Source organism: Lampetra planeri, chromosome 6 (genome assembly GCF_965212315.1).
Source record: "Lampetra planeri chromosome 6, kcLamPlan1.2.h2, whole genome shotgun sequence".
NCBI lineage: Eukaryota > Metazoa > Chordata > Hyperoartia > Petromyzontiformes > Petromyzontidae > Lampetra > Lampetra planeri.
The window spans coordinates 12,605,483-12,749,661 of NC_136112.1; the positions used below are offsets into that span (position 1 = coordinate 12,605,483).

Below are 144,179 nucleotides of genomic sequence, written 5' to 3' on the forward strand. Positions count from 1 at the left end.
TGTTTTCGCCTAAGCCTGAATGCCAGAGTAAAACCTCCGATTTTCCTGGATTAAGCAGCATCTAATTTTTTGCAAACCACACGTGGACCACTCGCGCACTAATGGCGAGATGCCTCCATGGCGCGATGTTAACTACCTCGCCTGGTATACAGGTCGTGGGTTCAACTCCAACTGACGCCTGCAGATTTAGAGTTTGCATGTTCTCCCTGTGCTCGTGGATTTTTCTCCAGGTCCAACAGTTTTTCTCCATACATTTAAAAACATGTTTAAGAGTATTTGGCTGCGATAAATTTCCACAAAAGCCACTTCGTTGAGCTACTATTTTTTGCCAGGTAGCTTCCGAAAAAGAGCTAAATAGTTCAGTGGGCCTTGGTAAAATAAAATGTTCATACTTGATTTGTTAATAGTTTTAGTTTATACATGTTGTTCATCTGTTTAATTCCAAGCTACATGCTGTTTTACGCAAAATTCATCCTTTATTTTCTTTGAGTCCATATTTTTCTCATCTGTACGTCATAGCAGGTAGCACGCACACATTCAAAACTTTCTTTAGGCATATTGGGATGTAGCTTTTCATGTGTATGACAGAACATATTTGCTGCACCATTGTACATGACTTCACCGTGTACGTACTCATACACCAGAAATCTTGTGAAATATTAAATCTACAGCGGCCAGGAGAACAAGGTATTATTTGGTGAAAATAGTTTTATTGCCAAATATCAATATTTACATATATAACCAATAATCACTTTTTTTAAAGATGTTACATTTACTGCATTTTATATAATTTAATTTGTTAAATTCAAAATTAATGTTCCTACAGAAAACACTTCCATCGAGATCAACGCAACAAACTCTTAATGCCTCGATAGTTAATTAAGGAGGGGGGGGTGTAAATTTTCTGCAACAGACCTCAAACTCAACGGTGCCACCATGTGGACAAAACTGTTAGCAGTTCTTGCCCCTCGTCGCAAAGACATTTTGTTGTTACAGCTCCAAGTCACAAATATTGCAGAGCCTTTGATTCCTCTACTTTCAGCATTTCAAAATTACAACGAATCTGAGAGAATGCATCGGCCACATGGAGGTTGTGATGTACCGCGGGAGATGATGTAACGTGGCTGTACTGGCCTTAAAATAATTCAAATGAACACGACCGCATGGCAAGCTGTTGTCACTCCCCTCCACAATGCTTCCCACGGGTAAAGGCTGCCACAAATTCCTTCTGCTTTCAACGGAGCAAAATTGATTTCTCAAATGAGGAAAAAAACTGCCTCAGAATGCAACTGCTTTAGAATTCTTAAATCTTGACACTGCGACTGAGTGATTTTCTACATTGTACACCAAGAGAAAAGGATACAATAGGTAGTCATGTGTCTCGTCACTCTAAGGTGATCTTGGATGTAGCTCTGAAATAAGGAATTCTGCGAGTCTTTCTCCAATGCGAAGGGTTGACTGCTTTGTCAAGAGATATGGATGGGTATGTCACATGACACGATAGGAAAATTGGGATAAAATTGGGGAAATATTACAAAAAATGTAATAGATATTTTTGAAGTAGTCCAGTTATTGTATGTGGGGCTGTTACCTATTTTTTTTTTATCAATCTTTCAATATTATGGTTATAAAACAGGGAACCAAGTCATATTAAACAATCGATTCTGTGGAGAATACTAGGAGGAACTTTAAAGCATGATATTGCATTATCATTATCTCCTGTAAGCTTATTCCCTTTGCAGCAATTTAGTGTCCATCACCCACCAAGCTAAATCGAGGAATGATGTTACAGCAAGCTTTCAGGTAGAGACAGCAGTAATTTATATCTTGTGGGCAATTCCACCACAACACAGGCAATGGCCTACTTCTGCAAACACCGTGGGTTGTTTTTCATGAGCACAAAACATCTTGATGTTTTCGTGCAGTACACCTTAATGCCGACATTGCATCAATAAAGAATAAACCTGCAGATTGAGGCCATGAATTTCTTGGCCTTGATCATTTGATCCCAGCGCGACGTCCATGAAATGTGCTCAGAACGAGAACATGACTCATAATCACGGCTCAATTTATACACCATGGAATCTTGCCAAATCACAAAATATATAACTGAACCACAATGCGCAAGAATTTACCAATATTTTAAATATATTTTTTCATTTTTTCTTTAGTTGCAGGATAGACGAACACAAAAAAAGCTCCAAAATGGCAGACTGGACTTTAAGGCAAACAGTTAAATTAATGCAAACAAATAAACACACGCTAACCAAAAACCATAAAGTGCTTGTAAAGAATGCTGACTTTAATAAAAAAAAATCTAATAATACACTGGTTCCATTGTAAATGTCCCATTAACTGTGGTTCCAATGGGCTTGGAAACTTGTCATCCACCGAACCGGTAACCACTCGTACAATAGCCACAACGGTTCAATGCCAGTTCAGGATCCACATTGTGCTGCCTAAATGTAAATGTTAACTACTTGAAATGTTTGCCCAAGAATGCAGTTACACTGCAATCAACCCTCCCTCCATCTCTCCCGGTATGTTAAAACGGACATAAACACAAAAGGTGTGCCCCACTTTCAAGCTATATTAGCTCATATCTTTGCAAAAATAGGTAGTGTTTTTTTTATAAACTCTCCTAATTTTGCCCATGAACAAGAGAACTGCTGTAAATATATCCCCCTCTACATTACATGTGCGTTGGTCACAGGAGCAATTCCAGGACACGGTAAACAGCGGGACCACCTTCTTAAAGTGGGACCACCCATGGTCACGCCCTCAAAGTAAAACTCCCTAAGAGAGACCAAGACAAAGGGCTGAATTTGGCAGTCAGATGTCAACCATGTAACCACTGCAGAACATGGTCAAAAAAAATAAGCGGTTGTGAGATGCGGTAGCATATCAGCAGCACTGGCTGTGATGAAATCCTTCACTTAAGCTCGAGTGCTTCCACTGCCATCCCGAGGAGCTGCCTCTAGAATGGGGGGCACAAGGCAGGGGGGGGGGGGGGGAAGCGGGGGGCCACTATCATTACAGGGGCACAGACAACTCCACTCCCCTGTGGAATCGCCAAAAGTTGGTAATTTCCTAAACACGACAACCAAATGTTATTAAATGCATCACACACAATGCACGTGTTATCTGCATTTGCGCACAAAACTACCATTTCTTTTGCCTTGCCCTCATCACGTATTGCTCAGCTGTAGAAAACAGCTATAAAACACATACCTGTTTCTTTGTAGGAATAAATAAAAGTAATAAAATACAGTAACATGAATTTTTTTTCTACCCAGAATTTCACTGAGCATTCAGAATTATTTTTCCTACCTGTTTTTCTCACACCTCATTCACCTCCGATCTGCTTTTCACTTCCGGGTTTCACAGAACACCAACATTGAAACTGCAAAGCAACTCGGTAGGGAAATGGAGGCCAGGTTAAGGGTTAGAAGTGGAGTTAAGATCAGGGATTGGGGTCGGGCTAGCATCTGGTTGGCTAGTGTAGTACGTCCCTTAACAGTCTATCCTTCCCTTATTCCAAATATGGCATTTTCACTTTTGGTGTCAATAAGCTCCTGCCAATCCAACCACCCACCCCGTTAGTGCGTCCCCTGGCAAAATGGTTGTGCCGCACAACACCGGTGCGGCACCACTTCTCCCGTCACACCCACCCGGCTACCAGACACGTTCTTGGCGAGCGCCAGTGCCAACGAGACCATTCCCGCGGGACTAACGAGGCTGGGCCTCCCGGCGTCGCCAAAAACTCCTCCGCCGCCGCCGCCGTCGGCCGTGATGAGTGGGCCTCCGGCTGGCGCCGTGCCCCCCAGGCCATGCGAGAGCTGCGTGTTCAGGTCGTTGTGCACCAGCACAAAGGGGTCCGTGCGGTTGTTGAGTGACACGTTCGCGAGGGGAGTGGGCGAAGGAGGATCTTTTGTGCCTCTCCTGTGTGGTGTGGCACTCAGACCCAGCTGCGGCTGTTGCTGCTGCTGCTGCTGAAGCAACTGCTCAGGCGGCTGTTGCTGTTGCAGTGGCTGAACTGGTGGCACATGTTGCAACAAATGCTGCCGATATGTCTGATTTTGCTGCTGAAGTTGCTGCTGCTGAAATGGATCCTGTTGCTGCTGCTGCTGCTGAATCGATTGCTGTTGTAGCTGTTCAAGCAAGGACTGCTGCTCTTGCAACAGCGACGCGCCCGCTGCATCGGCCTTGGGCGGGCATGACGGCGCGATAATGAGCTGCTGCGCAGCGATCGTTGCAAGCTGCGCAGAGCCCAGCAGGGGCTGCTCCACGGTCGACGTCGCCTGCGGAGTCTGGCTGGGGAGACGCTTCTCCTCGCTCGGAGGCTGTGTAGCCACGAGCTGCTGCACGATTGCAGCGAGTTGTTGCTGCTGTGGCGTGGATGGAGAAGAAAGCAGCGGTGGTTGAACCGTCGCAGCAGGGGGCTGCGACGCAGGCGTGCCGGCTGGAATCGGTGCACCCAGTAGCAGCTCGTTCCCTGTGTGACAGCGATGGAAAGAGCGTAAGGATTAAGAAAGTGACTGACCCGCTGCCTTTATAACTTAAGCCGTCCAGATTGTCCAGATTTGGGGAGTCTGGATTGTTGAAAAGTGTTGGGAAGTTTTGATGGATTCACTTGTGCACTTTTGAGATGGTGCTGTGTTGATGCGAAGTGTCACATTCATGAAGTCATTGGTGTTGTGATGGAGTCGTGAAGGTGCAAGGTTGTTTTCAGGTGAGCCTTGATATCATGTCCATGTTGCGGTCATATCGATTTTGTCAGCATTTTGTTGGCTGTGTTGATATTGTGCCAATATTGTATTCTCATGTTGATGCTGTGTTAATGTTTTATTCTGTCGCTTTGAGTTAATGTGGTAACAACATTTGTGCGGGTTAGAGGTGTGGCACAGCAGTTAGCATGCTGGAATCGGAACCTGGCGACCTGCGTTTGATTCCCGGACACAACTAATATCAGGAGTGAGTAATATCTTAACGGGTGCGGATCACCCACCTACCACCTTCACCAACCTGCACTACCAGCGTCGTGAAGTATACGATCAAACAACAAACCCCCAAGAAGAACAAAAAGCATACAGTGACTTTCATTGAGCAGTGAATTGACAAAAGGCAGAAAATGAAATATTCTAGTGCATTTAATTTGTTGTGTTAGGGGTACCAGTCACACTTCTTGCTTTAAATAACTCTTAAAACTCGTGGCCTTCAAATCCCACACTGCACCTGTGGAGGTGCAGAGCAGGAGTGAGGCATGACGCGAAGTGGTAAGGGGAAGAGAAAGTGGCGTGGGAAGAGTCACTATGAGAGTTTCCCACAAAAACCTCTGCATCCTATCAGGCCAGATAGAAAATTGCAAATGGTATTCATAATAACAAGAGCGTCCAGAGGATGGTGACACACCGATATTCAAAATGAAATGTTTTAACGTCTTTGTGTTCTTGCGTTGGTGTGCCAGTATTGTCTTGACACAATGTTGATGTTGCGTTGCAGTCATGATGAATGAGCACAAGTAATACTGGTAGGAACCTCCTGGTTACACCATCCCACAGGGGATTATTGTGTCCATCCGTCGTGTAGGGAGGGGCTGGGTGGGGAGGGAGGGAGGGGCTGGGTGGGGAGATTGGGGAGGGGCTGGGTGGGGAGGGGCTGGGTGGGGAGGGGTTGGTCACCCTGTGGTGCCCTGATAAAACTCAACGTTTAACCTACTCACGCCAGCTTGTGCCCGCCCTCACAGTCGGGCATATTTGCAGAATACACCACGCCGCCGTTGACCCTGGCCATTGACCGAGCAACCCAACGTTCCAACCAGCTCCCTCCGCAGGAATGTGTTGTATTTCTGTCGTGCCGTGCCCCATTGCATAGGCATCAAACCGACTTGGTGTCAGTGTCCTGCATAGGTGTTGTGGGGCAGCTGTCATCAGAGGAGCAGCCTGGCGTGTGTGCGATTCATTTGCAGGGTGTGGTCACCATCACCCCAGTCGCTCGGTTTCTGCGATGGGGGTACTCCCGGCTCCTCGGCGAGCTGCTCCGTCCCGCCGGCTCCGGGCTGCGGCGGCTGGGGCGCCGCGGGGGCGTCACGACATGCGCAGTGACACTGGCACGACTCCTCCTGCTTGATGATGATTACAGGCACCCTCAGCCCCATCACCTGCGCCGTGTTACCTGCGCGAGCCAACGGGACGCAGTCACCAACACACACCGTGCACGAGCAAGGCACAGGGAGACAAAGGAAAGCCATCGCATATTCTAAGAGCCGTAAAAATAAAAGTCAGAAGTCCCATTACGGTGTGGGGTCACCTGCTCAGTTTTCTCCATGAACTTCTATTCTGCAGCTCTTCTCTCATCACATGCACCGTCCTCATAAGTCGTTCTACCACATACCCTCACTCTCCCTCTACTCCAGTATTCTAAACCGTAGGCCACTGGCGGCCCTTGATGGCCTTTAGTGCAGCCCCTGACATGTGTCCCCTGACAATACACAAATGTGAAAACATCCCATCATTCTGTCAAACCCAAAGGTTTCAAATGTGTGGCGGCCCTCACACCGATGTTTTATGGGGAAAAGTAACCCCCCCCCCTCTGAAAATTAGTGAAGAACACTGCTCTACTCCTTCCCTGCACCCCCATCATCCTTATCATCTATGGGTCGATGGGAGTCTATCGGTCGCTCATCTCCAAAATCCTTCTGCTTGCAACTTCTTAAGTCTTTTCACCACACAAGCTCAAACCACCTCACCTTCTTGATTAATACTAGTAATCCCTTCATTAGACCTCCTTTGCCAGTACCAAAATATAATAATAGGGGTTTTCCCCTTTTTTCTGGCAACAAAACTGAAACCTTTTTACAAGTATTCATGTCTGCATTAAAATCACAATACTTGCAGTCAAAATGCAAACAAAAACGCACTACTGGCAAAGGAGATCTAATGATGTAGATGCGCTCACCCCGAGCCCTCATTACTTTGATAGTGCATTGTCTTTGAGCTGTACGCCTTTTGGCGTCCTCTGGTCGAGCACCAATTGGGTCGAGGCTCAAAAGAAAGCCGTCCCTTGGTGTGGACCAATCAGTTTCAAGGACAATGCATATATTATCAGTGTGTTTTTTGTTTGCATTTTGACTGCAAGTATTGTGGTTAATGCAGACATGAATTCTTGTAGAAAGGTTTCAGTTTTGTTGCCAAAAAAAGGGGAAAAACCCGATTATTACGAGTAATCCCCCTGTTTAGACTCATTCATTCTCCTTTCCCTTAACTATTTCCCCACCTCAGCAATCTCATCTGTCCTTTCAAGCACTTGCCTTCCTCAGTGCCCACATCTCTGGACCATCGAAACATTACTACTGCTTGTATCAATGTTCTGTATTTTCTATTTCAGTTTTTTTATGGACTATTTCTATCATGGGCAATTCCTGTAAATAATGATAATCTTCATTTAACGATGCAACCCAAAATAAATGGCTATTGTAATGTCAACAGATACAGAGTCTGTGTCCTGAGCTGTGAGCTGTTACACAGATGCACACACACTTGTAAATACAGCGACTTTCAAGAGCACCACCATAACTATAACTTTTAATACATAAAACAATTCACCTTTCAGGTGAAAGCTACGATGCCATTCCGTGGTAATGCGTGACATTATCGCGTGACAAACTCATGGTGAGGTTTAAAAGGCTACGACATCACTAGTAATATACTACTTGCTCTATAACGAGGAATGTACCCTCACCTCCGAGTTGTGCGGGGCTCCCAACGGCCGTGGTGAGGTACACTTTCTCCACCGTCACCTTGTCCTTCCCGGCAACCTGGAGGGAGATGGCCAAGCAGGACTTGTGATACTGTGTGTACGGCTGTACATCATCCGTACCGTTCGATGTTTAACCGAAATCACAGCCACCTGAACCGGAGCGATAGTTACCCATGAGCCCGGCGGCGCGGTCATGGCGGCGGCGCCGATTCCGCTCGTTTCCAGGATCCAGCGCAGCTCTTCCTCGGGCAGCCCGCCGGGGTTGATGCTCTCGGCGGCGGCGGCAGCGGCAGCATCTTTGTCACCCGTGGCGGCCGGCCGGGTCTCACCCACCTCCATAGACGCCTCGTCCATGACAACGCCCGCGCCCGCCGAAGCGGGGGCACTCTCCGTGGTGGCCCTCGGCTGTGCCGCTAGGCTCAGAGCCTCTGAGAGATCCAGCACAATCGTCGACGGAGGAGCGGCATGGCCTACGCCACCGCCGCTAGCGCTGCCGCCATCCACCGACGGTGCTGGTACGGCCGCTCCGTCAGGTCCACCTGCGCACTCGCTTCCCTGCTCAACGATGGTGGCGACGACGCCATCGATGGCACAGCTGCCTTCCATCCCCTCCACCTCCATGACGCCAGAATCGCTCTGCACCACCCACTTATATGGGACGTCAATGCCCTCGTCGTTGTTGGCGCTGGTGCCACCGGCACCTCCGGTACTGCCGCCGTCCGTTTGCCGCACTACCACGAGCTGCTGCAGGGAGCTGGCACTCGGTGGCGGTGGCGGTTGAATGACTCTGAGCACAGGCAGCGGGAAGCCGGCGTCTGTTGGGCTGTCCGCACTTGTCGGGTCTGGAGTGAGCGGGTGGGAAGTGGCAGAGATGGGCACAACGTCACCGGTTAACGTGTGTGTAGTGGTGATGGCATTTTGCCGCATTGTGGGAAGCAGAGGGCAGTGCAAAAAAAAACCCGTTACACTGTACTCCTACACTTTCACATCTTTGCTCCCCGCATTCTCTAACCCGCACTGACCAGCATGGTGAAGCAGTCAAATAACCCCCATGAACGACGTGGCTCAGGGAAGCCTTCATCCAGCAGTGTAATGACATTATTACATGTACATGTAATACCTGCACAAGACACCGCTACAGATATGGGTCTGAAGATAGCCATACCAGGGCCACGTTTACTTATCCAGGATGATGAAATGTAATCTTCAAAGGAGAGAGCTGTTGGGTAGTGTTGCTCGTCCGTTAAGTGGCCCTGGAGACTCCACGATTCTATGACGGCTGTCAGTTTTCCACAAAATAAAAAAGCATTGAATTCCCGCTGTCTATAAGGCCTTATACTTATCCATGCATAGAGGTCAGCTGTATGCATGTTGAACTTCTTTCGCACCGTACGTAGCCAACCATGCTAATCGGAGCGGCGGTTCACTCAACATAAGTCTGCAGCATAAGTTTTCTAATCGTTCAAAGTTTACCATCTATAATCCTCATCAATTTATCTTAATCAGCTCAATCCTCCCATAAAAACGTTCATGTGGCCACCCAACCTTTGAAACCATGCAGCATCGAGGCCATTATGTTCACCTCCTCTCCTTATCATCTTTCCTAAAACACGAGTCCCATTTTCTATTCCATTTCCATTATTTTCCTATTATTTCTCATTCTTTTTCTTCTCCTTTTACTTTCCCGTTCATTTTCTTTTTGGTATGCATCATATGCTTGACTCTACTTCAATTCCCGTTGTGTGCCATGGGTAAAGATTTGCCAGTAAGGCACAAAAAAAACGATACAAATTTTGAAATTCACTTTTAAAAAATTTCGGGAAACTAACAACATGATAACCGTCTTGTCGCGCGTTGTTAAGAACGATATTACGGCAACCTGAGAGCCAAATGCCGACCGACGCAAAGGCACTTTACCGTGGTCTCTGTCGCCGCCCGTGGAGCCAGTGTCTTCGGTTTGGAACATGGAGTCGAAGATGCTCTCCACAGTCACCGTCGTCAGGTCCGGTTCCACCGCCTGGTCCACGAAGCGGCGTCAAAATACGCCAACACAACACAAGCGGAGTGCTCATAAAAAGGCGCGTAGCGCACACAGCGAAATCGGAGACGAGGGGGCACGCGACCATCCAAAGTAAACCAGATTCTTTGAATTGTCCATATTCAAGTGATACAGCTATCGTGCTGTGACGGTTCCACAAGTGATACAGCTATCGTGCTGTGACGGTTCCACCTGAAGACGGAAGCTTGTGTTGCCTCCGAAACGTCGTGATTTTTATTTTTATTTTACTTTTATTAATTTTAATTTTTTACCTATGTGACTTTACTGAAAAAACCTAAGAATATGAATCCTTGCAGTCACGAAAGCTTCAAATCTAGAATGAATTGTCCATCTTGAATATACCATCCCTGTTTGCCCCCATCTATTTGAAGCCATTCAACGATACCTTTTCATAACATCAAACTATCGACAGTTATACACACGATTCCAAATGTGCATCTAAAGCATACGTGACTTTACCGAAAGAACCAAAGAGTATGGATTCCTGCAGTCACAAAAGCTTCAAATCAAGAAAGAATCGATCTTAATGTCATCATTTGTTCCTAATTGCTATTACCGGCCGCAAGAGCCAAAGTTCAGAGCTAAGGTGCATAATGTTGTTGTCTGTGTGTGGAGTGGGTACCAGGCACTTCTGCAGGGTCTCCTCACTGATGTCGGAGGCTGGGGTGATTGGGTCGAAGTCGGACAGGTAGAATGCGTTCTGGCTGTCCTGTCAGGGGCACAAAGCACCACCAGTTGTGATCACAATTCAAAATTCACGAGACAACTGTACGTCAGCCTTTGACAAAATCACGCGACGCACCCAATCTCGAATGCAGGGCTGAGCCTGGATAGTGCTTGGATGGGTGGCCACCACATACAGAGAGGTTTTTATAGGCTGCTGTGGGGCTAAGTGCCGAGATGCAGAGGGCAGTGCAAAAAAATACATTGTACTGCATATCTATGCTCTATCTATACCCCCCTCTATCTTTACCAACTAAAACTGACCAGCATAATGAAGCATGGTCAAATAACCCACATGCCCCGCATGGTGTGGGAAGACCCTCATCCAGCAGTGGATTGACAAAAGTTTTTAAGTCTTTTCAGATTAACAATTTAAATCCATGCCACACAGCCTCGACTTGGCATGTAAGGACAATCGCTGTTTGTTTTCTGGGTTGCGCCCCTTCCTGTAAGCCATTAAAGAGGTGGAATTTCCACTTTTTTTTCTCTAATACTTCCTCATTCATTTCAATTCTTACTCAAGGACACGGCCCTGTTTAATGTACAGTTGATGACATTCTGCGCTGCTGCTCTAAACAAACACCTTCACGATTGCTCCCGCGTAATCTCCCTGCTGGATGGAATGCCCTTTACGATGCTCCTACACAAAACGAACCCGGCTACTGTAGAAACCTGTATTATAACGTTTCTGCATATAATATCCCTGCTGTATATAATTATGGCCTTATCCCATTATCCATATCCATCATACATATCATTTATTTGTTGATGCTGTGTTTGCAGAGGTGCACAAGAACAACAAAAACTCAACATATTCGTCAATAACACTAGCCTTAAAAGGAAGAATAATGCTTATATACACGAGCAATACTATAATTGCTGCTATGTATAGTGATCCATTCACAGGCAATTAAATATTGTGAATGCAATGGCTCCATATCTCACTCGGTGACGAGAGTATTGAGACTGACAGGAGACATGCAAGAGGCTTTCACAGGTTGAAAATAAATTATATTAATTTTCTTATTGTTTTGGTTGGGTATCTATAAATGGATCACCCTCTATTTCCTTCCCACTCAACAATGACCTTGGGATTGTTATTGATTAAAATATTCCAAGTACAAACTCCCACAAGATGAAACCCCTTTGTTTGAAAAGGTGTTCACAATGACACATACATATGTCCAACCAGCCCTCATCTCCCCACTATTGCACAGCATCCTAAGATACAAATTCACTCAGAGGTATGTATGTTGAACTTCTTTCGTACGTAGCCATCCGTACTAATCGGAGGTGCGGGGGAAGGCCAACAAACTAAACATAAAAAGCAGTTCTAAAGAAATTATATTCTTTGGATCTTTCGGTAAAATCACATAGATAGGTTCAAAGAAAATAACAAAAAACTGCGACGTTTCGATCGCAACACAAGCGGTCGTCATCAGGAAAAGGGGGTTTAGCCTCTAAAGGCAAACCGTTTATGAAGTCTTCTTGGTTCTTTCGGTAAAGTCACGTAGAAGGGAAGTAATAAAATAATAAAAATAAAACATAATATAATATTATTATGTTTTATTTTTATTATTTTATTACTTCCCTTCTACGTGACTTTACCGAAAGAACCAAGAAGATGAATCCCTGCAGTCACGAAAGCTTTAAACCGTTTATGAAGGTTTAAAGATGGGCATAGCCCAAGTGTGTCGGCAGCATGGGCGGGGCAGCTAATGTTAATGTAGGGGAAAACAACGACACCGGCAGTGGGTCTCCACCAATCAAAGGGCTGCCAGGCAAACATTGCACCTCGCTCCACACACCCACACTGCTGACGGTGGAGGTTGCTGCTAGAGGTGATGGTAGTTGTGGGTAATGATGGTCCTGGTGAACCTATCTTGATGACTTTACCGAAAGACCCAAAGAACATTAATTGCTGCAGTCACGAAAGCTTTAACTCTAAAGAAATTAGTTTTAAGCGATATTTGAAAGTGCATAGCTCCAATGGCTTCCTAATATCGGATGGAAGAGCGTTCCAGACGGCCGCAGAAGCGCATCTGAAAGCGCGCGATGCAGTGACCGTCTTTGTTTGATGGCCAGCCAAAAGCCGCTGTGAAGAAGACCGGAGCTTGCGTGGATTATGCTCCTTGACGAGATCAGCAAGGTTTGTCTTTAATCTTTGGCAAGCACTTTATATGTAATGAATGCGATCTTATAATGTATACGTTCGGCAACTGCCAATGCAGCTCAGCGAGCAATGAACGGACAATGGTCAGATAGATCTTGCAGTACCCGCCATGCCACATGACTCGTATAAGAGCAGTTCGAATTCATCTGATGGGACTTGGCAATGAATGGATGACTTATTGTTGTTGGTGGCTGGAGGGGGGCTGATGTGCAGAGTACTGAACTGCAGAAATATATTTGTTTAAACCTTATGATGAAACCACAAATAATTTACAGCCGTTTGGTCAAGCCACTGCTGAAGGTATACCCAAGCGATGCTAGTCATGGGGGTTGTTGACCACACTTCCCCATGCTTGGCAGTGGAAGATGACAAAGCCGGGCAGCATACACGCGGAAAAATAATTAAGAGCACAAACACGGCTATTGTTACACTGCCCTGAGCTAGCCACAACGTAGCACCGCACCAGCTGACAACGTATTTTATGTGCGGTGGTTTCTCATTCCTAGACCTTACCAAGCTCAAACTTGCTTAGCTTCCTAGATTCGACGAGATCGGTCACATTCTGGGCAATTTGGTCATATCCTTACATATGGGTCTGTGCATACGTGTACATACATATACGGTGGGGAGCAGTAGTGTAGCAGTTAGCGCGCTGCGCTACAAACCCGGCGACTAAGTTAAATTCCCGTTCATGGCCAAAACCAGTGACGATTATCTGAATCGATCCTGGGCCTCCACCAGGTCGGCTCAGCCTTAAATAAATGCGTGGTGCATTGTGTAAACATCGCCAAAAAGGTGACAAATTCGGCCAGACATGGTGCTGGTGACCCACCCCCTCATGTGCTGTGCCAAACTTTATAGGTGCTCTCTAACAGCACTTGCTCCTCTCGTCTGTTTAGGTTATAACGAGTGATGTTCTTTTTACATATACAGTGATACCTCGGTTCACGAACGCTTCGGTTCACGAACAACTCGGTTCACGAACAGAAAATTTCATAAAAATATGCTCCGGTTCACGAACAGGAGCTGCGGCCATTTTTATGCTAATTCCAGGCTGTCACATGGTCGTGACTTCCTGTAGGAAGATCGTGGAGAGAAGCAGAGACACAGAAAGAAGTACTGTGAGTACTGTGAAGACACTTTCAGTGACTTTTTGATTTTTGGTGTGCTTTTTAGCACATACAGTAATGTACTGTACTACTGTACTGTACAATACTGTACTTACTGTATTGTACAGTTCACCCGTTTGAGTGCTTACTGTCTCCCACCCGCCTCCCACCTGCCTTCCTCCATGCCAGAAGTCATCTCAAGCAAGGTTAGTGTTCTCTCTTTATACATTACTATACTGTACAGTACTACAGTAATGTGTATTGTCATTTGTTTCATATTTTTGTGCTTCAAAAACCAAAAAAAACAGGTCAGAATGGATTAACCGGATTTACATTGAACCCTATGGGAAAATGTGCCTCGGTTCACGACCAATTCGGTTCACGACCAGAGTCAGTTCACGAATTAAGTTCGTGAACCGAGGTATCACTGTACACGTATGTTTGTCATATTATATTAATGAAGTTACTGCTTCAGAACACTCATACATAAAGTGCTCGGGCTGTTTACAGGACAGCAGTGACTCTAACTAGTCTAGACAGGGGTGACTGTCCAAGGTAGGCAGATGGGGAGATACACGCAGTCCACAGACAATCAAGTGAAGCCCCCACTCTCCTGCAGCGAGGTGAAGGTGCTCACCTCTGACTTGAGGCTGGCCCCAGATGGGTGTCCCTTCATGTGGCTCTTGAGGCTATGCTGACTGGAGAAGGCCCTCTCGCATCCGCCGCTGGGGCATGGGAACGGCCGCTCTCCTGTCATCAGAATCGTCGTTTATTATTTATACCACACCTCCCATGCAGTGCAACTTGAGGCGCCCAGCACAAAAGGGTATTTGGGATCGTGACTCGGTAAGGAAGTGATTTGCAGACCAAATACAATGTTCCAAATCAATTATATTACAATTCAGTACGAATAATTAACAAACGAGAATAAACATTGAAGATGAAAATACGCTACTCTACTTGTTTTTGTCCCCTCCACAAGCGCGTGTGCGCTTCCCACAGCAACAACAGAGTCAGCGACGACAAGAATAACCAGCTGTCATTCCCAATTAAATAATAGTGTGACCCACAGCTCCCACCTCGTAGAGACACGTCCTAAGCTATGCCCCTCGGGCAGTCCGCCACAAGTTTGAAGCTTCCTAAATATTAAAATATGACTAAAGTAACAAACCACGTCCTCTAAGGCACCCTAGTGACATCAATTGTAATTGCAATTAGAGCAGCATTGTCATCTGAAATTGCAATTACATTCTGATGCCAATTCATTACGAATTAAGCAATTACATGTGCAATTAACCCCAGGTCGCCCTCATCCAGCACAGGATTAGCAAACAAGGTTGTACGTGTACATCGTGAACGCCTAAGGCTCAGAGGCAGCCTAAGGCATTCTTATAATAATTATGGTTCAGTGCTAATTCCAGAAAACCTCCCACATGAATACTTGTTCTATGATTCACTCCAATAAAATCCTTCCTCTTGATGAATACTGCAAGTTGGCAGTGATGGGAAAGAAGAAGACTTGATGACTATAGTGTGTTCTGAAACGATAGGTTAGGTACTCAAGGGTGACTCTCCAGGCTGGTCAGAACTTAGTTGCTTTACCGCTTGCCGTTCGGGTGTGGGTCGGATAACATCCATCACATCACCTTCATGTCATTAGCCGACCCACACACTCACGGCAAGCCGAACAAACGACTTGAGTTCCGACTCAACTTTACGGGTACCCGCCTGATGCACGACGCAAGTGTGTATGTGTGTACAAATACTGCACAAGCAAGTGCGAGCACCAGGCCATACCCGTGTGCGTGCGCACGTGCGTGCGCAGGTGGTGGCTGACGGAGAATGCCTTCCCGCAGCCGCTGTGTTTGCACCTGGAGAGGAAGAAAGATGATGGAGTGGGGGGGGGGGGAAGGCCAGGTCAGGGGGTCAACGTCTCATGACCAGAGAAATATGCCCAGAAAATCATATTCTTGGGTCTTTCGGTAAAGTCACGTAGATAGGTTCAAAGAAAATATTTTTTGTTATTTTCTTTGAACCTATCTACGTGACTTTACCAAAACTTCACCGAAAGACCCAATAATATGAATTCCTGCAGTCACGAAAGCTCTAAGTCAAGATTTATACCCAGAAAAGGCACCACAGAGTTACATTTATTGGTCACCTTTACCACCACCACGTTTACCAGACGGCGCTCCCTCTGAACCAATGGAACCATTAAAAAGTATATTACACATAGCCCTGCTCATAACAGCAGCAAGACTCTCAGCCAGAAACTGTCATCATCATTATCATCATCCCAGTGTGATGAGCAACTTTGTCAACTGCATGTATTGGTGCAGGGAAGTCAGCAGCGGTCGGCCTACCCACAAAACGGCACGCGACTTCAAAAGCAGACGAGGACTGGCCAATGCCAATTTAAACGTGGCAGGGAGCTCAACTCTTTCGTTGTTTGATTTGGGTCAGTTTAAATTTGACAAATGTGAGCAGATCAATCACTTTTAAGTGATGAATTGTACGATTTTTATATGTCTCGTAACTACGGCTCAGCTGATACAGCAGCGACACCCTTGGAAAGGAAATGTCTTCGTTCCTGTGCAGGTGGTATAATGAGGACCAATTTGGTGAAGGCAAGTCAACGGTAGTCACCCAACAAACTGGAACACGACCCTGAATGTAGGCGAGCACCAGCCAATCAGTGAACCCGACTCTTCCACTGCTCAGTTTCAGCAGCACACACGCACTCACTGGAAGGGTCGCTCTCCCGTGTGGGTGCGCACGTGCTTGCGCAGGTCGCTCAATGTCGTGAAGAACTTGGTGCAGCCCTCCGAGTCGCAGTTGAACGTGTTCCCCGTGTGGATCCTCTGGTGTGCCTTGAGCCTGCGGGAGGCACATGGAGGGAACACCAATAGGTTCACTTCCCCACGAGTTCCCCAGTTTACACGATGTAATGTGGATTTTCTTGATTTGAAGCTTTCGTGACTGCAGGAATCCATACTCTTTGGTTATTGCGGTAAAGTCACGTAGGTAGAAAAATAATAGATCACGACGTTTCGATTGCAACACAAGCAATCGTCATCAGGTGGGACAACCACAGCAAGAAAAAACTGCTGAAGTAGGCTTACTTCAGCAGTTTCTGATGACGATTGCTTGTGTTGCGATCCAAACGGCGTGATCTATTATTTTTCTACCTACATGACTTTACCGAAAGAACCAAAGAGTATGTGGATATGCGTAGTGTCTAATTGCTACCAGAGCTTGCTAAGATTCGTCAATTAGTAAGATTTATCAACTAAGTCTGAAATGTGTTGAGTCTTTGTTTTGTGGTCGTTCACTCAGGTACATTTTAAGTTGGCAGCTGCACCCCATACCCTGCCTGCTGAAAGTGATTTACCCCCTACACACCACACTCAGCAGAATGTAGCTGACGACACAGATGATGTCATCAAGCCCCATCTAGCTGAACACGTGGGAACAGAGGCGAGACATTTCCCACTATTTTAGTATTATCCTTATTAGTCGAGGAATCTAAACAATTGGTATGGTGAGCAATTTAATTAATATCCCAGCTCTGAATGAAGCTGCATCTCAAAACGCTGTGCAGAAATATTGCGCGTATTTATTTTATAGAGGCAATCAGTCATAGGCAAAGGGAAAAAAAGGAAGATCTTCGACTTAGACTTGAACAAGAGCCCAGAGTCTAAAGCAAAAACAGTTGGGCAAAGGAGTTCCAGCCTACGGGGGACAGAAGAGGCAAATGAGTGACCTCCCACGGTTTGAAAGTTGACTTGAGAGCGAGCTTCTCCAGAAACCCTTCTTTGCTAGAGTGGAGTCATGAGATGAGCCCCTTGAGGATCTTTAAAAGTGTAATCTTGCAAATGAAAAGAAAGCTCCAGTGCTAGAGCTGAGTGTCATCATTTAGTCTTATTCTAGCCACCAAAAACCCGTGGAATTTTTGTCAAGTCTTATTCTGGAATAACAAAGGGTGGTAAACTATTATTTTCCGAATTCTGTTACGACAGACTTCACACATTTGTAAAAATATTTAACTCGCATGGAATCACATGACATCCAAATGAAATGCAGCCCTCATTTCAGCCCATCTTTTTTCCAATCGTGCACTCGCAAGGGAGAGCGAGAGGATTAGCTACGAGCTGCTGTGGATGCTGTCCATGCACAGCAGGCACTGTGCGGTTTCACGAGCAGCAATAATAGCAGCATGTTAATTCACATCAGCGTTCGTGTAGGCGGTTGTCATTTTCTAGCCAGCCTGAGAGTCAGAACTCAGGTTTTATTGCATCCCGTTTTAAAAACCACACGTATGAAAACCGATGAGTGAATTACATCATCTTGACTTAAAGCATTTTTGACTGCAGGAATTACATCATGTTTAACAACCAGGATCTAGCTCCTTTCATAGTGGCGATTAACTCCAAATTGAAGGGTTAGGAGTGCCAATTTGTGGAATTCCAGCAGTGGTCTGCAAACGGGGAGACCGCTGTCTACCATAGGAATATATAATTTTCAGAACTGGTTGACAGCTAACGAAGAACACCTTTCTAATGCTTGTTAAGAGCAGTGACACAGTTTACGGGTTCTTAAAAATTGTTAAACCATGTAAATAAAGTGTGTGACTGAAAAGGGTTATTCAGTAACCTGAACGATATGTCTAAACACTGTTACAACCTGGAAAAGACTTAAAAGGTTAATTGAAACTCATAAATGATATGCAAATATTATATAATCACGGCTCTAAACGCCCCCCCATGTGGAAACACACGTTGACACTTTGTTCAACACCGCACTCCAATCCAGCTGTTCCGTTGCAGATTCAAACCACGATACTCCTCCTCACAGGGTATTTTTAGTCTTTTTGTGCCAAGCGATAACAACGTGTTCCTTCCAGACTGTACATGTGAGTGTGCGAGTCTGTGTGCATAAGTGTGTGAGTGAATGCGTATATTTGAAAGCACAGGCTGTTTCTGTCCGCTCGTGCCGACACCACGAACAACGCGACAACTGAAATTGTACAAGTCTTGGTCTGTGTGCGTGTGTCTGCGTGTGGGTGTGTGAGGAAGTGGCGCTGTGGTTTTCATATAATGTTCTACGATCAAGGCGACCTGAGTAATATTCCTGGTCATGGTCATCAGTGACGTGCAATTACCTAGCACGGTGCAAACACCAGCATAAGGTAGAAAAAAGGTGATCGGCAGTGGTACTATCCACACCACCCCAATGTGCAGTGTAAAAGGCAGAGGTGCCACACCGCACTTTCTTGCTCATGCCACTGTTGGCAAAAGGGCCTCCCCACTAGAGTCCTGGAGAACCCCGATAGAGGTAATTGACCTACTCTTCCATACTGGCCAGCCATCTTGGAGATGGGTTTATCCACATTTTACTCCACGTGTGACCTGCCAATGGACTGTGGAGTACCCATTTATACAGCTGGGTGAACAGAGTTGGGGGGGGCATTTAATATATTTTCCCATTGTTTCAATTGCCACACCGGGATATCAAACCAGCGGCCTCTGGATTGCAAGTCCAGTTTGCTAACAATTACATCTTGGCAGCATCAGTGTTCTGATACTGATTAAGTACTCGATAACAGCACTTGTCCCAACAATCTATGAAACTAAATATAAACTCATTGGCTTTACGTATGGAGAGGTATCGAAGCCGTCCCCCCCCTTTCCACATGGGTTCAAAATCCTTGCCATGACCGAGGACTAAACCTAAAACCAGAACGTGGGACAATGTAGGAGCAAGCTTTGGAAGTCGGGCGTTGACAAGCATCTCCCCGTTCAAGCAGAAGGCAGCGCTCATCTGCATTGGTGGCAGCGATCTTTAGTAACGCGATTAGCGTAGCTCTTCTATCGCACGGTACATCCTCCTGTCGCCATTACAACAGCACCCCAGCGCACCGGTAAAGGGTGTTGAAGGATTTCTCGCAGCCGCTGACGCCGCACTCGAAAGGCTTCTCGCGCGTGTGCACGCGCACATGGATCTTGCGGCTGTAGGAGGTGAGGAAGGCCTTGCCGCAGCCCGTCTGCTCGCACACAAACGTGTACTCGCCGCGGTGCGTCTTCTCGTGCGTCTTCAGGTTGCCCGCCGTGCTGTAGGTGCGTTCGCAGCCCTCGTAGGCGCACTGGTAGCGCTTCACCTGCATGAAAAAAGTGCACAAGAAGACATCTCAGCGGCTGCCTGGGAACAAGATGGTAATTATGCCAGGGTTCATGTATGGCTCGGAGTGCTAGACATTCAAGAAATGGCCGACCTACTAGTTACGAGGCTGCCAGTGATGGGAATGCGGAGAAGAATTCATGAAGTAAGTATAAAAGATTATGTGAGCAATAATGAATTGAGGCGATGGCTGAAGGTAGCGTCGAAAGAGGAAAAGTTGAGCGAGACTAGACTAAGATGGTTCGGATATGTGGCCAATTCGGTAGACTATATTGAAAAGGACGTTCAGACAGAGGTTGAGCAAGAGAAAGAGGGGAGGCAGACTAAAAAAGATAAAGCGAGAAGTTGTCAATGAGAACATGCGAGCATGCAGCGTTGCTGTGAAGATGGCAATGGGTCGGAGCCTGCAAAGAGAAGACTGAAAGCAGATCGCAACTTGAACAATGAGCTAGCACTACCAAGATGTTGGGCTTGGATCTGGGTTAGTCACCCGTGATTCAACGACATTCTCATGTGTAGTGCGTTGATGGTCTCAGCCTGGACAACAATCACTACATGTAATAAACTTACGTCAATTCTAATTATCCACTTAAATGTCACAAAATTCCACCCGTGAGAATCAAGATTGGGTGGGAAGATTGGCCCCCTAGTCACTTGAAGGACTATCACAGGTAGTCCTGTGATATGCGCTTCCGTGTGCCATGCTTTAATACAAAGTAAGAAAGGAATGTACCGCGAAAGATCCTAATGGAATCTTTGTCTCATGGCATGATATAAATGGCGAATGACAAAGGTCAATCCACTGCTGGATGAAGGCCTCCATAAGCCACCACCCATCTATCCACCTAGCACCTGCACATTAGCCACTATCATCGCTCCATCTCCTTGGTGGTCTCCCTCTTGGATGTATACATTTCTTCGTTCCCATCCATTTCATCATTATTCTTGACCATCGACCATAGTCCCTTCTAGCAATGTGTCTTGCCCAAGAACACTTTTCTAAACAGTGTCAATGATGCCGTTCCAAATATTCAAGGGCCAGCCAAACTTAGAGATGAATGATTGTTATCATATCTAAGACAGAAATATATCCGGCTTTTGCTACTTTTGCCCCAATAAACCCGAGTACATGGACTAAAGCATCAACAATTGTAACTATGCTCTATATAAACTACCCTGTCAACACCAAATGAATATGCCTGTAAAAAACTGTCATAAACTAGCAGTGAACTGAAACTAAAATTTATATCACGAGCTAACATTCTTGGCAGTGGTTCCACTTCAAAACGGAGGAGAGAAGGCAAAAAACTGTGAATGAATGTTGCAGGCATAATGTTGCAATCCCGCATCTCAAATATAGTACAGTATAACCTCAATGGCCACAACAATGTGGGGAGACCCTCATCCAGCAGTGAACTGGCAAAGGAGACTGTACATTTACTGTCCGTGAAATGTCTTGCCTGTCAGTATCCGTGTATTGCTCTCTCGTCATACACAACCAATGAAACCTTCAAAAGCATGTAAATAAATATAAAAACACAGCTCTCCTTGCTCAAAAATGTTATGCGGCAAAAAATAATTAACAAACATAACAAACAGCCTGGCCACGTTACCACTAATTACATTTGATGAGCGTGGTACATAAGAATGTTCAACAAATGACCCCTGGCTTGGTGCTAATGTTATTACAAGGAGGGTGTCACCTGTGTTGCTAAACGCTGCCATTAGTCACACAGCTGGAATCTCTACGTGCTTGGATGCCGAGCTGCATTACACGGGAAAAAGTCACAATGTTTAATATCCATTAGAAATGTTTTTTTAAATAAACGACACCACGACGTAGGTTTTCAGCCATGCTGTACAGCTCTCTCTCTCTCGTGTGACTGCAGGCTGCACCACGTGTTCTTGGACAAGTCTGACGTACAGCTCAACATTCTGGAAGCTTCTTCATGAACTGATTTGGGAAGCTCAAATTCTTCCTTCATTATAAAAGGTTGCCACAAGCTGCTTCTGCTGATGTTGCTGGCTGCTGGTGTTGTAATTACACCAGCACCAGCAGCTGGCAACTTGATAGAATTGAGAACGTGACCTACCTCTACTTGGCTTCTGAAGAAGCTCCCAGCACATGAGCGAAACGTCAGACATCATGCACAACAACACACGGTTACTTCAACCCAAAAACCCATGAGAGAACTGTTTTCATAAAGGGCAAAGATTTTGTTATTTATTTTAGTTTAGTTGTCTATTTATATTTCATCACCAAATGTATCCCAGTTGTGCCATCAACAACATGACATCAGGAAGTGGTGCGCAAGACCATGCCTAGTCAGTCACTTCACAACGCTTACAGGCTTTTACGTGTTACAATAAAAAGTGGTTAACACCCTGCAGAAACTAACTGTAAATGTTGTCAAAGTTGAATTTGGTGAAAATATAAAGGCTCAGTTTAACACGTAGGCTTTCGCGATGACGTCACCCTGCTGCTACTCTATTTAAGACCGGGAGCAAGAGCAGAGCCTCACCATTCTGGCGATTTGCCCGATTATGCTGGATGCAATTACCAGCGAAACGTCATACTCAAAAATTGTAAATGTTGTGGTTTCACGCTTCAACACACCGGTGGGATAAAGTAGTGAACTATTTGTCTTTTGTCAACGTGACACTTTTTGCTGATAACGCGATCTAACACAAAAACGTTGATTATGATTATGAATATAAAGGCTATTATATTTTTCTTGTACAGTCAATTTACGAACGGGTGGTTGCTTAGACTTGAGCCTAGAATCTCACGAGTGCTGGCTCGGTGTTTTGACAGTGCTATGAGCCACCCGAGTCAACCACTTACTTTCAGTTTATAACTGTACTGTATTTTAAATGCGTAACCATTCACATCCCTATTTTATTAACATTTCTCGGGTTAGACAACCATAAGTCCTTGACTAAGGTGATGTCAGACTCTGACATCACCTGTTTTCCAAATTTGAGGTGATGTCAGACTATCTGACATCACCTCAAATTTGGAAAACAGTTTAAGATGATAATCTTATCTGAGCCATGGGGGGAGTTTATAAGCACTTTGCTTATGCACGTTATTTCAACAGCAGTCTTTCCCGTATTGCCCATTTCTGGTGAACCGTCAATTGAAATATTGGCTGTGTGGTGTTTGCCCAGCACAAATTAAACATTTCCAACTGTGATACAAATTCCACTGACAAAACAAATGGAAAAGCCCAGATGGCTAATCTGGGTTGCTATGGTTTGGAGGCTTTTTTGAACACTGTATTTGACAGCCAACCGGCTGTTTATTTATTTTCAATTGTCACCATCATTAACCCATCGTTGTGATTTAGCGTCTAGTTTGTAGTGAAACTGGAATCTGTTAAGTGAACTCAATGAGACGCCGCCCATCAACCACCACACCCCAAGATGCCACCATGGACTTTTAAATGAACCCCCAGCCCACACTCCCAAGCTCTGTGATGGTCTACAGTTTGAATTTCAGTTACAAATAAAAGCAAGGCAATGTTTTTTTTTCTTTCAACCAATCTCAGGAAACTGACCAAATAGGAAGCATTCTCTCTTGGCAGGACAGAAACTTATAATGCTTCGACAGGTGACCACTCTGGACACAACTTCTATGCTCCTACGCATACCGGCAAAGACAATCGCGAAACATGTGTCACAAATCACCTCCACGGAGTGCAGATGCCGTCACATCCATAAGTAGAGTATCTAGCCTCGACATTTACATGAACACATTTATTTAAATTAAAGAAACACCGACTCAACCAAATTATTCCGCAAAGCTCTGTGCATACCACAAACGTGTCCTCTCAGGAACGTCTTCACCGCAACAACCCATGATGCTCTTACATTCTCCTATCCCGCACCTCGACCACTCCACAATGCCCTTCTCTGCCCTTTGCAGTGTCCCTCATCAGTGTCCCAACCACTGGCTCTTTCATCTCCAATGCACGTCCCCTCTCCTCCCATGTTCCTCTGCTCAAAACCCATACCACCCTTTTCAATTGCCTCTCATGACATTCCCTCTTCTCTCGCCTCTATTCCTCATTACTTTCACCCATAAGGATAATTAAACCATGCATTTCTCCTCTCACCCATGCCCCCTTCTCTTCCCTGACATACCCCGACCCCGCTGTGAAGTAGCTAACCCCCCTCTATTCCCCCTATCACTTAACTCTCCCATTCCCCACTCATCTCGCCGATGCCCCCGACCCGTGCCCTTCTCTCCTCCCCACAAGCAGCTAACCCATGCCCATCGTCAATGCCCCCCCGCATGTTGTATTAACGTGTACCCCCACTTTTCACCTTGTCACTGTAGCCCACCCCCCCACACCGTCCTCTAATCCCTCCTCTGTTGTGTAGCCCCCCACTCCATGCCTTCTGTGCCCCCCCCCCCACACCGTCCTCACCTCCCTCCTCCGTGTCCGCGGGCACTGCGCGCTCAGCGTGAGCGTGGCTCCCTGGATGTCGGCGGGCATGGGCGTGTGAGCGCCGGGCTTGAGCGTCATGAGGATGCGGTCCTGCGAGATCGTGTGCTCGATGTAGCCACCGATCCCGTCGTCGTCGTCGTCCTCCTCCTCGTCGTCGTCGTCTCCACCCTCCTCGTCGTCCCTCCCCTCCTCTCCCCCGCGCCGACTCCCCGACGCGCGGGCCGAAGCCTCGGCGTGGCCTAGCGGCCAGGCGCCGCCCTCGATGAGCACCGTGGTGCGGTCCCACACGGGCGACGCCGAGGCTCCGCGCGGCCCCGCTCGCCGCCGCGGGCCCGACTCGGTCACGCCCCCCGACCCTCGAGCCACGCCCACGAATCCCCCGAAGGACACGCCCCCCGAGGAGCGCGCGCCGCCGCCGCCGCCAGCACGAGCGCGCATGACGTCGTCGTCGCGCATGCGCTCTCGGCGCGTCTCGTCGTCCTCGCACTCGGTGGCGCGCGCCGCCAGGAAGCGCTCGAGCGCGAGGCCCGGCCCGCCATCTTGCTCCTCCTCGTCCTCCAGGTCGTCGTCGTCTTCATCGTCGTCGTTCATTCCGTCCGTTCCGTCTCGGCGATCGCGCTCCTCCGCCTCGTCGTCCTCCTCGTCGCCGTCGTCGTCGCGGCGCAACGCGTCGTCGCCCAGCGGCGGCCGCGGTGGTTCGGCCGCGTCGCTCTCGTCGCCGAGCGCAAGCGGCGGCCGCTCGATTCGGCCGCCCGCCATGTTTACAGAGGAGGCGCCTATGCACATCGGCCCCGCCCCTCTATAGGGACATGCCCCGCCTTTTCCGGCACCTGCCCGCCCCCTCCGCCACATGCCCCGCCTTTTCCGCCACATGTCCCGCCCCCTCCGTCACATGCCCCGCCCTATCAGAGAGGCCCCGCCCCTCTGCGCGCGTGGTCCCGCCCATTCATACCGCGCTCCTTAAAAATCGAATGATTTGAGTGCTAAATCTTGACTTAAAGCTTTCGTGACTGCAGGAATTAATATTCTTGGGTCTTTCGGTAAAGTCACGGCTTTTAACCTATCTACGTGACTTTACCGAAATACCCAAGAAAATTATTTGAGTGCTGCACGAGCACAAACTAACACAAATTCACACATTCGTCAATAGCATTGCCTTAAAAATAGAAATGTATATAAGAGGCGACATATTGGGCAATGTCCCCTTGATAAATAACTGCCCCTTAATGAAGTAATTTTCTGTAAAACAACACGCACAAAATAATTTACACTTCCCGTCAATCACAAGACCTGGGAAGGAATCATTCGATCAGCCTTAGTTCTTGCATCCCACTGGGATTTTTTGCACTCAGCGTTGGTGTGCGGTGGCTTTTTTCTGGAAGACTTTGCAGTTTTTTCCTGGATTTTTCTGTTTGCGCATAGTCACTTTAAGATGTTTCTTGGTCATGTTTTTGTTTGTTGCGGTTGCACCCGATTCAAGACCTGAATGGCTCACAGGGCTATACCAAATCAATGAAATAAATCAAACTGAGTTCAATATCGTACAAGCAAACCCTGGACCGGTTTTGACTTACGATGCCTCATAAAAATGGCCAGGCTAGATTTGAAGTTTTCCTGACTGCAGGGATCCATAATCTGGTTCTTTCGGTAAAGTAACGTAGATATAATGACGGATGCTTGTGTTGCGCCTGAAACGTCGTGATTTAAATTATTTTATTTTATACCTACGTGACTTTACCGAAAGAACCAAAGAATAAGAATGGCCAGGCTTGCTTCAACCAATGCGAGTGAACTGCCAAATGCTAGAGGCAAGGACAGCACTAAAAACTCGTTGCTCATAGCGTTGAACGGGTCCCCATGGTTTATATGCAGTGTATGTGATAATCCGACAACATTTGTTTGACAAGCCTGACTGCTGACGAGACCCAGAAGATTGAAACTGGTCGAGATTTTGATTGCTTAAACGCGTGATGTTGATATTGTTGGTCTGGAGAGCCAATACAGTAGTTGATGGACTGCAATATATTTGTATTTACACATAGAAACAAAACTGAGTGACGCTTATATTGCCTTTGAAACAAAATTCAAGTAGTTTTGAAGTTTTCGTGACTGCAGGGATCCATACTCTTTGGTTATTTCGGTAAAGTCACAAAGGTTAAAAAAAATTGTAATCACGATGTTTCGGGCGCAATATGACGGACGCTTGTGTTGCGCCCGAAACGTCGTGATTTTTTTTTTATATACCTACGTGACTTTACCGAAAGAACCAAGGAGTTTCATATAAAATTCAAGCATACTCTCAGTCTGGTCACCAATGACTGCACGCAATATAAACCCCGCACATTAAACGTGGTCTTAAACGGAATTTGGTGAATTCGAGGTTTGACTCGCGTCGTGAACATTACATAGCTGCCCCCCTACGGTGTAAATTTCCGAGAAACTGATCAAGTTGATATCGTATGGTGTAAAATTATACCGTGGCAACCCTATACAGTACAGTGTTCCAGACAGCTGCATGCAGTTCTATTCTTTTGCTGTGGTGACAAACAGGCGACGGAGATTCGCGAAGACAGCGGTGTTTCGATCGCCTGTCTTGCTTTGAAAAAATAGACATTCCTACATTGTGGAAGTGAATTACGATGCAGCGTCTTTGTTGAAAAAAATATGATCGAGTGGTAGATTGGTAAAAAAGTGCGTTTTTTTTTTAATTATTAGAATAGATCTTGACTTAAAGCTTTCATGACTGCAGGAACTCATATTCTTTGGGTCTTTCGGTAAATTCACGTAGATAGGTTAAAATAAAATAACAAAAAACTACGACAAGCGATCGCTTGTGTTGTGATCGAAAACGTCGTTATTTTATTTGAACCTATCTATGTGACTTTACCGAAAGACTCAAGGAATATTATTAGAATAGCTTATAGATAATTGTGCATAACCCTTTGTCGTGCCACTGCTGAATGAGGGTCTCATACTGTGCTGATCATGAGGGTTGTTTGACCATACTTCACCATACTTTGTGATGCATGGTGGAGCCCAGGTCCAGTTCAGATATCACTTGCTACTTATGTTAGCTGTTAAGTGAATTGATTCACACGTCATAATTGATAAGAAAAAAAACAGTAATTAACACCTTTAAACACAGACAATCCTGATGATATTTGCCCACATTTAAATATAAATTTACGTGAAAATACTTCCCCTTTAATTAACAGTTATTTTTAACTCGCTCATAAGCTATGATATATATATATATTTAAATACTACTCGAAAGGAACATGGACAGCATATAAGATGTCCTTTTACCTTCACAACAAAAGCCGATGCTGAGAATCGAATTCATGCCTTTGTTTTTGCTAGAATTGACTTCTGCAAACCTGTGCCTTACTGGAGTGCCCAATAAATGTATTTTTTTAATCTGCAGTATGTACGAAACTCAGATACCCGGGTTTTAACAAGATCCACGATTTTCGAGCACATTGCTAATGTTTTATCATCCTTGCACTGGCTCCCGGTGGAATTCAGAAAAAATGTAAATGCTGCTACTAACCTACAATGTTCTAAATGGTCTTGCACCCCATGTCACCCCAGCGACCTGCCTTTTGTTTTTATGCACAAAGCTATTCCCATCCACATCAGGAAATCCGACTCTCGTGGTTATTTTAAGTCAAGCCTAAACACCTTTATTTTATGCAATGGATTTTCTTCCGGACTGATTTGATGGAGATCGTGACATTTTAACTAGTTTGTATACTGCAGTAGCTCGCGTGGATTCCACCGATAATTGCATATGTTTCTATTTAGTTTTTATCTTTCGTTTTATTTGATTTTGATTGGGTTTTACTGGTGTGTCAGTGTTTTATTTTTATGTCATATATTTTTTGACCTTTGATGTACATCGCTTTGAGATTCTCGTACCAATTTGAAAGGCGCTTTATAAAACCTAATTTCATGTTGGAAATGTATTTAACACGCCCCCTGCTGTTTAAATAATTCGCCTCCAGGTATATGCCAATCAAATGCTTATTCTATCTTCAAATAATATATTTAATCATGCCGAAAATAAGCACGTAGAAAAACACCTTCAAACAAATGACTGAAACCCACCACCTGCCATCTCCAGCTCTGGGTTCCATCCTACGTACAGATCCATGCCCTGCTTACAGATCACAATCAGAATCTTTATACTGGAGGAATCCGATGGGCTATAAAGCTATTTTCACAGTAGGTCCAGTAGGGGCAGGTCAGTAAAAACTTAATTTGGAGCTTTCGTGACTGCAGGAATTACTCTTTAGTTCTTTCGGTAAAGTCACGTATAAAGAGAAAATAATAAAGTAAGTAAATAAACATTTATTTTAAAATATATTTCTTTATTATTTTCTCTTTATATGTGACTTTACCGAAAGAACCAAAGAGCAGGTCAGTAAGTTTCAATACCCTTCTGTAAGACTGGAGACCTCACTCACAGTGACACGGACCCAAACACTGACAACACACAAGTCACCGAAGCTTAAGAGGAGATAGTGACACTCACAAATAAACGTCTTAGGAGAGGGAAATACACTTTATTTGTTTCCATATCTGTCACTCCTTGCATCTCATACGCTCTGTATCACTTTGTATCTTTGTGCCTCTGTATACTGTTTTGTAGGGAGGTCTTGTTAATGAATCTATTATTCGTTTTTTTAGGGATTTTATCGACACACCTCATAATCGGAATTGAGTTGCATTATACACGGGCACCAAAACCTAACTCGAGAGTATGTCTTTCAACTATTTATTCTATGAAGGAAATCACAATAACACTTTTCTTACAATGCAAACATTTAAAAAATCTGACCCAACAATGCAAAGAATGCAACGTCCACACGGAGGAGGCAAAGGTTAAGAGTTCACTTAAAAGTGGTTCTGTTTAGCCTCATCGCAAGTATCTTTCAGTATGGTGATTTATTTAACTTTTGATAGCTTCAGTTTCGAGCTCGTCAGGTTTGGTGAGATATTGAGATGATATTTTCAGTGCAAACAGTTTGCTCAGATTCCTTGTCGTTGATGTTGACAATGCACGATACTCAGCCGGACTGCACAAATATCTCTTGCCAAAGCAAAAGGCAATACAGGTAGTCCCCGACTTACGATGGTCCGACTTACGATATTTCCATCTTACGATGGCGATATCAAGTTCAAGTTCATGTATTAGGTATAGCCCTGTGAGCCATTCGGCTCTTGAATCGGGTGCAACCGCAACAAACAAAAACATGAACAAGAAAACATCTTAAAGTGACCATGTGACTAAGTGCAAACAGAAAATCCAAGAAAAGACAGCAAAATATTGCACAAAAAGCACCGTACACCAACGCTGTGTGCATAAATCCTAGTGAGATTATATGAAAATATTGTAAAATATTTTACATTTCGCGCCGGGATGTTCTGTACGCATCTCACACCTTGTGTGGTGATGCCTCTCACTCTCACCAGCGGTCGACAAAGTTAAGTGGTCACGGTGTTAGCTTGTGTATTTTTTTCTGTGTTTTTTGTGTTTCAGAATCTTGGTGAGTACAGTACAATATGATACGTTACGATACATTCAATGCATGAATGATACGTAGCTTTAGCGATTTCATTTTAGGGTTACCGCGATACGATACGTTCAATGCATGTTAAACCTTTTTTTAGCAGATAGGATTGTTTCCCGAAAAAACTTTCTATGAAATTGCAGTTCATATAGGTAGGCTAAGAATTTACCTTGTTTTTTACTTTAAAATGTACTGTGCAATACAGTATTGTAATTAATAAATACATACAGTATATAGTGTATGCAGTAAATTGCTCTGTTTTGCTAAATTATCACCATTCTTTAAGACTCCTGGGTAGACGAGGCCATCTTCGACTTACGATATTTTCGACTTACGATGGGGTCGTCGTAACGCATCTCCATCGTAAGTCGGGGACTACCTGGATTCATGTTTCGCGTGCTCGATTGGTTTACCAGGGTGCAACCCGGAGACGTCGGACAGTGAGTTGCGCGTCTGTCGAGGCTCATGCTCGCCGTTGTAATTCTCGGTGTCACGCACAAAGATGTCTCTGTTGCACTCGAACCATTTCTAGAATCGCAGCTGTGTCGTGGGCTTTCGAGGGATGACACATTCGTGTCATTTTATATTTAAATTGCTGGGCATAAAGTCAGTCACTCACAAATGAAAAGTTACTATAATATTTATCTGGCAAAAAGCTTTTTATAATGGTCCACTAATGGTGCAATGTCCAAAAATAATGCAAATAAATATAAAAATGGAAGGTATCATTAACTAAGCAGCCAATATTTGATGGACAGCAATTGAATTTTTTTTGAAAAACACAGGTTAATAGCCAACGAGCATCTCCTGAACAAGCCAACACGCCTCCTTTAACAAACTGACATACATCTTTAAGCATATTATTAAATATAATAATTTGCATTTCGTTCGCGTTTAAATACCTTGCATTGGAAAGCGCATTGCATTTCATCTCAACCATTTAATGCAGAGTTGTCGTGTATTCCTTTTTATGCCTAGGAGAATCTCTGATGACAGTTGTCCTTGTAAGATACAAGGGGATGCAGCACAAGCCTGTAAGTGGGCATTAGTCTGTCAGTCTGGGGCAATTTTGCTGTTGCTTTTTTTCAATGCACTTGTTTGCGAGTATATTTTTTATTGGTAAATTTGAACAATGACTCCAGCACACATGGCCTGCTGCTTTTCGAATAATGTCACAGGATCATCAATGTCCACTGTGATGCAGACAGTGCCTATTTATGTTAATACACCCTCAGTATTAACCAAGGTGATTGGGGCCTTTAACCACACAAATCTCTGCAACAAACAGCAAAACGTTGCTATTTGGCCATGTCACCAAAGTACAGATACGGTGCTTGAAGCATGCGCTTAAAACAATGCAAATTATTTGCTTCAACGCTCTACAGTTTTTCGTAATCATATCTGCAACGGTGAGCATAGAGACTGGACTCTACTCTGGGAATGTCGACTATGCACTGGTTCAGGGCTGCCAACAGACATGAACATTGCTCCATTATCTTTTGCATGGAAAGATATTTTCACTTTCACACTCAGCCCAGATATTTCTGAAAGGTTACTGCTGCTTCGATATATAAGGCCTAAATAAATTGGGGTCTGTGATCGGATTGCATTCAATTGCAAGACAGCCACAAGCAGTCAACCTCACTACCGAGTAGTGAAGCACATTGGGATAATCTTGATTTGAAGCTTTCGTGACTGCAGGAATCCATACTTTTTGGTTCTTTCGTGACTTTACCGAAATAACCAAAGAGTACACATTGGGACAAGTTTATTCGCATTCCCTCCTCTGTCCACCAAGCAGTATAATGGGGTTTCTGCACTTCGTTGATTGAAAGGGTTTCGTGCGGTGGGTAAAAGTGTGGATACACCGACCTCTTCCAACATGTCTGGTTAGCGTGGAAGAATAGAACAGATCTCCTTTAGAGCGCCCTCTATTGGAGGTCGTTCTGACAGCAAGCAATTGCAGGGTTGCACCTTTAGTCTTATACCTTAACTGAGAATCGAACTTAACAGTGTGTGGATTTAATTAGGCTGCCGTAGGTGCTACTAAAGGTTGGTGATGGAGGAGCCTAGGTTTTTAAGGGTGTGATTGACAGCTATTTGAATAAAGTAAATGGAATGACATGTATTTTTAAAAACTTTCCAACGTCAGTGGAAAGCTTTAATACATTAGTTATGACCATGTGTCCGTAACATTAACAGTGAGATGTGGAGAGGGGTCACGAAAACTCTCAAAAGAAATACCGTATACATATTATTGGGAAAGCCAGGAGGCGGATGGTGTTAGCTGCAGTAGCAGCAGCAGGTACAAATACGTAAATCACTTTATATGCCAACGTCCTCTGATTCCCTCCCTTTTGCAACTCATCATGGTGAAGTATGGTCAAATTCCACCCTCCCCTACCGCAAACATGCACGGCATAATTTAGGTTCCCATCCAGCAGTAGGTGTCAATTTTTTTTCCATGAGTTTTATATTGAAACAATTAACCTTGAGAATTACTTGCAATGGACCATGTGGCTTGCAAGGGTTGTTCATGTACACGTGTAATCCGTCTATAGCAATAGCATACTAATTCAAGAAGAGTACGTTCTCGTGTTAAGAAATGAACACTAAACATCACCGGAGATGAGTACATTAGAATGCAGGTGGGATTTCACCCTCATTGGTGGTCGTGGTGTTAATTCATTCGAAGTGGAGTTGACACCGCCACCACCACCACCAAGTATTACAAAACATCCCAATCGCATACATTTTGTAAATTATTTTAAAAATAAACATCCCATAATTCGAAGTGGAGTTACATAAAATTTGCGCACGCATTTACAACAATTGCGCGGTTGTGTTTATTCCTCGGCTTCGTGGGGGGTCAAATGTATTATTGTGATTACTGCGTATTTGGTTTTCCGCCCCCCCTCCCTCCCCACCCCTCCTTCCACTCCCCTCTCTCCCATCCCCTCCATCCCTCCCCTCCCTCCCCCCTCCCTCACTCACTCCCTCCCCCTCTCCCTCCCTTCCCTCCCCTCCCTCCCCACTCTCCCTCCCCCCTCCTCCCTCCCCTACCTTCCCTTCCCTCCCCTCCCTCCCCACTCTCCCTCCCCCCTCCTCCCTCCCTCGCCTACCTTCCCCTCCCTCCCTCCCTCCCCTCCCTCCCTCCCTCCCGCCCTCCCCTCCCTCCCCCCCGCCCTCCCCTCCCTCCCCCCCGCCCTCCCCTCCCTCCCCCTTTCAGTCTCCAACAGGCCGGGAACAGAACCCAGATCGCAGGGTTCAGAGCTTAGTGGAGGCGAACCTTTGCGCCATCACTGCGCCGCCTGCGCCCCCCCCCCGCCTCCTTTCAGGTTTATTTATTAGGTATAGCCCTGTGAGCCATTCGGCTCTTGAATCGGGTGCAACCGCAACAAACAAAAACATAAACAAGAAAACATCTTTAAGTGACTACGCGCAAACAGAAAAATCCAGGAAAAAACAGCAAAGTCTTCCAGAAAAAGCACCGAATATCAATGCTGTGTGCCAAAAATCCCAGTGGAGGGATGCAAGTCAAACAATAACAACCAGAAGACAATTTCGATGAAAGTTACCAGTCTAACTCTGTACTAACTAAAAACAAATATGGCTAAACCAAAAACGTTTTCGAAATCATCAAAATAAAGCTATAAAAGCAATTTAATCCTCCGTGTCTGCGTGGCGACCGCTTCTGCGCTGAGCTTACGAACCCGGTGAACCCGAGTTCGATTACCGCCCCAGAAACAATAAATCACTTGCGGGGGTTTAAAATGTTTGTGTTGGGGGGGGGGTTAAATCGCGTAACATTTACACGCATTTATATTTACGCGATATAACCCCAAAAAAAACTTTATTACGGGGGTATTTAAACCGGTCCTGGGCACTCCCCTAGGTAGACTTGGCCTTAAATGAGCACCTCTTGCGGTGTGTATCAGCTGTTGGGAGACAAAGGTGGCCGGGTGTGGTGGTGGTGGTCACCACCGTGTGCCCTGCCGGCCTTCATAGGGGCTCGCTAACAGGACTTGGCAGTGTTCACGTAGATTTGTGCAACATTGTATCGCTTAACCAATACGGACATCCTTTGACGTCGCTGTAATAGGCGGTACAGCAAGTAGGTTGTCGCCAGACTAGGTATATAATGGAGTTTGAGTATATGTATAGGGATTGTTTCATTTAAAATGAAAAATATATCCTGTATATATAAACATTCAAGAAGGGCTCTTGAAAAACATTGTGAGATATCAGGCTTTCCATCATCTTATCTTGGATTTTCAGCCATAACCAATCCACTGCTGGATAAATAAATAAAAACCTTGCCCAAGCCATCTCCCTGCCATGTAAAGTTCTCCCATGCCTCGTCTGCCACTCCGAAGTTGACAAGAAGGACATTAAAATTATTTTTGAGAAACCTTATCCCTTGTGGATTGCAAGGATATCATCGCTGAAGGTGCTCACATGGTCTACGAATTCTGATCGCATTGTCTCCAAGGTGCTTATTAAGTCTATGAGTTATAGGAGCCCGTTCACAATGGTTCACGCCAATGCGATCAATGAATTGTATCTGTATTCTTAGGTTTTGTCGGTAAAGTCACGTAGGTAAAAATAAAAATTATAGAAATAATAATAGAAAGTAAATAATAAATCACGACGTTTCGGAGGCAACACGTCGTGATTTATTATATTATTTCTATTATTTTTATTATTTATTTTCACCTACGTGACTTTACCGAAAAAACGTAAGAGTGAATCCTTGCAATCACGAAAGCTTCAAATTTAGAATTGCATCTGCCCCGTCTCTCCAACGCGCGCTCCTATACAGTCTACGAAATACAACGTCTCGGTCATACGGATACTTATGCGGTCTATGAATTACACATGCATTTCACAAAAGCGCCGTATCGTGTCATGTTTCAACCGGCTCCTTCACAAGCGCCCCAAATGCGGTCTACGAATTTGTAATTTGTATCAGCAGCCTCTCCCACAAAGCCGGGTTCATAATTTTGTGCGGGGTTTTCATGAGAGCCGTGTACAATGGCGCGTTCTATCGATCTCCATCGTGCCAGCCGTCTATGCAGTCTGCGGATTCCATCGTTGACGTCACAACTCTGCTTATGCTGTGTACCAATTCGAATGGAGCTCCGTGACAAAAGCTGCTTATGCGATCTACAAATTTTATCCGAGCCGGTCACGGAGCTACTTATCCGCTCTATACATTCTAGCGAGCTCCATCACAAAGCCGCTTAAGAGGTCTATCAATTCAGTCGGTGCGTCATCGCATGCTAATACGTGTTACGAATTCTAAAGGTGGGGGGTGGGGTGCAAGACCTATGTTGTGTGCGGATTCTACCGGCGACGTCACCCCTATGCGCATCCGTGGTAGTAATTCCAAAGGCATCCTGACAAAGGCGCGTATCCGCGCTACGAATTCCAAAGCCGCCGTCCCGGGCTTCTGCGTCTCCACCGAACCGCGCGCGATTTGCGAGGTCGCAACGCACGGCAACAACAACAACCAACAACAACAACAGCGACACCATTGAGCGACAACGCCAAACGATAAGAGAGCCGATTGTGCAAATAGCCTCGATGAAGATGTTAAAGATGCGCCCAAAGAACTAGCGGCCGTGGCTTCTTCCAAACAAGGAGACGGAGCCGACGGGCCTAGGCAGTCGAGCTCTGGATTTGCACGGCTATTGTGGAGCTGTTGATTGTTATTATTGTTGTTGTTTCGTGGTTGTGGCTTGAACGGGGAGGGGTGGTGGGAGGAGGAGGCGGCTCTGACAAGGAGTGCGGAGCCCGCATGGAGGCGGGAGCGAGGAGGGGAGCATCGCGGCTGGGAGCGCCCTCGGCGGAGAAGCTTCGCCTGGAGGGAGCGGTGAGGCGGAGATCGGGGACCGTGGGGGAGGTGGTGGTGGATGATGGGGGGAGGAGTGATGGTGGTGGATGATGGTGGTGGGAGTGACGGTGGTGGATGATGGTGGTGGTGGATGATGGGGGGAGGATGGTGGTGGTGGATGATGGGGGGAGAAGTGGTGGATGGTGGATGATAGTGGTGGGAGTGACGGTGGTGGTGGATGATGATGGTGGTGATGGTGGTGGTGATGGTGGTGGATGATGGTGGGAGTGCCGGTGGTGGTGGTGGATGATGATGGTGGTGGAGGATGGTGGGAGTGACGGTGGTGGTGGGAGAGAGGTTATGGTTATGTTGGTAGAGGTGATGATAAAGGTGATGGTTTGGGGGTGATGGGAGGCAGAGAGGTGATGATTTGGGTTGTGAATCATTGGGGGAGTGATGGTGATGATAACGGTGGTGGTGCCTGGGAAGTGATGGAGATGATTGCGGGTGAAAGCGGTATTTGGAGCGATTCTAATGCGGGAGGTGATAATGTTGATTATGGTGACAATTGTGGTTGATTGGGATGACCGGATGGTGGGGTTGATGGTGAAATTGGGAGTGATGATAATGATTGTGGTGCTAAATGAGGGTGGTGATGATGGAGGTGATGGGATCGGTGACGATGGGTGATGTTATGCTGATCATGAAAGTTATACTAATGTGATGGTGACAATTAGTGGTGTGATCGTGGGAGGGATCGTGTGGGAGCGATAAAGCTGATGGGGTTGATGGTGGTGATGGGGCTGGTGGTAGTGGTGAGAGTTGTATGTTGAATGTGAGAGTAATGATGGGTGAGGATGATGGAACTTTTTGGTGATGGGATGATGATGGGGCAAATGGGGAGGTGATAATAGAAGTGATGTTCATATATTAAGTTGTCAGGGTAATGGTGAATGTGGTGGAGGGGTAATGGAGAGCTATTTGTGGTGATGGTGATGATGGGGAGGTGATAGTGTTGATGATGATGGGATAATAATGGGAGATATGGAGTTGGTGACGATGATAGTGATGATGGTGAGGAATGTGATTTCTCATATTGGTGGTGGTGGGGGAGCACTTTTGGTAATGATGGGGATGATGATGGGGTTAGTGATAATTAATATGGAGGTGATTATAATGGTGATGTTTCTGGTGATGATAGACGAGGTGATGATAATGTGATGGTGGTAATGCGATGAGGGTTGTGATGAGCTTGGAAATGGTTGATGGCATGGGGTTGGAGGTCGCTATCGATGATCATCGTGATGATGATGATGACGACGGTGGTAATGGTTGAAGAGATAGTTGTGTTGGTGAGAGGGAGATGGTTTGCATGGCAAACTAAAACTAAACACATTTTACCTGGTAAGGCCCACTAAGCTATATAGCTCTTATTTAGAAGCGACCTGACCACAAATGATCGCTCAACGAAGTGGCTTATCATGTGGCAATTTATAGCAGCCAAATACTCCAAACGCATGTTTCTAAATATGGAGGGAAAAACCGGTGGACCCGGAGAAACATCCACGCGACCACGGGGAGAACGTGCAAACTCCAAATATACAAGCGTCAGGGTCGGGCCCCAGGTGGTAACTGGGCGGTGATAATTGAGGAAGTATTGATTGAGGTATTTTGGCGATGGTCATAATGTGAGAGATGGTGATAATGGCATTGAAGGAAATCATGATTATGGATTTAGTGGTGAGAGAGTTAATGAGAGGGTGATGTTGGAGAAGGCAGTGATGGAGTTTTCGGTGATGATGGGATTGGATGCAAATGGTGATGGAGTTGATGATGAAGAAGGTCATGGTGGGGTGGTGCTGATAACGATGAGGAGGAACATGGTGATGATTAGGGTGGTGATATTAGTTATTATGGCAGTGCTGATGGAGGAGATAACGGTGGTGGTAAAATAAAATTGTGCTTGTGATAGTGTTGATGATGGTAGAGGGGGTAGCGGAGGTAATGTTTGAGGGGTGATGATTTGTATACCCTACCACAAGCAGCATTGATACAATCACCACTACTTATGTCTACTCACTACCAAAAACAACATAAACCTTTTCACCTGACTCCATCCCTCATTGAAGTCCAGGCTTAAAACCTTCCCTTTCATCTCCGTCTTTAATTAGTTACGTTCCAACAACATCACCTTCTGCGTTCTTATCCCTCCACCATCACCCTTTCTCCGAGCGTGTCACTCACAATGTACAGCTTTACCACACATACCACTCATACAACCACCTCCATTAACACTGCTACTACCACCAACATTGCTACTAATGTCACCATTACAGCCACCAACAATAGCACTGCATCACCCCTATACTACCACAGCCACCAACAATATTACCTCCCCAACTGAATAGCTACTCGGCCACCCACACCACCACAAGTACCATCATCAACACCACTGCCACCTGAAACTACCAAGACTAACAATGTCGGTTCAGTGCAGTGCCAAAGCAAATACATATTCAATGACTGCCATTTGTGCATGTATAGTACAGTACCGTGTATTCTATCGTCTTCCTGTGGGGTGGAATGATCTTCTCTTTGTTTCCATAGTGCTATATTTCGAAGGCTCTAATATTAACACCCCCCCTCCTCTCTCCTTCATATTATTATTCACATTGGCCATAATTGCATGTCTCTGTGGTTTTATATATATAAACACACAAACATAAATAAGGGGAGTGGTAGTGTAGTAATTACCACAATCGGTGGTGAATATCTGAACCAGTTCTGGGCCCTCCCCTCGACCAACTCAGCTTTAGTTGAGTACCCCGTTGCGGTGTATAAACATCACCGCTGAGGAGACAAAAGCAGCCGGACTTAATACGAGGCACACCAGCTTTCATAGGTGCCCGCTAACAACACTTTACACAAAATCTCCAAAAAAGCGATATTTTGGTATTTGTACAGTATTTATATATTGTTCATCCTCTTCACTAACCCTCAGTGTATATACTGTAGCATGTATTGTTATAAGAATATGTGTTTACATATACACAGTGGTGCAATAGTTTGTGCACAAACTTACAATTCCAGTCAACCAAGTTCAATTCCTCACTGTGATGCTCAACAACCAGCTGGCTTAGGGAACCTGAAGCTGGCCTAGACCTCCGCTAGATCAAATTAGCCTAAAATGAATGCCCGGTGCATTGTGTTCACATCAGCAATGGGGAGACAAAGGCAGCTAGCAGCCATGATGCTGGTGCCACCTACCCTTTAGGTGCTGTGACAGTTGTATTAGGTGCTCGCTAACATCTCTGGCCCTAACAGTATATCATGCTTAACTGGGGTGGTCTCCGTATATACTGGTAGGAACCTCCTGGTTACACCAGCCCACAGGGGATTATTGTGTCCGTCCGTCGTGCATCCAAAAATGGGAGGGGTGGGGCTTGGTGGAGAGGAGAGCGTGGGGAGGGGCTGGGTTGGGAGGGGCTGGGTGGGGAGGGGAGGGTGGGGCTGGGTGGGAGGGGTGGGGCTGGGTGGGGGGTGGGAGGGGTGGGGCTGGGTGGGGAGGGGCTGGTCACCCCGTGGTGCCCTTATAAAACTCAACGTTTAACCTACTCACGCCGGCTTGTGTCCGCCCTCACAGTCCGCCATATTTGCGGAATACACCACGCCGCCGTTGACCCTGGCCATTGACCGAGCAACCCAACGTTCCTACCAGCTCCCTCCACAGGAATGTGTTGTATATACCTTCATTAACAATTATTTACAGTCCTTTGTCAATCAACTGTTGGATGAAGGCCCTCGATGCCATGTAGGTCATGGGGGTTGTTTGACATAAATCGTAATGCTGTTCATTGCAGCTTGGTGAAGGGTGGGGGGGATGTCGCCCACCATTGGTTCAGATATTGCACGTCAATGACGTTAGCTGTGGTGGCCGGGAATCGAAATCAGGTCGCCAGGGTCATAGCACAGTGCAGGAAGCCACCATCACTCCACCACTCCTCCCATTTCTTCCACATAGCTTGGACATAACTGCATGGTTAAGTGATACCCGTAAAACAATATGCCCTTTACAGTGTGCGTGTTATATATGTATGCAAGGCACACCTATACAGACTGGTGTTTTCTACTACCATGGCAAGTCGATGGCATTTGTGGGTTGGATTCACACCTCTTTCTCTAGCAATGCTATTATCAAATCAATGCCTACATTAAATTGTCTTGGTTGTCGTGCACTGCTGTTATGTCAAATTAAAAATAATCCATAATTGTTTGATTGTATACTCTGTTCACAATTTTTTTATAACAGTTCGTCGCTGTTTTGATCACTGCTGGGTTTGGATTCGACAGTGGGATTCCTGCTCAACTGCCTATTAATTTGTGCTGGGGGAGATTACTGTAATTTCTATAGTACACCGTCCCGCTGTAAAGTGGACGTTAATGGTGACCCTCTGTGACATTAACATTCTTGAGAGCATGCCGTTGAGTGCCGCCTATTTCATAGCTCAATGCATAAATTGGAAAAATATTAGCTTTGCACACATGAATCGTAAATTACGTGAATTGTGAAGCGAGCACATAAAATCCAGCTATGCATCAGAGACCAGGAGTGGCACATTTGTTCAGTGGCTTTGCAAATAAGTAAAAATGTTTAGATATTAGCCCCTGCCATAGAAATATGGAATTTGCACCACTGCATTTTCACCACCAGTGTAAATTAGTGATACCCAAACATATCATATTTTAGCATGTGGATACTATTATGTAATTATCTACATAAATTTCGAGTAGCTGTTTGGCTTTAACTCTATTGCACTTGATTCAATGATGTTCTTCGTTCACTAATATTTAGCATGAGGCTTACAGCTGATTACAAATTTAGGCCCAGCCTGCCCGATGACAAGAAACAAATCAACCTTAGATTCAATTATTGAGGACCAACAAAAAATTATATTTGATTTGTCTATGAAAAGCCTTGACTTAATTGTTTTTGTGGCAAATGTCAGCAATCAAGATCTTCTATAATGGCATTGGATTGTATCTGTCGGTGAGTTTGTGATGGTCTGTTCATATTTGATAAGTGAACTGCACTGTCTCTTTAATGAAATTCCATTGGCTTGCTTATGTTTCAGTTGTGATGGAGCAATGACCGTGACAGGATAAATTGCTTTAAAAGATGTGAGATGGACCAATCAATAAGTCCGATCCTTGATTTAAAAACAAGTAGTTACATGTCTGTAATCCATAAACTTCTAGATTGGTTTGGGATGAGAACGATTATAATGATAGCGGTGTATTTGATGCTCGACTGCAGGGCAGTGATGTGCTTGTTGTTTGTAGTGAGCCATGCTTAGAGGGTTTGAGTATTATATATCCTCATATGTTGTGTGTTTCTTCCACGAATATTGTTGTTTATTTCCAGAATGATACCAAAAATGAAATCTCCTAAACATCCAAAGCAGAATCCCTTTAAAAAGTCTGAAGACTGAACATTTCCTGAGTAAACAAATGACAGCATTATTATTATTAGGCATATTCATTTAAAAAGATATATTTAAATGGCATTGCATTGAATGTCATTTCAATGATCTTAAGTATTTTTGTGATGTGGGAAGAAATTGGGTGCCTGGAGAAAAATCCACACACGAGAACACTTGAAACTGTGCACGCATTGGTTGGAAACCTATTTGCTATATCGCTGTTGGCAAGCGCCAACAAATGGCTGGGTCATGGCGCTCCCTAGGTGCCCACCAGCCAACGCACTGGGTTTCATATCAACCGCTGCCTAAAGGAACACCGTTAAACATTGGTTTGCTTCCACAGTGCTGGCAGGCTCATTGCTGCTGTGCAACCCCATGCTCGGAGCCGAACAGAGCTGAATTAAATGAAATTACTAGTTTATTATGGGGTGGGGAAAGGCTATCCAGTCAACAGTGACCAAGGCTGAGACTGGTAAACTCGTTGCACATGGAAAAGGTTTTTTTTTAAGCCCTCTAGGTCAACTCCTCCTTCAAACTCAGCATTTCAGCCATGTTGGCTCAGTGCCTTGACATGAACAATGACTCCCAGAGAGACACCCGCCCCAGAGTTTGAACCTAGGGCCTCCAATATTCTGGCTCCGTGCCTAGATGCAGGCACCAGCTGCCTTAAAGAGAGGAAGCTAGCCTTAGGGCTTCAACCCAGAAGCTGTGTTGTCTCAGTGCCCTGGCAACGGCAATAGCGACGTGAAGAGGGAGTGAAACACCCAGCCATGGGGCTTGAACCCAAGGCCTCAGAGGTGTTGGCTTAGTGCCCTAACGAGAGCATTATCTCTTGACAGAGAGACCCAGCCTCAGAGTTTAAACCAAGGCTTCAGAAGAACTGCTGTCTGATTTATATAATATAGGCATCAGCCCGTGTCGTGTTTTCAGAGCACAGTTTTGTACGGTGAACATTAAAAACTCGGCATAGTTTTTCACAAATAGCGTGGAAAGCATTTGTGGCAATGTAAAGTTTAAAGGAAGGGTGCTCGTATAAAGACATGAGGGCACTGACAGCAATAACAGTAAAGTGAAATTCCTATCACTTTTTCATTGGAAGCTACACAAGTTTCACTTCTTCATACTCAATTCAGCTGAGTTCAACCTCTCAATAAAATCGGTTCTTACAGGATTTATAATCCCAGGTGGATGGACATGGGGGTCAGGATTTATAATGTTCACATAGATAAGTTCTACATTTAATCCGCTATCGGTGTTAACCACCACTTCAACCAAAATAATCATTAAACGTTTCTCCTACAAAAGCCTCACTGAGCCATGAATTTGTTTTTAATGAGGATTATTTGTGGGATATTTGTCCAATTCCTATTTTTAACACTTTCTGACTAATGTTGAAAGTGTTGATGTTTTAGCTGTGCTTGTCTACCTTTCTGTTAAATATGCAGGAGGGCACAATATTGATTGTAAATATAATCCAGTACAAACATAAATTTCGTATGAAGTTGTGTTGATTTTAGGGACTTGGCCTCTATAAAATCGGCCAAATTGATCAAAGCGTTACCTAAAACCTGGCTACAAAAACCAGTACTGAATGGATTCACTTGGGCGTTTGCACCATAATGGCTGAGGCGCATGCACCTCCTTGCTGCCTCCATTCCCGATCACATGTTATGTCATCATGCGATGTCATACGCCGCGTGATGTTATCTCCTTGTGCGGCTTGAAACATAACGTCAATGTTCAATTAAGTATTTTCATCGCGAGTGCATTTTGGAAAGATTTACAGAATCTATGCATACTTTTTTTCCTTATTCTAGTATCCTTTTCATGGCGTGAAAAATCTAGACCTAACAGAGGGGAACACTTAAGCTTCACTACACAGGCATTTCATTGTAACAATCAAAACATACTTGCTGCACTGCCACTGCATTAAGGTGCCACTTCATCACGTAGCAGATGTGTGCCTCACATCATCGTAATGGATTGAATCCTGGTATGATCACCAACCCCTCCAAACTACTGGATTAAGAGAGTGTGGCATGTTGGGATTGACATCCCGTCCTGTAAATTGATTATGGAAATGTTTAAGCTTCCGATTCACCCCAGTGGACACTCACTTGACAAGTAGTTGATCGGTGTTGCTGTTTCCTTCTCTTTTCTTTATTTATTTCAATCAAATGAATATTCTTCGTCTCCACTCCCCCCCCCCAAAAAAAAATTGATAATGCCAATAGTAATATTGGCATTATCATGCAAGATGATGAATTCCATGCGGAACTCTTGTAGCCAGAGAACGGACCCAAAGGATCATGTCACCGAGCTACTTCTGAATTCACACTTTGGTATGTCTCTATCCACACCAAGAGCAGACTTAAATATGCCCTGCAAGAAGTGGTCATTGTTATTTCAACATACTGATTTTTTTAAATCTCAGAGCTGAAATAAGAATAAGTAAGTGACAAACCATCATGTAAATATTATGTTTTTTGTGTGTAGTCATTGGTGACCAGGTTGAAACTATCGCTAATACTTAAGAATTTGGTTTAATCATGATCCAAATGCAGCTACTCAGCAGTGCTGGCTTCGTGCCCTGATAGAGTGGTATAGCTCCTGAACCACCCAGCCACCACTATGCTACTGTTTGCTTCTGCCAGCTGGCCAGCTTAAAAACGCACGACTGCTGCCACCACCGCTGTGCCGTCCGTTGCACAACTCTTACCCTGTGATGCAGCTCCCTGATAGTGCCTCAAGCCTGGACTATCCCTTGCCCCCTCAGTCCGAGGGTCATGTCACCCAGGTGTGCACACTCGCCCCCACGGGTAGCACAAGAATGTCAAGGCTTTTAAGCGCGCGTGGTGGTGGTGGCTTCGTTACAGTCTTCCGGTTTCATGGCTGTACCGGAGGAATTTCCATCTGGTACAGATACAACGGGAGGCTGATCGATGTCCAGGTGCGGTCGAGGGATGGCTCCTTATTGGTCAACCTTGTTATGTATGCTGATGATCTGGTGATTGCTGCTCACTCAGAGGAGGAGTTGAAGGTGCTGCTGCTGAACCTGGAGTGTGCCACTAAGAGATATGGGGTCTTACTATCAGTCCCACCAGCACTAAGCACCTGCCTGGGTATTTTGTGCTACCAAACACTCCACCCTTCAGCTCCCCATTGGTGATGGAGCAGTTGTGGAGAGAGTGGAGAGTTTCTCATACCTGGGCAGTGTGCTTCTGACAAGCTCCGGTTTGACAGCATAGGTCTCACTCCGAATCATTCGGGCGGCATTATCTTTTCATCGGCTGTGCAATGCTGTGTGAAAGCTACCTGGTTTGTCACTCCGCATGAAGCTTTGGGTCTTCTCGTCCACAGCCATGCCCTCCCTTCTCTATGCTTGTGTACGACATCTGCGCCAGTTAGAAAGGCTGGCATGCCCACGATTCAGGCTGGCATGTCCACGATTCATCCTGGGTTTAACCAGGCTGGATTGTGTGAGGAGCTCACAAGTCCTTGAAAGATGTGGACATTTTCCCATCAGTGAGCGCCTCTGACAGGCAAGGCTGCATTGGCTGGGTCGTGTAGCCCGCATGCCCAGCCACCACATCCCCAAGCAGCTTCTGTTTGGCTGCATAGAGGGGTCTAAACGGGCACGAAATGGGATAAAGAAAAGATGTCCTGATGCTGTACGGGAGGATGTGGAGCTGAGTGGACTTGCCGACGACTGGTATCAGCGATGTCAAGATCGGCCTCTATGGAGGAGGTTCGTGAGGGACGCTACTGGGCAGTTTGAGGCAGTCACCCTCCAGCAGCAACGGTGGGCAGAGGAGCGACGCTCACAACAACAAGCGGATCGCCGGGTGGCTAAAATGCAGCAAGTTGGTGCATCTACCAGTCATCTCAGTCAGCCAACCCATGGTACCTGGGTCTCTCCCGAGACCTCCTGTCAGCAAGCCTTTGACACTTTACGTGGCCTAAATTTGCACCTGGCCTGGCATCGGCGCCGTGGTGATGTCACTGTCACTTAGTGGTGAATGCCGGGTATTGGTATTGTTGGCTTCGGTGCACACTCGCCCTTTCTGAACCAGTACCTCTTTTCTATTGTAAAACCAAGCCAGGCCAGGGTAGTGCCAATCCAGCCCAGTGTAGCTTAGGAGTCGCCATGTTTTTACACTGCAGAAAGCAAGCTGTGACATCAGTCATGCATAGTGAATGGACCAATGGACCATTCGCCGTGGCCCTATCCTTGTCCATGATATTTGCCCTGATCTAGATTGTGATATCTTCGGAGGTCAGCAAATCGTGGTCTGGTTCTGGCTCAGCCCCTCACAAGTGGATAAACCACTCGTACATTCAGGGCCCCATGCTGGCTCAGCTTGGATGTGTCAGTGGAAAAGGGATGTGGGAGAATGGGTTGACTGGTGAAGAATTAGACAGGGACGCTGATCCAGTATCGCTGCTTCTGTGGTGATGATAATGACGCCTATAACACAACTATGTTGATCCTGTAAAAGGCAATAAAGAAAGTACGTTTCTAACCATATGTCCGTGTAATTTGAGTGTTCTTTATTATTTTTTAATCCAGGAAAATCTTAGATTATCAAGGCTTATTTTCAGGAGAGTTCTGCACTAGTATGTTTGGCCAATTACATTTTAAGGAGTGTTTTGGTGTGTGGGAGCAATTAGAATTTGTGAAGAACCTAGACACACGAGATTATAACACTCAAAGGTTCTGCAAAGTCGGGTGTATGAACCCATGTACCATACTGCCAACTCATGGCCACCTCACTGATGGCCACCTTGCAGCCCAGTGACTTTGGGAGTGGCACATATCCACGTGATCCCTCAACCCTTCTCTCCAAGTTATTGTGTTTCAGGCGTGTGCCACCTGGTAGTTATCTGTGGGTTTCCTCTGGATACTCGGGTTTCCTTCCACACATCCACACAAAAATTTCATTTAAACAGGGAGCTGGGAAAAGATCCCACTTTGGGACATTCCGCGAAAAAAGCACTTGAAAACGTGGTGAAAATTTGTATATTTTTTAGTTAAAAGTGAAATCATGTAAAAGCAGAAAGTCATCACATGCCTATTGGTCATCCTGTGGTGAGATTGTTCGCCTGCCATTTGTAATAGACTGACGGTGTCGTCTCATCCTTGAACCATCATGCTACAGGTCCACATCACGCCTCTTTCACTTCTCTTTCTGCTTCTCCCCTCACGCTGCTCCACTTTGGAATTCCTCCCCATCACTACTTTTCTCAAGTTCTTATAACCTCGCTCAATTAAATTTAACGTATTCACTCTTATGTATTACAACTTTTTAATCGTCCTGTTTGTTGCTTTCAGCTTGGCATATTAGGCTTGTACTTAGCAACTGTGATTTATATTTTTAAAAATGTAATTTCCGGCATTTGCTCAGAGCCGCCCGTGGAGAAGATTGCCGCCCCTAGAGCTCGTTGAATAACAGGCAATGAAACCCAGGCGGTAAGGATGGTGGCAGTGGCTGTGTCCCCTCCTGGGGACCGGGTCATTCGGCCAATCCCACGCAGAAGACAGCCCAGGGAGGCACCGAGCTCCCTCCCAGCAATAGAACATCCTTTGTGTCCGCAGAGAGGGCAGGCGTGAAATCGTTATGGTGATGGGTCGATCATTTACCGTGGTTCGTTTGTACGAGAGGGTCCCATTGTGAACGTATGTGCTGTTGCATGTACAGAGCAAAATTAATTGCGGATTAAAAAAATATGCTTATGTGTGCTTTATGTAAGTTTGAGTTGAGTACTGTACATTTAAAAGCTAATAGTTTTTATTATGAGCTTTGGGCAACATTCTTTTCCATTGGTGTTCATGAGCAAGGAATGAAAATTCCACATTCCTGGCACAGGCTGGTTATCCAGCACTGTAGCGGCAAGCGGTTGGTGGATCGCCCAAATGTTGCGAATCTCCCTCGGGCATCAAGGTGCCATTCCCTGGCTTGCCAAGGCAAAGCAATACAGCACAAATGTGGACTCCATCTGTTCAATCTGTATGGGATGGTGTTTCCCTCCTCGCACATGTGTCTTTTCTCTTGGTGCTCCGGTTTTCTCCTACATGTAAACACTCATGAATTGGACGATAACGCCTTAATATATAGAGGACTGCAGAGCTTGGCCAATTGTTGGCACTGGCTCAATGCATCGCTGCTCTCCTGCTTGTCTGTGGTCCATCACGCCTCCTCTGGGTTTGCCTCTCTCTATGAGAGTGAGTAAATACTGTGGGCATTACAAGTTGAAATTATTCTTATTAAAGGGTCGGTCTGTACATAGGAGATTCACTGACAATGTGGTCGTTAATTTTATCGGCTGTAGAAGTGTGATGAGCACAGTTATCCCTCTATTTGGATTGGAGCACATGAAATTCCGGTTGTGAGTCATATCATAATGTAATTACATATTACACTTTACAGTGTATAATACATGTGTTTATATAATTGTTTACGATTATCTGTACATTATTTACACAAATAATAAACACCCAATCCACCAGAATGCGCCCAATCTCATACAATCTCAGAAACTAATCGGGGTTGTCTGGACAATGCTTTGGTGAGTGACCATAATGGATAAAACAGGTTTCATAGGCTGCTGCAGCTATATATTTTGGTTAGCAGAGGCCAATGCAGCAAAATCCAATATTGGTCAGTACTTCTATGCTGCCACGTTAATACTTCCCATCTTCACCAACCTGCATTAACCAGCGCAGTGAAATATGGTCAAATAAGCCTGACGACCCACATGGATTGGGGTGGCTGTCATCCAGCAGTGGATTGACAGAGGGCTGTTTAATGCACAATTTCACATGCGCATACGCTGCATCTACAGATCGTGGAGCATACAATGTAATATGGCTTGAATGTTGATCACACACACACAAGACAAAGATCCCCCGTATAGCCTAAACAGACTTTTGGGGCATGCTGTTCGTGAGCATCTATGAAGGCCAACACGGTACACGAGGGGATGGGAGGCCAGCACCATGCCCGAATGCCTTTGTCTCCCCAGTGGTGATGATAGGGAATCATGGTAGCAAGATGTGAACTACTTCGCCTAGTTTACAGGAAGGTTTGGATTTGATCACGACCCTAACGCTTGTATAGATGGAGTTTGCATGTTGTTCACGTGGTCGTGTGGAAATTTTTTCTGTTTTTCCCTCCACATTTAGAAACATTTTTTGAGTGTTTGGCTGCTATATATCCACTTGATAAGCCACTTCGTTGAGCTATCATTTGTGGCTAGGTTGCTTCTGAAAAAGAGCTAAGTAGCTCATTGGACCATACCTGGTAAAATAAAAAATAGTTTACAGTTAGGTACTCATTTTGAGGCTGAGTCGACCTAGGGGAGGCCCAGGACCGATTTAGATAATCATAACTGGTGTTGGTTATGAGCGGGATTCGAACTTGGTTTACTGGGTTCGTAGCATAGCGTGGTAACCGCTACCCTACCACTCCCCACAATCACACACACCCCTCCCCCCACACACGCATGTTTAATTAGGCATTCCTGGCTGGCCTTTATGGCCAGGAAGTAGCTCAGTTGGTGGAACAGCAGGGCTCCCAATCATGAGGTCATGAGTTCAAATCCCGGTCAGGGTTGACTCAGCCCCATCATCTTAATCATGCCATCTCCATTCCTTGGGGGGTCACTAAAATGAGCACCATCTGGCGGGGCTGCACTGCTTGGCAAAGAGGCTTTTATTACGTCGAGGAGGTAATGGTACCAGCCACGAAAATGTAGAATTTCCACCACTGGCTTCGGACCAATGAAGATGGATGAGTGTGCCTCGGGTTCATTGATTGAGCCAGTGGGCGCTGGTTTTTGTTGACGGGTTTTATTTACACATGAATGTGTAAATACGAAACCAATCCACGTTCGTTAAATAAAATGAATCCAAACGTTGCATATAACAATACGTATATGTATTTTATAAATGCAAATTACATGTAATATACTTTATCCTAGAACATAAACATGGTGTAGTCCTTCAATTTGTATGTACTATATGTGTTGTACGTATCATATTGAACTTCTTTCGCACTGTATGTAGCTCTTTCGCACCGTACGTAGCCAACCGTGCTAATCAGAGGTGCAGGGCAGAGGTCGCAAACGGGTTTCGATTCCTTACCCGTACCCGGCCGCACCAGGGTCGCAAATGGGTACCCGTTCCCTACCCGTACCCGTACCCTACCCGAAATGAGTGACAAACGGTTACTCACCAGTGACTCACGGCCTACCCGTACCCATACCCGGCCGCACCAGGTTCGCAAACGGGTACCCGTACCCGTACCTGGCCGGGTACGGGTAGCCGGGTATCGGGTACGGGTATCGGGTACCCGGTTGCGACCTCTAGTGCAGGGTAAGGACAGCAAACCCTAACGGGGATGTCTTGCTCAAGCAACTGCTGACGGAAGGGCCTACACTAGAGGGAGTTCTACAGGGTCCTCTACAGGGTGTTTTGGTCTACACTACCACGCTGACCAGTGCCTCGGAAGAGGTGGGCGTATCCACACTTTACCCGACTATGCTCCCTACCAGTCAACTAACTGCAGAGCGCACCCCTTTATACTGCTGGGTAGACAAGAGGCGGGAGGGGAGGGATTAAATAAACTTCCCAATTGCTTCAACTGCCTCACCGAGAATTCAAACCTGCAACCTCTGAATTGCAAGTCCAGTGTGCGCTAACTAGGGCTGAACGATTTGGGGAAAATATCTAATTGCGATTTTTCTGATAGATATTGCCATTGTGATAAATGTTTTTTTAAAGTCAAGCTCCAGTTCAATATTCACTGTGTAATAGATTTAAAACATGTGATGGAGCATTACCACATGATACCATCAAAATGTGAACTGCTCGAAATATTCTTATGCAAGGATGAGAACTTAAAAGATATGAATTGCTTCCAACATGTATTTATTAAAATGTTTTAATTGAAATAGAACAATCAAACATAGAACAATTGTTAATTTAAATAAAAAAAAAGTTATAATAATACAAAATAAAACAATTCCAATAAGAAAGTAATAGGACTTTTCAAATCACTAAAAATGGCAACCTTTGCGATTTGATAATCGCATTGTTTCAAATTGCGATTTCGATTTCAAATCGATTTATTGTTCAGCCCTAGCGCTAACCATTACACCACGGCAGCATCACAGTTAGAACATGCGATACAGATTGCTTCAACAAGACAGCAAGAGCGAGATGACAAACAATTTAACCAAGCATCAGGGCGGTGAATCGGTACGTGCCTTGTAAATGCAGTATACACATTGAATATATGTCCAGTGTGAAAAAACAAATCATCCGGAATGCATCCAAGCTCATCATAGTGTAATGAGCGACTTCCGCGACACGTCGTGTACAGGGTACTTCTTTTATTTCTCACACTGGGCACAACACAGGCCAACCTTATTCTTCTCACTCGGAGTACAAAACTTAGATATTAACGTCTCTACTGGCTACACACAGCCGATCATTCGGCGTGGTCCCACCGCCCTCACTCGGCTACGCCGCTGGCTGGCGGCGTAACGATGATGGCGATGGAACCCCCGCAGGAGATCTTCCACTTGACCGGACGACGGAGAGAGATGTCGGCGAGCAGCGACGCAGCCAGGACCCAAGAATCCACACACGAACCCCGAGCCCTGGGTCCGCTCCCCCTTATGTCCCCCCAGGCGTGGCTAGGCCCCGCCTCCGGCCACGCCCTCTCGTGGAACCTTCGAGCAGCTCCCCGGAGTATCTCGGCTAACCCCACCTGTTACCTTTGCCCCAGATACCTCTCCTTCTCTGATTGGTTGTTACTTTAACCGTGTCTGTACCTGTGCTTCCCTTTCCCGGCCAGCAGATGTCACCATGTCATTACAATAGCTTGGAAGTTAAGCAAGGCTGAGCGCGAATTGTACTTGGATGGGTGACCACCATGCACAAAAAGGTTCATCATAGGGATGTGGGACTAAGTTATGGGCAGGAGAGTGTAGGTGCAGAAAAATCCATTGTTTTATCGTACTCTTATGTTCCCACGTCCATGCTCCCTGCCTTTGCCAGCCACCACTAATCGGCGTGGTGAAGTATGGTCAAATAACCTTCACGACCCACGTGGCATTCATAGGCCCTCGTCTAGGAGTGGAGTGACAAAGTGGCTGTACATCTATTTATTTCTAATATTTAATAGACACATGAAGACGTTACGTTTTAGCTACCGTGTTGGCAGTGGTGTTGAAGCACAGGTTGCAAACACTGTACCAGTGTCATTACTAACACTGCCTTATAGCTGAAACATACACAGCACAATCAGCTATAGTTTCAGGTCGAGTAGTTTTTTTCATAGGAGCGTTTTACACATTTACGTAGACACATACAAACACAAACCACCACAAAGTCAGGTTTTTCCTGAAGCAGGTCTTATTGTGTTTATTAATCAAATCTCACACTGGGGGAAACGTGAGCATAATAGGCGCTCACTAACATTAGCCCACGTACCGGATCTGTAACCCGGCCGACGGGGTTTAACTGGTGTAATGATACGTGTGGGTGTGTACACACATGTACGTGCTTGCGTTGCGTGTATGTTCTTGAGCGGGAGTATAGCGGTCACCGCACTGTGCTATGAACCCAGCAACCTGAGTTCAATGCCCGCTCACGGCCAACACCAGTGACGATTATCTGAACCAGTGCTGATTCTCCCCTAGGTCGACTCAGCCTCACATGAGTATATCGTGCGGTGTGTCAACATCTCCACAAGGGAGACAAAGGCGGTCGGGCGTGATGCTGCCCACCCACCCCCTCATGTACTGTGCCGTCCTTCATAGGTGCTCGCTACCAGCATTTGTCCCAACAATCTGTTAAGGTTATACGGGGGGAGCGGATCTTTGTCTTTGTGTTTTTGCGGGCTTTGTGCTCACGCATCTATTGCTCTCGCCCTCGCACAGGTGTGACGATGTCAGAAATGGAGGAACACTACGGCGGAGACATGGACGGAGAGACGTGGGAGGGGGCGAGCGTCATCCGCGCCGCACAGCGAGCGGGATATGCGAGTGAGTCACGGTGGAAAGGCAATACGCCTCTAATCTAGAACTCCGCAGGCCAGATTTGGTGGATTGTGCAGGCTTTATTAAACTTAAAAAAATGTGTTTTCCCACTTCTGAGCCCCCACCCTCCTCAATTACAATGAGACACTGGAAGAGGAACACGTTTATTTCAAAACATTAACATGTTAATTCTATCTTTGAAAAGTTTATAAAAGTAAGTGAGCTCCAATGGCTGGACGTGTCGCTGGCAGGAAAGATTGCCAAGGGTCGGGAATAATGAGGGAGCAGCAAGTGCTGGGTAGATTATTACATGGCAGGATTGTGAGAGATGACAGTGAATTGGGGAGGCCTTGACCCTGACTGATGATGATATTCCATGGGTTGGAGCACTGGTTCAGTGGTTCACGGACTGCGCTATGAACCCGGCAACCTGATGTTTATCACTTGGAGACAACCCGGCATATTTGGTGCTATATCAAAACAAATCATTATTATTAACCTGTGTTCATTTCCCAGCCACAGCTAACATGAGTTGCTTATTAAATGCTGAATCAACCCACGCTAACCTGCCTGGTGAAGTATGGTTATAAAACCCCCATGACCGACAGGGCATGGGGAGCCCTTTATCCAGTAGTGGGTTGACAACGGGCTGAACAGATACATATATATTTATAATTCAATTGTGCTATCTGCATTATGTCCTGAGATGAAATTTGCAACTTTCATAGAAAGTGATGCATCACCCCACGTTAGAGAGCAGCTTCTGGTCTGACATCTCTTGAATTGTTTCTTATGGTGACTCGGTGCATATTATCACATACCTGCCTGAGAGCTATATTTGTCATGGTAATCAAACATGAAAGTTTTAGCTTTCATCAGCCAAATTAAGTAAAAAGCCAGATTTGATATGATGAATTTACTGCACTTAATCTGGTTTAGTTATGGATGGCTGAAATGTGGATTTGAACCTAGGATCTTAGTAGTGCTGGCTGTGTGCTCAATATTAGGCCTCTGACCTACCCAGGCACATTATGCAAATTAAAAAGATCAAACTCACGGTGTCATGGTGGCCAAAGCTGTTGATGTCACCACACCTCGTACGCTTTCTGCCTTCTGCCAGACTACACAGCTGTTGCTGCATAGTAGACACGCGACCTCTTAGATCAGCCCTAACAGGATCGCACCGTCTGGTCTTTCTCTTGGTCGCTGGACTCATCGAAACGACTCCATTGTCTGTCTCGGCAATCGGCTCTCCTCCATCCTTGACATATGTAGTACTCCGCTCAACCATTCTTTAATATATTCAAAGGCAAATTTGGGAGCTTCACAAACGGCTGGAAAGCAAGGTGGCACTACTGCAAGTGGACATTTGCGTTGGGCTGCCTTAAGTGAGAAAACCCATAATTTAATAATGAAAGTGGTGCTTTTTTAATTCTATTTGCACTTATACACCACTGCCACGCAATCCCATAGTGTTTAATTTAATTAAAACTGATTGTCAAATATTAATGAGTTGGATAATATTAACCTGGTCACCAGAGACTGCACGCTAAAAATATTATTTCTATTTGGATTTGCTCTAAATGTGGCCTGCACAGGCTTTGCAGATACGCTCAGAGATAAGCGCTTACTCAGTACACAGCCAAATTTCAAAGTCTTAGCTTTGTCGTAAGATAGAACCCTTGGATGACAAAAATCAATTAAGGCCACAGATGTGACTAACAGTGCCGTTCGCCAATGTCATGTATGGTGCTGCAGTTTGTACGAACATTTGCAAATGAAAATGCTTTTCTCAGCGTGTGGATGCTGAGCATAATCGAGGTGTCGAGTAATTTCTGCCAATTATAAGAAACACAAAGTAAAACTGAATGACCACAGTGTTGCCTGTGTGAAGAGCTGCCCTTGCTAACACGAGCGAACGAATGACGATAACCATGGTAATGACGATGGTGTATTCATGTTCCTACAGTCAACGCTGAGATGGACAACTCCTCCTCGCCATCACTGTCGCCAAAATACGAGCAAAAACCAGAGGACGACGACATTGAGAATAACAACGGGGAGGAGCTGGAAGTGGAGGAGGAGGAAGAGGAGGATGAAGAGGACGATGAGCAGCAGCAGAAGGCGGTGCACATGTTCCGCTCACGCCCCAAGATGCTCCCCTACAAGACGGTGTCGCGCTCCACCAACGAGCGCCCCTTCAAGTGCAAGGAGTCGCACTGCGGGAAGACCTTCGCCAGCAAGTACAAGTTGCGGCTGCATGCGCGCATCCACACGGGCGAGAAGCCCTACGTGTGCGACATTTGCAGCAAGGGCTTCACGCAGGGCTACTATCTGACGGTGCACAAGGCGACGCACAGTGGGCCGCCGCCTAAACCGTTCGTGTGCGACGTGTGCGACAAGACGTTCGCCAAGAAGCAAAAGCTCGTGCAGCACAAGCGGCAGCACACGGGCGAGCGGCCGTACGTGTGCGAGGTGTGCAAGAAGGGCTTCGTGTCATCCAACTACCTGATGGAGCACAAGGCGTGTCACTCGGACGTGAAGCGCTACGTCTGCGAGGTTTGCGGCAAGTCGTACAAGCACAAGCCTGCGCTGCGCGCGCACAAACGCCTGCACTCCGACAACAACCCATACATCTGCAAGGAGTGCGGAAACATCTACGCGCGCAACGCTCAGCTCGTGGCGCACCTGCGCTCGCACACGGGCGAACGGCCCTTCCAGTGCGAGCTGTGCGGCAAGGCGTTCATCCACCGCTGCTCGCTCACCATGCACCTCAAGCGCCACTCGGGCGAGCGCAACTTCGTGTGCACGGACTGCGGCATGGCGTTCCTCGACGCGTACACGCTCAATGAGCACCGGCGTATCCACACGGGCCAGAAGCCGTACGTGTGCGAGACGTGCGGCAAGGCGTTCCGTGTGCAGCAGTGCCTGCAGAAGCACCAGCGGCGACACTCGCGCAAGCGGCCCGCCATGCCCATGCCCGAGGCGACGCTGGAGTGCCCCGTGTGCGGCAAGACTTTCCGGCGCCTGTCGAACCTGCGGCTGCATGAGACGGTGCACTCGGGCAGCATGCCGCACTCGTGCGAGGTGTGCGGCAAGTCCTTCCTGCACCGCGCCTTCCTCAAGAAGCACGAGGAGATCCACGAGCGTGAGCGCGAGTACCGCTGCGGCGAGTGCGGCCTCATGTGCCTGGCGGCGGCAGCGCTCGCCGCGCACAGAGACACGCACAGCGCCCATCACCCCTTCGGTAGAGAGCACTCTGTGTGTGTCGGAGTCTCTGTGGTGGTTTGTGTGGATGAATGTGTTTGTGTGTGTGTTGCGGTAGTGTAGTGGTTTGCACACCACGTATGCGAACCTGGCGACCCAAGTTCGGTTCCCACTCACGTCCAACATCAGTGACGATTATCTGAACCGGTCCTGGGCCTCCCCTAGGTCAATTTATCGTAAAATGAGTAGTGTATACATCACCACTAGGGAGACTAAGGCGGCCGGGCGTGGTGCTGCCCACCCACCCCCTCATGCGCCGTGTCGGCCTTCAGGTGATCGTCAACGGCACTTTCCCCAACAGTATGTTAGGGCTATACAGGGGGTCTTTGTGTTGGTGTGGATGAGCATTTGTGTGTGTTGGTTTGGAGCGGTAGTGTAGTGGTGAGCGCACTGCGCTACATACCTGGCGACCCAAGTTCGATTCCTGCTCACGGCCAACGTCGGTGTTCAATATCTGAACTGATACTCGGCCTCCCTTAGGTCGACTCGGCCTAAAATGAGTACCTAGTGTGGTGTGTAAACATCCGCATGGGAGCGACAAAGGCGGCCGGGCGTGGTGCTGGCCAACACCCCCCATGAAGAAGCCAGGGCTTTCATTTGAGATTTGTGCGTTCTGGGTTACTGACCTGCTCACAATCGTTAAAGACCTTGATGTTAGTGAATAGGCCTGGGTGAAGCTGCATGGCCACGAGTTTTAAACATTTTCTGTTCACATTTGGGTGTGACTGAAATATGACTCCTATACTATTAAAAAAAATGTTTTTACTATTTCAAGAAGCCGTCCATGGCTGTTGTAATAGAATATCCATATGGTACAGATACATTGGGAGGCCGATCAATGACTAGGTCCAGTTAAAAAGATCTCCCTGTTGTTCAGCCATGGTTTGTATGCTGATGGCCTGGTAACAGCTTCTCACTGAGAAGGAGTTGGAGACTGCTGCTGAACCTGAAGCTTGGAACAAAGAGTTGAAGCGTGCCACTTTGTTGTCAAACCCTCCACCCCCTCAACTCTCCATGGGTAATGGGGTGGTTGGTGAGATGTATGTTGAAGGAATGAGCAAGAGACAGAGATGTATTCAGAAGAGATATAAAAACAGAAACAAGAGATGTGTTATGTATAAACTTAAAACCTCGGATTTCACCGCCGATACAATAATTTTTGTATTTTTTTTTCTTCAGCCACGTGGTAAACGCGTGGCAACATTCTTGTAATTCTTGCCAAACGTCAAGTCTCGTCTTTTCTGTTCATAAAAAGACTTCTATGAAGGTCAAATACAGATTAAAAACCCTGGGCAGATTGATAAGAGAACGAAGAGATTGAATGGAGGTGTATTCAGAAGGGATTGAAGATGTATGATGGAGATGTATTCAGAGGCGACACAAGGGAGAGAGATGTAGAGAGATAAAAACACATGAACACCACTGAACAGATGTCACATTGTTTGTATTGAGTAGTGTCTTCACCACCCAAACCCCATATCACATGACTCAGGCATGTTGAGCTGAATATCTTAATGATTTTACATTGTTGTGTGGGATAATTGAATTATTAGACTTAATATGAGTTAAACATTAATTTAAATTATTTATTTTGCTCCTCTTACTGTTCATTAAGAAACAAATATTGAAAAATAGACCAGATGGATACTGGCCGCATCCAAATTCCATACAAATTCCATCCAAATATTCTGTGCACCCTGAGCGTGTAGTTTATCTGAAGATTTGTCGGCGGGGTGTATGTATACATGTGTGTGCATATGTCTGAATGTGTGTAGCCGTAGTGTAGCGGTTAGCGCGCCGCGCTACGAACCTGGCAACCCGAGTTGATATCCGCTCACGGCCACCACCAGTGACAATTATCTGAACCGGTCCTGGGACTCCCCTAGGTCGACTCAGTCTCAAATTAGTACCTAATGCGGTGTGTAAACATCCCCTATGGGGAGATCAAGGTGGTTGAGCATGGTGCTGGCCACCCACCCCCTCGTGTACTGTGCTGGCCTTCATGGATGCTTGCTAACAGCACTTGCCCTTCCAGTCTGTTAAGGCTATACATGGGATCTTTGTCTTGTGTGTGTGTAGATATGTACGAGTGCGTGCATGTCATTTGTCCTATGGGATCATTCTTTGCTGTTGTATTTGCTTCACCAAATGTTACATCCTTACTCCAAAGGGATGGTGTTTGCAAAGGTGAAACTGAGTTGGGTTGAACCTGGATGGAAGTTTTTTTACATTTGCAACCTTATGATTGGGAGCCATGCTATGCCAGTCTGATCTGCATTTGTCCACAAACACGACCTAATTACACGTGTGTTTTTGTGTGGTCGTGTTTGCAGTTTCAGTCATGTCAGACCCCGAGTTAACAGATTTATTCCAAATGAAATCCGAGGAAGAAGGATTTGGCCTGGATCAGGCTCCAATGGAAGGTGAGTGAGTATGTGGTATCTGTGTTGGTGAGTGTGTGTAGGTATGGAGCGCGATTTGCGTTTTTAGTAAGGGTGTACTGATTTGTGCTTTTTATTATTCTGCCGAATAACAAATACTTTATGGGACCTCCTTTGCCAGTACCAAAATATACTAATAGGGTTTTTTCCCCTTTTTTCTGGCAACTGACACCTTTTGCAAGGAATCATGTTTACATTAACCACAATACTTTCAGTCAAATGTAAACAAAAAACAATACTTTGATAATTTAAGCATTGTCCTTGAAACTGATTGGTCCACACCAGAGACAGCTTTCTTTAGAGTCTAGTTTCATATGGTGTTCGACCAGATGACGCCAAAAGGCGTATAGTTCAAGAGTATTGTTTTTTGTTTGCATTTGACTGCAAGTATTGCGGTTAATGTAAACATGATTCCTTGCAAAAGGTGTCGGTTTTGTTGCCAGAAAAAAAGGGAAAAACCCTATTAACAAATATATTCTCTAGGTATTCGGAACTCAAAACCCAAAAGTTTTTTTGGTCATATTTTTTGTTTTTAATCACATCTTTCCCTCCCTCTTTATCTCGGTCTTCTCCTCTGTCTACAGTACTGCTGTCTCTAAGTGTATTTTGTCACGGGTCTCTCGGTTTCCCTCCGTCTTCCTGTCTCTCCGTTTCTTCCTCTCGTCCCGTCTTGCTCCATCGCTGTATCCTTTTTCCTCTCTGTATCTGTCTCTCTGTTGATCTGTCATTCCTCCTTTCTCTCGATCTCCCTGCGTATATTTTTTATCTCTCTCTCTTGATCCCTCCATGTTACTTTATGTTCCCCTCTCTCGCATGTCTCTATATCTTTTGTTCTCACTGTGTCCCCATCCCATGTGTGTGTGTCTCTGTCTCTCCCTCACCATGTGCGTGTGGCCGGGGCTATAATTGTTGCTGTCACAGCTATTGTCCCCGGTGGCTCCTTCCTTCCTGCCTGCACCCACCTCTGGCGTGGTGGTCACATGGTCTCCGGCAGCCCGCAGTTCTCAGCGCCGATGCTTTGATTTTCATTTGTTCTTCCTTCGATTCGGCAAATTAAAACGTGATTGTAGGCACGGCTTTATTCGCATGTCTGCATTCATGTGCCAGTGCGTAGATAGGTGTGTTTACTTGTAAGTTGTTTGTACACGTATTTGTGCGCGTGTGTTTGTTCGTGGGTTGCTGCAGTTTAGTCATTTGTGCCCAGTATTATATGAACTGGGAAACCAGAGTTTGATTTCTGGTCTCGGATAACATCGGTGACTAGTGACGTGTTATCTGAACCTATCATGGGCCCTCCCCTAGGTTAACCCGGTCTCCAATGAGTAAGTGGTGTCTTTTGTCATCATTATTAGCAATAGGAAGACAGAGGTGTGGACACAGTGCTGGACACCACCACTCTTGTTTGCCACTTGGGCTAATAGACGCTCACTAACGGCACTATATATATAGATTAAAAAAATAGGGGTAATCTTTGTGTCTACAGTTATGTGTGGATAGCTGGGTTTGATTTGAATGTGTCCTAATACATATCATCAATTGTCTATATGTGTGCATGCCATTTTTCAGAGGATGAAGACTTTGGCTTGGATCACGCAGACGGGGATGGGATACCTGATATGGGTGCGTCCAATACCTCTTCATTCGCTTTTATAAAAGCCACTTGTTTAAGGGCATAAATGTTCACTCTTGTATACAAGCCTTGTGTGTGGTACTCTCATATCCACTCAACGTCCTGTCCATCTTACTAGAATCTGCCAGCGATTGGCAATCCAAAAGGTTCAAGTCATAGTATCACGTTACACGCTTCCACATGTAATAACATTTGCCTCGTGTATTAAGCTCCCTGACCTTTTCAAAATGTATCCGCCTAATGGATAATTCATACAATGGTTCCTGCTGTCGAGGCGTGAACATCTGTAAAATGAGATGGAAATTTTCAGCACGTTTCCAACACCGTGACCAGATGTCACCATACATGATAGCATACACGCCACCTTGTGGCGAAAGAAAGAACAGAAGGAGAAAATATAACGAGCAGTAAACATTTAAACGTTTTAAAATTTCCATTGGCAGACAAGGCGAGGACAGGCCACTGGGGATACTAATCACTGCACATATTTGCTCTACATTAACTAAGTTAAATATAAACGGCACGCATGCAGAGAGCGCACACTACCCATGTGACGACCTGCTCAGAATGCACCGATTAATTTTTTTCCTCACAATGGGACATCAATTTTGATTTGAGAGCTCTTATGAGCTGGGAGTCTTATTAATTTGTTTAGCCATTTGTGGGTTACGGGCTAGCTTTTATTAATCATAGCACACTTGTCCACAGCCCTACCCTGTGTGTCTTACAAGTGCAGTTTATTGTTATTAATTATGTACGATAATGGAATAGGCAGCAATGGCGGAGCCAGGATTTTCAGGTAGGGAGGGCAACCCCTCCAGCAATTAAAAATGACAGGAGTTGTTAATAAGGACTTGTCCCTTGCTTTTTATTCGACGCGTGTGCGACGATGGCGCAGCCATCGATCGAGGGTCGAATTTGAACCGTGTGTAATCGGCATCGCGCTCGCTGAAGGTGAATGCCTTCAGGGAAGTCATATACGGTATACGCAACTGCTTACTTATTGCCAATTATGGACTAGGACTATTGTCCTATCATCTCATAGAGTCCCTGGCACATAATAATATGCTACACAGTGGCAGTGGGGTTCGCAAAATGCCGACTTATTACTAATTAACCCCAATGATCCGATCGAAATTGGAGATTTCGATCGGATCATTGGGGGGGCACGTGCCACCCCTCCCCCCCCCACTGGATCCGCCAGTGATAGGCAGGTGGGGCTGTGAGGGGCTTTTATGGTTATTGGAGTTGATGGTGATGATATTATCAAATTATTTACAAACTGTTGCTCACCTTATTTAATTGTAGACCCTTAATTTGAAAGTGTTTTTTTTTGTTTATGAGAAAAATTGTGGGAGTTGTGGTTGCCGAGAAATTACACTGCACAATTAGTTTACAGTGGATGTTTTTTTACATTACGGTCAGGCCACGACATACGCAAGAGTTATATTCTTGAAAATATGCGCAAAGGTAGAATTTGCGAATGTAGACGCTATGTTTATACGGGAACAGGTGGTTAGGTTCCCATGTCCGACTGAACTTACAGGAGAAAATTAAAATGCTTCATCGTGTGGTGGGTAATTGTCGGGCGTAATAGGCCGCCACCACTGCGATTAAACATGTACCACCAGTCAGGGCCCAACAGGGGGCAATAGCGGGTCCGGTCTGTACTTAGTAGGACTCGTGGGTCAGGCAACCTGGGGGGCGGTTAGGAACCAGAGGGGGACACCGCAGGCCCCCAGTGGGGGCTGGGGGATTACGCAACAATCTAGGTCCCTCCAGAAGCTTCCAGAGAGTGGGCGTGGCCAGGGGCGTCGTGACCCTGGGAGCCCCATAAAAGCCTGACCCCAGAGCAGCTCGAGTCAGTCAGCGTCAAGCCCAAGACCCAAGAGGTCGCCTGAAGATGGGGCCCTGGACCCCAAGCTACGCCGTCCTTCTAAGGGCCGGAGCTCAGTGAGGCCAGCGGTCAGTAGGCTCGGACCCTGAGGATCCCCGGACCCGACGTCCTTCTCAGGGCCGGGTCTGAGTGGGCCAGTGGGTCGGGTCAGCTTCCCCTAGGTCCCGTTAGCCGGAGGGCGAAGAGTGGTTGGTCCCAGTGGCTAGGGCACGTTAGCCCGGCGGCTGTACCTCCCTTAGGTTGTTGGGTAGAAGGGGTCATTACCCCTTCGTGTTAGGGACCTTCTGTGTTACTGTTAAATTAATGCGTGTTGCCTCCTAAGAGGACTCCGTCTCCATACAACCCACTACAATCGCATTAATCCTGTACTGTGCACATAAATAACAGCCATATACTTAATTAAATAGTACAAAAATAATACAAATTTATAACACAAACGATACAACAAAAAATACATAATACATTCCAGTGTACTGTAAATTTAGAAGTTTTATTTACCTTGGATGATAATGGGGGGGGTGTGATTATGATGCTACTTTGGCAGTCATCTGTGCACTTTCCGCCACACTTTCCCTAATTGCCTTCTAGTTTTTTTTATTCCTAAATCCAACCGTTGACTCGTTTACAATGTAATGGCGGCCAACACCAGACGCACAAGCAAGTCTTTCCATCGATTCCACTTTTATAGCTAAACTCGTTCATTTGTTTCTGCCTTTTGCTCTCACCTCCTCCACTCACTTGACGCTTAGATCCCATGATCGAAATAAAAAGGACCCACCACAACGAAGGCAAACGGAGTGCTAAAGGCAGCGGCACTTGAAGAGTAAAAAGCTTCAGCATGTTTATCACGGCACACAGGCCACAATCCGCTGCTGTATTTCGCGAGCACAGTACCCCCCTCCCCACCCCCCCCTCCTATGATGCAATGTTTTCAAATCGCGAATAGTCAAAGGAAAAAGGTGTGAAAGTTAACCTGGTATACGAATATTTAATCGAATTTCGTGAGAGAAAAAATTATTAATTAAGATATTTCACTGTATTTGTATTACAATCGCAGCAAGCCGGACTTTTCAGTTGGCTATCTGGGGTTTTATTGTATCGCTGGCCCAGGTAAAAGTTTTTTTCTTCGTCCTTTTCATTGTACGAGTCGATCTATAAGCGATTTCATCTGGTATCGTCTGCATTTCCATATAGCAACATTCAGAGTGAAACCACCAACCACTAACTCGCACACTTTGTCAGGCCCTCTTGATTAGCACGTAACTGGTCGAACAAAGGTTATTTTTCACCTACCTTGAGGTAGGAAGAGTCGCATTTCCACAATTCACTGATCCCACTAAATCCTGTTAATTTCTCCCTTGCAGACATGGCCGATCGGCGCTACCGCAAGTACTCGGGATCCTTTGTGCCGACAGACAGGCGTGCGATGACCCCTGTGAGGCGCGGCTCGATGGTCATGGACGACGGGCCCAACCTTTCTCCTGAGAAGCCTCCCAAGGCTGAGAAGGCGCACAAGTGCACAGAATGCGACCGTGCTTACGTGCATCTCTCCTCGCTTCTATCGCACAAGAAAAAGCACGAGCGCGCGGCTGAAGCCGCGGCAGCGGCGGCTGCGGCAGCTGCGACGGAGGAAGAGGAGACGCCCGCTGGCGACTCGGGAGCCGAAGCCCCAGGCTTCCGCTGCGAAGACTGCGGAAAGAGCTTCACGCGCGCCGCGTACCTGGCGAGCCACAGTCTGGAGCACGAGGCTGCGGCGGAGGAGGCCCGCTACCCATGCGAGGTGTGCGACAAGTCGTACTCGCGGCGCGACAACCTGCGGAAGCACCAGCGGATGCACGCGGCGCTGCACGGCTCGCCGCGGAAGGGCGGCCGCGGCGCAGGTTTCCTCGACAAGCTGTGCTTGAGCAACGCCGACGCGCCCAGCAGCCCGTCTTCACCGCAGCCGCCGTCGTCGCCGCTTTCGTTGCTGCCGCCGCCCCCACCGCCCCCGCCACCACCACCGCCAGAATTCGAGTGCGAGGTGTGCGGCCGCTCGTTTCGCCGCAAGTCGCGGCTGCGCAGTCACCAGAAGTTACACATGGCGGCGCTGTGATGTGTGCGTGCGCGCTTGATCTCTCCCAAGGTGACACGGAATACATGGGGAGAATCTCCTGTGAGGCTCGGAGTGGAAGCTTTTAGGAATTTACGAGTGTGACACAGTTTGGCTGCTGTGAGAGGAATTGGTGGTGGTGGTGGTGGATGCGAAAGGATGAAAATTGTGCATCGGTGGTTTAAGCCAGATCTGTTATCATTTTATGATGATCATGATAATGTGTTTAAGACATTCGGCTGCATAGATTTCTGGTGGTTCGGTTAGGTGGTACAGCCAGCAAGTTTATGCCCCATTGTCGTGGACGTTTTCAATGACAGGCGTAATGCGTGCGGTGGAGTTTGTTCTCTTGAATGCTTGAGTTGTTTTCCCCAAGCACTGCGGTTTCCTCCCACACACTAAATAACAAAGTACTTTTGAGCAGGAATTATCCAATTCCAAGCATCCTATAAAATAGTACTTTCAAACTTAGTGAGTCTTTTTGAGTAATGAATTTCTAATTCTGTGTTATTACGTTGCTCAAAAACCCACCACGCTCCTCCCATCATCTTTCATTACAAAATATACAAACGGTGCACTGTTGTGTGTGTGTTTGTGTACACACTTTGCGTTTGTGTTCGCATTTGTACACAAACACACGTATGTGCGTACACATACACCTGTAGAAACACTGGCACCCAACAGGGAGGGGACTGCATTGCTACGTTTATGATTTCCACAAAAAGTAAATCGAGTTAGTTGGTGAAACGCAGCATGCAATCTTGATAACTCAAAGATGATCATTTTGAAAGGAATGACAAAATCCTTTTATGTTCCTGTTATCATTTCACTTAGCTAGGTTTTACTATGAATTGTTAAACACTTCACCTTCATTATAAATTGTAATGAATTGCCATGTCACACATTTTGCAGGTAGCCGGATGTTATTTTCATTGTCGCGATGATTTAACACTGACCTGCCAATTATTTACCCTCACGGGAATTGCACACCAGTCGTGATGTTTTGTTGTGTGTGCACGTGTCTGTGTGTCTGTGTGTGCGTGCATGAGTGCATGTTTGTGGAAGTACGTGACTGCATAATTAGGGGATCATAGTTAAACCCAGCACCAATGTGTCACATTCCCATCCATCTGGATTAACTATCTTGACACGAAATGCATCAATTACTGGATTATTGATAGCCTGGGATGCTGCCACAGCGTAATGGTCAGTACAGGTAGTCCTCTATTTACGATGGAGATGCGTTACGACGACCCCATCGTAAGTCGAAAATATCGTAAGTCGAAGATGGCCTAGCCTACCCAGGAGTCTTAAAGAACGGTGATAATTTAGCAAAACAGAGCAATTTATCGTGGTAACCTTAAAATGAAATCGCTAAAGCTACGTATCATACATGCATTGAACGTATCGTAACGTATCATATTGTACTGTACTCACCAAGATTCTGTCCGTCGTCTGCATACTTGAACGATGTTAGGTTGTTTATGGCAATTTTGTCGAATCGCCATCATAACATCGAAATATCGTAAGTCGGACAATCATAACTCGGGGACTACCTGTACACAAGACTTGCAATCCAGATGTTGTCGGTTCGGTCCCCAGGTGTGACAATTGAAAGAGTGGGCAAATTTCCTTATCCTGGCACTAGCCTCTCCTACATTGACTCTGCCTTAAAAGTGAGGTACCACCTTGTTGTGCTATTCATCATCAGCACTGGGGAGACAATAGTGGCTGGGGCATACGTGATGCAGGTCATACTGCTCATCCGTGTACTGTGCCAGCCTTGAGAGGTGCTTGCGAATATTATTTGCCCTGACCAGACTATGTAGGTCAGAAGGGGGGTGGCGTGTGTGTGTGTGTGGGATGAGTGCGATTGATAATTTACCCACTGGAAAGTATGAGAATGTTATGCTGTTAATTGTATTATTAGTGCATGCGTGGGTGTTTTGATGCTGATTAGCAGGTGCATGTGTGACTTGCCCAAGAATGATTCACTTGAGTGTGGTCTCAATGTTAATGTCAAGGTTAGGCATCAATTTTACTTGTGAATTCTGTGGGCCATGGGAAAACTGAAACTCAATTTGCCAGGGGCACACGTGGATGCTCCCTCTTACTAACCGTGATTAGATCTGGCTGCTCTTTCATGCAGCTTGCAAAGTATTGTGGGTATTTCCCAGGATACCCTGCAACCTAAACGCCTGTCAACTCGGCAGGCATCTGTAACACTGGCGAAAATACGTCATTCTAATCGGCATCTGATGCAATTATCAAGATTGCACGTGTCGTTTTCACACCCTAGTAAGGTTAGCGACTGGGACGACATACATCAGCCATGCAATTCGGCGTGGAAGTGAAAAGTCAACCTAAGTGCCATGCCGATCAGTGCTATGGATTATAAATGTGTTATAAGTGGTTTCTATTTGTTATGGAGTCCCATGTGTGGTGTGCTTGATTCTCATAACGTCTTAACTGAGGGGCAATGTCCCTTTTGTTGATTGGCACCATCTCGTGACAGCAAATCTGTCGCTTGCGTGTGGCTCGCTATTGCCAAAGGAATAGCTGGCTCAGGCAAAGAGATGTGATCGTGTATGCATACTTACAGCGTATAGTTTGTGTGTTTTTATGTATGTATGTGTATTTACTGTATATGTATGCATGTGTGTACTGTATATGCATTATTTATACTGTATATACACATTGTACGTGTGTAGAAATGTGTATATATGTACATTATACATATATATTTACAATATATGTGTGTGTGCATATATAGTTGATGCACAGTATTTGCTTCACGCATGGGTACACGTGCCCACATTTTCATCCCCTTTCAGAAATGCGTGAAAGCTCTTTCGGTAGCACAATGGGATCACATGTTTGTTACCATTGTTTCTGCTCAAACATGAGCAGTTTAGAGGTAGAGTGGGGTGACCTAATACTGGTGCCCTGGGAAGTAGTTTCCCCACGGGATGGGCATGAAGCAGCTGCCCACTGAGGCTGAGGACTTCCATCACTAAACGTGGGGATGGAGTGGTGTTTCCCAGGCTGGTCCGGCCATTCACTTAGCTGGTGATCCGCAGAGGCGGATTCAGCAATTCATGGATGAAATGAAAAATAATTAATCAGAATTTTGGCTGATCATGTTTGTCAAATGTAAAAAAAGTGTACTTTTTTCTCTATCTGGCCTCATTTCTGATGTTTAAGATTGCAGTATTTTTTGTGAGTTAATTGCGACGGATTATTCGATGACGTTTACGTGTAAACTGCGTTACGCTCGCAGGTAGGTCGGAGGACGTTGTAACTTGAAAATGGTTTGGGTGGCAGTGTGGGCAGCGAGTCCTGAGTTGAACCAGACCTCCCTGCGCTTTGTGATGCGTTTGAGTGCATTTCGTGGATAATAATAACGACGCTCCAATGAAACAACCGTTAAGCCACAATGCATTGTGGGAGAGAAACACAATACACTGCATGCACACTTTGGCATGCACGCACAAAAAAGTTACATTGTCTTTTCCACTTGATATTTTTATTAACTTTTATACTTTTAACTTTTGGTAATTTTTGTCCGTCCAAGCAAAGGTCCATTTGTTTATCTGTAAGGTTTTTTTTTATTTCTTTTGTGTGTACGAGTGCGTGCATTGACAGTCAAGAATGAGCAAGGCGCTAGCGCGAGCCTCGTGCTTTGTCAATGAGTCAATGGATTATGTCTAAGTAACCTTCCCCACCATGGTGGAGTGTAGCGTGAACTCATATACACTTTAATCTTAATTTTTGGAGCTTTCGTGACTGCAGGAATTATTCATTGGTTCTTTCGTGACTTAACCGAAAGAACCAAAGAATCATATACACTTTGCATGTGAAGTTAGTCATGTTTTGGCTAAAAGGAGGTCAGGATGGTATTGTCACTACAACCCCAACAGCACCGCCACCATAACTACTAATACCACCTTCTCCAGTTTCATGTACTGTACCTTAACACTAATGGGGAACTTAACGCTAATTCTAGATTTGAAGTTTTCGTGACTGCAATGATCTATACTCTTTGGTGCTTTCTTTAACGCTAACCCTATTCATAACTTTAGCTCTAAACCCAGCCTAACACTAACTGTAGCCAACTATGACCCTCACCTTATCCCGTTGCAATGTAATCCTTAACCTAACTTTACTCTGTCTTTAATTCAGATTCTGTCTCCACTTTAACATTTCCTAAACACTCAATTTAACCCTCATCGTAACATTATCGTATTCGGAAAATGTTGCTCAGATCGTTATCAGGAACAGCAAATTCCTCAACTATGCTTTTGCTTTGGGACGAAAGAGAACTTCCTCCTTGTCCACAAAACATGTGAACGTACGAACCTGTGTATGTTTGCATCACACATCGATGTCACCAATGAATACCCCCTTCTCTGGAATGAGCGCGGTCAAGCGTGGTGACGCTATAAACTCTACAAACATTGGTCAAACACTGAGAAGACTTGCATTGGGGAGGAGCGAGACAGTTGCGTGGCATAACACACTAAACATCCAAACGCTATTCCTGACCCTGAGCCAACCAGCAGTGAGTATTATCCCACTCACTGCCCCTAACCCTGGCCAACCAGACGTCAATAATAGCCCTCTCCAAGAACCGTGCGCCTTTTGGCGTCATCTGGTCCAACCCATGTGAGACTAGGCTCTAAGGAAAGCTGTCTCGGGTGTGGACCAATCAACTTCAAGGACAGTGCACATTATCAGAGTTATGATTTTTGTTTGCATTATGACTGCAGGTATTGTGGTCTATGTAAACATGACTCCTTGTAAAAAAGGTGTCAGTTTTGTTGCCAGATAAAAGGGTAAAAAAACAATTATAACCGTGGTTTTCTCTCGCATGCAATTTTATGTACTCATTGAGGAATTGGACTAACATTTCACCGTGGGACCCTCCCAAGGAATCATGTGACGCAGTGTGCCTTCACTGGATACCATTTCCGAGTATAAAAGTCCCTGTTTTCCCATGTTGGAAAACAACACCCAATTTAAACAACAATTGCTGTTCTGCAGAGGTGTTTAAAGACATTGCAGGTATACATAGAGAGAGGTGCTGTAGTTTTCCACGTCAGCTACGAGAATTGGCTTGGTTCTGTACGAGGGTCGCTGCAGACTTCGTCGTCTGCCAATTTCGTCACAGGTATGGAAATGTGCACTGGAGATTTGGTGCTTGTTCCACCTGGCTGCTGATGCTGCTGCTGCTGCTGTTGTTGTCCAGTGTTGTAGTAAAGTGTTGCTGTATTGAGGGCTGCACTCATGGAAGACACTTAACTTGGCAGTGATTGGAGAACGACTGACGGCGGTACTTGCCCCACCCCTTGTTTTGGTTTAACTTATTTGAGCAATACCTTTAATGACGTGGTGTTACAAATGATGACTCGATGTGAAAGCCAAGACTGTGTTCGTGTCGGATTTTAGCTTTCGATTTGGTCGCAAAGAGACTTTGCCCGCAATTTCAGTCCCGCAATAACAACTTTATATAAGGAATGGGGACAAATTTAGATTAGGAACGGAGGGGATGATTCAAACGACGACATTGCGAACCTGTCGGTGACACTTGCATTTCAATGCCCAAATAGTACCACAGTTAGTGATGCTTGCACACAAATATTTACACCACCCATGCATGTCGTGTGTGCATCTTGAAGTTAAACTGAGCGACTTTAGTACATACAGTTTTGTTTTGGGCTCGCAACTTTTTTTTGTTAAACTTTGTTGCTTATGTTTTGCAACAAACCTGTGCACACTATTAAAACTATATTAGCCAATTAGTGAATGTATGTAACTAATTACAAAAGCTATGTTAGACCTGGACCCCACCTCTCTTATCTCGATAACCCCAACCTAAACAACCTACTCAATCTTGGCAGGAGAACAGGATGAGAAATTGCAGCCGACATGCGTTATGAAAACTCAAAATTGTTAGCAGTTGTGGAACAAAAAACATTAAATTTAACTTGCCATGTATTATTTGCATCGTCGCGTGTATCGGTTGACTTGCTAAAGATCGATGAAGGTAGCTTTGATTTTGACATTCATTATGAAGTATTAGCAGAGCCTTTCCACTGAATTTGCAGCCCGATTCCGTTTGTTGGACTGGCATTGGCCCTTGACAGAAATTTCAAATCTGTTTGATCCCAAAATCGGTGTCAGCATTGTGTCGTATGCCATGCAGATATATTTAGAACTTATTTTAATCTTGACACATATCTCATCCAAATCAACATTACTTTCACGGTGCTCCAGTCCTGTGTGAAATGGAGCAACATGGATATAATTCCTTTTGAAAGTGATGTTATTCCATAAGTTGTTGTATGACTTAACTTTGCCATGATGGATTCATTTATAAACTGAGAATACCAAATATCAGATTGTAGAGTCTATCCATGTCCATTTGCGAGTCTGTTGTTAAATCAAGGGGAGTAATGTGCATAAATTACTGACGATGCATAGTCGGACACTCCATGTCACACCACTGATCCCCATCTCAGCCCACTTGTGTGTCAGAGCCATGAGACACATTAACATCTTTCCTAAGCTCCATTTGCTAGTGAAGAGTCTTATTGTGTTCCAGGAAAGGACCCCAGACGATACCAAAACGACTTGCCAAGTCGCATCGGTGGGCTTCTGTTGTGCAACTTTGGACATTATTCTTTGATGTTGTGACTACCTACATTGAAAAATATAGCAGGCATTCGGCATGTGGTGAACCACTCTTTATAAAGGATCAAGGATAAAACCCATGCCGAGTCTTGTGTACCTCCGCTCTACCTTCTTAGTCTATGGTAGGGAGACCAGCAAAGTGTTTTTGAAATTGGGTGTCCTAATCACATTTTTATTTCGTAATGCCGCTATTGAAAAATGCAGCGCGTTTAAGTTATTTGGCCAAAAATTTTCAATGTCAGCTATTCAATAAGAGCAACCTGACCTGATTTTCGATGTTATCAGGTATTGTTTACGTATCTAAATTGCAACGCCGGACAGTGTTACCACATCGGAGCTCTTGCTTTCAGATGCTCTTTTTCGTTCATTTATTAAAATATAGGTGTAACAGAGGGTATTTTAATTTTTTCAAAGGGGATATTCCACAGGGATATTTACTAGGCTGGAAAAAATACTCTGATTGGTGCAAACCGGGCTCAAGAGCAACCAAACTTAGCATTGTTTAGTGATGTTTTTCCTCAGAATTCACGAGACAATCTTGTAAATCAGCAATAATGAAAACTTGGAAAAGATTAGCAGCTTATGCCAAATGTGCACAGTGCTGTTCTTTATTTAAGTTTTAAATTCGATTAATTCAGAAAATCAATTTATCGTTTGTAAAAGCTATGAAAAGTGTCAAGTTGTCCTTAATTGGCACTGCTAATCTCCGTGTATAGCACAGAGTCAGTGGTGTATACTGTATTGCAAATTCCTATGGCAGGGATCAGTCGATACGAATACGACTTGACTTCGCCCAAAGTGGGGTACACATTCCAGCAACCCCAGTGAGGCGGTAAGAATACAACCGAGTTAACTCCAGACTGAGATTCGAACTCGTAAACTTGGAACTGTAAAGTGGTGTCGTCGTCCACGTTTCACCGTTTTATCGTCTTGCTTTAATTCCTGATTTGCTGACACTGTTTCGTGGATCCGGTGTGCGTGCTAGTATCGAGACAATGCTGGGGTACGGACCACTTTGGTAGTCCCAGGAGGGACAGGTGGAACTTACCTGGCTGTGGTCACAAACCAGAACAATTTCAAGATGCAGGCAGAAAATTAAACGACACCACTGAAATTACCTCCCCGTTTGCTTTCCAAGGTCATGCCCAGATGAGTTTTGCAACCAAATCTCCCATGCTTATGGAACCAACTGGGAGGTGTAAAACAATACCAGTGATGCAAGTAACACCCATGGTGGGAAACCGATATCAATTTTCAAAACTATATGATCGACCCCTATCGAATATGATTGTGTGGTCACAAGCCCAAATCCCAGTTTAACATTAGTATAAATAAATGTTTAGTCAATGTTTTGTGTGTGTGTGTCGGTAGGTATTGGACGAGCTTGTTAATGTAAACTTTTAACGATGACCGTGTGCGTGTGGCTGCCTGTCGCAGTCTGCTGAATGCACCTACACGAGCTGCTAAGCCGTGGGGCTTTGCTGTGGCCCTGTCTCAGCGTGCTCGTTTCGTTAGGTTGCTGAATAACTTGTCTCAATTTGTACAACTCAGCGTGTAAACGCCACTGCCCTCTTAAGACATCCGGTTTGGGTTTCATGTCGAAAGTGAGCAACGGGGTCCTCTGGACCTTGTCCGCCTCTAAGCCGAGGTGTTGGAGCCCTCGTCAGTAACGATGAAGTGAAGGTATGCTTCTACTGTGTATATAGCGTGTAGTGTGCGCAGCGCTGAGACGCTCGCAGGACGTCAAGGATGTTAGCTGAAATATAAACGTGTACCCCGATATGCTCAACGTTATTTATTTTAAACACTTTTTTTAAAACTGACCACTGCCGTGTGCTCGTTACGAGTGTGCTTGTTACGAGCACACTCGACTAGTTTCTCGAACACCACAATTAAGAGTCCTTGTCAAGGAAACTCACATGGGCGTCTTGGCTTTGACACCCCCCCCCCCCCCCCATGGTTTGTTCCGATAAAAGATGTAGCATGGAATTTAAAATGTGCTTGCCAATGGGCGGATAGTCCTGGGAGATACCCGCAAATGTCGTATGCAAATGCTGGCATGTAATGATTCGGTTCGAATAAAAAGTCGATTCTTACACTTACAATCTATATATCGATTTGTCCACTTACAATTTGTTCTGACAAAATAATCTAGCTATAAAGTAATATGATATTACATTTCTGCCAGTGAAGTGAACAAAACTATACAAACAAGAAAGAAAAAAACGTTTAAAAAAACCAATGCGAATAAAATGAAAACAATACAAAACATAAATTATTGAATGACATCGCCATCCTAAATTTGTAACAATTGAATCAGGCGCAGGGTGGAAATGTGAATTGTTACATGCCTATGTAATACCCACCACACAAATATAGATACAAGCATTGCGATTCTGGAATTGTTTTTGCTATAATGCCCTTATCAATACTGCTGTTTAACATTGCCGGGTTATTCCAGTATTGCAATACATGGGGAGTGGTTGTATCACAAGATATTGCCCAATGTAGGCAATAGTTGCTATTGTGCTATACAGAGGTGTTGCTTGGTACCATATTCATTATGTTTTAATCTGGATTGTCATTGTGAAAGCAACATTTGGTGGGAATTGTGCATACGATAGAATGTACGTTTACCTCTGCACAAGAACATTTCAAGTGAGCCTGTAAGTACTGTGGATCGATGTGGCTGAGTTCATTTGCAAATACCTGTAATGCAGTGGCTTAGGCGTTGGTGAATCATGCAGAGATGGAGCAATAATGTGTGCTTGGCTCCTGCCTGCAGGACATTAGGTGCTTGTCAGGGGCAATGAAGCAAGTAGGTTTCTGGATCATGTACATGACAATTGGAGTGTTACCCCAGTATGTGCATACATTTTCTTTGGGCACTCCATTTTCCTCCCACACGAAGCAAGAATACAGTGCTGGCGAAATGCACGAGCAAGCGGACATCTCCATGTCTGTCTTCAACCTCCTTTGAAATCTATATTATGACAGCGGCCCAGAAACATGCATTGACATTAAGACGTTGGCAATGTCCATGCCATGTCGCATTAACACTGGTTCATAGGGTCATGTGTTGTAATCTATGTAACAAGAAAACAATGAACCTTGTTAAATTAAGTTGCATGTTGGGGAATCCCAGCCCTTGGGAATCTGATGGCATGTTACCAAGGGTAGCCTGTATGGAATCCAATAGCATTTAGCCAGGCCTAGGTGTATGCAATCCGATTGCATGTAAACAAGGATAACCATGTGGACTCCGTCATCATGCCCTCAACAAATGCAGCTGCAACTCAATATGGATTGTAGCAAGAGTGTAGCTGCTGAGCATAATAACATGGGATCAGATACAATGGGGTATTTTTATTGTTTATTTTAGTAAATGCTACTTATTTGCATCACATTTTGCGAAGGTTCTCCTGCTTCAGTCCGTGTATAAACTGAGACTTGACCAGACTACATTCGCGGTATTGTGTAACACATATTCACCTACTGGAAAAAATGCTGAAATGTACATTGTAATTATATTTAAAGTTCTTAGTAGCCAGTATGAAACGTATGACCGTACCATGTTAAGACGTAATCTTTAAAGTATTGTATCTATACAGGTAGAGTTGTAATTGGAATAGTTGAAATAAAACCAGTTTAATAACCTTTTGTGACTTGAATCTTTTGCTTATGTGTGTGCATGTGTGCTGGTGTTTGTGTCCACTCGCGCAGTGGTTCGCACACTGCTATGGATCAGGGGACGGACCTGGGTTTAATTCCCGGCTATGGAAAACGTCATTTGCAAGGTGACTGGGCGTGATTTGCTGGCCGTATACCGTGCCAGCCTTTGTGGGTGCTCACAAACACCACTTTCCCCAGAACCTATACTCAAACTTATTGTATTGCACCATCTCCTCAGTGGATGTTCTCTTAGATGCCTTCCATTCTTTGGCTGCCACTCACTCCATTAAATGGGGTTGCACGGTGGCTAGGAGATGTTAACTACCTCGCCTGGTATACAGGAGGCCGTGGGTTCGATCCCGACCCTGACGCCTGCTGTATATTTGGAGTTTGCATGTTCTTCCCGTGGTCACATGTATTTATCCCCAGCTCCTCCGGTTTCTCTCCACATTTAGAATCAACGTGCATTTATAGTATTTGGCTGCTTTAAATTTCCACCTGATAAGCCCCTTCGTTGAGCTATCATTTGTGGCCACGTCGCCTTACGAAAAAGAGCTACAGTATATGGCTAGGTGGGCCTTACCTGGTAAAATAAAAAAACCTATGATAATTGTTTTTTTACCCTTTTATCTGCCAACAAAACTGACCTTTTTTTACAAGGAGTCATGTTTACATTGACCACAATACCTGCGGTCGGAATGCAAACAAAAAACACAACTCTGATAATGTATGCACTGTCCTTGAAATTGATTGGTCCACACCCGAGACAGCTTTTCTTAGAGCCTAGTCTCACATGGTGTTGGACCAGATGACGCAAAAAAAAACCTACTCTTACTCCCCACCCACTCACTATCCCATGCCCTATCCAACCTGGTGGATGCGTCCGGGCTCGCGGCTCAGCACCTGCTTCAGGAGGTAGCCACGGCGCTGCAGTTCTCGGCCCGGGTACTCGGCCACGATGTACTTCCTGATGGCCACCACGTGCTCAAGAGACCCGCACGTTAAGCACACGCAGTCACTGCACGCATAGTATGCGTGGAGGTACCATGCACCCTGACTACACACACACAGAGCAAAGACATGCATATACAGCGGCAATGCATGCACATTGGTCGCTTCTGGGCAGGCTCTCCTTGCACGAGCTCGGAGAGTGGCATCCCTGCAGCGCAGCAGGTCCTTGGCCACCGAAGTCCCCAGCCCGTGATGTTCTATGCCAGAAACCGTTGACGAACGCCCCAATCGTTCTGCTGGTTTATATAGTGAGCATATTACCACCAGGGCAGAGCTATGACTCGCATCACTTTCCAGACTTCCCCTGGACTGACAGATTCTGCCATTCGACAGCTGATTAAAGTGGCAAGCGAGCCACCGTGTTGGCTCGGTCATGACTCGGCAGTGGTCGAATGTGTGGCAAGAAGGTTGTGTGGAATGAGCGCGACTCGTTATAACATATTCGTTTAGCAACCGGAAGCATGGGGATCCGGACGCCGTTGGACTTCGAGCAACATCATCACCACCATCATCACCACCATCAACTACCACCATCACCACCACCATCACCACCACCACCACAATCCATGAGCAGGTGCTCACTGCACGTTTTGTCATGTGTTTCCACTTTCTTCTTTCTTGTGTCAACATGCTCAAGTCGTGCACATTTCTAGAACCAATTATAATTGGCTAGCTTGACTACCCGGCTTCGCCCGGGACTTGGATCTGCTCCTGTCTTCACTCCTCCAAAGGAGGAATGGGGCGAGATTCATTCTGCTTATGAACAAACAATCGAGTGGATAACATTCCTGTCAACCCTTTATCGGTGTGTAATCGAGGACTTCCAGGACGACTCTTGAATGGTGCTTCTTTATTACCTGAACCGCCGCTTCCATCTCCGGGTTATTTTCCTTTTATCAAATGCCATGGACGAGGCGTCCTCTCTGTCCCACCGTCGAGGTTCGCCACTTTCTCTCTGATCCCGCCACTGGCTGGCGGCGTGCCGGGGAGAAGAGGCGAGCTCCGCTGGGCGATCTGCCACGTGGTCGATGGTGAGGAGAGGTGAGGAGAGGATGAGCAGCGACGCAGTCCGGACCAAGGCTTCCCACACCGACCGCAAGTCCTCCCCTGCCTCTGCTTATATTCCTCCTGGGCGGAGCTATGCTAGGCTCCGCCTCTAGCCACGCCCCTCGTGGAACCTTCCCGATGGTTCCCGAACATCTTCTCCGACTCTGCCCATCACCTTTGGCCCAGATGTTATCCCTGCTTAGGATTGGATGCCAATTACCCGATCGTGCCCGTACAGTTACCCCCTGGCACCCACTAGATGGCGCTCTCTCATTACAGGTGCATACCTTATTACAGACCAATTTAGACCTTATTGGTCACCCCCGTGCCCTTATAAATCTCAATGTTCATCCTACAAAATCCCATCACAAGCGAGAAACACAAATAGACAAAAACAGTTTTATTTATTGTTGCTGGTATTGAAATGGCTGTACGCCGTATGGACCTGAAACTCAATTTCCCCGTACAAGAATACGGGTAAACCATACAGGTTGACAGGTATGGGATAACATTTAAAATCACATATTATAATTTGCTGTTATCCATACGAAATAAGTAGAAAAAATACTTAATCGAAGCACCTATAATGTTTTTGTATCGTTTGTTGTTGAAACGTTCCGAGCTGCACCGACTTGACATATGTGAAAAAGAGCTGCATTACTCCAGGATAAATAAAGATTCTGATTCTATCACACGCACACAGTCATTCACATGCATACTGTTAAGCATACAAAACACTAAATCACATACAGTCGTATATATTAACACTTGCATATATTAATTCAAACGCATAATGTTTCACTCGAGTGGTAACAGTCACACGCGGGCACAGATGCCACCTCTGACGTTGATGGGGATACACAAAGTGAACACCTGCTAAGTCATTCCATTCCAGTTGTATTCCCGCTCATGGGCAACATCAGTTTGAAAAAAGAGCTTTATAGCTCATCAGATTCGTCATACAGTCTCAAACACATTCCTGCGGAGGGAGCTGGTAGGAACGTTGGGTTGCTCGGTCAATGGCCAGGGTCAACGGCGGCGTGGTGTATTCCGCAAATATGCCCGACTGTGAGGGCGGGCACAAGCCGGCGTGAGTAGGTTAAACGTTGAGTTTTATAAGGGCACCACGGGGTGACCAGCCCCTCCCCATCCAGCCCCACCCCTCCCACCCCCCACCCAGCCCCACCCAGCCCCTCCCCACCCAGCCCCTCCTTCCCCACCCAGCCCCTCCCTGCCCGACGGACGGACAGACGGACACAATAATCTCCTGTGGGCTGGTGTAACCAGGAGGTTCCTACCAGTACAATTGTTTGTGTTTCTCCCTTGTGATGGGACGTTGTAGGATGAACGTTGAGATTTATAAAGGCACGAGGTGACCAATAAGGTCTGAATTGGTCTGTACAGGTAGGCCTCGGCAAGGTAAGGTAAAAGTTAAACGGAAAAAAAAAAACAAGAGAAACGTTACCCTACCTTTTACCTTACCACAATACAATCGCGCTACCCTACCTTTTACCCTTTAGCAGGTAAGGTAAAAGGTAAAAAAGAACGGACCTACCTTTACCTTACCTTATACCCTTATCCCATACAAATTTCGCGAGTACAGGGTAATTACTGGGGTAAAAAACATGGAAATGTATTTTTAACGATAAATGCTAGTTAGAGCGCTTTATTCATTTTTCGATTTAAAGCTTTCGTGACTGCAGGGATTCATCTACTTGGTTCTTTCGGTAAAGTCACGTAGAATGGAAATAATAAAATAATAAAAATAAAACATAATAAAATAATTCTCACGACGTTTCGGCCACAACGCAAGCAGCCGTCCTCAGATGAAGACCAGGTCTGTCGGGGAGACAGCGTCTGAATGAAACAGCACCATGTTTGGAGCGTATATTTAATCTCGGTTGAAACGGAAGGAAAGGGCGCCTTGACAAAAGAATGTGCATATCAAGAGGAATTTAGCATATTTATGGGAAATGCAGGTATGTGATTAGTACTACTTATGCCCGTGCATTATGCAGGATTAGCAGTATCAAAGGGAGGGGATATGGGAAATGCAGGTATGTGATTAGTACTACTTATGCCCGTGCATTATGCAGAATTAGCAGCATAAAAGGGAGGGGATATGGGAAATGCAGGTATGTGATTAGTACTACTTATGCCTGTGCATTATGCAGGATTAGCAGTATCAAAGGGAGGGGATATGGGAAATGCAGGTATGTGATTAGTACTACTTATGCCCGTGCATTATGCAGGGTTAGCAGCATCAAAAGGAGGGGATATGGGAAATACAGGTATGTGATTAGTACTACCTATGCCCGTGCATTATGCAGGATTAGCAGCATCAAAGGGAGGGGATATGGGAAATGCAGGTATGTGATTAGTACTACTTATGCCCGTGCATTATGCAGGATTAGCAGCATCAAAGGGAGGGGATAGGGGTAGCATTAATAAAGGGAAGGAGTGTTAATAGTATGTAGCTGCAGTAACTAAAACCACCACGTAAACAACTAAAGTATAAACTACATAGTATCATCAGTATACTAAATATGCTCTACAATAAGCTGAGTTACTAACAGTAAGTAATACATGACAATTCTACGTCGTAAAAAATATAATATGCTTCCATCTAAACTTTATTCTCTTATATCACACGAGTCTACACCGTACTATATACTGCCATAGACAAACCCAACATTAAATTATATACTGTATTGCTATAAACCACCCTATACCTTATACATTGTAATATTACACTATGTATTATTCTACCCACCCTAATGTATATCACACTGCTGTATATGATACAGTGTATAATAACAAATAGTATACAATTTATATGATTAATACAATGTACAAAGTAATATATAGTATCGTAATTGTACAGTGAAGGATGTAGAGTGGAGGTTGTCTGGTACCAGGATGTTGAGTGGAGTTTGTCTGGTGCCAGGATGTAGAGTGGAGGTTGTCTGGTGCCAGGATGTAGTGTGGAGTTTGTCTGGTGCCAAGATGTTGAATGGAGTATGTCTGGTGCCAGGATGTTGAGTGGAGTTTGTCTGGTGCCAGGATGTAGTGTGGAGTTTGTCTGGTGCCAGGATTTAGTGTGGAGTTTGTCTGGTGCCAGGATGTAGAGTTTAGTTTGTCTGGTGCCAGGATGTTGAGTGGAGTTTGTCTGGTGCCAGGATGTAGAGTGGAGTTTGTCTGGTGCCAGGATGTTGAGTGGAGTTTGTCTGGTGCCAGGATGTAGAGTGGAGTTTGTCTGGTGCCAGGATGTTGAGTGGAGTTTGTCTGGTGCCAGGATGTTGAGTGGAGTTTGTCTGGTGCCAGGATGTAGAGTGGAGTTTTTCTGGTGCCAGGATGTAGAGTGGAGTTTGTCTGGTGCCCGGATGTAGTGTGGAGTTTGTCTGGTGCCAGGATGTAGAGTGGAGTTTGTCTGGTGCCAGGATGTAGAGTGGAGTTTGTCTGGTGCCAGGATGTAGTGTGGAGTTTGTCTGGTGCCAGGATGTTGAGTGGAGTTTGTCTGGTGCCAGGATGTAGTGTGGAGTTTGTCTGGTGCCAGGATGTTGAATGGAGTATGTCTAGTGCCAGGATGTTGAGTGGAGTTTGTCTGGTGCCAGGATGTAGTGTGGAGTTTGTCTGGTGCCAGGATTTAGTGTGGAGTTTGTCTGGTGCCAGGATATAGAGTGGAGTTTGTCTGGTGCCAGGATGTTGAGTGGAGTTTGTCTGGTGCCAGGATGTTGAGTGGAGTTTGTCTGGTGCCAGGATGTAGAGTGGAGTTTGTCTGGTGCCAGGATGTTGAGTGGAGTTTATCTGGTGCCAGGATGTAAAGTGGAGTTTGTCTGGTGCCAGGATGTTGAGTGGAGTTTGTCTGGTGCCAGGATGTAGAGTGGAGTTTGTCTGGTGCCAGGATGTAGAGTGGAGTTTGTCTGGTGTCAGGATGTTGAGTGGAGTTCGTCTGGTGCAGGATGTAGAGTGGAGTTTGTCTGGTGCCAGGATGTTGAGTGGAGTTTGTCTGGTGCCAGGATGTTGTCTGGAGTTTGTCTGGTGCCAGGATGTAGTGTGGAGGTTGTCTGGTGACAGGATGTAGTGTGGAGTTTGTCTGGTGCCAGGATGTAGAGTGGAGTTTGTCTGGTGCCAGGATGTTGAGTGGAGTTTGTCTGGTGCCAGGATGTTGAGTGGAGTTTGTCTGGTGCCAGGATGTAGAGTGGAGTTTGTCTGGTGCCAGGATGTAGAGTGGAGTTTGTCTGGTGCCAGGATGTAGTGTGGAGTTTTTGTTTGGTGCCAGGATGTAGAGTGGAGTTTGTCTGGTGTCAGGATGTTGAGTGGAGTTTGTCTGGTGCCAGGATGTTGTCTGGAGTTTGTCTGGTGCCAGGATGTAGAGTGGAGGTTGTCTGGTGACAGTATGTAGTGTGGAGTTTGTCTGGTGCCAGGATGTAGAGTGGAGTTTGTCTGGTGCCAGGATGTTGAGTGGAGTTTGTCTGGTGCCAGGATGTAGAGTGGAGTTTGTCTGGTGCCAGGATGTTGTCTGGAGTTTGTCTGGTGCCAGGTTGTAGAGTGGAGTTTGTCTGGTGCCAGGATGTTGAGTGGAGTATGTCTGGTGCCAGGATGTAGAATGGAGTTTGTCTGGCGCCAGGATGTTGAGTGGAGTTTGTCTCGTGCCAGGATGTAAAGTGGAGTTTGTCTGGTGTCAGGATGTTGAGTGGAGTTTGTCTGGTGCAGGATGTAGAGTGGAGTTTGTCTGGTGCCAGGATGTTGAGTGGAGTTTGTCTGGTGCCAGGATGTTGTCTGGAGTTTGTCTGGTGCCAGGATGTAGAGTGGAGGTTGTCTGGTGACAGGATGTAGTGTGGAGTTTGTCTGGTGCCAGGATGTAGAGTGGAGTTTGTCTGGTGCCAGGATGTTGAGTGGTGTTTGTCTGGTACCAGGATGTTGAGTGGAATTTGTCTGGTACCAGGATGTAGAGTGGAGTTTGTCTGGTGCCAGGATGTAGAGTGGAGTTAGTCTGGTGCCAGGATGTTGAGTGGAGTTTGTCTGGTGCCAGGATGTAGAGTGGAGTTTGTCTGGTGCCAGGATGTAGTGTGGAGTTTTTGTTTGGTGCCAGGATGTAGAGTGGAGTTTGTCTGGTGTCAGGATGTTGAGTGGAGTTTGTCTGGTGCAGGATGTAGAGTGGAGTTTGTCTGGTGCCAGGATGTTGAGTGGAGTTTGTCTGGTGCCAGGATGTTGTCTGGAGTTTGTCTGGTGCCAGGATGTAGAGTGGAGTTTGTCTGGTGCCAGGATGTTGAGTGGTGTTTGTCTGGTACCAGGATGTTGAGTGGAATTTGTCTGGTACCAGGATGTAGAGTGGAGTTTGTCTGGTGCCAGGATGTAGAGTGGAGTTAGTCTGGTGCCAGGATGTTGAGTGGAGTTTGTCTGGTGCCAGGATGTAGAGTGGAGTTTGTCTGGTGCCAGGATGTAGTGTGGAGTTTTTGTTTGGTGCCAGGATGTAGAGTGGAGTTTGTCTGGTGTCAGGATGTTGAGTGGAGTTTGTCTGGTGCAGGATGTAGAGTGGAGTTTGTCTGGTGCCAGGATGTTGAGTGGAGTTTGTCTGGTGCCAGGATGTTGTCTGGAGTTTGTCTGGTGCCAGGATGTAGAGTGGAGGTTGTCTGGTGACAGTATGTAGTGTGGAGTTTGTCTGGTGCCAGGATGTAGAGTGGAGTTTGTCTGGTGCCAGGATGTTGAGTGGAGTTTGTCTGGTGCCAGGATGTAGAGTGGAGTTTGTCTGGTGCCAGGATGTAGAGTGGAGTTTGTCTGGTGCCAGGATGTAGAGTGGAGTTTGTCTGGTGCCAGGATGTAGTGTGGAGTTTTTGTTTGGTGCCAGGATGTAGAGTGGAGTTTGTCTGGTGTGAGGATGTTGAGTGGAGTTTGTCTGGTGCAGGATGTAGAGTGGAGTTTGTCTGGTGCCAGGATGTTGAGTGGAGTTTGTCTGGTGCCAGGATGTTGTCTGGAGATTGTCTGGTGCCAGGATGTAGAGTGGAGGTTGTCTGGTGACAGGATGTAGTGTGGAGTTTGTCTGGTGCCAGGATGTAGAGTGGAGTTTGTCTGGTGCCGGGATGTTGAGTGGAGTTTGTCTGGTGCCAGGATGTAGAGTGGAGTTTGTCTGGTGTCAGGATGTTGAGTGGAGTTTGTCTGGTGCAGGATGTAGAGTGGAGTTTGTCTGGTGCCAGGATGTTGAGTGGAGTTTGTCTGGTGCAGGATGTAGAGTGGAGTTTGTCTGGTGCCAGGATGTTGAGTGGAGTTTGTCTGGTGCCAGGATGTTGTCTGGAGTTTGTCTGGTGCCAGGATGTAGAGTGGAGGTTGTCTGGTGACAGGATGTAGTGTGGAGTTTGTCTGGTGCCAGGATGTAGAGTGGAGTTTGTCTGGTGCCAGGATGTTGAGTGGTGTTTGTCTGGTGCCAGGATGTTGAGTGGAATTTGTCTGGTACCAGGATGTAGAGTGGAGTTTTTCTGGTGCCAGGATGTAGTGTGGAGTTTTTGTTTGGTGCCAGGATGTAGAGTGGAGTTTGTCTGGTGTCAGGATGTTGAGTGGAGTTTGTCTGGTGCAGGATGTGGAGTGGAGTTTGTCTGGTGCCAGGATGTTGAGTGGAGCTTGTCTGGTGCCAGGATGTTGTCTGGAGTTTGTCTGGTGCCAGGATGTAGAGTGGAGGTTGTCTGGTGACAGTATGTAGTGTGGAGTTTGTCTGGTGCCAGGATGTAGAGTGGAGTTTGTCTGGTGCCAGGATGTTGAGTGGAGTTTGTCTGGTGCCAGGATGTAGAGTGGAGTTTGTCTGGTGCCAGGATGTAGAGTGGAGTTTGTCTGGTGCCAGGATGTAGAGTGGAGTTTGTCTGGTGCCAGGATGTAGTGTGGAGTTTTTGTTTGGTGCCAGGATGTAGAGTGGAGTTTGTCTGGTGTAAGGATGTTGAGTGGAGTTTGTCGGGTGCAGGATGTAGAGTGGAGTTTGTCTGGTGCCAGGATGTTGAGTGGAGTTTGTCTGGTGCCAGGATGTTGTCTCGAGTTTGTCTGGTGCCAGGATGTAGAGTGGAGGTTGTCTGGTGACACGATGTAGTGTGGAGTTTGTCTGATGCCAGGATGTAGAGTGGAGTTTGTCTGGTGCCAGGATGTTGAGTGGAGTTTGTCTGGTGCCAGGATGTTGAGTGGAGTTTGTCTGGTGCCAGGATGTAAAGTGGAGTTTGTCTGGTGTCAGGATGTAGAGTGGAGTTTGTCTGGTGTCAGGATGTTGAGTGGAGTTTGTCTGGTGCAGGATGTAGAGTGGAGTTTGTCTGGTGCCAGGATGTTGAGTGGAGTTTGTCTGGTGCCAGGATGTTGTCTGGAGTTTGTCTGGTGCCAGGATGTAGAGTGGAGGTTGTCTGGTGACAGGATGTAGTGTGGAGTTTGTCTGGTGCCAGGATGTAGAGTGGAGTTTGTCTGGTGCCAGGATGTTGAGTGGTGTTTGTCTGGTGCCAGCATGTTGAGTGGAATTTGTCTGGTGCCAGGATGTAGAGTGGAGTTTGTCTGGTGCCAGGATGTAGAGTGGAGTTTGTCTGGTGCCAGGATGTAGTGTGGAGTTTTTGTTTGGTGCCAGGATGTAGAGTGGAGTTTGTCTGGTGCCAGGATGTTGAGTTTAGATGGAAGCATATGATATTTTTACGACGTAGAATTGTAATGTATTACTTACTGTTAGTAACTCAGCTTATTGTAGAGTATATTTAGTATACTGATGATACAATGTAGTTTATACTTTAGTTGTTTACGTGGTGGTTTTAGTTACTGCAGCTACATACTATTAACACTCCTTCCCTTTATTAATGCTACCCCTATCCCCTCCTTTTGATGCTGCTAATCCTGCATAATGCACGGGCATAAGTAGTACTAATCACATACCTGCATTTCCCATATCCCCTCCCTTTGATGCTGCTAATCCTGCATAATGCACGGGCATAAGTAGTACTAATCACATACCTGCATTTCCCATATCCCCTCCTTTTGATGCTGCTAATCCTGCATAATGCACGGGCATAGGTAGTACTAATCACATACCTGCATTTCCCATATCCCCTCCCTTTGATGCTGCTAATCCTGCATAATGCACGGGCATAAGTAATACTAATCACATACCTGCATTTCCCATATCCCCTCCCTTTGATGCTGCTAATCCTGCATAATGCACGGGCATAAGTAGTACTAATCACATACCTGCATTTCCCATTAATACAGTGATTCCTCGGTTCACGAACTTAATTCGTGAACTGACTCTGGTCGTGAACCGAATTGGTCGTGAACCGAGGTACATTTTCCCATAGGGTTCAATGTAAATCCGGTTAATCCGTTCTGACCTTTTTTTTTGGTTTTTGAAGCACAAAAAAATGAAACAAATTACAATACACATTAGTACTGTACAGTATAGTAATGTATAAAGAGAGAACACTAACCTTGCTTGAGATGACTTCAGTAAGCACTCAAACGGGTGAACTGTACAATACAGTAAGTACAGTATTGTACAGTACAGTAGTACAGTACTGTATGTGCTAAAAAGCACACCAAAAAGCAAAAAGTCACTGAAAGTGTCTTCACAGTACTCACAGTACTTCTTTCTGTGTCTCTTCTTCTCTCCACGATCTTCCTACAGGAAGTCACGACCATGTGACAGCCTGGAAATAGCATTAAAATGGCCGCGGCTCCTGTTCGTGAACCGAAGCGGAGTTCGTGAACCGGAGCATATTTTTATGAACTTTTCTGTTCGTGAACCGAGTTGTTCGTGAACAGAAGCGTTCGTGAACCGAGGTATCACTGTATGCTAAATTCCTCTTGATATGCAAATTATTTTGTCAAGGTGCCCTTCCCCCCCCTTCCAACCCAGATTAAATATACGCTCCAAGCATGGTGCTGTTTCATTCAGACGCTGTCTCCCCGACAGACCTGGTCTTCACCTGAGGACAGCTGCATGCGTTGTGGCCGAAACGTCGTGAGAATAATTTTATGATGTTCTATTTTTATTATTTTATTATTTCCATTCTACGTGACTTTACCGAAAGAACCAAGAAGACGCTTTATTCATATAGAATACTCTCAAATCGGGCGTTTAGGCTGTCAACGACACCGTCCTCCATAACCTCCTCATCCCAGTCATCTTGGTCGATGGCGATCTCATCAACAACCTGATCAAGTTCGTCATTGCCATCATCCTTGGACGGACGACAGGCAATAAGATCCTGCGCCGCTTAAGCCCAGTTAGACGGAACCTTCAGGCAGCCGGCCGTGATCCATGAGCGCAAGCACATGGACTTTATGAAGAGCGTCGTTGACAGCGACTGGCGAACGCATGTGAACTCCCGCCCAGCTCCGCTATTCACACGTTCACAGGGAGTTGACGTCGCCGGCGCTCCCAAGTAGTCGCAGGCCATCTTGTAGTGGGCGGGGAGCAGCTCTTTGCGGAGAAACCACCACTGCATTACGTCAATGAAGGCGCTGGCGGTCGTGACGCCCATGCTCAGAAAACAATTGACTTCATCGCCGTCGTCTATGGAGTTGCCGACGTTGCTGAACAGGGTGCTGAACAGCGACCGCTCCTCCATATGGGCAGCAACGAGATCGTGAGCACGTCCGAGTAGCGATGCTGCAGGGCAGAGCGGATCGTGGCCTTCCGTGTAGCCAGCTCGTCTTGGTTTGTCGCTTTCGGCAGCTGTGGATTCAAGTAGGATGCCACAATGGCGGGTTCCTGAACCAGTAGGTAGCGGTACTGCACCAGTTCGGCCTTCATCCCCGTCGCAGTCAAGGGCTCATCGATCGCTCTAAGGGCGGCTTCACCGTGATCGCAATGACGGACGAGGTGCTCCATCGTCACCGGCACGAGATCCAATGTCGAATTGTGGTCCGTCGACAACGAGGCCATGACCTGGCGCGGCATTCGCAGGAATGCTGTCACACCCTCGATGTTTGCCCACTGCAGTTCAGATAAAGCACCGACACCAATCACATCCTGGAAGCGCGCCATGATAATGTCCAATGGGACACGCTTCTTGATGGCGCCGTCGCCTATGTCAAACGTCGAATGCCACCTGGTCGGCGAGTCCTGGTGCGTCGGCTCCTTGCAGGCGAGCTTGGCGATCTCAGCCTCGCTGTGGTACGACTGCCGGACAACCTTGCTGCACCTGATATTGACGAGCGCCTTGCGCAGTTCGGCATTTGTTTTAGAACTTGGACGACACCGATCTGGACAGAATGATCCGCACATCGAATATGGTGGCAAGCCCGCAACTGCTCATATCCGGCGTTCACGTTGACCAGGGCGAACAACGTCTTGACAGCACTGTTCGCATCGGAGCCATTGTCGCTGGTGACAGCGAGCAGCTTGGTCGAGATATTGTGTCCGAGGCTTTGGAGGTGCTCAAACAGAGCGGCCCCAATGCGCTTGCCGACACCCCTTCCGGACTGCACATCGAGGATTGTCAGCAGCATGGATTTTGACGCACCAGATTTGCTGTCGATCCAGTGCACCGTGACCATCCAAAATCCCTTCAGGTTGCGGTTCGATCACTCGTCGAGCGAGATGGCGACGTCCAGGTTGGAGAAGAACGCCCCGACGATGGGCAGCATGATGGCGTGATGCTCGACAATCCTGCGAATGATGGTGCGGGTCGATGGGCCCCCGTATCCCTGCGTCAATGTGTTGACGAAGGTCTTGAACTTGTCGCTGCCGGCGGCTCGCAAAGAGATTCCACCTTGGATAACAAAATCCACCACCGCGTTCTCAAACTTTACCAGGAGGCGATCCGGGATTGCTGGCCGGCTCAGCGTTTGCTGTATTAGGCGGCTCGCCGACGCCGACGTCCCGACCTCGCTGCCTGGGGCGAGCACGTTGTGTTTCTTGAGGTGGGCTTTCCACCCCGACGCGTTCGTGTGGGTGGAAAACCACTTGCGGCAGTGCACACACTGCCGCTTCCCTTGCTGTGCATGCGGATCACCCTCCATCCAATCGTGTGTGTGCTCCCACGGGAACGATTGCTATTTGCAGCAACTCCAAAAAAGCCGTTGCTGGCATCCTCGTTCTCTAGTACCTCGACCTCAAGAACGTGGACCGTCTCCATGTGCTCCGCCATCATATTAAAATGGAGGCCACGGACTGCGTCACTGCGCCACGGAACTTTTAGCGGTAAACAAGGTACTGTATTTACCGGGTAATTATTCGCCCTACCCTTACCCTACCGGGTAATTATTCTGAGCTACCTATACCCTACTCTTTACCTTACCCCTTGGCATGTCGAAACCTTTACCCTTTTACCCGGTAATAAAGGTAATTTACCTTACCTTGCCGAGGCCTATGTACAGGTATGTGCTGTACATTTAGTGGGCGCACTCTTCTGGACTTTTGTCATACAAAAAACAAGACCAGGATATTTTTTACGGAGATTTTTAGTTTTTGTTCATTGACAAACTCAAGTTCCTTCACTTAAGCATTATTTATAGCTATACTAGTGGGCGTTTTTTTTGGGAGGGGGGGTGGGACATAGAGACCCGGCGGGAAAGTAAAACATTTATGGACAATCCGCGAATTTAATAAAATTTAAAAAAAATGTTAAAATTGAATTTTTTTAGACAATCCTCGTGGGATCCGGGGGATCCGGATTACACTTTGACGCGAGACCCTCATTCGCTTAACGCAGGGAACCGGATCCCACGTTACAACATGGGGTGGGGGTGGGCTTGGTGGGGGGTGGTGGTGGTGGGGGGGTTGGTGGGGGGTGGTGGTGGGGGCTTGGTGGGGGGGGGGGGCTTGGTGGGGGGTGGTGGTGGGGGGGGGGTTGGTGGTGGGGGGGTTGGTGGGGGGTGGTGGTGGGGGCTTGGTGGGGGGGGGGGCTTGGTGGGGGGTGGTGGTGGGGGGGGTTGGTAGGGGGTGGTGGTGGTGGGGGGGTTGGTGGGGGGGGAGGCTTGGTGGGGGGTGGTGGTGGTGGGGGGGTTGGTAGGGGGTGGTGGTGGTGGGGGGGTTGGTGGGGGGTGGTGGTGGTGGGGAGTGGTGGTGGTGGGGGGGTTGGTGGGGGGTGGTGGTGGGGGGTGGTGGGGGGTGGTGGAGGGTGGTGGGTGGTGGTGGGTGGTGGTTGGTGGGGGGTGGTGGTGGTGGGTGATGGGGGGTGGTGGGGGTAGTGTTGGTGGGGCTGGTTGGGTGGTGGGGGGGGGCTTGGTGGGGGGGTGTGTCGTTTTGGCGTGATCCGGATCCCATTGATAACCAGTACGATCCGGATCCTCACTCCTGCAAGGATCCGGATCCGCGGAGCGCTCCTGCCCCAGGTAACGGCGGCCCCCGTCTCCTCCACGACTCGCCGAAGGTTCCTGGCGCCCCGCGTCGTCTCCTCCTTCTCGGCAGCGCCGTGCAATCGTCGTCGGCTGCTGCTGCTGCGGCGTTCGTTGTGTGGGGCGAGGTGAGGGAGGGATGACGATGAGGAGGAGGATGAGGACGAGGCGCTCGCCTCGCACGGGGGAACATGGCGGCTGCGTCGACAGCGCGCTTCGTCTCTGCCCCCCCCCTCCTCCTCATCTCTCTCTTCTCTCTCTGCTAGCCTCCCTCTCTCTCTCCCCTCTCTCCTCAAGTCACGCCGTCGTACCGAGTTTTAACAACAATAACAACAACACCTCGTCGGGTTTGCGACGCGTTAGCCCAACGGTGCCCCTTCACTTTTAGCCCCCTAGGACGGCCGCCGTCGCTACGTGTGTCAAACACCATTGTTGGGGTTGACAGAACAACGATGATGACGACGACGACTGTAGTCGTGGTGGTGGTCGGGGGGAGGGGCGGTATTTTCTAATTTCTGTATTGTCAGAGGCCGCGCTAAAGCCCCCCCCCCCGGGCTGTCAGTGGACCCCGCTGCGTTAGCAACCTCCTGCCCCCCCCCCTCCCCACCACAACACGCCACGTGTAGTGGGGGGCACCGTGGTTTTGTGTTGGATTCTTGGATTTTCTGTTTGCACATAGTCACATAGTCACTTTAAGATGTTGCTCGTTCATGTTGCAACCGATTCAAGAGCCGAATTGCTCACGGGGCTGAAACCTAAATTACTGTCCTGTAATTGTTGATGCTCCCAAGTCAATTGACTTTCTGCCATCAGCAACCCACCATTGCCCAGCGTGGTTAAGCCATTGTCAAACAATTCCCCATTGTCAAACAATTCCCCATTGGCCTGCGAGATGGGGAAGCCCCCATTTTTCAGTGGCTTGACCATGGTTTGGGAGGAGAAAATTAATCAAGAGGCATGCCTATTGGACTAAACATTCAAATCAATGAAACTGAAACCGTTAGCTAAGCGAGAGGTGGGTGGAATGCATCCCCACCTCGGATGGTGGAATGACGATTCGTGGTCGATGATTCGATGAGCTGGATTCGATTAGGCGGGATTTTTGTTTCTTAGGGCGAGCGGATGTTTTGGGGTTTGGTTTGCGTGCTTGTGGGATTGAGGGGAGTCGATTACTCGGGGTGGAAGCGATTAATCGGAGGTAATCGATAAATACATCGATTGGCCTCGATGCTTTAATCGAGAAGGGAAATTGGCCCTTGACATGGGGTCAACTTAAGCTGAGCGATTGGGGTTGAAAATGGCTGATCGATGGAAGTGATTAATCGAGGGATTCGTACATTAATCGTGGCAAAATTAGTTGGGCAGATATCAAGAACGGTGCAGTAGTTTGGTAAAGACATATAACTTCGAAAAATGGGCAAGACATTCGAGATGGCAGATAATCGAAAATGATCGATTGATCGTGGAGATGGAAAGTGGAGAGGGATTGTCTATGAGAGGAATTGTCTGGGATTAAATGAAAATAATTGGCTAAGAGAATGCATTGATTGTGAAGGAGTTCAGTTATCACAGGAAGGGAGCAGTCGGCAAATAATCAAATAAGATTAATATGAGAACCCCTCTTGAGCAAATAACCCTAAATGCACCCAAATCGCGTCACATCTCGGAAGCTAAGCAAAGTTGAGCCTGGATAGTGCCTGGATGGGTGACCACAGTGCAAAAAACATGTTATAGATCGTTTAAGGGGCTACATGGTGGTCAGCAGAGGGCAGTGCGAAAACACAAATTATTGTACCGTACTTTTATGCTCCCAAGTCAAAACTTTCTGCCATCAGCAACCCACACTGCCCAGCGTGGTAAAGCCATTGTCAAACAATTCCCCATTGCCCTGCGAGTGGCTTGACCATGGTTTGGGAGGAGGAAATTACTCAAGAGGCATGCCTATTGGACTAAACATTGGTCAATGAGACTCAACTCGTAATTGAAATCGTTAACATGTCAAAGATGTATGCAGTCGTGTGCAATGTATTGTGGGGTTTTTTTATTGGCCAAGTTGCACCTCTCCGATGAGGCCCAATTTGGTTTCGACTCATTTGAGACGTTTGTATTATTGTCATCAGCAATTCACAACTGGCTGAAAGGCCTCGCATCGTCATCATCTCACATGGTCTTGCGATGCCACAAGTCATCTTGTTTGTGTGCATGAGTTGATCTAGCCACGCAGTCTATGCTGTGGCCTCTCTATCTGTCTGTCATGTATTCTTTGGCTGCCAGTCCATCAACGGTCTCGCCCATCTGCTATCATTCCCTCCAGCAGTGTATCCCACTCGAGACACGATATCTCTATTTTGCATTTATTCTCTGATTTTCATTTTTTTTTTCTACTCGGCATACATCCCAGCATACATTTATCCATGATTACTTGCATACGTTTTAGCTTTTGTTCCATGTTCACTATTGTTGTCCATGTTTCCGCTATAACATCATCACAAGACATCCCCCACTGATCGGCAATCTTAGTATGTTTGTCATTCCACCTTCAGCTGTGACATGTCACCCCACAATTAATGCTTTTCCCCCACAAGCTGTTCAGGCTTTAATAAGCAATCTTCACCCTCTGGGTTTGGTAATTTCATTAACACGGTAATTGTGTATTTTACATGTAGTCATGCCTTCTTTGAAGAAGAGACAAAAGCAAGGACAGTCCAAAGCAAAAGGTAAATGCTGGCATGCACATACACTGCTGTGCAAGTGTGTCAGTGTGCTCAGGATTGTGCCAACCCATAACCACTTGGTTTAAATAGTGCTGTGGCTGAAATATTACGTGTGTGTACACACACCTTTGGTGGACTGTAGTCGTAAATATTAAGTTCGTACGCCAACTCAAGTGTTCGCTTCTGGCAATCCAACAAGTGGAGCTCCCTTAGTTGTCAAGCTGCTGCAGACAGGAGGCTGGTGACCATCCTCATCCCCCTGGTCCAGCAGACAGCATCAGGATCAGTATTAGTGAAGAAAGAAGTGCTACACGATGCCCAAATTGTTACCGTTGGTGCTCCCGCATTACACAGGCAATTTTATCACGTGCAGGGTACCATGCACACTGCCACACTTGCGTTGCACTCACCGGCCGGCTATGCACATGTATGTAATTGTAGCTGAGGCTGAATGAAGCTTTTGAGCCAGACGTGGTGATGCACGCTATTATGTGATCCAGCGGTTTGGAGGCAAACCGTTATGGATCGTGCAGATTTATAAAACTCCCAAATCTGCTGGGATGCGAGGTGGGTTTGTGAACCCATCTGTGCAAACCTATGTTTTTTGCTTGTACTTATTAGTCTTCTCTGGATACTCCGATTACCTACAATCCAAAAAACACTAATTTTAAAGGTATTGGTCCAACATTCTCATGCATGATCCTCTTGAACAACTCAGGCTTTGCTGGATACGTTAATGCCATTTACCTGAATAAATTCTCTGCCTTCCATATACTTTTAATAGAGCAGGATTCTTCATCTATATGTTCCAGCTGGCTATGTAATAAGATTAGCATTTGCTGGTGGGACCACGTTACGTCATCTGTTATAACATCGAATGGGGTCCGGGGCATCATAACGTCTGCACATGTGACCACTAATCTTTATCCCTTATCTACAGCTGTCTCATTTCTGTTGTTTATATCTCTTTCGTCTCACTAATCTGTACCTATTTATGTCTCAGCGAGCCATATATCTCGGCGGTCCACACCTTGGTGGACCACTCCAAGAGCCTTCACAGGCCACCAGTTGAAGAACCCTGCAATTGAGGATCTGTAGTATATTTAATAAATGACTGCACAGCCTAGTCCATGGAGGTTACCTTCATGTAATTTTCATAAAATAGATCTGGAAAAGTTTTCAAGTAAAATGGCAGGAAATAAAGGGTACTAATAATTGAGGTCGTATACAGTCATATAGTGATTTGATGGTGTACGGTGTATTACATCCCAGATAAAGAATTTTGGATGGATGACCACCATGCATAAAACAGATGTTGTAGGCTACTGTAGGGCTATGTTGTCAACAAAAGACAGTGAAGCAAATCCATGATGTACTTTCTCACCGTCCATGCTTACTGCTATTTGCCAACCCACACAAGCATAATAAAGTATAACCAAATAACCAACATGACCTGCCACAAAATGCGGAAGCCCTCATCCACCAGTGTATTGATAAAAGGATTGTGCATGTACATTACCAATATTAATAATAACGCCTTGCTATTGTCGTCCCAGCCGATCGTGAAGCGACTGTGCCCCCATCTGACGGAACTGAGCCACTCGGGAGCATGGACCCCAAGGCTGCCGACGCGGTCCCCGACGCAGACACCGATGATGCCGCCAACACCGCATCCACCGCCAACGACGAGGTGGAAACCGTGGACAAGGAGGCGGGGCCAGAGGGAGAGGAGGCAGGGTCTGCCGCAAAGGGGGCAGTGTCTGGGGCCAAGGGAGTGCAAGCAGCGGGTGCGGGGAAAGATGACGGCAAGCAGAAGTGAGCGCGCCTCGCCGATGTTTGCCATCATTTGCATTTTCATTTTGTGCCGCTGCTGACGTTCTTTAAAAATGTACTGCACGGTGCGATTCCTTTGTACCCGAAGAGATTCATTGTCACAGGTCCAGGTGTTATTAAATTTTGTCTTCCTGAAATGAGAATTTGTAGCACGCAAAATAGAATGTTATGGTTAATTAACATTTCCGGCTATTTGGACTTTGAACAAAACTGTGTGCCGTGTGCGGCGCACACGAAGCCCATGGCTGGCGTTATCAGTCCCCTCCACATTGAGCCCAATATTGACAGGAAGCGCAGCAGAGGTGCTTTTGAATGCATGTGCTAGAACACACTGTAAACTCTACTGTAGACCCTTAATGCAAACGCTGCACAAAGTCAGTGAATACATGCGTGTTTAGTAACAATACATTTTAATCCAAGTGTTATCTCCTTTTGGTAATTACTATTGGTGGTCTCAAGCCGGTGTGAAAATTGAACTATTTTACTTATGGTTGATTTCATGAGAATTCTTCACACCAACTTGCACTGATGAGCCTGGTGAAATTATAGTAAGATAACCTCCACGACCACATGGCATGGGGAGGCCCTCATTCAGCAGTGGATTGACAATGGGCTGTTCACACATACACGAATGTCTGACCTGCAACTTATCCACGTGTTTCTGCTATAATGGCTGCGAAGATTTGGCTTGTAAAAATGGTGAGTTTGTCATCTATCTTGCGTGCAGGCGCCGCATCATTCCTTCCTGGGCCAGCCTCACGAACTCCCAGAATGCGTTGGTGCAACGCGGCACTTGCCGCGTTGCGTCCAACCGACCTAAGATGGCTGCCATCCTGACCGAGGCGCTGCAGGCACGAACACGCATACACGTACACACGGACAATTGCTCATAACGCGCACACAGTCGGCGCGTCCATAACATTAGCATAACATGCATGCATGCGAGCTTGGACTATACATACATTTAGAAAATAGGGTCACGGCAGTTGATTAAAAGAGATTCCTACCCTCGGAATATTCTCTATGCATCAAAGCTTGCACATAAGACACGATTTATCATGTGCCATTTTTGTCAATTACAATACAATTTGGATTTATGTAGCATCTAAATACGACCGCATCTCAGAATGTATGTACTTGTTTACTATAAGCTAATGGAATGAACGAGACAGAGCATACAACACGGCAATATGAATGACACCACAGTACAACCCAGTCAAAAAAATATATTAAAAATTTGAATCGCGACACCGATTTGTGACAAGTTCTCGCATGCGTGCTCATAGGCATGTAACGATTTGTCAATTTAAATACATTCCTACACTTGATGTATGCATTGAATAGTGTGTGTCTGAGAATTATTTATTTGCATTTTCTACATTTAATTAAAAGCATATGCTCATGTAATATTTAAACTCGTGGGACAGACAAGACTCCAAATGAGACTGGGAAAAGATAAACAATCCAAATAATATGGTAAAAACGGCACAAATTAGATTATTCAATCAAATCGCAACCTCGTATTGTGACAATTCATTCAATGTGTATGCATTACCTCTATGCATGGTCGCTGTATATACATGCCTTTGCTCTGTGTGTGTGTAATCAGGGTGTAGTTTGAGTGCGTGTGCATGGTACCTCCGCACATGGACTACACATGCAACCACTGCGTGTGCTTACGTGCGGATCTTTTGTGCACGTGGTTTTGTGTGGTGCGCGTCACGGCTGGTGGTCCTGGTCCATGCGGGGTGTGAGCAGGCTTGCGCGCAGCGCGGCGGGGCGTCCGTGGTGGCCCTCAGGAAGTACATCGTGGCCGAGTACCCGGGCCTTGGACTGCAGCGCCGTGGCTACCTCCTGAAGCAGGCGCTGAGCCGCGAGCGTGAGCGCGGACGCATCCGCCAGGTGGGGTGGGGCGGGGGTGCGGATAGCGTCAGGGAGTACGAGTACGTGTTTTTTATTTGACTAGGTAAGGCCCATTGAGCTATGTACTGTAGCTCTTAATCAGAAGTGGAAATGTGAAAGGGAAAGGGAGGTTGCGAGAGTGAAAGAGTGATGGGGATGAAATTGAGGATTCGGCAATGGGTGATTTCATGAGAATGAGTGAGTGTATATGGGAGTTCGATTCCCGCTCACGGCCAACACCAGTGAAGAATGTCTGAACCGATCCTGGGCCTCCCCTAGGTCGACTCGGCCTGAAATGAGTACCTCGTGTGGTGTGTATTCATCCCCACATAGGTTCTCGCTAACAGGACTTGCCCCAACATTCTGTTAAGGCTATAGGGGGGGTCTTTGTATATGTGTTTGTGTTGGTGGTGTATGCTTGTTTGTAGAAGGCAAGCTGGTGCGAAATGCTTGGACAGTGATTTCTGTTCATGTCCAGTGTGCTTATGTATGTTCATGTGCTTGTGTGTGTGTCTGTGTGCCTTCATGGAACGGTAGTGTAGCGGTTAGCATGCTGTCTACAAACCTGGCCACCCGGGTTCGTTTCCCGCTCACGGCAAACACCAGTGACAATTATCTGAACCGGTCCTGGGCCTCCCCTAGGTCGACTCAGCCTCAAATGAGTACCTGGTGCTATGTGTCAACATCGCCGCTAGGGAGACAAAGGCGGCCGGGCGTGGTGTTGGCCACCCACCCCCTCGTGTGCCGTGCTGGCCTTTATAGATGCTCGCTAACAGCACTTGCCCCTACAGTCTGTTAAGGCTATACGGGGATCTTTATCTTTGTGTGCCTTCATAGGCGCTCGCTAACAGCTCTTTCCTCAGCAACCTGTTAAGGCTATATGGGAGATCTTTGTCCTTGGGGGAGCAGTGCCATAGTAGTTGGTGAGCTGCACTGAACCTGGCGACTGGGCTCTGTTTCCTGGCGTTGGATAACATGAGTGGAAAACCAGTCCAGGGCTTCACCTAGAGCCACTCGGCTTTAAATAATTGCAGAGTGTGCGGTGTGTAAACAGTCCACGTAGGCTGTAAGGGGGAATTGTTGTGTATGTGTGTGACTTGTCATTTTTTGTTCCTTCCCCCCCCAGCTCACAGGCAAAGGGGCCTCTGGCAGGGTTGAGCTGTCCAAACCAAGTGCCCGTGCAAATGGAAAAACGGTAACGCACCAAGCAGCGCCCATCGCACACCCCCCCACCTCCAGCCACCAGTTTCACTCGGCCTTTATTAGAACCTCGTCGCGTGTACCAGAGGTCGCAAACGGGTTTTGATTCCTTACCCGTACCCGGCCGCACCAGGGTCGCAAATGGGAACCCGTACCCGGTCGGGTACGGGTACCCGTTCCCTACCCGTACCCTACCCGAAATGAGTGATAAACGGTTACTCACCAGTGACTCACGGCCTACCCGTACCCGGCCGCACCAGGTATCGGGTAGGGTACGGGTATCGGGTACCCGGTTGCGACCTCTGGCGTGTACCCAGGTGAGCGTACACGAGGGTTCGTGGTCCATCAAAAATTCCATCGATAGGTTGCACGACGCAACTGAGCGAGCTGACGAATTTATTTTAAATATGTAGCAGTGTGCAATCATTTGGAGAGATCTGAGAATGCACCGTGTATCTGGGTACATTGAGCACTCCTCATTGAACTTTAGTCAATGTATATTAACTGTTGCGATGAGATTAAAGATTAAATACGTGCGTGATGTTGTAATAGGTTTTTACCCTTTTATCTGGCAACAAAACTGACACCTTTATACAAGGGATCATGTTTGCAATAACCACAACACAAGCAGTCAAAATGCAAACAAAAAGAGACAACTCTGATAATGATATGCACTGTCCTTGAAATTGATTGGTCCACACTCGAGACAGCTTTTCTTAGAGCCTAGTCTCCACCAGTGGATTTCTTGCAACAGACAACGACTTGGTGTCTATAAACTTTGGGTGAAGGGAGTCACATTTCATTGCCCTAGCCATGAGAAGGACAGAACATCAGCCTATCCGCCTGTCTTGTAATGTACGCAACCGGCTGCAGTGGGGGATCGGAAACACCGAACCACGTGGCCTGTCTGGATCGTGGCTCCCCTTAGCAGTAGTCACATCGTTCTTCCATCAACATTTGTGTGTGTTCTCACAATGTGCGTGTGCATGCCTTTGCCTTGCTGCATTTATATACACATGTGCTCAGTGAGTGCATACCATTGATTCGGTGCAAAATTTTGTTTAGGAGCTTTTTTGCATCGTCCACCACAAAAGTACAAACTTAAAGGATTTCAAAGGACGTGTTGCTGCCGAGTGCATGTTTGTGTATGCATAGGTCTTGTATTTGGTGGTGTGCGTGCACTTGTGTGCGTGCAGTCGTTGGAGGTGTGAGCGCTGCTATTTGTGTGCAGTGGTTAACAATCTTCGACCCAGGTTTAATTTCTGGGCGTGGATAAAATAGGTGGCAAGTGGTATCATAAGCTGTCGTAGGCTTTACCCAGGCTGACTTGGCCTTTCATTGAGTACCTGGTGCAGTGTCTGAACATCAGCTCAGGGGAGACTAAAGGTAGCCGAGCATGGTGCTGACCACACCACTCTCTCTTGTTCCGTGGCGGTGTTCGTAGGTGCTGGCTAATAGCTCCAGCATAGCTGGAGCCGCACTGAGGAGTCCTAAGCAAGCTCAGGAAGTGCCAGGTTGCTTTTCCACTGCAGAATCTGAGCTGTTCCCCATGCAACGAACGAGTGAAGATGGTTTTCGATGACTCGACGACATTGTGTCCTCACAGTGTACGGACTGACAGACCTCACATGCAATAGACACGTCATTCGTTTCACCCCTGGCCCTGCTTTGCCCCCGAGCGAGATTCAGACATCTTGTGAGGCAGGCGTTATACAGTTTCGTTCCAGCTCGGCATGCCAAATAGCCGGTGTAAAACAACCCCTACCGTGAGGGCCCTGCGCTGGCTCGGCTTGGACTTGCTGGCGGAAGAGGCGTGTACGACTAAACAGCGGATCTTTTTGCATGTGTGTGTGCAATGGGGAGCGGTAGTGTAGCGGTTAGCGCACTGCGCTATGAACTCGACGACACGAGTTCGATTCCCACTCACGGCTAACACCATTGACGATTATCTGAACCGGTCCTGGGCCTCTCTAGGTCGACTTGACCTCAAATGAGTAACTGGTGCAGTGTGTGAACTTTGCAACTCGGGAGACAGAGGCGGCCGGGCGTGATGCTGGCCACCCCACCCCGTCATGTGCCGTGTCGGCCTTCATAAGTGCTCACTAACAGCATTTACCACAACAGTCTGTTAATAATAAAAAGGGGGCCTGTCCTGGCTCCTCCCCCCTCAACCAGTATATATACGGGGTCAGATCTCTTGGAATTTCTCATTTACTTGATACATCAAGCGTGCTGTGACGGTTCCACCTGAAGACGGAAGCTTGTGTTGCCTCCGAAACGTCGTGATTTTTATTTTATTAATTTAAATTTTTTACCTACGTAACTTTACCGAAAAAACCCAGAATATATAGTCTGTTAAGGCTTTACGGGGGATATTTGTCCTTGTGCAATCTCCAGGGTCCCCAGGCAGTCGTTCCTCCCACCAAGCTGGAGGATGCCCTGCCATTGGCGTTTACGCGCGTCTGCGTGCCCAAGGAGGCATCGGTTGCCTTTATCCGCAAGTACCTGCTGCAGCACTACCAGCACCTGCCCGTGGGTGACAGGTGAGCAAACTGGACTTATCCGCCTCCAGCACATGCCGCATCCAACTACTGCCGCGTTCACCCGTCCTCATTCAAACACAAATGACGTGTTTCCACAGTGCTCAGGTCTCTCTGCTGGGGAGAGATAAACATGCGTTGTGATCTTACAAATGACTCCCTGGGTTTTTCGCTTCTGCTCTTCGGGAGACTGCATTCTTGATTAGCGTCCTGTATTGCAACGGCTGAGGTGGAAGTTGATGTGCCAAGCCCACGCAATGCAATTTCTGAGCGGGCACTCTTCAAGTTAGGGAAAGCAGCATTAAATGGTTGCTCACCAAAGTTATTTGTGTGAATTGCATTGTGCATATGCAAACCTGCGTATACACACACATACATACATAGGTATGTGTGTGTATACATATGTTGAATGTGGGGGAATCGTGGTGTCAATAGTTCGAACACTGTAATCTGTGGTCCTGACCACTCGGGTGTGAAACCTGAACATGATTCACATTGTAATCAGCAACTGGCAACTCAACTTGGCCTGGGCCACCCATAGGTAAACTTGGCTTGAAATGAATTCCTGCTGCGGTGTAGTCTGCATGCTTGTGTGGTGCATCTTTTTGGTTGTGTCCAGAATTCCCTCATTTGTGTTCTGTGTATTCCTTAATAAGTGTTCCCTAACAGTACCGTTCCAGATAGCCTGGAAGGCTGGGTGGGTGGGGAATGATTGTGTTGTGTGTGTGTGTGCTTCTGTCTAGACCCACCATGCTGAAGCAAGCTCTACAGCGCTGCGTTGGGAAAGGGCAGCTGGAGCAAATCACAGGCAAAGGAGCTTCTGGGACATTCCAGGTTCCAGCCTGCACACAAACCACACCAATCTACACTATGGGAACCTCATTTGCCAGTAAAAATATGATAATTAGTTCTTTACCCTTCTATCTGGCAACAAAACTGACACCTTTTTACAAGGAGTCATGCTTGCATAGACCGCAATACCTGCAGTCATAATACAAACAAAAGAACATAACTCTGATAATGTGCACTGTCCTTGAAGTTGATTGGTCCACACCCGAGACAGCTTTCCTTAGAGCCTAGTCTCATATGGGTTGGACCAGATGACGCCAAAAGGCGCACAACTCAAGGACAATGCACCATCAGAGTATGAGAGCTCGGGGCAAGCATCTACACTATGGGAACCTCATTTGCCAGTAAAAATATGATTATTGGTTCTTTACCCTTCTATCTGGCAACAAAACTGACACCTTTTTACAAGGAGTCATGTTTGCATAGACCGCAATACCTGCAGTCATAATACAAACAAAAGAACATAACTCTGATAATGTGCACTGTCCTTGAAGTTGATTGGTCCACACCCGAGACAGCTTTCCTTAGAGCCTAGTCTCATATGGGTTGGACCAGATGACGCCAAAAGGCGCACAACTCAAGGACAATGCACCACCAGAGTATGAGAGCTCGGGGCAAGCATCTACACTATGGGAACCTCATTTGCCAGTAAAAATATGATAATTGGTTCTTTACCCTTCTATCTGGCAACAAAACTGACACCTTTTTACAAGGAGTCATGTTTGCATAGACCGCAATACCTGCAGTCATAATACAAACAAAAGAACATAACTCTGATAATGTGCACTGTCCTTGAAGTTGATTGGTCCACACCCGAGACAGCTTTCCTTAGAGCCTAGTCTCATATGGGTTGGACCAGATGACGCCAAAAGGCGCACAACTCAAGGACAATGCACCATCAGAGTATGAGAGCTCGGGGCAAGCATCTACACTATGGGAACCTCATTTGCCAGTAAAAATATGATAATTGGTTCTTTACCCTTCTATCTGGCAACAAAACTGACACCTTTTTACAAGGAGTCATGTTTGCATAGACCGCAATACCTGCAGTCATAATACAAACAAAAGAACATAACTCTGATAACCAATCAACTTCAAGGACAGTGCACATTATCAGAGTTATGTTCTTTTGTTTGTATTATGACTGCAGGTATTGCGGTCTATGCAAACATGACTCCTTGTAAAAAGGTGTCAGTTTTGTTGCCAGATAGAAGGGTAAAGAACCAATTATCATATTTTTACTGGCAAATGAGGTTCCCATAGTGTAGATGCTTGCCCCGAGCTCTCATACTCTGATGGTGCATTGTCCTTGAGTTGTGCGCCTTTTGGCGTCATCTGGTCCAACCCATATGAGACTAGGCTCTAAGGAAAGCTGTCTCGGGTGTGGACCAATCAACTTCAAGGACAGTGCACATTATCAGAGTTATGTTCTTTTGTTTGTATTATGACTGCAGGTATTGCGGTCTATGCAAACATGACTCCTTGTAAAAAGGTGTTTTGTTGCCAGATAGAAGGGTAAAGAACCAATTATCATATTTTTACTGGCAAATGAGGTTCCCATAGTGTAGATGCTTGCCCCGAGCTCTCATACTCTGATGGTGCATTGTCCTTGAGTTGTGCGCCTTTTGGCGTCATCTGGTCCAACCCATATGAGACTAGGCTCTAAGGAAAGCTGTCTCGGGTGTGGACCAATCAACTTCAAGGACAGTGCACATTATCAGAGTTATGTTCTTTTGTTTGTATTATGACTGCAGGTATTGCGGTCTATGCAAACATGACTCCTTGTAAAAAGGTGTCAGTTTTGTTGCCAGATAGAAGGGTAAAGAACCAATTATCAAACCACACCAAGTTACACACAACCAAGGACAATCATACACAACCGCGCACAATGATGCAACACCATGCACAGTCACACACAATCGTATGCAAAGACAAAAACCACAAAAGCAACCACACAAAGAAACAACTGCAAAGACAGATCCCCACTATAGCCTTAACAGACTGTTGGGGCAAGTGATGTTAGCGTGCACCTTTAAAGGACAGCATGGCCCACGAGGGGGTGAGTGGCCAGCACCACGCCCAGCCACCTTTGCCTCCCCAGTGGTGATGTTTATGTACCATACTAGGTACTCATTTTAGGCTGAGTCTACCTAGAAGGGAGCCGCAGTACTGGTTCAGATGATTGTCACTGCTGTTTGCCGTGAGCAGGAATCAAACTTGGGTCGCCGGGTTTGTAGCACAGCACACAAACCACTACACTACTGTTCCCCCAACACAACTGCACACAACCGCACACAATCACACACCAACAATTTCATTTTTGCAGGCTTTGAGAGCTTGGCTGCTTTAGAGAGGGATTTACCAATCACATTACAGGGGAGGGGTTTTCACGAGGTGGAGGACTTTCAAATCATTGTTCTTATTTATCGGAGACTAGCGGGAAGTACCCGGCGTTTCCCGGGCGAAAAAGACACACACACACATCGACTTCCACACACACACAGACATCGACCCACACACACAACTACATCGACTTCCACACACACACACACATATGGACTCAAACACACAGAATCTACTTACACACACAAGTGGAGTAACACACAGACATCGACTTTAGACACTCACACACATCGACTCACACGCACATACATAGTCACACACACATACATAGTCACACACATGGACCTACACACACACATGGACTTACACAAACACACATATCGACTAACACACACATGGACTCACACACACACATATCGACGTACACACACACACATCGACTGACACACACACATCGACTTACAAACGCACATGGACTCGCGCAGACACACATTTCGATGTACACACATATCGACTGACACATGGGCCCACACACACACATACACATCGACTTAAACTGTGATGAATTAAATTCAGACTATTACACAAACACCTGCACACATAAACAATCTTGTGCGACATGCGTGTTGTTTTTCTGCCTTGCCCAAGCTTGGGAATTGGTGTACATGTGCAATTTTAACTTATTTACTTGTATTTATTTTTTGTAATTTGCTTACAGTTACCTATACTTTGCACTCTTATCGTTGTTTTATATTGTTTGTTGTAACTTTGTCCTGCCCCTACTGGACATCTGTAAAAAAGAAAAGAGCTTCATAGCTCATCAGATTTCTCCAGGATATCAGAATAACTGCATACTGCAAATTGTCAGACATACAAAATACTAAATCACACAGTCATATACACACACTTGCCTCTATTCACACGCTTAACGTTACACTCAAGCAGTAACACAGTCACACGTGCAGACACAGATGCAGCTGCTGACGTTGGAGATAAATACACGCAGTGAGCACCTGCTAAGTCATTCTCCACTGACCTGTCCGTGGCATTTTCGCCTCGAATGCACATCTCTGGAAGGATGCCAAATTCCTGAGTTCAAACGTTGGAGAGTCCATACTGCATTTATGATGTTCGCTACAAAGCGGTACATTTCGTTGAACAGCTATACCCCAGGCCCTTACTGACACCAGAGGGAGGGATGCGCTGGGAGTACAACTGGTGCTGCCCCCCATCTTAGTCCTTCTTACTATCAAGGAGATCTGTGAAAAAGGGCTTTATAGCTCATAGGATTTCTCCAGGTTAAATAAAGATTCTGATCTCCCCCACCTCCCACGTCTGTCCCCCTCTCTCACTCCGCACCGCCCCCAGCTTTCCCCCAGGTCTCCGTTTCCACGGCAGCCACTGGAGCGCGCCATTTCAACGGCGATTGTGGCGATGAATGAGCCCAAAACGGCGTCCGCCACGGCACTACGCAAGCACTTCGCTGCGGATGGCGTCAAGGGTAAGGCTGCGTGGGCGTTGCGACGAACAAAAAAAAAAGATTGCAGATGTGGCCCCGGTTGTCACAGAGGGTTAAATGTTGTCAAGAGCACCGAGCCGGCAACGCTGCTATCCTAGTTTTGAATTCAGGTGTCAGCCTCCTATCGTCATTGAACTAACTTCGCAAGTGTCGTGAGTTGGTTGTTTTAAGCCTAGTCACTAATGACTCTCAAAGACAATAATCCCCCGTATAGCCTTAACAGACTTTTGGGGAAAGTGCTGTTAGCAAACACCTATGAAGGCCGGTACGGCACACGAGGGGATAGGTGGCCAACACCACGCCCGGCCGTCTTCATCTTCCCAGTGGCGATGTTTACACACCGCACCAGGTACTCATTTGAGGCTGAGTCGACTTCGGGGAGGCCCAGGACCAGTTCTGATAATTGTCACTGGTGTTGACATGAGCGGGAATTGGACTCGGGTCGCCGGGTTCGTCGTGCAGCATCCTAACTTCTACCCTACCACTCTCCATACCAATGACTGTACACACACAAATATTGTGTTATTATTTCAGCCAGATGCTTCTTGGTCTTACAATTAAAATGTTTGATTTGATTGGCATGTGACAAGCGCTTTGCTGTACATGTATACGGCTAGGTTGGATAAAGAAGAGGCCTATTGAAGAGATCACAGAAGCAGTTCTGACGTAATCTTCTGGGAAGAAAAAATCCAACTTATATTAAAAACATTAACAACCACGTGAATAAAAACATTCTGGAGTTGGAATGGAACTGCATTGCTGCAAACATTGGAGCTTTACCTGGTAATATAAAAAATAGTTGAGTTTAGAATGTTCCTTCTTCCACTCTCATTTGAGCTTGGAAAACTGTAAAGCATGAAATAGCAATGTACTTTTGAGTTACTTCCTATCCAATTAATTGATTGACCTTAATTATTGGAGATCTGGTCTTGTGAAAAATATGGTGAGTTGTGGGAATTGAACTCTGTGACCAGTGGATATCTACCTGCAATGAGCATGAATTTCAGACTGTGCTATTCTGTATTTCTGAAAACACAAAGACTAAACCAACTTAAATTGTGCCTTTTTCCTCTGAAGTGTGTTTTAAAAGTTGTATTCAAATTTCCATTGTATGTTTAATAATAATACTTCAGTGGAGATTAAAGTGGAAAAGTCTTAGCTATATGAAACATAAACATTGTTAAAAATGTTACTTTAAACTTTCGTGACTGCAGGAATTATTTTAATTTATTTTTTATAAAATATAAATTAAATAATAAACAACAACAAAATTCTGATGTAGACTGTAGCCTGGTTGTTAATTGGAGTGAGTGTACTAGCAGTCTATAATGTAGACTGTAGCAATGGTTATTAAGCTGGGTGAGTGTACTGGCAGTCTATAATGTGTATTTTGTGTGAATCTCTTGTACTGTCTTAATGGCAGTGATTCTTGCACAAAACTACGTCACAAAACACCTCACTTCATGCCACTGTAGCACTGCATTTAACTCCCCTTCAATTAGTTTAAAATCACTGCCTTGATACTTTATTTTCTTCTGCTTTCGCTCGCTGGGGTTGAAATCAATTTGAATTCAATGCAATGTCTGGAAAATCAGAGAAATATTTATATTTTATCATAATTTAGAAGCAAAAATTTGACTTTCCTTTTGTTTCAGGTGCTAAAGAAATAAATAAAGACACCAAATACACTTTGTTGCTGCGTATAATTATTTATTTGATTAACTTTCAATAAAGAAACGTCTAATTTAAAGCGAATTTGCGTAAATAAATGTCTTGCTTATGATAGTAATGGGGGGGGGGGGGGCGCTTTTGCAGTGACGTCACGTATGGATGTAGCAATGTGCTGCGTATATTAATTTTTTACCGTCACTTTCTGTAAAGAAACATGATATTCGAAGCGACTTTGCGAAAAAAAAATCTTTCCGCTCGACCTTCCGCGTGAGTGAAAAAAATTTACCCGTAAAACAAAGTTTTTCACTATAAATCCTTTATATGCGTGGCATCGGGGCGGCGAGAGTCCTCTCGTCCTCTGACTTGAGATGGCTGCCACCTATGGGTCAGATGATTGTCTGGCAGCATTAAACAATTGGTAATTAAACATTTAAAAAAATTTCCCTAAACAGTGTAAAATTTTGGAAATTTGTTTTCACGAAAATGCATTGTCACGCACAACGAGTCTGTGTGCAAAATGTCAGCTCGATTGGATCACGGGAAGTGGGTTAAAAAACGACCGAAAGATTTGCACGGTCCTAAGCAAGCAAGCGAACTTAGTATAAAGAATTTAAAAATCCACCTGCGCGTGATTATTTTATTATTAATGACGGGGGGGGGATCGGGGGGGTGCGGCATGTGGAGTGACGTCACACACGTTACACATTTCTGGGCTATTGTAGTAATGGGCAACATCACTGAAAAAAATAGCTTCATAGCTCATTAGATTAATCCATTATCAATAAAGAGTCTGATGAGTAGCAAACATCTGCACTAGTGTTAGGTCTCCCTGAGGATGACTCGGCGTTGAATGAGTACTTGGTGAGGTGTGGAAATATTGGGACTTGGAAGACGAAGGTGGTCGGGCATAGTTTTGGCCACACCAGCCCCTCGTGTGCCAAGTCAGCCTTCATGGAGGTGCTTGCCAGAAGCACTTACTCCAACAGTATGTATGACTTAGTTGTTTTAAGCCTAATCACTCATTACAGTCAAAGGCAAAGATCCCCCGTATAGCCTTCACAGAACTGTGGGGGCAAGTGTTGTTGGCGAGCACTTATGAAGGCCGGTACGGCATACGAGGGGGTAAAACCTATTCTTATTTTCATCGTATGTATGGCCACTTGAGGAATCTTTATCTTTGTTTTTTGATTGATGTTTTTTTTTGTGCGTGTGTACTTATGTTTGTGTACAGCCCACGTGCTGAAGCGCGTGCTGCATAAGTGCGTGCGTAACGGCTGGATCGATCAGATCTCGGGTCACGGTTTCAGTGGAACCTACCGCCTCGCATTTCCGTACTACCCCAGGTGCCCCACACACCTTTACCCTGTGCCTCACACAACCACACGATGCATGCACACACCCACATCGTACATACACAACTACACTGCATCCACACACCCACATCCCACACCTTACACAACCACACAGTGCCTCCACACACCCACATCCCACACCATAAACAACCGCAAAGTGTATCCACACACCCACATCCCACACCTTACACAACCACAGTCCATCCACGCACCTAAACCCCACACCTTACATACACAACACACAATATCATATACACCGCGTATCTGCACGTATCTGCACGTACCCACATGCTCACACCTCATACGCACACTCGCGCAGCACCTCAAACACACACACGTCACACTTCGTACTTCCACTCACGGTGCACCCACACTCTAACCCTGTACCTGTGCATCTCTGCAGCCCCCTGATTCTCTTCCCAGAGGACAAGGATATGCTGGAGGGCCGAGCCGGCCGAGACACCGATGACGACATGGAAGATGTCAACGAGGATGAAGAGGAGGAAGAGCACGATGAGGAGGACGACGACGATGATGATGACGAGGAGTCTGAGAGCGACTACTCTGAGCCAAGGCATGCTCGGGCACGCAAGAGGTGCGACGGCTCATCCCCTGTCCTGCACCTGCTGTCGTAACAGTATCATCAGCACAATAATTATCTTAACAGTGGGATTAGCAAACCAGCGCTCAGCCTGTTATATTAACAAGACCTTTAGCACTAACATTAAGGTTGGTGTAGCAACCAAAGGACGAATACACTCGCCTTCAAGGCTGCTGTCATAACAATAGCTTTAGCACCACAATCATTCATCGCGTGTAGTCGGCGAAGGACTGTTGCGGCATTCACCCGTGTCCTCGGTGATTTGTCTGATCCACGGATCGGGGTGGGGGGGTGGCGACCACGGGGAGCGGCACCATTCCTTTGAGGGTTGCAATCCACTTGGAACTTCAACCGCCAACTGAAGTGCGCAATCTGTTGGAGTTTGCGCATCAAGAGTACTCACAGCCCTGACCTTGTACCTGTGCCCCCAGACCTCGCTTGGTGCTCGCCAAGAAGACCCCGCGTCGGTCCTCTGCCTCGTCGGGCCGCGCCGCCCACAGTCGCAAGCGCAGCACGGCCGCCAAGGCCCGCGCGCCGGCCAAGCGCGGAGCACGCGCAAGCCGCTCCGCCGCTGCCCCGCCAGCTGTCGTCGCGGCAGCCCCCGCCAAGCAGGCGGCGTCGCGAGGCAAGGCTGCCCCTGCCTCGCGGCAAAAACGCGGCGGCCGCGCATCTCGCAGCTCCGTCGCCGTGCTGGCGCCCCCCCCCGTCGTCGTCGTCGCTGCTAAGACTCCGACCAGGTTCAAAGTCGCTTCGGCGAAGGTTCCGGCCAAAGCCGCAGAGCCCAAGGCTGAAGCCGTCGCCAAGAGCGACGCGACGCCCAAAACCGCCGGCAAAAAGCAGGCGGCAGGTTCTGGGGTCGCTAAGGCGAGCAAGAAAGGATCTCCGGCCGCGCGCAAGGCCGCGCGCAAGGCCACCGCCGTGAAGGGTGTTGTTGCGGCATCGCCCGCACGAAAGATGAGGCCCAGACGGCACTAGGCCTGTACGACGGCGCAGGCCCTAGTTAGGAAAAGCCTTGAGGTGTCTTTGATACAGTTTTTTGTTCTTCTTTAACGTTTGTTTATTGGGCCTTCATGAGTGATATTAACATGTCCGGTCTCGTTGCGTGCGTGTCGACGCTAGTTTAGCGGCACAACGATGGTATTTTAAGTTTTCTTATTTTTTGAGCCCGGCGTGCTTTACGACGTACACCGTGGCTCGCCGACGATTGAAGGTGCTCTGCGTGCGCGCGTGTGTGCACGCGCGTGGATCTCGCGCGCGTGCACATATTTGTTAGGATTCCTCGTGAGTGCCTGGTTTGGGCTCCCGGAGCTTCGTGGGATTTTGTGCCGATCCAGGCCTCTAGTCGTAGCCACACCACGACGAGTAATCGAGTAGTAACACAATTTTAATCATGTATATGTAGTTGAGATGTCCTTTTCCCTGAGGCTGTGTGAATTCCTATTAGTTACCAGTGCCCCATCTTTTTAATGCACTCCCTCTCTCTAACCCCTTTTTATTTGTCACAGTATACAGTCGTTAATCTTCCAGGCAAATTTAGTTTGCCTTCCGCCGGCAGACATTGGCCCACTTGTCCCAATAGTGACGCAAACATTTTTTTTAATGTTCATTCTAAAGTCGGTGGACAACATAATGTCCCCTCTAAAAAGACATGCATTCACCCCTGACATTAACAGTGAATGTATTGTCAGCAAGGCAGTGTTAGAGATTGATATTGGTAGAACACATTGCCAGACAAATCACTGCTAATTCCTGGTCTCTTGTGTAATAAAGGACTATGATTGAAGGGGATCCTATATAAAATAGTTTTGTGTAATTTTATGCTGCCACCCCTCTAGCCTCTGCTGATTATAGGAGTTCTGGAATTACTTTTTATTCTCTCTGTTACATGACTCCTATAACAATACAAATTGTGATATCGCAATCGGTGATGAACATACAAAATACGTAGATTCTTGCATCGCATTTATTTGTTAACCTAACATGCCAACGTTGATCCCTTTTCATAAGGTGGGTGAACATGGAAGAGTACACAAACATCTGGAGAAATATTTAGTAACAGAACTCTGGAGAGTTTGGTGTTCATGGCCAGGGTTGTGGCTCCCTCAAGTTAATCGTGGCACTCGGTCTAATGGTTTAGTTCAAATCCCACCACCCTTCTATTACCACCGCATTGTGCGTGTCCTGTGCAAAGCAGATGCTAAACATACTCTTAGTTCTTTCGGTAAAGTCACGTAGGTAAAAAATGAAATTAATAAAAATAAAACAATAAAAATCACGACGTTTCGGAGGCAACACAAGTCTCCGTCATCAGGTGGGACCGTCACAGCCAGATTTGCTGCATCAAGTGAGGCAAGGATTCAAGATGTAATCCCTTAAATGCAAGTTGAGGGGGGAGGAGAGGGGGGGGCTCATCAGAATGTGGAAGCCAATGAATGGAACGTATCGGGAGGGAGGGGGGCGGGGCTAAAAGAAGGCACGAAGTGCTACGTAGAACGTATCGGGAGGGGGAGGGGGGCGGGGCTAAAAGAAGGCACGAAGTGGTACACGAGAGTCGGCGATGTGGACGTTTTATTTTTATTAATTTAAATTTTTTACCTACGTGACTTTACCGAAAGAACTAAGAGTATGAATCCTTGCAGTCACGAAAGCTTCAAATCTAGAAGATGCTAAACACTCTGTCACCATCTGCCGTGCAAGGCCATCATATGCAGGCCCCCCCACAAGCAGAATTTTCTCAATGTGAAAATGTCAATCTGTTTTATAGTTTAGTTTTTAAAAGTAATCATTTTCAGTTACAATGCTTATACATTTTGTATACTCTTGTTATTTTAAGTATGTATTGCTATTAATAATACAGCTAGCATTTTGTTGTAAGCTTCACCTAGAGAAGTGTTGTAGAAGCTTTCTTGCCAGCAAGGCAGAAGAACGGTATCGATAAGGAATGTCTTATACCACCCTTGCTGCGTTACGGTGTACGATTTTATTGTGCGTGTGTAGACAATGACTTAGTTTTGGCATTGACAACATGGCTGACAGGTTCAAATGTGTTCACACAGACAACGAAATGGTTGAAAGTTAAATACGAACATCACAGTCGTGATTTTGTGTGGCTTGAACTTCCCGGTATGTTCCTGTTGCAGAGTTATTTTTGACCTAATTTTAGGTAGGGATTTTCTATTGGAAGGATATTGTTTTAGCCAACTCCAATTAGCACGGTTGGCTACGTATGGTGCGAAATAAGTTCAACATGCATACATACAGAAACATGAAAATACGCTACTTTGGTTTTTGTGGTGTCATTTTGATAACCATACCTTAATTTTGTTTGCCGTTCCAAAAAAATGCCATTAAATAGGTAATGAGGTTCGATTTTCGAACAGAAGTAAGTCGGAGGGCATTATTATCTTGATTCGCTTAGGCATGTTTTTAATAAAAACACAAGTCAAGCATGGAATGGTTTTAAACTTGACTAATCCTCGTCAGCTAAGTTTGACCACATAAACCAATTCCAGTGGATGCCCCCATTTAATGGGAAACGTTGAACCAGTTTCAAGTTCCAACTTCTCGGTATCATCAGCAAAGACATAGCTTCAAAAACCAACACGGCATCCGTAATGTGGAAGGATCCTAATCAAGCTGTTGTTAGAGCGGTTATTAAAGCGATCTAAGATCATGTTCTGTATTCATCACTGTTTGATATACCAGTGATTTAAAAGGGAAAGGCTGATTTCTTTAACAATGGTCGAGAAGCAACTGACGTCCACATTTGACTAATTGTTCAAGCTTTAAGAGGGGGACCTACTCCCATTGCTCTGCGTCCACTTCCAAACTGGGCGGTTGTGATGACTGTTCAAATATTCTCACTTCATTTCTACACGTCGTGTGGAAGCATCTGAACAGGTGTCAATCACATCATTTCTGGGCTGCATCTTGAGTCACTGCTTATGCGACACTGTCCTAAGTATGAAACATCATGTTTTGGAAAAGGGTATGATCATGAAAGAGGACACCACAAATAACAATGGCTTGCATTGCTTCCAACAGCTATTGGCATTTCAGTGCTCAGCAATTTGTATGGATTTTTTTTCCCTCTTCGCTGGCAATATTTGAAGGGGTCAGGTCTGCTGGCAGAATGTTATTTGCATTGCGTGAACGTTCCAAGTTTGGCATTCGGTACCTCTGTATTTGCGTAAGCTGGGCATCAGCGAGTGTCTGCCCCACCTGTCATTACACATTCACCTGCATCGTGCAGCCCCAGTTATTACTGCATCTTGAGCTTTCTTAGCCACACTTTCCAAGACAACACCTTTATACCCAATGTTGCCGTAACAGGACAAGCTATGCTGAAGGCTGTAGCGATTATCTTAATGTTGTGATCGCCCAGACTTAATAACAACGATAACAGACTACGAACTCCCTCCCCTCTGTGATCTATTAGAGAGTATTTAGATGTGTGAAGGCCCACATATAGTATTGGCTTGACCAGCTTGTGTTTCTTAATTTTCCTTTGTGTTTTTTGTAATACGCTTAGCAAATGCATGTTGAGTAGTACATACTAACCAATTGTTTTAGTTCATAAAGAAGCATTAAACTTTGACATTTGATTCCATTCAATGGTTCTGGAGTTTATATGGTTTGGTGTGGAGAGATTACAAATTTATGTTGCTTACAATGGAGTGAGCTATGATGTTATTTCTCTGCTCTCAGTTTGGATTCTGACCGAGCTGCACCTCTGTTGTTGTATTGACACAGGAAGCTGTTTACAGCGATTGAGTCAACACCCGAGATATTGTATTTGTATGCTAGCAGTCACCATTAATTAACCCATTTACCCAAGTAGAGTCAGTTAATGGTCTCAACCAACTTAGCTATGACCACAACTCAACCATTGCAATTATCTGCTATGGCCTCCCAAAACTGCTCATCTCCATACTAGAGATGATATAAAATACCTGTACCAGACTCGTCACCCACACCCATACATGTGACCACATCACCTAAAAACTCTAGTCGCTCCATTGGCTCCAAAGCCAATCCTGAATACATTTCAAGATCACACAAACTCCAAGATTCTTCAGGGACTCGCCTCTCCCTACCTCTCCCCTCTCATCTCACTGAACTCCTCTCCACGGACTCGTCGCTTCATCAAACAAGCCCCCTGTCCAACGTTTGCTCAGTAGGAGGTCGCTCATTCCCCAATGCTGCCCCTTAGTCTGGAACTCCCTCCCACAGCCATTAGGGCTGTGGATTTCCTGCCCCTTATACTGGTAGGAACCCACTGGTTCCATCAGCCCACAGGGGATTATTGTGTCCGTCCGTCGTGCAGGGAGGGGCTGGGTGGGGAGGGAGGGGCTGGGTTTGGAGGGGAGGGTGGGGAGGGGCTGGGTGGGGAGGGTGGGGCTGGGTGGGAGGGGTGGGGCTGGGTGGGGAGGGGCTGGTCACCCCGTGGTGCCCTTATAAAACTCAACATTTAACCTACTCACGCCGGCTTGTGCCCGCCCTCACAGTGGCCATATTTGCGGAATACACCACGCCGCAGTTGACCCTGGCCATTGACCGAGCAACCCAACGTTCCTACCAGCTCCCTCCGCAGGAATATGTTTCAAGTCCAGGCTTAAGACCTTTTTCCCCCCTCTGCCTATGGCTGGATGTATCTACAACTTAAATATGCTCACTATTTTGTATTTTCTTGCGTTGCAGTCACATTTGGACGTTTTTAAAACAAACGATTGTATGATTGTACAATTAACCTATTTCGGCCTTCCCCCAGCTTTTGAGGGCCAAAATGCATGAATGTATCAGATGAAATGCAAACCACCCTTCACAGAGGACGAGACAGTGAACCAAAACTAGAACCCCCCCACCCCCCTGTCAGGAATATCTTAAAAAGCCCTTTTGTATTTATCGTTGATATTTACATGTTTAGTTAATATATACAGGTTTCCCTTGCTTTCTGCGGGTTCGGTTTGCGATTTTGCATATATGCGGCAAACCTATTTCCCCCCAAGATTCGCTTCATGAGGTTTGAATTTACTCACCTATGGCTTTGCGGTCGGACGTGGGACAACATTGTGTGTACTATATCTGCTGCATGTGCTGTGTGCACTACTTGGTAGGCAGCTGTCTCGTACAGTTTCGCTTTGTGCGCCCTTTTTTGGAAAGCATTTACCGCATAAAACGAGGGATAACTTTATATGGTACATGCTGTCCTAAAGTATGGCATTTCCAAATAGATAAAGGTGAAATGAGTCTTAAATAATACAAAGCAAATTTATTTTTTATATAATCCTCATTAGACTGATGTGTCAGTATCGAGATGATTCAATTGTTTAGATTTTAAAACAATATACGGGGGAGAAATCCACAAATTATATGGGTGGGTTTTGATCTTGGGCCCCCATCCAAAGTTATATTGCAAATTGACCTGTCTAAAATGTTCAGTGTTACACTTTTTAGGACAAAATAGAGCTACAGAGCCGAGGGTCTGTCATACAGTACGTCCAATACAATTGTAATAAAGGTCGTTGAGGCGACTTCTGGAATCCGGTATTTTATTCAACTTGCATTACAGCTTTCCTTCACCCTGCTGACAGGCAGTGTGAGAGGGATAGATAGAGAGAGAGACTCACTGCCACGTGGCAACCCGGAGCCCTGCTCACACGTGGCCCCTTCCTCCGTTCGTGTCGTTCGTCTCCACCCCTATTTAATACCCGGGTCACGTGGTACGTTTCCACCAATCCTGGTTAGCCTCCATGGAATATTCTAGGCTCCCTCGTAGGCTCCCGGAACCATGCCCCTGACTCATCTCCCCATTGGCTGTGGCCAACGCCAGCAGAACCAATCCTCTCCTTACAGCTGTTACCTTTGCATTACGTCAGAGCCACGCCCCTAGGCTTCCCCCCATTGGCTATAAACAAGGACCGGCAGAGCCAATCATCATGACGAGTTGTGATACGTCAGTGAGCCGGATATATCACATTACACAATAATCGGGATCAGGCAATGCAATTATTGTTTCCAACTTCCAAAGTGCCCACACATTAAATTTATTATTCGTCAGGATCAAACATCTGCCAAGTTTACGAGTTCAGGAGCTTCTTCCACTGAGTTGTGTGGTTCTTCCTCCAATACACATCTTACGAGTTCCTTTACTATTAAAACCCCTCTGTTTACTGTAAACTATGTATCAGCCAAGCACTTTGGTAGTTCTTGCTTCGCCTTAGACTCAGGTGAAGGCATCATTCGCCATCAATAAATGCATCCTCGATGATGGTCTGCAAGGCAGTAAATACGCCGTGTCGTCCACCCCATTGTAGCTTGACATCAGCATCCCTGTGGCTTGGAGATTAACTTCTGTAGGAACGTCACATTTGAATGCACGTGTTACGAGAAAGGTTCTGTTTTTCTCCGAAGTTGCCCCCGTGTGTAAACGCGCAAGTGCTTTGCTCAGCTTTGCGTTGGTCCGAAGCCTAAAGTGTAAATTCCATATTCCTATGGAGAAAGTCAGTCCGGTTATGTATATTGTCAATTTGACTGCCATGGAATTGTAACATGGGACACCGATAACATTTTGACATGAGCATATTTTTTAGTTTTTTATGTTCTTGTTTCATTTCTTTCCACAACAGGTTTGTACAATGCTTATAAGATCTAAATTCGTTTACCGATGTGCCGGCATTTGTCAAATCAAGAGAGGCGATTCCGAACGTCACAGGAAACGAAGCAATATCGAATGGCCCCCAACAACTCGAGTGGTGACTCCGGATTCGTGAAAAATGTGGGTGCGGAAAATATCAACTCACATTAAAATCTAAATGACAATATGTTAATTAACGTAACATCCACTCATCTCTATTTTTGTCCACATTTACCTACCCAATACGTACACCTCGATCCCTTGCCTACATCTCATATCTATATTTCATGTCATCTCATTAGAATTGTTTAAACATAATTTCCGCTTCGTGGCTCCCATGGGCGAGTTCTGCCACTGCCCCCTCAATCTTCCAGGAATACAAAAAAAATGCCTTTAAACGGTCTATGTTCTCTAATCCACGTGTTCTTTCTTACATCTCTCAATCTATATCGGCATTGTGTGTGAACACGCACAATACAGATACATAATGTTGGCCCCTGCATACATGTATGAGCCAATTACGTTTAAAGCAGTCCATTCTAACCACAGTACGACTAATGCACGCAGAGGCCATTACGCCAAGGTCAGGCAGAGCCAACCCCTGGCTCCGCTGCTGAACAGCAGACGTAGCAAGTTACATTGTTTCCCCTCGTTCGAATCGCACGCAATTCCATGTACGCGCTCACAGACAAAGACAAAGATCGCCCGTCTAGCCTCAACAAACTGTTGGGGCAAGTGCTGTCGACCAGCACCTCCGAAGGCCGTCGGGGCACACGAGAGGATGATTGTCCAACACCACGCCCGGCCGCCTTTGTCTCCCTATTGGTGATGTTTTACCAGGTGTTAATTTGAGGCTGAGTCAACCTAGGGAAGGCCCAGGACCGGTTCGTATAATCGTCACCGGTGTTGGCCGTGAGCGGGAATAGAACTCGGGTGACCGGGCTTCGCAGCGCTCTTAGCTGCTACTACACGACCGCCCCCCACGGACAAAAACAAAGACACGTGGTCGTATTGGCCACGCGCAAGCACCGTCAGCGAGCACTAACTCAGGCTGACACTGCACAGAGGGATTGCCTGAGTCAGCAACCACGTGTGCCCGTCTTTGTCTTCCCAGTGCTGATGCTGATCATGTCACAGGACCGGGTGTTTTCCTTTTTGTAAAGGCTGATGTGTGACCTCGAGGCGGCGGCTAAAAGTCGCATGCAAATGCCGCTTGGCCGCTGGTTGGTGGTGATGTGTAATCATGGACAGACATTGAACCGAAACTTCATTGAGGATCGCGTTGTCATGCGGATGAGCCGTGTCTCACGCCTGGATGGATCGGGTGGGTAAGTAATGTTAGCGAGCGCCTATTAAGGCATATGGGGCCGTCCATAAATGACGTCACACAACTTTGGACGATTTTTGACCCCCCCCCCCTCGTCACACGGCGTCACAAAAAGTCAGACCCCCCCCCCCTCAAATATGACGTCACAAAGCTCTGCCCCCCCCCCCCAAAAAGAAAACATGCTTCAAATCGCTTTAAACTATTGTCATTGTAGTGCGTATTTAATGTGGCGCTGCACTCTGATGTTGTAGGAGAAACATTTATTAAAACGTCTATTTAATTAAGTAGAACGTGTTGTCTATATTTATTAAAAGTTGCGCTTTTTGATGTGACGTCACATTTCTCAACCCCCGCCCCTCGTCACACATCGTCACAAATGTCTGACCCCCCCTAGGTGCGTGACGTCATTTATGGACGGCCCCTATATACAATATACATATATACACACACTCAGACATAAGCACTTGCACACGCTGCATATCAACTTAGCGTTCACAAATACACGCGGCACGGGCTCACAGAACGCACGCGACACGCAATGCACACGCATTACACATGCACACAACGCCACGCGGATACAGCCTCGGCGTCAACTTAAAGGTGTCGTATATAAGCGCACCCCTGCAATTGCTTGCTTAGGAGCCATCCATTAAGGAGGTACGCAAAAATCTGTCAACACTTGACCCCCCCCCCCACCTGCGTACATACGGGTGACGCACCCCCACCCCCCCCAAAACCTATAGAACGGCCGATATTTAATCCACGCAGAACCGATGAAGGATTAATAATATTGACTTAAAGCTTTCGTGACTGCAGGAATTCTTGGGTTTTTCGGTAAAGTCACTTAGATAGGTTCAAAGGAAATAACAAAAATAACAAAAAACGACGACGTTTCGATCGCAACACAAGAAATCGTCATCGTTTCTCCTGATGACGGTTGCTTGTGTTGCGATCGAAACGTCGTCGTTTTTTTGGTTATTTTTGTTATTTTCTTTGAACCTAAGTGACTTTACCGAAACACCCAAGAATAGTAATAATATTCACGCGTCGAAGCAGACAGACAGTCCACCGCCGGACTATCTAACTAATTTGAAGGCCAATGTAGACAAATTATTATCGAGGCTTCAACCCTCCCCCCCCCGTTTCCTATGTGCACATTGTCAGTAGACCCCCCCCCCCCCATACTCAAGCGTACGCATTTGGGTTACCCCCCCACCCCGCTCCATGCGTACTAAATGGGTGCCCCCCCCCACGCTTACCCCACTGCTACAGCGGATGGGCCTCCACCAGAACGCGCTCTAGAGAGCACCTCGAGTCTACCCCCCCCCCCCAAGTGGTTCTCAAAGTGGTGGTCCCCGGACCCGAGTCGGTCCTCCAGGTGCACCCCGGTAGCTGTGATGCAAACGCAGATCGATTCGCACAATAATGACGACGTTTACCCTTTGTTTCGGACATCTATATTTTACTCGTGATATTTAATGAAACAAATTTAAGTTCGGTAAACTACCCTGATTAAACTAACCTAACCACCAATATATTTATGTCCCACCCCCCTCCTAAGAAATAAAAATAACCTTATAGCCGCGTAAAAAAAAAATTGTTTGTATGTTCCGGCAATGTTAATCATATTGTATTAGTGGGGGCTGGGTGGGTGGTTCCGCATAAGTGTACTCTTAGGGTTTTTTCGATAAAGTCACGTAGGTAAAAAATAATAAAAAATATGATTTCTTATTATTATTATTTATATTTATTTTAATTTATTATTATTTTTTACCTACGTGACTTTACCGAAAAAAACCTAAGAGTATGAATCCTTTCAGTCACGAAAGCTTCAAATCCGCATAAATGTTTGCATCAACCGGGTGAGCCACGCAGGTTTGAGAAACACCGCTCTGGATGATATTGTACCCCTTGGTGACGAGATGTTAACTACCTCGACTGGTATACAGGAGGTCGTGGGTTCGAACCCGACCCTGACGCCTGTACATTTGGAGTTTGCGTGCTCTCCCCGTGGTCGCGTGAATTTTTCTCCGGGTTTTCCCTTTCACATTTAGAATCAACATGCGTTTGGAGCATATGGCTGCTGGACATTGGCACACGATAAGCCACTTGGTTGAGCTCTCATTTGTGGCCAGGTCGCTTCTGAAAAAAAGAACTGTGTGACTCAGTGGGCCTTACCTGGTTAAATAAAGATAGTGAAAGATACATAGCTCTTTCGCACCGTACCCAGCCAACCGTGGTGATCGGAATTGCCCCCGGGGAAGGACAACAAACTCTCCCACGCGAGCCAGACGTAGAATCACAAACACGCCGACAGAGTACGCGCACCCACAACTACAAACACTCAACGCGTGCACGCGCACACGCACGCGCGCGCACACAATCACGTACGGACCCGCAAAACACAGGGACACCGCTTAAACCATTACACGCACAGATACACAGCGCACGGATCGACACACACACAGGTGCTGTTCGCGAGCAGCTGTGAAGGCCGTAATGACACTCGAGGGCGTTGAGTGGCCAGCGCCACGCCCGGCCGATTTTGTCTCCCCCAATTGGTGATGGGGTTTTTTTTTACCCACGGCACCGGGAACTCGTTTGAGGCTGAGTCGACCTAGGGGAGGCCCAGAGCCGGTTCATATAATCGTCACCCGTGTCGACCGTGATACGGAAATCGAACTCGGGTGGGCGGCTTCGCAGCGCGTCGTGCTCACCGCTCCACGACCGCTCTTACCCAGACAGGCGACACGCGCGCAAGCACAAAGACAAAGATCCCCCGTGTAGCCTTAACAGACTGTAGGGGCAAGTGCTGTTAACGAACACCTATAAAGGCCAACACCACGCCCGTCCGCCTTTGTCTCCCTAGTGGCGATGTTTACACATCGCACCGGGAACTAATTTGAGGCTGAGTCGACCTAGGGGAGGCCCAGGACCGGTTAAGATAATCGTCAGACTGGGGTGTTGACCGTGATGCGGGAACCGAACCCGGATAGCCGGGTTTCTCGTGCAGCGTAGCGCTAACCGCTACACCACCGCTCCCCACACAGACACAACAACAACCGCCATTCGCCACTAAGTGGCGGTGACGTCACCACGACGCTTGTGCCAGGCCATGTGCACCTTGAGGCCACGTGAAGTGTCGAACGCCCGCTGGCAGGAGGTCACGGGGCAGACCCAGGTGCCACGGGTCGACTGACTGAGATGACCGAGATGACTGGCTGATGCACCACCTGTGCCCCCTACTGTGCCAACTTGCTGTGCTTTAGCCACCCGGCGCTCCGCTCGTTGTTGTGAGCGTCGCTCCTCCGCCCTCCGTTGTTGTTGGAGGGCGACTGCCTCCAACTGCCCAGTAGCGTCCTTCACGAGCCTTCTCCACAGAGGCCGATCTTGACACCGCTGGTACCAGTCATCGGCAAGTCCACTCAGCTCCACGTCCTCCTGTACCACATCACTCCATCTCTTCTCTAGCCCGTGCCGCGCCCGTTTATCCCCCTCGATCCGGCCGAACAAAAGCTATTTAAGCATGCGGTGGCTGGGCATGCGGGCTACATGACCCAGCCAACGCAGCCTTGCCTGCCGGAGGAGCTCACTGATGGGACTTTGCCCAGATTTTTCAAGGATTTGTGAGCTCCTCACACAATCCAGCCTGGTTAAACCCAGGATGGATCGTAGGCAGGCCAGCCTAAATGTTTCCAACCGGCGAAGATGCTCCATTAGGGGGGGTCCACGTTTCGCAAGCGTAGAGAAGGGAGGGAATGACTGTGGCCGGAAGACCTGAAGCTTCATGCGGAGCGACAGACCAGGTAGCATCCACACAGCGTTACGCAACCGATGAAAAGATATTGCCGCTTGACTGATTCGGAGTGAGACCTCTGCTGTTAAACTGGAGCCGGTCATAAGCACACTGCCCAGGTATGGGAAACTCTCTCCACTACTGCCCCATCACCGATTGGGAGTTGTGGGGGTGGAGTGTCCGATGGTACAAAATACCCAGGCAGGTGCTTAGTTTTGGTGGGGCTGATGGTAAGGCCCCACCTCTTAGTGGCACGCTCCAGCCTCAGCAGCAGCGTCTCCAACTCCTCCTCTGATTGAGCAGCTATTACCAAATCATCGGCATACATAACGTGGTTGACCAATAGGGAGCCATCCCTTGATCGCACCCGGGCATCGATCAGCCTCCCATTATATCTGTACCAAATGGAAATTCCCCCGGTACAGCTATCGAAGGCTTCACGAACTACGTGGTAAAAATAGATGTTAAATAATGTGGGAGCCAGAGGGCATCCCTGTCGTACCCCAAGGTGTACAGGGAAAGGCTCTGACTCCCGGCCACGTAGTTTTACCCGGGCCCGCTCACCATCATGAAGGTCCTTAATGATCGTGCGCAGAGGGTCAGGGACTCCGAAAGCACGAAGAACAACCCAGAGCCCAGGCCTACTGATGGTATCATAGGCCTTGACCAGGTCAATAAAGCAGAGATGTAGGTCTTGTTGGAATTCCCTACACCTCTGCTGTAGCAGACGGACAGAAAATATGGCATCTGTGCAGGACCGCCCTTTCCTGAAACCGCATTGGGGCTCCGCAAGCCTCTCCTCAGCGTGCCTAGCAAGGCGATGTTGAATAATCCTTGCCAGGACCTTTCCCGGCACACTGAGGAGTGAGATGCCCCTGTAGTTGTTACAGTCTGTGTGGTCCCCCTTCTTAAAGAGGGGGACCACCAGGGCATCCTTACAATCCTGCGGAACCCGTCCAGTGGTCCAGATTGTTGTTATGATGTCATATAGGGCAGTCTGTGCACAAACGCCACCCTCCCTGAGCATTTCGCTTGGGAGATCATCTCTGCCCGGTGCCTTTCCTGGTCTCAGACTCCGGACGCCTTCAGTACTTCCTCAACAGATGGCACCTCAGCCAGCCACTCACAGGGGGTGACCTCTTCCAATATTTGAGGCACCGCAGCCTCAGCAGGGTTATCCCCACTTTGTGCCAGGGTGTTTTCCTGGCTGAGGGATTTCCCCTCCCCCAGGACCTCACAGAAATGCTCAGCAAATCTGCAAGCCTGTTCCTGGGGGTCGGAGATTGGATCACCGGTGTGGCGCTGCAGGTTACTTTTTTGATGGAGTTAAATAGTGATTTGTGATCGTGGGCCACTGAGGCAGACTCCATCTCCTCAGCAACCCGCGACCACCACCCATCCTTGCAGCGCCTTACGGCTCTCCGAACCTCCGAGCAAAGTCTGTGGTAAACCTCCTCATTCTCTGACGTGGGATGCTGTAGCCGATGAGAGTGGGCCTGCCACTTTTTCTCAACAAACCTGAACACCTCCTCTGTCAGCCAGGGTTTCTGGGGAGGTCTGGACCGCGTACTCAAAGCAGCCATTGCAGCTGCATGAGTCACAGTCCTAAACCTCGCCCATTTACCCTCGACATCAGGAGGAGTGGGGGACGATGCCAACCCCAGCTGCAAGCGATGATGAAATTCTCGCTTGCAACTTTCATCAGCTAACTGAGACCAGGCCACTTTAGGTCGGAATGGGGTCCTGGGTGTACACCCACCACCGGAGTGGAAGAATGGCAGGCGCATCTTACAGATGACTAGTCGATGGTCAGAGAGCAGATCAGCTCCTTGGTAGGTCCTGGTGTCAAGGACATGGGCTCGCATCCGCTGGTCCGTCACTATGTAGTCCAGCAGATGTTCTTGCTTGGACCCGGCATGCATCCATGATGTTGTGTGGATGCGCCGATGCCGGAAGAGCGTGTTGGTAATTACAAGCCCATGAGCTGCACAAAAAAAATCTAGCAGCCTCCTAACGTTGTTATTGAGCTGATCTGGCCCATGCCTTCCAGTCACTCCAGACCAGGTGCCAGCATCATGACCAACTCGGGCATTGAAGTCACCCAACAAGATGACTCTGTCCCGAGTGGCCACTTTAGCCAGCACCTGTGACAGGAGGTCATAGAAGGCATCTGACTCATCGGCTTTGCCTGCATCCCTCCACGGATGTTCGTCTTCGGTGGGGGCATAAGTAACCACGACCACCACTCTTTGCCTCCGGTTGATGGGAAGGCGAGCCCAAAGTATCTTGGGGCTTACAGCTTCCCACACCTCACCGCCACGCTCCCACGCCCCCTTCATTCTTTTGTTCAGAATAAGAGCCACACCCTGTTGTTTGGCAGTCTCCTGCCCCGAGTAGAGGACTGTTCACCCCTCATAGTGGCAGGAGCCAGAACCGGTCCACCGGACCTCCTGAATGCCACAGAGATCCAGGCGGTACCGGTCCAGCTCCCGACAAAGGAGTGGCAGCCTCTCCTCCGCAGTGAGCGTTCGAACATTCCACGTGGCCATCCGTAGTGGCTTTTCGTTGTTTCTGGAGAAGCCCCGAGAGTGAAGATTCAATCTCCTGGCTCTGCCAATTGGGGTTTGGCCAGGAGACGACATAGACGCCTGTCCCCCCGGGGCCTCCGGCACAAGCTTATTTGTTACATATTTATGTTTAATTCGTAGTTTCGTGGTAATAAATTGAAGGTGGAGGGGTTACCAGCCCCTCGCACCCGTCTAGAGCCCCCGTTTAGCCACTGTGGTGGTCACAGACGCCATGAGGGGAGAGGCCAATGGGCATTGGCCCTCCCCCCAGAGCACTGTCCACGACAGTGTTGCCCGTCCGGCACCGCGAGGAGGTAGGGGGTTGTTTTGCCGGACTGTGACACACACACTGTGACACACACACTGTGACACACACACACTGTGACACACACGCACACAGTGACCCGCTACACCACCGCTCCCCACACACGCACTGTGACACACACACGCACCGTAACACACACACACAGTAACCCGCTACACCACCGCTCCCCCCACACACACACACGCGCGCGCACTTGGCCACGCACTCACGCACGGACACGCATGCGCCAATAGCGGGAGCGAGCGAGCATCCTCGCATCCTCGCTCATCAGGGATGAGGAAGGCGGAGGCAGCTGATGCCGCCACCACCGCCGCCGCTGCCGCTGCTGTTACCCCTCCAACTGCCTCCCTCCCTCCCACACCACACGCGCGTGTTTCCATCACGCGCGCGCATTCCTGAATGAATGAATGTAAGACGGAGATTCGTTCGCCGTCCGTGAAGACGAGGCGACGAGAGGCTCGCCGTGGAGAAGACGCGGAGAGGTGAGATTCCTGATCGTGGAGCCGGGGGTGGGGTGGGGTGAGTGGGGTGAGTGGCGTTGGAGGAGGAAAAGCGCAGCTCCTCTCGTGCGCATTTTTACAGCAGGGATGCTGCTATGCGGTAGCTGTCCTACTACCTCTTATACACACACACACGCCGTATTCTTATATATATACACACATACACTATATCATGGATGTATTTTTTATATTTGTAAATACGCCGTATAGGGTACATGTGCCCAGACTTCCAATGCAGTATTGTTATTCTTTGCGACGTAATTTCGCGCGTTTCGCAATGAGCGTGTGTATGTGTGCATCACTGGCGGATATTCGAAGCCGGCAAACTGGGCCTCCCATAGATTGACTCAGCCTCAAATGGGTATACCTGGTGCGTCAACAATCAGCACTGGGGAGACAAAGGCGGCCGGGCGTGGTTATGACCGCACCGTCGCTAACAGCACTTGCCCCGAAAGCCAGAAAAGCCTATACGGGGGGGGATCTTTGTCTTTGTATAATGTGCCGATGTGCCAAGCCTTGCAAATCGGTGGCGTCTGCGTCTTGTTTTGGAGGCCCTCTTCCAGCAGTGGACTGACCATGGCTGATGGTGACGATGATTTTTGCCAATGCCTTCATATTCCACCCAACGTATATCGAGCAAGCGACCGCCTGTGTGTGTGTGTACAATACAATGTATGTGCACAGTCCTCTTGTAACAGGATACGCACCACGAGACTGTGTCTATATATACACAGATATAACGCCATTTACCATTCCACTGCTGGATCAACGAATCCCCTCCCCCAGCCTCTCTCCACGCTCTGTTGTGTGTCACTTAGGAGGGGGTGTTTTGTCGTAACCATACTTCACCACGCTGGTCAGTGCGTTGGAGAGGCCCTGTGGGATGGCTCAGATGTTTTGTGACTCGTCACCAACAGCATCAATGGTGCCTTCGTGCGTTCCGTGTGATTTACATATACAGTGCATCCTCCCATACAGCCTTTTGAATTTTTTTTTAGGACTATTCCACATATTCCGCTAATACGCGCATCTTAATGCACACCATATTTACATGTGCACGTGTTATCATCATGTACGTGCCAGAGGGTGCCTTGTCAATTTACACCGCAGTGGAACAACGCGTTTGTGCTGCACATCGTTGCCATGCCAGGAGCGAATATCTGAACCGGTGCTGCGTCTCGTCGCCTTTAAACGAGCACCTGGTGCGGTGTGTAAACATCAACACTGGCGGAGAAGACAAAGGCGGCCGGGCGTGGTGTTGCCCACCCCCCCCCACGTGTGCCACCGTGCCGGCCTTCACATAGGTCCTCGCTAACAGCACTTGCCCCGATAGCCTGTTAAAGGCTACACGGCGGGAGCTTTGTCTTAATGTACTCTATATGTGCGTGTATAATGTGGTGTATATACAAGGTGTGTGTGTTTATTAGCGCATGTCCATTGTCACAATACAAAGACAACGGTCACCCGTGTAGCCTTCACAGACTGTAGGGGCAAGTGCTGTTAGCGAGCACCTATGAAGGCCGGCACAGCACACGAGGGGGTGTGGGTGGCCAGCACCACGCCCGGCCGCCTTTGTCTCCCCAGCGGCGATATTTACGCATCGCACAAGTTACTCGTTGGCTGAGTCGACCTAGGGGAGAGACCCAGGACCGGTTCAGATAATCGTCACTGCTGTCTTCTGTGGACGGGATCGAACTGGGGATCGCCGGCTTCGTAGCGCAGTGCGCTAACCGTTGTCACCCCCCCCCCACACACGTGTAGTGTTACACACGTGGACAGGGGTGTACTCATACAAATACACGTGGGCTGTCAATGTGCGTGTGAGCGGTGAGGGTAGTGGTTAGCGCACTGCGCTTCGAAGCCGGCGGAATATTTGTCTTTGTAAGCTGCATCACGCCAGGCACACAATGCGTACGCCACAGTGCTCAGTCGTGCTCATTATGTATCCGGGAAAACCCTCACTGAGTCTCTGACACTCTTTCAAGAGGCGCCTGCCCCGCATTGGGATGTGTATGACCAACTCCACGAACGAGTGTTTTGGGAGAGAACCCGCGTATACGAGGGCGGAAACACTGAAAAGGGACCGCACAGATGGACGCAAAGATCCATTGTTGGCACTGCCATTTCCTGGCAACCACGCAGGTCCAGGTACCATCCAAAATCTAACCAGGGTCAAAATCCTGCTTAGCTTACAAAATACGAGATCAGGGGCATTGGGCGTCGAAATATGTGTGTTCTAAAGTACACAATGCATTGTGCGTCTCATAATGTATACAGGGCTTCATTGAAACCGGAGCTGCCTAAGGCTGAGCTCCGGAAAATGTCTCCACTGGGCGGGGCCTGGGGGAGGTTGGGGGTACGCCTCCGAAAAAGATTCCATGAGAAATTAGGTTAAGAACCAGGCTACAGTCTACATTATAGACTGCCAGTACACTCACCCAGCTTAATAACTAGGCTACAGTCTACATTATAGACTGCCAGTACACTCACCAAACTTAATAACCAGGCTACAGTCCACATTATAGACTGCCAGTACACTCACCAAACTTAATAACCAGGCTACAGTCCACATTATAGATTTCCAGTACACTCACCCAGCTTAATAACCAGGCTACAGTCTACATTATAAACTGTCAGTACACTCACCCAGCTTAATAACCAGGCTACAGTCTACATTATAGACTTCCTGTACACTCACCAAACTTAATAACCAGGCTACAGTCCACATTATAGGCTGCTAGTACACTCACTCCGATTAAGAACCAGGCTACAATCTACATTAGTGTTTTTTTGTTTTTATTATTTTTGTATCATTTTTATTCACAAAATTTTTTTCATTATTTTTCTATCTACGTGACTTTACCGAAATAACCAAAAAATATCACATGATTACGTTTGTGTCCCCCAGGAAAGCCTCGCGGGGTCTCATTACTCTTTTTGTTAGGTTCCTGCTAGGATATTGAGCGTCACGGTGGCGAGTGTTCACTACTCCGCCTGATATACAGGAGGTCCTGGGTTCAATCCCGACCACTGTATATCTGGAGTTTGCATGTTCTCTCTCTCTGTGGTCCCTGTGGATTTTTCTCCGGGTCCTCCGGGTTTCCCCTCCACATTTAGCATCAACATGCGTACAGAAATTATTCACAAAGATCATTTGGAAAAGAAAAAAAACATACTGTTCAGAGGCAAACGAACCGCAAACGAAAGCTGGTATTATAAACGTTTTCTCTACCAGATTCTTTAATAAGTACAGTGCAATGCCTCGATTTTGTACACTACGACAATGCATGTAACTCACTGGAAAATTATGCAGTCATCAAATCTCTCACAAACCAAGGCCGAAATAAGCACTTTTTTTTAAAATGAAAACCTTTTGCAAGGATGGAATAACTACACCGAGAGTGAATAATGAAAGGAGCAGAATACAAATCAAGTGAGCCAGGCAATGAGATACCAAAAATAATTCACCTTGACATGAGAAAGGAGGATAATAAAGGCATAAACATATATGGGAAAATATTAACCATCTCCGATCTGCTGATAACATCGTAGGACAACCATTGTAAATCAATTACAGGGAAAATGAACATAATAAAGACCGAGATGAGGGATTCAAATTGAGCAATCATTGGAAGGATGTAATTAACCAAGTTAAACTTTAACTGCTAGACAGCCAGTTTAGATTTATTGTCATACTCATATCCTTATTCCCAGTCTGTTACCCCCAGCTTCACACACAACCATCACCATTACCGCACGTTAGTGTTCATCTTGCGCATTCCTAATTTGCCCCCCCCCTCCCGGCAGCCTAACAAAAGGCTGCTTAATCTTAGCTTTCTTCTTCTTGGTTCTTTCGGTAAAGTCACGTAGAAGGAAAATAATAAAATAATGAAAAGAAAACATTATGAAAAAATATAATATAATACATCTATTTATTTATTTATTTTTTCCCTTCTACGTGACTTTAAGAACCAAGAAGATGAATCCCTGCAGTCACGAAAGCTTTAAATCGAAACTTAGCTTTCTTATCTACTTCCGCCCCCTGCATCACAAAGCTTCAGTTGGAGCTCCATGCGTTGCCTCCCAACGCCCTCCCCGTTCCTCACATCTTTGCCTCCCAGTCCACAGCCCGCCCACACACTCACCTTGCCCGCTCCATCCATCCCCCGCGACTATATAATTCCTCGTCACAGCCATCTCTTAGACACACTTAAGCGGTTGTGCTTTCACTACGTTGTCCCCACCTGAAGAAGGATGCTTGTGTTGCGCCCGAAACGTCGTGATTTAATTTAGTTGTTTTCATTGTATGTTGGATTAGGCCACGTGGTCTTACCAAAAAAACTAATATGGAGCATTGCATTGGCTACACAAACCCTACGTTGTAAATGTTTGTACAAAAGGGTCTGCTAAATACCATCAAAAATATTTGTCGGAGGTACACGAGTGGGAAACATCAGAGAATGAAAACCCAGGACAGTTATTGAAGGCAGACCGTGATCAACGTGATACAACAGAGAGCAGGTTGGAGGGCTGTAAAATGAAAAGCAATATGTGCCTAGCCAGACACTGTACCTCGAGTCCGTAATTAGCCGCACAGTAAAACATAATTCTGCATCGGATCAAAGATCGCCCGTGTAGCCTTAACATACCTTTGGGGCAAGTGCTGTTAGCGAGCACCTAATAAGGCCGGCACGACACACGGGTCGCGGTTAGGTGGCCACCAACACGCCCGTCCGCCTTTGTCTCCCGAGTGGCGGTGTTGACACACTGCGCCTGGAAGCTAAGTTGGTGCCGAGACGACCGAGGAGAGGTTCCCAGAACCGGTTCGGATATTCGCCACTTTCATTGATCGTGGTCGGGAATTGAACTCGTGTGGCCAGGTTTGTGGTGCACGCAGCACGCCGCGGAAACCGTTGATGCAACAGCCCGGTAAATGTATTCAAAATAAGTGTAGATATGTTTAAAATTACTCATTGTACTTGATTGTAAGGATTTACAGGTGCTTTCATTTGCGTTGTGAGTTTTAAATGTGAGCCATGGTTTACGTGGGTTGCTGGCTTGTTGTTGTTGTTGTGTGTTAAATTGATTCTTCAAGGTGTTCGCAGCTAGCCAGAAATGTCAGCTAACCCGGACCAAGTGCTCACCTCTCGTGTTAGTACGGCTAACAGGGGGTGTTACACTCACATGTGTGTGTGTGATCCCTATACGGAGAATCTTTATCTTTGCTCTGTAAAGCACAGAGCTTGTAGGGAGCGGTAGTGCGTTTACGAACCCAGCGACCCGAGTTCGATTCCCGCTCACGGCCAACACCCATTGACGATTATCTGTACCGGTCCTGGACCTCCCCTAGGTCGACCCAGCCTCAAATGAGTACCTGGTGCGGTGTGTGTACACATCGACACTGGAGAGATAAAGACGGGCGGGCGTGTGTGCTGGCCACCCATGTGCACCGTGCCGGCTTTCAGAGGTGCTCGCTAACAGCAACTTGCCCCAGCAGTCTGCTAAGGCTGCACGGGGGATCTTTGTCCTTTTGTGAAGCAAAAGCAAAAGGACAAAGGTCATCGCAGTCAGCCACAAGCCATGCCACCTGCTGGGTCTGCCCCGTGACCTGTTAGCGGGCCTTCGACACTTCACGTGGCCTCAAAGTGCAACTAGCCTAGCACAAGCGCCGTGGTGACGTCCCCGCCACTAAGTGGTGGACGGCGGCTGTTGTTGGTCTGTAAAGCATGCACCATGTGTAAATTAGACAAATTACAGATGGAGCCGTCCAAACTACGCGTGTGTGTGTGTGACTGCCCGACGGTCCAATGTTTTCCCGCAAAAAAAAACTGCATTTAATCCGATCTGCGAGCGTCACTAACGCGGGTCCACCGTGGCATTTTTGGGATTCAATCGATGAATTAAATTATCCCATAAAACATCTCGCGTAAAACAGTGAACGTTACATAGCAGCGATGCTGGGTCGGTTTGCGGCCGCTGTGGTGGTGGTGGCAGTGGCAGTTGTGGGCCCTGTGCAGCGATTACTGCCGACCAGTGGTGAAAGTGATGTTCGCGTGGAAGATGTTTTCTCTTTTTCGTCTCTCCATCTCGGCGTTACTTGACTCATTATCAGGGGCGGGCGGGCGGGGGGGGCACTTTAGCCGATGAGGCATCGTCGGTGTGTGAGGGCCGCCACACATTTGAAACACCATTGTTGGGTTTGACAGCAGCACGATGATGATGATGGGGAAGTGTGTTCACATGTTGTGTATTGTCGGGGGGGGGGCGCACTAAAGGCCATCAGGGGCCGCCAGTGGCCCGCGGGCCTTGCAATGAAGAACAATGCTCGATCTCATATTGTTGTTCTTATTACATCCTTATCTCATTTATTTGTCTGAAAAAAATATCTACCATTTCTCTCTCGTATATCTCTTTCCTCTCTGTTGCACAACACAGTATCTCACTTCTTAATTGACTGCCCCTTGAATGTCTCTTCTGAATAGATCTCCGATCTCGTCATTACATATTTTATGAAGAATACATTTCTTGCCGAGGAGCATAAACCATCGCGCAAACTCCGGTCATCCTCGCAGCAGCTTTTGGATCGCCATCGAACAAAGACGGACACCGCATCGCGCGCTTTCAAATGCGCTTCTGCGACCGTCTGGTACGCTCTTTCTTCTGACATTAAGAAGCCACTGGAGTTATGCGACCTTAAATCTCGATTGAAAACTAATTTCTTTAGAACTGCTTTTTGTGTGGAGTGTGTTGTCTCTTCCCCCGCACCTCTGATTAGCACGGTTGGCTACGTAGAGTGCGAAAAAAGTTTCATATATGTAGCAGGGAGCGGTGGTACAATGTTTGGCGCACTTCAGTACAAACCCAACCACCTGAGCTCGATTGCCAGCCATGGCTAACATCTGTGGCGTGTGTTATCTGAAGCGGTTCTCAGCCTCCTCGAGGTTGACTCAGCCGTAAAATGAGGAGCTGGTGCAGTGTGTTGACATCAACACTGGAAGCAAGGGTTGTCGGGCATGGTGCTGGCCACACCACCGCATTGTGCATGGCGTTGATCTTCATAGGTGCTCACGAACAACTCCAGTAATCTACTAGGCTTAAGGTTAGAGTTTTGTTGTGGACAAAGTTAGGGAAATATGTATTATAATTTGAATGTCATAGGTAATGACATAGCTGGTAAACAAATCCCCAATAAATTTGGCAATAACATTGTGACCTAAAAATAATGTATATAATAACAACACTTCTGCTTACCTTTTCTAAAAAGAGGCATATGAATAGTTACTTAATAGTTATTGAGTACAAGTCAAACCCTTGAATAATCAAAGAGTATAAAACAACGTTATTTATATCAATAGTAAAATTATAACACGTGATGGCATGTTGCATTGTGGTAAAGGTAGGCTTGTGTGAGAACAAGGCCCTGTCCACCCAGCAGAGCATCCCTGGGCCCAATCACCACCACCTCAATCAAAGGAACTTAACTGCTCAATATTATTGTGGCAGAGAAGTCAGAGAAATTAAATGTGATGTGGAGTAGAGCATAACAAAAAACATTTCACATTTAAACTAAGAAAGGGTAGTGTTTGTCTAGCACTCCGAAATAAAGCTATGCTTTAAGTGAAGTTGCGTTCTATCAGTCCTGCCGCCTGAACGGTATTCAGTTGAATTATGAGGCGACCTTCTGTCCTTAATCTGGTCTCATTCCCATCAGAGATCAATGCAACGCCATGCACCAACATGTTACATGTACCAACATGTTACATGCAGCAACATGTTACATGCACCAACATGTTACATGCACCAACATGTTACATGCACCAACATGCTACGTACGGTAAAGAGGGGGTACTTGGCTGTAAGATCGGCAGCTCACCAGCATTGGTTCAAACAATCCTGAGTCTGCTTATGAGACGCGGTATGTCTAAACCGGTCCAGAGTTTGCTTGACTTGAAATCAGTGCTACTGAAATTATGAACTCCCAGAAGACCGAGCAGCTGATGGGTTGTGTAAGAAATACTTTGATGTTTTTTTTTTATGTGTAGAGACAGATGTATGAAGAAGACATTGCTTGTTTATATTGTTATTTATGTTCTCCACGACAACGCGAATCATTATTTTGTGTCACAAGGTAGGTCACTACAGCATATGATAGATCACTACTGAGTAGAAGGCCAAGCTCACGATCAACTGAATGTCCAAACACAGTCGCAGACATGTAAAAAGGTTACTAAACATCGCTGCTTGACCAGGACTGTCACAGTTTTATAATTCCTGTTCCCTAAAGCATTTGCGAAAGATTATTATTTCGCTGGCTTAATGCTTGACTCGTATGTGATTAGTATGTGCAATGGGTGGGGGCTACCCGAGTAGTGGGCGGGGTTGGCAGGAGTAGGCGGAGCCAAGGGGCTGGAGGCAAGTTCCATTGAGAGAGGGCCTGTTCACAATGGTGGCCGGCATAGTTGCTGAGTGGATGTGGCTATTGAAAGTGGGTGGGGCTGCTGGAGGGAGGGACTGCCAAGCTCGGCACGTGTCCTGTGGTTGAGCCTTCAAGAAATTGTGCAGTTTTGCAGACGTGTCGGCTACGTGTACGTGCGTCCAAGGGAGATGGCATTTAAACATAGGTTATGACAATGTTTGCTGCGTTTACTTTTAAATAAAGTATGTTAATTTCAACAATATACACTAATTCTAGATTTGAGGTTTTCGTGACTGGTTTTTTCGGTAAAGTCACGTAGGTAAAAAAGGAAAATTAATTAAATCACGTAATATACACTACGTGGTTGTTGTTGTTGTTGTTTTATCAACCATGGGCTGTAATTGGTTTCGAGCTTGACCATATTTTAGCATCTCACTCCACATGAGGCAAATTACTTTTGTTCACAGATGATAGGGATCGTATATTTGTAAGTGTTTAGCGCGAGACAAAGCAGTTTATAACTTTAGGTTGACCTTGCCGAATGGGTAAGTTTATGGTTTTCAGATGTTGTAAGTTATAATCGTATACTCCATTGTTTTTGTGTAAAATGTAAGCTTTCTGGCCTCTAGAACATCTTTTGGAATCTACATCAGTCACTCGGTTGCAGTCGACATGTACAGTGCAGGGTGGTCCAGATGTCTTGTGACCCCCCATTTAATTTTCTAAAAAAACATATTGTTCAAGTAAGCTTTATTTAAACATAAATTGAATATGCAAAGGGAGGGGGGAAATCTTAGGGGCCAGTTAATTGGGGGTCACCTGACATCTGGACCACCCTATTGAACACTCAGCGAGCTGAGTATTATTCCTGGACAGGGCCAACATCGGTGGCGAGTGACATCCGAACTGGACCTCTCCCGCCACCCAATATCCCCTGCACCAACCCATGCTCTGACAAGCGTGAAGTAAAGTGACATAAGCCCCGAGGCCCGATGTGGTTTGTGGGAGGCCTTCATCCAGCAGTGGGTTGACAGGGGGCTCGACATACCGTACGAATAAAAACATAGCAGCAAATATGATGCCATTGCTGAGTCTCAAGACTTATTCATGAGGATATTACTTTGGGATGTTCGTGGGGAGCAGCAGTGTAGCGGGTTGTCGTGCTATGCTACGAACCCGGCGACCCGAGTTTGATTCCCCGCTCACGGCCAAGACCAGTGAGATCGAAACCGGTCATGGGTTTCGCCTAGGTCGACTCAGCCAGGAATGAGGACCTGGTGTGGTGTGTAAACGTCACCACTGGGGAGATAAAGGTGGCCGTGCGTGGTGTTGGCCATCCACTCCCTTGTGTGCCGTGCCGGCCTTCATAGGTGCTCGCTAACAACACTTACCCCAACAGTCTGCTCAAGGCTATACGGGGGATCTTTGTCTTTTTTTGGCCAAGGCCTGATGGAGTACTTCTGGGAGGAAACAATGGGGCCTACGGCTGGTGTACGTGGCCAAGGGAGCGGTCTCTGTGGTGACAAATTCAGCACATCCTGAGGGCAGCAACAAAAACAAATGCAAGCTGTCACCGAGAAGGCAGTTCCAGCAGCCAGAAAAGAAATACGGCAAAAGTTGACGATAATGGCTATGCTGTGCTGATGAGGCCCAATTGGTATGAAAGCGATTCATAGTTGCCTTGTTATCCTTCTGCTGCCTAAATAAATGAAAATGCACTGCGTAAGCTTATTTGAGCTGGTGGCCATCACGAGGTTGTTGTGCATATTGGCATGCGGAGGATGCTGGGATGCTGACATGTTTTGGTGTTTAATTCACTTATTTGTGTGTGTGCGTAGATAATTTAGCTTTGGGCTGCACACATTTTTTTTCGTGTTGAATTGTCCCTTCAGATGGAATAGTGCTTGAACAGTATTTTTCGTCGTCAACGGTGATGATAAATTCTAGATTTGAAGCGTTCGTGACTGCAAGGATTCATACTCTTAGGTTTTTTCGGTAAAGTCACGTAGGTAAAAAATAAATAGAAATAAAATAAATGTAATAATAAATGAAATAAATAAATTAAATCACTGTGATTTAATTGATTTATTTTTATTTATTATTATTTTATTTCTATTATTTTTTACCTACGTGACTTTACCGAAAAAACCTAAGAGGTGATGATAAAACTCAGAAAACCACAATCGGTTTGGTCCAGAAATCCCCGGCTGCTGGACCCGACTTGTTGTTTTATGTTTCCACGGCGAAACAGATCCTAGTCTTTTTTTTACGAAGAAATAATTAATTCCCACGTGCTTTTACTAAGTTCATCCCACACGTCTGTGCGCCGCTCACTGTGCTGTGTTACAATTGGACGGTTGTTCTGGCAAAGGCATCCCTTCTCGAGGTGGGTTTGGTAGATCAGACAAAGGTCATCGTGAGCAGACTGACAGCCGGCGGGGGCGTAAAGTGGGTAGGAGATGGCGGTACACAAAATGAGTATCCGATCTGCGTGCGCCAATATTGAGTGTTATACTCTTTGGTTTTTTCGGTTAAGTCACGTAGGTAAAAAATATAAAATAAATTAAAATGAAAACAGATCAAATTAATTTTAATTTATTTTATATTTTTTACCTACATGACTTAACCGAAAAAACCAAAGAGTATTGATCCTTGCAGTCACGAGTGGTATCCCCATCGTTTATAGGGGAGTTCTCTCAGCACTTTGGTGTCCTCCCACATGCAAAATACTCATTTAGGAATTGGTCACACATACCAGATGGGTGCGGTGGTGCAGTGGTTAGGGCAGTTTACTTTCAACTCACAGCCACGGGGTTTTCCTTCACCAAACCCGTGCTTAACAACGTGGTGAAGTATGGTTTAACAACCACCTCATGACAGACACAACTAGACCGAGGCCTTTATCCACCCAGCGGTGGATATACAAAGGGCTGTACAAACATTCAAATGCAGGGCTGACGTTAAAAACAAGTTTTGAGGCTTTGGGTAAATATATTCAGTTACGAACTCAAATACCTCGCATATGGAGCTCAATAAACGTCTTGATTAGTGATAATTTAGTATTCACGACTACAGACCTTGTGTTAGCAGGAGGCATTTTTTTTTTATTTCAAATGCTGCCGTGCATGTCTCTAGGTGCTGGTGGCTCAAATGCAACGCCAAGGAAACAGCCACTGAACTCAAACTGCGAGTTGACAAAACGTGAGTTATTTCCTTATTTACATCTTGTTAAGGTGCCCAAGTCTAACACCTATAATGTGTTCATACTGTAAGGAATAACAATGGGTCCAAGTTCAGCATTTCAAAATATATATTTGTACGTTTTGGCTGCCCTTCATACTCTACAGGACACGCATATTTATATGTTTATACACACACACTTGTATCCACTTATAGATACCCCACTGATATGACTTAATGACTGCAGATTACCACATGGTTCCATGCTGAAAGAACATCACACGGGCTATGTTACGTAACCATTATCAGGAGTAAGCTAATTTGTTTCGTGAAGCAGCATTGGCAGTGGTACATTAGCACAGAATTTTTTTTAAACACATTTATCAATAACGGATGTGTTGAGGGCACCATGGTGGCGAGATGGTAACTACCTCGCCTGGTATACAGGAAGTTGTGGGTTCAATCCCGACCCTGACGCCTGTACATTTGGAGTTTGCATGTTCTCCCTTTTGGTCGCGTGGATTTCTCTCCATGCCCTCCGGATTTCTCCTTCACATTTCTAAACATGCGTTTCGAGTATTTGGCTGCAATACATCTCTACATGATAAGCCACTTTGTTGAGCTATCATTTGTGGCCAGGTCACTTCTGAAAAAGAGCTATATAGCTCAGTGGGCCTTACCTGGTAAAATAAAAAAAATTGTATAGTTTAAGAACACTGTGGCCTTGAAAAGGGAAAAAAACATTGGGCGACGTTTTGGGGTAATGGCCCTTCCTCTGAGCACAGTGCGAGTGAGACCCGAGAGACAGAGACTCAGGAGAAGTTGAAAGATTTAAGACTGTACTCCTGTAGAGACTTTGAGTTTAAAATTTTCAATGCGAGGTCTCCCTATTATTTGAGTGGGGTGTCTATAAGTGGATCACCCTGTACCAGATAATTTTGTCCTAGGGAATTGTACTTCACAAAATGCACGAATGCACGTTGTTTTTGTTGTGTTAACTAACTCGCCTCTTATTTGCTGCCCACTTGTGTTTTGATGTTGCAGTTGTTGCTGTGGCGACATCACCAGGTGGGTGGCGTCTATTTTGAAATTGTTGAGCGGGGAGAAGGGAAATGGCCACTGGGGGCCCCAGTCTCAAAAAAGCCTCGGAATTGTTGAAGATAACCTTTCCCAGTAGACGCTGGTGCGGACGTTGCGCCAAAGGTTTACTGGGTTTCCCACTTTTTATGAAAACTCAACATATAGAATTTTCGAAGATGTTTTTAAACAAGATGTTAAATCCCCTCACCTGGTATGCAGGAGGTCGTGGTTTTGTTCCCGACCCAGACGCCTGTATATGTGGAGTTTGCGTATTCCCTCTCCCCGTGGTCGGGTGGATTTTTCTCCGGGTACTCTGGTTTTTCACTCCACATTTAAAAACACACGTTTTGAGTATTTGGCTGTTATAAATTTCCACGTGAAGAGCCACTTCGTTGAACAATTATTTGTGGCCAGGCCACTTCTTGAAAAATAGCCATATAGCTCAATGGGCTTTACCTGGTAAAATTTTACCTGGTCAAATTTAAATAAAAAAATCGGCAATCAGAAAATTATGCTTGTGCAAATTTTATTCGTGGTGTAGATGATTTAGACAGCCTAGTTACCATTGTAACTATTGTAAATGCTTACATGCTCAATTAAACATTGATATGCTCAATGAATGTGCCAAATAAAGTCTCTCCTAGTCCTAATTCAGGGGCTGGAAATCCACATGTGTCCATAGCAAAGGCAATGGAGCTTTCATTTGAGGTGTAAACATATGCCAAACAATTACATTTTTTCCAAATTATCGTAAAGTTTGCAATAACCCATAAAAAAAACATGCAAACGTTGACTAATGTTCAATGTTTACCAGGAATGTACAAATACAATCTCTGAATTTTGTTTCTGAAATTGTCTCAAACTTACCAATTGTGCATCATGCGATATAATATAAATTCACATAAAGGAAGCCCTTGAAAGCTATTATTTGAGGTTGCATTGCATCTCAACTTTGGGGGAGCATGTACTCCACTGCTCCCTATTTTGTCATGGCCATGTGCATCACCGCTGATGTTTGTTTTAATGCAACATATGATTTTGTATTCTGACATGGCGGTGGTGGTGGTCCTTGCTTTTGCTTTATTTGTGTTGTATGTATGCATGTATGTTGAACTTCTTTCGCGTCGTACGTAGCAGCAACCGTGCTAATCGGAGGTGCGCAGTGTTGCCACCGCTGCTGTTGTTTCCATTGGCTGATGTTGGTGCATGTGCTGCTGTTGACATTGCTGCAGTCGTTGCCCTTGCTGTTATTGCTGCTGACGTCGCCGCCGTGCCGTCCTTGTCAACGATTCGCCGACACAATGTACGTGTACCGACTGCTTCCAAATCCGACCCCTCCCCTTCCCCTCCGTCCCTCCCTCCCTCCCTGCTCAACCAACTCTCCAGACTTAGGCTCCAACCCGCCCCCCCGCCCCCTTTCCTGCTATGACGGTCGCTGGCGGCAACGACGGGACGGCCGTGCACGGCAGCACGACGGCGATCTACAGCCAGACGCACGGCAACTACGCGCAGCGCGCTCAGCTTGGAGATGGCAACGAGCGCGTGGTCATCAACGTGGCCGGCATGAAGTTCGAGACGTGCGCGCGGACCCTCGCCCAGTTCCCCGACACCCTGCTGGGCGACCCCGCGCGACGCGCCCAGCACTTCGACCCCCTGCGCAACGAGTACTTCTTCGACCGCAACCGGCCCAGCTTCGACGCCATCCTCTACTACTACCAGTCGGGCGGGCGGCTGCGCAGGCCCGCCAACATCCCCTTCGACCTGTTCTCCGAGGAGATCCGCTTCTTCGAGCTGGGCGAGGAGACGATCCAGCGCTTCCGCGAGGATGAGGGCTACATCCGCGAGGAGGAGAGGCCGCTGCCCGAGTCGGAGCTAAAACGCCAGGTCTGGCTGCTCTTCGAGTACCCTGAGAGCTCAAGTGCGGCTCGCGTAGTTGCGATTGTCTCCGTTGTCGTGATCTTGGTCTCGATTATCATCTTCTGTCTGGAAACGCTGCCACAGTTTCGGCAGGACGGTGACGATGAGTTAGAGACCAATAGCACTATGGAAAGTGTACCAAAGGCCAGCTTCGCAGCTGACCCATTTTTCCTCGTAGAGACGGTATGCATCGTGTGGTTTTCCTTTGAGCTCTTAGCACGGTTTTTGGCCAGCCCGAGCAAACCCGCATTCTTCCGCAACATCATGAACAGCATTGACGTGGTGGCCATCATGCCGTACTTCATCACGCTCGGAATGGAGCTGGCCGAGCAGCAGGGCAACGGTCAGCAGACCATGTCGCTCGCCATCCTGCGCGTCATCCGCCTGGTGCGCGTCTTCCGGATCTTCAAGCTGTCTCGCCATTCCAAAGGCCTCCAGATCCTGGGCCAGACGCTCAAGGCGAGCATGCGTGAGCTGGGGCTGCTCATCTTCTTCCTCTTCATCGGCGTCATCCTCTTCTCGAGCGCCGCCTACTTCGCCGAGGTGGACGAGCCCACGACGTACTTCACGAGCATCCCGCACGCGTTCTGGTGGGCCGTGGTCACCATGACGACGGTTGGCTACGGCGACACGGTGCCCGTGACGGTGGGCGGCAAGGTGGTGGGGTCGCTGTGCGCCATCGCCGGCGTGCTCACCATCGCGCTGCCCGTGCCCGTCATCGTGTCCAACTTCAACTACTTCTACCACCGCGAGACCGACGTTGACGACTCGCACTCCAACGTGGCGCAGTCGCCGAAAAACTCCGCAGTTAATTACCCCTCGAATGAGTCGCTGAAGAAGAGCGCGCCAAGCACACCGGTGCACACGCCCGGCTCCGTGAGCTGCCACTCCGTGAGCAAAGGCGACAACACGCACACACACACGTACGTGGCCAACAGCTATGAACATAAGTGCCAGCCCACCGACGTGTGAACGATCATGTTGTTAGCGCGAATTTAAGGTTGCTGTTTTTGAGTTAATTTAATGCTGCGACTTGTCAGTCGTGTATCATTGTGTTCAACAGGACTCTTAACGTCCCCGTTGGTCCCTTATTCATTTCGATGCCACATTTACGCTGTCTGCAACAAGATGGCCGCCTTTCCACATTCGCTTTAACCGTGACGTTGAAAACAGGCCGCGGCCGTTATTGTGCACAAGCTTGTGGAAGACACTTCATCTGCGATCACATGATTTCAACGGACGGAGCTGTGTATACGGACAGATGTTCCTTGGGGACGTTTGTAAACACTCCATTGTGTGCAAGTGTGCCAGCCCACATTCATCAGTGCTTTTTTACTTGAGAATTTGAAAGATAAGTCAAGGCCTCATTTGCGCTTTAATAACTCGAATACAAAAACTATTCCATGATCTTTAAAAACTTTAAAGTTTTCATTCTCATCCCATTACCAGCAAACTTCATGGTTTTCGCATGCTAGATCCTGCTTCTTTGGTAGAATCTCAACAGCGCTTAATTTTTGTTTTTAAAGTCTCCATCGCCATTGCTCGCAAATGAATTTACACTTGCCGATGTATGAGTATCACCGGTTACAATTTATTGCAGTTTACAGAGGAGCTTTTACCACCCCGGTCCTCATACTCCACCATAGTTTGGCTTTCAATCATTTCCATGCAGTACATGTGACCATAAACAACTTAATTTGCGAATTAAGTCGTTAACCACGAAAGAGACTGATCGTGGGACTGCAACTTTCAAAGCCCTGGTGAAGTGCCGTCACGTAACATCACACACGCACTCAGAATATCTACAAATCGCGATTGTCATGTTTCGGTTGGTTGTTTTGCTCATGGCTCGTGGGTGTCTGTTGATATGTTTTCACTTCGTTCAGATTAACTCCATGCATTGACTGCAGCGGGGCAGTGTGTGGGTAACCTCACTTCTTTCCCAGCATGGGAGGTCAGTGGTTAAATGGCGCTCCCTCAACGGAGGGCGACCGCTGCCTGCGGTAGTGTGAATATTGCCCTTTACGTTTGGCACGGATTGCGTGCTTCAACGTTTAGTAGTCAGGACCGAAGCACGCACGTGGTGCTCCTGACAAAAAGGGTAGTGGGGCTTGTCATGAGTTTATGGCTCTGCCACCTCTGGCCCGATAGATGGCACACTGACAACGACGTGACGATGATGATGACCGTGTAGACACAAGATAACACGTATTTTCCCTCCCTGCTCTTCCACCTCGCCTGGATTACTGATCCCTCCCCCCACCCACATTCCCCCCCCCCCACCACCTTTAAAAAAGGTCAACCATAAAGGTCATACAAGGGAGCATGCACATTGGTTTCAAAATTACAATATACATACAGCTCGCACATGACAACGCTGTCCTATACACACACACACACTGCATGGACAGCCCTCTGTGAACCCGCTCCTGGATCATGTCGGTGGTCACTGCGGGTTGGTCACGGTGGTGAGCACGGTGTATGGGAGCATAGAAGTCCAAACACAACAATCGATTTTGTTTTCCCCTGTACAACCCTCTGCAGCACTGTGCACTGTATTCGTGTAATTCACTACTGGTCACACAATTGAGCCGCAATCCCGCACAACACAAATTATGGGGCCAAGAAACGTGTAAAAAAAAGTACAGCCCCTATGCCCTTGAATGTCTCGCAGCTTGAGTGCCATTGGTTTGTGATTCGACAGCTTGCTGATGGTTCTCGGTTAAACGAGCAGCCCGACGTGGCTGCCAAGTTGAAACCCACGTATTACGTAGAACAGGGGTCGGCAACCAAAACAACAAGAAGAGCCATTTCTTTCCAATTCGGTACAAAATTCAGTATTTCAAGAGCCGCAATGCATCTATGTACATACGTACATATCGTCAAGAAGCAGCCCGTAAAGAGCCGCATGCGGCTCCGGAGCCGTAGGTTGCCGACCCCTGACGTAGAAGGTCACATTTCGTAATTGCCATGCATTGTTTCGATACTGACATTAACACTCACATTCGTATAAATTCACTGACTCGTCAAAAAAAATTCTCATTCATTTACACACTACATTTATATTACGGCAACCATGGGCAGTACATTTTTCAAGGTCTTATTGACTTGTCAGAGCAAAGTTCCGTTCGTGAGCACCTAAAAAAAAAAAATACAGGCACAGTGCACAAAGGATAGCTGTGGCCAGAATCATGCACATCTATCCACTGTTTCTGCCCAGGTCCTCATTTATAGCTGAGTTGATCTAGGTGAAGCCCAGGCAATGCCCAGTAACCGATTGCCGCTGGCGTTGTGCATTATTGCCAATAGCCAGGCCTGGGTAGCTGGAGTCGTGTGCAGTGTTTGAACCACGAGACGTCCACTTTCTGTATGTATATAGGACACGCACAAGGACATTTGTACTCGTATACACAGGGTACACAGAAACATTCACGTTTTCTACAGTATGTAGAATATTTATTGTGAATCGGTTCATAGTAGCAATCACAATGTAATCAGTTGATTGGCCAATTGGGTAGACTCGATTATCAGAAATAGCCTTCCCCTTTGCTGACTGCACAGGTCCCAACATTAAATTATCCGTTATTTGCTCTGCGCCGATCATTAACTCTGGGAATCCCTTTCAAGGCATTACATATCTAACGTCATACGACTAACCACGCTTATAAAAATGTACCTTGCAGACGTGTTACTTGAGCAAGTAAAGAAACAAATACGCACATTGGTAAAGTTTTGCGTGGAAATTTTGTTTAGATTTTTTTTTACAAAAAAGCACAAGTCCACCTTTGAAGTCGGGTGCCAAGGCCGCTAAAAAGTAACATTCCTGCTTTCGCGTACGAATGTAAATAATGGTGAAACTCGGTGTTCCACACAGTTCCTTGGGCCACAGCCGTGACCAGACACTTGGTTGAGAATTTAAACAATTTAGAATCCCAAAAATGTTTAGCACAATCGGCGAGCAACAATTGCTCACGAAATTACACCGGGATAATATTATCTTACGCAAGTTTCCCTTGCCTTTAGTGTGTGCATGTGCACGTCCCAGCCTCATGTAAAGCGGAAGGGTAGTGAATGCCCTCAGACTTGATCATTTAAAATAATTGCCCAGTAGATGCCTATTGCATGGTTCCCAGATCCCGTTGGGTGGCGCAATGGTAGAGTGCGTGGCTTGCCATTTAGAAGGTTGTGGGTTCAAATCCCGGTCAGGGATTGATAGAGTAATCATCCCTCTGGGGTGTTTATAAAATGAATACTAATTTGTGGGGAATCAACGGTGGTTGACCTGTGGATACATTTGGCCCCCCATCGCAGGATTGTGGAATTTCCACCGCCACTGGCTAAGGGCTACGAATGGAGAACGAACCCTTGCTAAATTGAGCAGGAAACCACCACATGGCTCAAACATCTCAACTGAAATGTGAACCAGAGGACCCATCCGTGTATGTAGTAACTTTGCCCTTGATTTAGAGTTCTTTACCTTTGCCGTGAATGTGGGCAACGTTGATGAATTCTACAGCACTTAACCATGGTCAACGTTTGGCCAAGATTTACAGAGGTACTGATTTCCACCAGCAAGAGAGGTACGGCATTAATTAAAAATGAGAATGTGTTTTACCCTTTCTGGCAATCAAAACAGGTGTTAAGATGTTCAAACACCAAATATAAACTTGATTTGAAGCTTTCGTGACTGCAGGAATCCATACTCTACCCACGTGACTTTACCGAAAGAACCAAAGAGTAACAAATATAAATATTTTGCAAGGAATCACGTCGGAATTAAACACACGTATTTGTGGTGAACATGCAAACAAAAATGTTCATACAGAAGGCTATCTTTGGTGTCGGCCAACCAGATTTAAGGACAAGGCATGTGTTTTCAGAGCATATTTGTTGGCATGTTCACCACAAGTACGTGTGGTTAATGCAGATTTACCCAACAAAACAAAAAACGCCGATTATGGATGATATTGGTCGCGAAAGCCTAAGTGTTAAACTGTCTGTTTGGTTTTCGAACATCTTTACACCTGTTTCATTGCCAGAACGGGTAAAACTTTGATACTGGCAAAACAGGCCCCAATGAAACGGCATTTACGATCACCAACACGTGACGAGTATGCAAATCTTCTTGGTTATTTCGGTAAAGTCACGTAGAAGGGACGTAATAAAATAATAAAAAATAAAACATAATTAAATAATTATCACGACGTTTCGGCCACAACGCAAGCAGCATCTTTTCGACAGACCTTTACTATTTTATTATTTCCCTTCTACGTGACTTTACCGAAAGAACCAAGAAGATGAATCCCTGCAGTCATGGAAGCTTTAAATCGAGTATGCAAATGTTCAGCAGTCTTCGTTTGAGTGATCGATCGAGTCATGGACACTCTCTCTGTATACCCTGCCACGTGGGGTTGTCACCAAAACAGTTTCGTAACACACATCCTGTTCATTTGTATTTGTCAACCAACCAAATCCACCGCTGCATGAAGGCCGCGCATCTCGTGGGAGTGACGTGACCATACTTCATCGCACTGGGCAGTGCAGGAGGATGTAGGCAGGGAGCATAGATGCTTGAGCATAGAAGTACAGAACAACAATGGTGTTTTCTAAACTGCCTTCTTGCCGCCACTTAGCACAGGCCCATGGTCCATTTACTGCGTTCCGGTTTCATTACCATCGTGTAACGATCAGGCTTAGAGCTTGCAGATCATGCTAACATCACGTGCATGGAACACGCAGATGCCTGCATGAGGCAGTACAGCAAGTCGGTCGCTGACTTTTCTGAACAAAGTTTGAGTGTTTTTCCCTCGTACGCCCGGGTTTTCTCCCGGCAATTCAGTTTCCTGTGACAAGCAACGAACAGTCACACAAACGGAATTAGATAAACATTCCACGAAGGACTCGCCTGAGAAGTGGTGTTGGGATTCGATTATGCTTCCCGAGCAAATACAAATGCATTAATATTGTTCACACCAACCCAAATGTAATGTTGAGTTTAAGCGATTTTTCCCACTTGCTGGAAAAATACACATCTGTGATAAACATTGAGAAAAGCTCTGTTGGGGCCAAACGTCTCCAGGGCAATACTTTACTTGGCATATTGAAGATTTCGACAAAGACGACGACGATGATGATGACGATGATGATGATTATGACGACAATGATATTATGTTTCTAAACTGTTTACGCGTAATGAGAGCATGCCGCCTCTGCGGTACACCCAGTACCTATCTTCTGTTGCTGACGCCAAAGTGTAACGTTAGTCTCAGAATGTATCGTCTCGTCCAATTTAATCGCTTTCAAAGCACTTAATCGATATTAAGGCAGCAAAACAGAGCTTGCTTAGAATGCTTGAGAACCGTCGATTGATGTTGCTGGACTGCGCTAACCCAGATCACCTGCCAGGTGCGGTGGAAGCACTGATGCACACCTGCAATCCGGCGGTTTGGAGGTGGCATTGGTGGGTCACTAAGAGTCGAGAG

The 144,179-nt window shown here is 46.6% G+C and overlaps 4 protein-coding genes across 10 annotated transcripts; 3 read left to right on the forward strand and 1 right to left on the reverse strand.

Moving 5' to 3' along the window:
- Positions 1-690: 690 nt before the first annotated feature.
- Positions 691-25,236, reverse strand: LOC144719536 (uncharacterized). 2 transcript variants are annotated; one of them, XM_078595548.1, is made up of 11 exons: positions 24,433-25,236; positions 19,741-19,979; positions 16,568-16,699; positions 15,620-15,693; positions 14,460-14,572; positions 10,440-10,526; positions 9,676-9,775; positions 7,930-8,600; positions 7,741-7,816; positions 5,986-6,174; positions 691-4,495 (listed from the first exon to the last, which is right to left on the reverse strand). In XM_078595548.1, the coding sequence occupies exons 1-11, from the start codon at positions 25,210-25,212 to the stop codon at positions 3,600-3,602; spliced, it is 3,357 nt and encodes a 1,118-aa protein (XP_078451674.1). In that variant the 5' UTR covers positions 25,213-25,236; the 3' UTR covers positions 691-3,599. The 2 variants fall into 2 exon arrangements, with proteins under 2 accessions (XP_078451674.1, XP_078451673.1); XM_078595547.1 differs by having other exon boundaries at positions 5,980-6,174.
- A 10,201-nt stretch (positions 25,237-35,437) lies between these two features.
- Positions 35,438-74,062, forward strand: LOC144719537 (uncharacterized). The gene is made up of 6 exons (XM_078595549.1): positions 35,438-35,901; positions 52,290-52,394; positions 54,358-55,635; positions 57,989-58,078; positions 59,663-59,716; positions 62,988-74,062. The coding sequence occupies exons 2-6, from the start codon at positions 52,298-52,300 to the stop codon at positions 63,713-63,715; spliced, it is 2,247 nt and encodes a 748-aa protein (XP_078451675.1). The 5' UTR covers positions 35,438-35,901; positions 52,290-52,297; the 3' UTR covers positions 63,716-74,062.
- A 14,274-nt stretch (positions 74,063-88,336) lies between these two features.
- On the forward strand, positions 88,337-111,562 carry LOC144719538 (uncharacterized). 6 transcript variants are annotated; one of them, XM_078595551.1, is made up of 12 exons: positions 88,337-88,426; positions 91,096-91,146; positions 92,700-92,958; positions 93,704-93,827; positions 94,735-94,878; positions 96,005-96,073; positions 98,476-98,621; positions 99,362-99,452; positions 103,179-103,311; positions 106,232-106,343; positions 106,756-106,947; positions 107,385-111,562. In XM_078595551.1, the coding sequence occupies exons 2-12, from the start codon at positions 91,098-91,100 to the stop codon at positions 107,926-107,928; spliced, it is 1,863 nt and encodes a 620-aa protein (XP_078451677.1). In that variant the 5' UTR covers positions 88,337-88,426; positions 91,096-91,097; the 3' UTR covers positions 107,929-111,562. The 6 variants fall into 6 exon arrangements, with proteins under 6 accessions (XP_078451677.1, XP_078451680.1, XP_078451676.1 ...); XM_078595550.1 differs by having other exon boundaries at positions 88,406-88,557; XM_078595552.1 differs by lacking the exon at positions 88,337-88,426 and adding an exon at positions 88,443-88,464.
- Positions 111,563-137,205: 25,643 nt separating this feature from the next.
- Positions 137,206-139,782, forward strand: LOC144719677 (potassium voltage-gated channel subfamily A member 3-like). The gene has a single exon (XM_078595811.1). It carries the CDS (start codon positions 137,206-137,208, stop codon positions 138,667-138,669), a length of 1,464 nt encoding a protein of 487 aa, XP_078451937.1. The 3' UTR covers positions 138,670-139,782.
- Positions 139,783-144,179: the final 4,397 nt, after the last annotated feature.

Excerpts from the sequence above, each read along its gene's own strand:
- LOC144719536 (XM_078595547.1), bottom strand. The coding sequence starts at position 25,212 with ATGGCGGGCGGCCGAATCGAGCGGCCGCCGCTTGCGCTCGGCGACGAG. Across the intron at positions 16,700-19,740 it reads TCCTTCAACACCCTTTACCG|GCTCAAGGCACACCAGAGGA; the intron begins GTGCGCTGGGGT and ends TGCCTCCCGCAG. Across the intron at positions 6,175-7,740 it reads GAGCCCCGCACAACTCGGAG|GTAACACGGCGCAGGTGATG; the intron begins GTGAGGGTACAT and ends TGGCTCGCGCAG.
- LOC144719537 (XM_078595549.1), top strand. The coding sequence starts at position 52,298 with ATGTCAGAAATGGAGGAACACTACGGCGGAGACATGGACGGAGAGACG. Across the intron at positions 52,395-54,357 it reads ACAGCGAGCGGGATATGCGA|TCAACGCTGAGATGGACAAC; the intron begins GTGAGTCACGGT and ends ATGTTCCTACAG. Across the intron at positions 55,636-57,988 it reads CAGCGCCCATCACCCCTTCG|TTTCAGTCATGTCAGACCCC; the intron begins GTAGAGAGCACT and ends TCGTGTTTGCAG.
- LOC144719538 (XM_078595551.1), top strand. The coding sequence starts at position 91,098 with ATGCCTTCTTTGAAGAAGAGACAAAAGCAAGGACAGTCCAAAGCAAAA. Across the intron at positions 99,453-103,178 it reads GAGCTTCTGGGACATTCCAG|CTTTCCCCCAGGTCTCCGTT; the intron begins GTTCCAGCCTGC and ends CACCGCCCCCAG. Across the intron at positions 106,344-106,755 it reads GCATTTCCGTACTACCCCAG|CCCCCTGATTCTCTTCCCAG; the intron begins GTGCCCCACACA and ends GCATCTCTGCAG.
- LOC144719677 (XM_078595811.1), top strand. The coding sequence starts at position 137,206 with ATGACGGTCGCTGGCGGCAACGACGGGACGGCCGTGCACGGCAGCACG.